The 144,179-nt window shown below is 40.4% G+C and overlaps 1 protein-coding gene across 1 annotated transcript; it reads left to right on the plus strand.

Moving 5' to 3' along the window:
* The first annotated feature begins 17,766 nt into the window (after positions 1-17,766).
* On the plus strand, positions 17,767-119,610 carry TLL1 (tolloid like 1). The gene is made up of 21 exons (XM_040971421.1): positions 17,767-17,911; positions 62,912-63,022; positions 64,864-64,944; positions 66,376-66,528; positions 67,027-67,144; positions 67,605-67,783; positions 69,035-69,140; positions 74,473-74,597; positions 76,782-76,897; positions 79,208-79,310; positions 82,041-82,157; positions 83,277-83,422; positions 87,803-87,998; positions 89,872-89,997; positions 92,279-92,439; positions 95,369-95,549; positions 102,805-102,930; positions 105,246-105,373; positions 113,486-113,699; positions 118,447-118,697; positions 119,411-119,610. The coding sequence occupies exons 1-21, from the start codon at positions 17,767-17,769 to the stop codon at positions 119,543-119,545; spliced, it is 3,018 nt and encodes a 1,005-aa protein (XP_040827355.1). The 3' UTR covers positions 119,546-119,610.
* Positions 119,611-144,179: the final 24,569 nt, after the last annotated feature.

Consider the following 144,179-nt stretch of genomic DNA (forward strand, 5'->3'; position numbering starts at 1 on the left):
TCCTGAGCAAGGAAACCAGCACAGCTGGTGATGTTTGCAGAACAAGAGCTGTCTGCTCCTCACTGATGTTCCTAACAGGAGCTTTCTCTTGGCAACCCACACCATTGCACACGCACTTGAGCACACGTTCAGAGAGCACTGGATATGTGAATCTGTAGATTCCATAGTATGCTCTCTCTCTCTCACACACACACACACAAACACACTCACACACACACACACACACACACACACACACACCTCTTTCACTCTATGGAAAGAATAGTTAAACTTGCTGTTTTTATTCAAAATGTCATATAATTTACATGTTAGGCAAGAGTAAAAAACGAGGAAGAGAAGCATTTGACTTCTTTCAGCAGCTCAGCTATGTTCAACATGAGGTTCTGGAGTCTTGGGGTCCAATGGTGTGAATAATTCATCCACACTATTTATTGTGTGTCTACTGAATACGTGTCATAACTATAAAAACTTTTTTATTGGTTGTAGTTTTCTAAGCTATTATTTCCCATCATCCCTTGTATCAGACATCTGAAAAAAAATTGAGAGATAAAGAAACCACTTATGATGATCCTCAAATAGATATTGTGTTACTAAAATGTTCACAGATTTGAAAACATAGGACTGAATTCGTTAAATGGAATCATAAAACTTTAGTAAACAAATACAAAATGTACAAAACAGTATTCACTCAAAAATTCTTATTACTGATGACTCTTGAGAAAACTTTGTGCCAGCAATTCAACTTGGAATTGTAACCTTTTGTTCTTTTGCAAAAATCCCAAATGTTTTTCATTAATTCATAAATTTTCTGTTTTCTCATGTAGAAATAGAATAACAGAATGAAAATGTGTTTCTATGGATGCCAAAACTTTCTAAATGAATGAATAATTATGTACATGCATATATGTAACCTTATATTTACAATGAGTTTGTCATTATTTTTACTTGCATATAAGTTCTTGGCTTCAGATTTTCCAACTTTTGAGCCATCATTAATTTTGCTAATAGATCATTAGTTTTGATTGTCAGAAAGCAAAGTGTTAGCATCATAACCTAGAAAACCTAGGTTTTTAATTTAGGTTGTTAATTATGTTGAGAATGTTTCTCAGTGAGAAAGTAGCCAAGAGGTGCCTTCATTTCAAAATGGACTGAAGACAAGTCGAAATCAGGGAGAAACGCAGCAGCTAGCTTATTGAAAATTTCTAACGATGGTGTTTTACATAAAAGGTAATAGGTTTTTCTGTGTTGGTTAAGCTAAATTAAAGCAAGATGGCTTTTATTTATATTAGACTAGAATACAAACTATGAGGTGTATTTTTGCCAATAAATGCACATATGGATGTGCACATGGTTAATATAATACATAGTTATAGAAATATCGATATCAGCATACCAGTATGATAATTATGATTTTTAACTAAACTGCAAATTTAGCCATATATCTCTAACTTGACAACCCCTTAGATATTGTGATCATCTTGTCTTAGTTTCTGTAATCTAAGAATAACTAAATTGTGTAGGTTCAATTTTAGACAACAATCTTAGCAATCTAAAATAAGCCAAATTGTTGCCTAATGTCATTGTTTCTGCGCTGATGGATGAAGATGATGCCACAGTCCATTCGGTGACCTAGTTCTGTTTATTTGATTGCTTTTTTGGTCTTCTTGCTTCTCTTGGTTTAGTCGTGGAGATGGTCCACAAGAATTTACAGCGCTTCCCTGCAGAGTCCTACTCCCCACTGGTTTCCAGGCAGTGGAAAACCAGTTTCCAAAAAAATTACATCTTGGAAATAGCACCAGCCAAAAGTAGTCAACATGGCTGCCAGGTATAGCTCCACAATGACCTTTACTTCATACTAAACTCATCATGCTATCATCACCATGACTGACACTCCTACTTACATCATGGGTCTGACACTGTAACACTTCGGAGTTTCCCAAAACAGAGACAGGAAATGGGTGGTACACAAGCTTTGACCCGAACTCCCAGGCTTACAAATACTCAAACTCCACCTCAGGCAACTACCATCCGTGACTCCAAATTACGTAAAGGAGTGGATCTGAACCTTGTTATGGAGCATGCCCTCATGACTTCCTAAGGGTGTGCTTTCATGCAACATATCGGTGAGACTCAGCTCTCTGCTGGCTCTACCCATGTTTCATCCTTTAGAGTGTGGGATGAGAACTTGGGTCCAGACACCCATGGCACTCACTGTACCAGGAACTTTTAATTCCAACACTATATATTTAAAATATAAGAAGTTCCAAAAGGTTACCTGTATATAGTTCTCCTAATTCTTCATGTACAAACATAATTTCTACTATATGGATATATTATAAGGACTTGAAACCTGATGTTTTGTGGATAGCACAGCCCTAATTCTAAGGAACTGAATTTTTTGTTTCCAGTTGAGCTCTGAAAAATTATCCAAGCCTCTTATTGATTCTTTTGTTATAGATTAGTCAGGTGAATTTTCTCAAAGAATATGAAAAACTACATGCATATTCTTTTTGTCATATCCAAGAATATACTGGGTGAAGAATATTGTCCTATATCATACCTATGTCCCTTATAAGACACGTATCCTGTATCTCGGTGTTTTCTGCCATACATTTTTTCTTTCACATTGGAAGGGAAATTTTATTTCCTTCCTAAATCATTTCCTGTCTTGGTAGCTGCCATGGTGGTTAGGTTGGCAAGAGACATTTCATAAATGTGAAGTGAACACATGCATACAGCACAAAATGATTCTCTCTCTCTCTCTCTCTCTTGTCTCTCTTTCTCTCTCTCATACACACATTGACAAACATCAAAACCACTATTGCTGCCATGTGGGGGGATTCTAGGTCTAAAACTGGATTGCCTGTAGGAAAAAGACTTTTTCTTGTAGGACTTCTGTGAAGAAGTATCCGGTTCTATATTAAGATAAGCAGCACTTATATGAGAAGAAACAAACCTGTTTGCCAGATCTCAGTTAACATTTGTTAGTACCATGAGCAGCCATTAAACATGCAGCCACAGTAAAGATATCGTGATTTCTCTGTGTTGCCAGGAAAACTGTGTAATTACCTGATGCTATGAATGATTGTCTAAGTAAATTAATCATCTTCAGAACTCACATTGTGCAGTTCAAGATTATCAGCTCACACCACAAAATACATAAAATGTAATGCATTGCTAATTGTTAAGTATCCCTGACAGAGGTTGATGTAAATGAGCGATTTCACTGTGGCTTCTGCCAGCAGTGCTGTTGGAAGACTCTGGCCAATGTTGGAAAGCTGTTTCAACTCAGAACACCCTCCGATGTTCTTCTATGCTAGGGAAAAAGGAGACTCCAAAGCCGCATTGTGTGCAGCACTGAAGGAAGGTCAGGAATCATAGCACACGGATTTTTGGAGACAAATCAGAGAGAAAGTATAAACATTATTAGCAGCTTTGGCTTTGCAATACCCTATGACCATCCTGAGCCTGAGCTCAGTGTTGGAAATCCAAGCAGTGTTTTCATCATGATGAAGACTCGTAGCAGGGCACACTCACATGAACAGCTAAGAGAACCTCCTCCATGCTTCCCTGCTTTGGCAGCAGGACTACATACAATGCATTTGTCCTGTCTGTATCATTCTTGTGGTAACCTTCCAATATCATCTAAGCTAAGACACTTTGGGGAGTGAAAGGAGTGCTTTTCTGGATCAACAGGAATGGCTTGGTATGAACTGGAGCAATGATTTGGGTTGTGTGGGAGAAGCAAGCATGCATGGTCACTCAGGATACACTCACCCAAGTCAGCGAAAGATTCCATTGTCGTTGAATCTGCACCAGATTCAATGAGCCAACTTTGATTATTTTCTCATGTGAAAATGAGCCAAAAATGCACTCATTTTTCTGGAGAAATTCGTAGAAATTTTCTATCTTTTTTTTCCTTTTCAATGATATGTCTGCCAGCTACATGTGAGATTCCATATGTTGCATGGTATTTAAAGAGAAACTGATGTTTTCTTTTTTCACACTTGAACTACAACACTTCAGATTTTCCAAAGGAGGTCTACACAAAAATAAACTGCAAAATAGATTATACAACTATCTTGTCACAATCCACTGATGAAAACAGTGGGTAATATTTACTAACATTTTGCGACCCCATTGCACATAAAAGAAGGAAGTTGGGACCCGGCAGCGTGGCCTAGTGGCTAAAGTCTTCGTCTTGAATGTGCCAGGATCCCATATGGGCACTGGTTCTAATCCCGGCAGCTCCACTTTCCATCCAGCTCCATGTTTGTGGCCTGGGAAAGCAGTTGAGGACAGCCCAAAGCCTTGGGACCCTGCACCCATGTGGGTGACCTGGAAGAGGTTCCTGGTTCCCGGCTTCGGCTTGGCACAGCACCGGCCATTGTGAATCATTGATCTTCCTCTCTCTCCTGCTCTCTGTGTATCTGACTTTGTAATAAAAATAAATAGATCTTTAGGAAAAAAAAAAAGGAAGTTGGTAGGTTTGCTGGTTACTAGACTATTATTTAAAGCAACTGCAGGAAGAGAAAGGGTTATTGCATTACACTTTCTTCCTTGAAGTTATTTTCATGCTAGATAGCTAAACTTTGCTATGTACCTTTAAAGACCCTTTCCTGGGGGTAAAATTTATAATTACATGGTTATTTACAATTGATGATACACACTCATTTGCAACTATAAACACATATAACCTCAGTTTTGAGATTTGGATATCTTTTTTCTGTGTCCATGATAATTCTAACATTCTCCCAATCAGGTGCTGTGCTAAAGAGGAGAGTCCAGTCTGGTGCCATAGCCTAGTAAGTAAAGGTCTCACCTTGCACGTGCTAGGATTCTGCATGGACACTGGTTCCTGTCCCAGCAGCCCTGCTTCCCATCCAGCTCCCTACTTGTGTGGCCTGGGAAAGTAGTCAAGAATGGCCCAAAACCTTGGGATCCTGCACCCACGTGGGAGACCCAGAAGAGGTTCCTGGCTCCTGGCTTCAGATTGGCTTAGCTGTGGCCATTGTGGCCACTTGTGGAGTGAATCAACTGTGTCCACGTCGGCAGAGAGGCCCTCTGAGCTGCACCCACATGGCACACAGGCTTCCGACTGCGTCCATGGTAGCACACAGGCCTCTAAAATCTAAAGCACTCTGTAGAATGTTATGTGAAACATCTTCCAACTGCAAGCAATGGAATGCCACCTCGAGGCGCACCACATCGGATGGGGTCTGTAAGTACTGTAGTGTGTGTTTTCAAAGAATCTTATTTTTAAGTTGGGAATTGCCATGTAAGTGCTTATTCATTCATGCCTGAAGAAGAAACATAAATTTCCATTTTTATTTTTCAAACAGAAATGTAGTGATTTAGTCACAAAATGTAACTTAAAGAATGATCTGGGGTTGTCTGAATCTTATAGAAGTCCTTCCAATTATTAACTCTGAATTGGACAGAGCAAGTTAGCATTTCTTGACAAGATGAGAATGCAGATCTGTGCATTGGACTATCACAAAGCAATGCTGACACCTACAGAAAATGTATGCAAATATCCAAATGTAATCGCTAGACATCTCACTGATTGTTGTTCATGCACTTACAACCACCTTGGTATTTACAAGTGGAATTTTCATGTGCTCCATTTTTAAAGAAAGTTAATGTTTTATAAAATACCAATTTTAGAATTTCCTTGTTGCAACGTTATTTAGCAGTTGGTGTCATAGCAATTAAGAGTGGATCCTGTTTTAGTAGCCTTTTTGTTGTAGAGCCATCTGCTCATTGCAGATGAAGGCATCCGAGAAAGATATAAAAAGCAAAGATGTCTATTCTTTTGTTAAAATGTATTTTATTTGAAAGGCAGATATTTTTTACAGAGAGAGAAGCCAAGATAAAAAAAGAAATTCTTTTATCTGCTTGCTCTCTCCCCAGATGATTGCAATGGCCAGAGCTGAGCTGATCGGAGGCTGGGAACCAGGAGCTTCTTCCAGGTCTCCCACATGGGTGCAGGCCAGCCTCTGCTGCTTTCCCAGGCCAGAAGCAGAGAGCTGGAGCAGGGCATGCAGCGGGACTCTCATGGCATGCCTGTGCCACAGGGCAGAGCATCAGCATGCTGTGCTGCTGTGCCAGCCCCAAGATGTCCATCCTTTTCTCATCTACATCTGTATGAGATTTCTGCTCAGAGAGGGAAACTATCTTCCTCACTTTGGAAAAGTTCAGGGAGTGTTCCAGAACGCATAAATGGAGGAGGAGGACAAGCACAAGTGACCGTGGCCCAGTATTGTCTCTTTCACCTTTTAACTTTGTCTCATAGAAATAATCTCCAAAAAATTAAGGCTAAGTGGTAAGCTGGTCCAATGAATATATGTGTATATATATGTATATAAACATATATCAAACTGTATGTACAATATGGATATAAGTATATATATATATGCACACATATACTGCATAAATGTTTATGTGAGAGGCAGAGAGGCAGGAGAGAAAGAGAGGGAGGGAAAAAAGAGAGCGAGTGAGCGAGTGTTCTCCCATCCACTGGTCATTCCCTAAGTGTTTTCAGCCACTGTCACTGGCCACAGCATCCACTAAAAGCTGAGAGCTGATCCTTGCTTTCCCCCAGGTGTCAGGGACTCAGCCACTCAAGCCATCATCAGCTGCTTCGTGGGCTTGGCATTAGCAGGAAATGGATCAAACCAGACACAGGCCTCGCATCTGGGTGTGGACTGTGAACATCTCCACCTCTAGGCTAAACACTAGCTTCCCATGTTTCGTGTAAGCAAAACTGACACTCTAGAGAGAGCATTGACAAAGGTAAGAAAAATCATTTCCTGCATTATGCAAATGCTTATCGTCTGCTTAAGACATCTTGCGAAGAAAGCAGGCTCATGTTCCTGAACAAGATGATCAATATCGCGATCCAACATACTTCATTAATTTTAGATTTTGTATAATTCTAAAACATACTAAAATTATTCATGGAATTTTATTTGTTTTTATCTTCCCGGAAATTCATGAGCAAAACTTTCCATCCTCCATCAGTGCTCAGCCCAAGCACAGAGACAACTGCTCTATAGTCACAGGTTTAATTCACCAATAAGCATAATATTCAATAAATATAAAACAGGAAGACCACAGATCTGCAGGGATATAAACAAGGTATTTTCATTCCTTATGTACTTATAAATCTTTTGTTATGAAATATACTTAATTAAGTAGTATCTTAATTTCATGGACTAATTCTGTACTTTGTAGTGATCAATCAAAATATGGTATAATTGAACTGTTAAAAATTCAGAGCGTATTATTTTTTAAATGCTTACTGTAAATTATGTCAGATAAAGTCCACAATCAATTATTTGCAGTATACAGAAGAGGCACATTGCTTTCTTTTTCCCTTGACACTAACTTGATGTTGTCCTTGGGTTCTTCATAGTGCTCCCTTTCATTTTGATTAACTTCGGTAACTGACTCTACTCTGATAATATAAAATTCCTTGAAAATAGAAGGAATACATGTTAAACCTGGTATTTCCAATCTGTCTTACTGTGTTAAGCCTGGTTAATGCTGTTACCCAGGAAAGTCGAAGTATCTTATGAGCCTCACTGAGGTGGATTTTTTTTGTCTTTGTTTGGTTTTCTGCCTGTCCCTGCAGTTCCTGTAGGGACTCATGTCTGGATAAGGAAATTTACGTTGGCTGACAACTGCTGGTTCTCACTAGAGGTCGCAGGATGTCAAAACACTGCCCAGCCTGCAAGGGCCTCGCTGCCCAGCCTGACCTGCAGGGAGCCCCCTCTGGGTTCGGTGTGGATAATGCCTTAAACAGTGCTCCAATTAGAACGCCAGTCTAAAACACACTAGGGCAATTACGGCTGCAACTCCTGCACTGTTTCCGTCATTGGGATTAAAAGCCTCATTGCCAGGTTGCCTTTGAAGGTTCTGAGGAAACAGGTCCTGACGGCCTGGCATTACCTTCTGCAGACTGTCACAGTCAAGGCTAGCTGAGGACTTAGGTCAATACAATATTTGCTCTGTTTTAAGGAAGTGTTGGGGACATCTAATCAGCACCACAATCAATGCCTTGAGTTCAACACTTCAGCAATCTGTGTTTCTTTAACAGCTTAATTATTCTTCCAGAGAAGTGGGTAATATTTTTATGCCATTAGTAGATTCCACATACGAATGCTAGTATTCATTTGGTAATTTTAATTTTCAAGCTTAGTTTGGAAATAACACTTCCCCCAGCCCTTTCAGTACACAAATTCTGATGCTGAGCTCGTATTTTGAACATTCTAATTTATATCCTGTGACTAGAATATAATATTATATTCTATATAGTTAGGGTATAAGAGTATCCATTTGGAATCCTTAGGAGAACTTTTATCTTTACAGACTTATTTTATTCATTTTTGAAAGGTGAAGAGAGGGTGAGGGAGAGGCAGAGAGAGTAAGATCTTCCATCCTCTGTTCCTTTCTCAAGTGGCTGCAAATGGCTGTGGTTGGGAAAGGCTGAGGCCAGCAACTCTCACTGTTGAAAAGGGACCAAGTATTTGGGCCGTCCTCAGCTGCTCTCCTAGGGTCAATAGCATGGAGCCGGGCTAGAAGTGGAGTAGTCAGAACTCAATCTCTGATATAGATGCTTGTGTTGCAGACATTGTAAGCAGCAGCTTAACTTGCAATACCAGAATGCCAGCCTTACAACTTTTTAAAACAAGAAATCATCCTGAATTCTCACCCCTTGTTGGTTAGCATTTTTAAGTTTTAGTATAATGGACAAATATGAAAGAACTTCAAAATGTTCTGGTAAAGGAAATTAAAAATATTTTAGTGCAAAAGAATTTTGAAATCCATGGATATAAGGGATCTTCAGATGGTTCATGGGAAATATGTATTATGGAAAAATGCATGAATTGCAAAACCATTTTCACCATAATAGACTTTATTTTTAAATATGATTTTCCACAAACTTTTTGAATTATACTTTTATAGCGGGAAAACAGATATTTCAGCTTTGACAGAAATCCAGAATGTACCAGTAGTTTTATAGATCTGGAAAGCAGGTTTTAGAATGAACCTCACAGCACAGGTTAGGATGCTGGACTTCTACTATTGTCTATACCGGCAATGTCGCGACACACTTTACAGAGTAGGATGGACTTGCGACTGCTGCTGAAGGACCACGCTACTGTAATAAAACAGGGAGAAACTGAGGCAGTGGGGATGAGAGAGAGGGAGGGTGAATCCCAGAGCCTATGGAACTGCACTATGAAAAATAATAATTGAAAATGCTAAAGAAGTATTCTGGGGAATCTGCATTAGATGCATGAATGCTTGGGATTCAGGTCTGCCTCCACTTCCAAGCCAACGTCCTGCTAATGTACTTGGGAGGCAGAGGGTGAGACGATGCTTTGGTCCCTGCCATCCACACAGAAGACACAAATGGAATTCCTTCATCTTCCTACATCTTCTGTTATTGTAGCCACTTAGGGAATGAACCGCACATGGAAGGTTCTCTCTCTTTCATGCATTTAAATAAACAAATAAACTTGAAAGCATAAAAGCATCACCCTAGCCTATAGAAGGTAACATTAAAAAAAACACAACTGATGTTATAATAAACAAAATTTTATTTAGCTTATTTAAAATTTATGGTATATAAATTTCACTTGAGGATTTTTTTTATTTGAGAAGATTTTTTTCCATTAGAAAAGGCTTAAAGTCTGGTGTTAAAGCAAAAAGGGTATTGTTTAGATAGGAGCAGGTGATTTCATGGATAGGAAAAAACACCAATTAGCAGCCTAACGATATGTTTTTGTATAGTTAACATCATTAACTGGTACATATCACAGCATATTTTATATATATATTACATATTATTTTATATATATTTATATATATATGAAGTGCTTCTTTAAGGACATCTCCTAAGGATTGAGATTTTTATTAGAAAAAAATGACAAATAAAAGTTCTTTCTACATAGTTAGTGAATTGGGCTACTAATTGCTTTCCTGTTTTATTAGTAATTAAGAGGGAAATAGCTCCAGGTTCTTGGTATGTTATTTGATGCTTTCCAATGAGTAATCCATAAACTGTGTCCTTTTAAATCAAATTCATGACATTTTCTGTTTATCATACCAATTGTTCTTATTTAGTTAGAAATGGTGAATTAACTCATTTTACAGGTCCTCTAGGTTTGTTTTAATCTTTCTGTATTATTTTTCCTTGAAATTGTTACACTGTAAAATTTTTTAAAGGAAACGGTACTTAGAAATTGTTCCAGCAATAGGATTTAATTACATTTTATGTTGACACTGAAACCCAAGTGAATGAGCAGCTCTTTTAAGGAGAGTGACAGAAGAGATAGCAATCTTCAGTCTGTTTCTAAAATTATTTAATGAATTAATTTGAAAGTGATGGGGAGGGAGAGAATCTTGCACCTCGTTCCCACACCGGTGCGGGGAGGGCCAGGAACCAGGAATCCCATCCTGCCATCCCCGCACTTGTCTGGAACTGCCAGGTGCCATAGCAGGCAGCTGGATGGGAACCAGAAGTTCTGACAATGAGGCTTGAGAGAGGAGGTTGGACTGCTGCCTTCACTCGCCATTCCGTGGTGTTTTAGGGAAGTGGTAAACATTCAGAAAGCAGACTGCAACCTTGTACTGAAGACGTGAGAAATAAAGACCAAGGCAATCCACCAGAAGCGTCAGCACCCTGTCCCTCTGGAGGAACAAGGGAGTTGTGCAGCGATGCCTTGTCTGAGCAGGAATGAGCCCTGCTGACCTGGGAGACCATGGGCCCAGGGCTCACACTGCTATGCTTCCCCACTGCTCCACTGCCCAGGGCTCCTCTGCCCCACTCCTTCACCTAGGTCAGACATGGAGTGAACCTGAGCAGAACCTTTCAAAGGAGGCCAGGAAGAGGACAGACATAAACCTACTTGTCAGCTCTGAGTTGTGCACGCTTCCAGTGCTTGTTAGAGCCACACTGGGGCAGAGAACCAGCCCTGCTCACCTTTTTAAAGGGACCATTAGTTAGTCATTAAAGTGCTTTGACGATGAAAGCAATAAATATATAAACACGCTTCAGATGTTTCATATTGATTGGAGGTTGGTTTTATAGTACAAAACTCTTGTTTTAGTGCTGGGAAAAGCCACCCAAAGTGAATTATAATTCCTGTAGAAGAAGGCCGAGGTCATTAATTACTGCCACCTAAAACCTCAGTTTAGCTTACAAAACAAATTTGGACGGATCCCGGAACTCAGTCCAGAGCATAATGGGGAGTTTAGAAATACAGGAAAAAGAGCGTTCAAGTGCAGCTGTGTATTATGAATGGAGTTAAATAAGTTATAAAATAACTTGGCGATTTTACAATGCATCGTAAAAAATGAAGTCATACAAGTTTTAAATATATACCTACCAATTACCCCGCACCATATTCCAGGGGCTAGTGACAATGTCAGCTTTTTCTGTTTAACTCCTCTCAGTGTGGTTTTGCTTGTTGTATACTGAAAGAAGTTTCACTAATAAATCTAGGCTGTTCGATGCTTATTTTGTGCAGATAAACTAATAAGGTTTGCGATAATATGTTACTCTTATTTGGTCATTCAGTTCTCTGTGGGCGGATGTGGCAGAACCGAGAGATAAAGTCCCATGGCGAGTGTGGACTGTCGTGAATCGAAGCCTCCTGCTTGTCAATCTTCAGGTATCCTTCGTTTTTCCCAATTATTTCATAAACACTTAGTGCACGTTTTCTTTTGGAATCTCGAATTGCTTTCCTTCTGTGGTTTGCTCCATGCTGACTGATTTGCATATTTACATATTTGATGTGTTTGTATCACGAAAGGACCAGGTGAGGTAAGCATTTTATTTTTTCTCTTTTTAAATAATACATTTGAAAAGCAGGGTAGGCGCCAGTATGTGTGTGGGCTGCATAATAGGGCTGGTTGCGTTGAACTGAGCTTCAATGCCCATTGACACGTGCGAGAGCTAAATGGGAGTGGGACAGACTGAAGACGCCTGCAGTACATAGTGGCATGCATGGGAACAGGGTAGGGGCGGGCCTGGTGGGGTCTGACTAGGCTGCAGCTCCCACTGATTTGTGAGGGCAGAGTATGAAGTGGGCAGGGTTGGGCTGGACTGCAACACCCATTGGTTTGTGTGGAAGACAGGGCTCAAAACAGCACTGACCCAGCAATTGCAACCATCAGCATGTGCATAAGCTGACTGGGGCAACGGAATGTGCCAGACCCTGTACTGGCAAGCACACACAAGAATCAGGTCTGGGATCACCTCAGAGATCCCTTCAACTGAACAGCTGATCTCAGAACCCCAACCATGAAGGGACTATGTCAGTCAGTGGATACTGAAGAGATTTCATCCTGCTTGGAATGGCGAGATTGGCAGCAATTCAGAACTGTTGAACTGTCAAAACTGCTTGAGCAGGACCCTCAGAGCATGCCCCACATCCGGGATCTGGGATGGGTGGGAGGTTGGGTGGGGCTTCTCCCCTTGTTTCTCCCCTGACACAAGATACAGGGGGGAAAATGATGATATTAGTGTGGAAACAATGGTCTTACCCACTTTGCTGTAGCTCTTGACCCTTTGTACCTTAAACGACTAAGTAAGAAAAAAAGAAAAAAAAAAGAAAAAGAAAAAGAAAAAAGAAAAGCAGGGTTGGGAGCAGGGAGAGAGTTCCAGTTGACTGGATTCTTCCCCGACTGCTTACAACATACAAGGCTGGGTCAGGCCACAGGGAGGACATAGTACTCAACCTGGGTGTCAGAGACCCAGGAGGCACATTAGCAATAGTAGATCCAGGTCGTCATTGCTACAGCAAAGTGAGAAAAACCAACTAAGAAGGAATCTTCAGAGATAGCAGACATACACAACAAAAATGTAAAAGAATATTTTGGACTCCCAAGCCCAGTTTTTATAATAAATATATAGGATTTAAAATTAATTTTAATATATTCTAGTGTTAAGTATTTCCATTCGTGAACTATTAGAATGTTATTTAGAAAATGGATACAGATTGAATTTTATATTTGTCAGTAAAAAACGAGCTTCACCTAGCACGTGCCAAGTCTTGTGGGATTCATGCATGGCCAGGTGTGGCTTCTGTTTCTATGAGGCAAAGACTTGAACGTCAAGCAGAGTAGAGGAACTTCTGTGTGGACTCTAATTGGAAACACAGCGCACTGAAACTGGACAATGGGATTAAGCTGAAACTAGAGGCTAACATCGTCACAGGCTCTTCTTTACTGCCCAGTGTTTGTAGTTTAGCAAGACTTCAACCTCTAACAGGGGCCAGCTAAAGGAGCCCGATGGAGGGTGAAGAGTTAGGAAACGACAGTATGTTCCTGAATGACTCATGCATCCCAACCCTTATTCTGAATTTTAAATATTGAATAAGATCATAAAGAAAACCAACAAGTGGTTGACTGGAGTCACTGGTCCCACAAAGTCTGAGCGAGTGCACACTCCTTCCTCACAATAAACTTACTGCTCATGACTGTTACATGGTTTAAAGTTAGGTTATTGTGATTGCATTGGAATGATGTCATTTATTTTATTGACACCTTCAGTGTCAATGATTTAATATCTATAAAGAAAGAAGAATGAAGTATAAATTTCCTCTCATAGGGAAGTCATGCAGGGAAACATTGGGGGGCTTGTGCATGATATGAAAATATAAAACTAGCACTGCCTTAGCTAAATTAACGGGACAGAAACTAGCCAGCTGGGAGACTTGGGGATGTCAGCTGCGGAGACATGGCAGGCACCGCCAGCAATGTCACTATGTCTTCATTTCTTTCTTTTTTAAAAGATTTATTATTTTTAAATTAGTATTAGAAATCAGATATAAGAGAGTAGGAGAGACAAAAAGGAATATCTTCCAACTGCTGATTCACTCCCCAAGTGGTTGCAACAGCTGGAGCTGAGCCAGTTCAAAGCCAGGAGCCCAGAGTCTCTTCAGGTCTCCCACGTGGGTCCAGGGTCCCAAAGCTTTGGGCCATCCTTGACTGCTTTCCCAGGCCACAGGCAGGGAGCTGGATGGGAAGTGGAGCTGCTGGAATTAGAACCGGCGACCATATGGGATCCCAGTGCATGCAAGGTGAGGACTTTAGCCACTAGGCTACTGCACTAGGCCCTACTCCTTTATTTCTATTTGATGGATTTTAAATGAATGTAATTTTTCAGATGAAACTTTCCTGCTTTTTAAAAATCTGTATCCAGACATGTTCATGTGCGACTATCTGCAATTTCTTGCTTTAGAGTGTAACAGCTCACTGTGCCCCCCATGTTGTTGCATACCGCTGGGATAATGGCAATTAGTAGCAATAGCCAAAAGTTTGTGTGCCAACACTTGCCAGGAATCACATTACATGTATAATCTTACCTAGCTCTCAGAGTTCAACCCTATTAGGTATTTCATTGTGGTTTCCAAAAGCAGGAACGTGAAACGAGAGAATACACTTGCTCATGCACAGCAGTACGCAATGGCAAAGTCAGACGTTAAACTGGTGTTCTGCTGCCAACGTGTGGTCCCACTCCGTGGGCCGTCGCTCCTCCAGAGAGTACTCTATGATAGCTTGCCTTACGTCAAGTGAAAGCAAAGCGTCTAATTAGGTATTTACTTTTCCAGAGCTCACTGAAAATGAAGAGCAAAAATTATCTGAGGTTTACCAGGTCCTAGGAACTGTAACGCACATTACAGATACTAATCAACAAGCCCTATAATTCGATGAAAGATTACTGCTCTGATTCTAATATGTCTGCCAAATGTCAAGTGTGAATTTGGAGACAGACCTGGTGAAATGTAACAGGATTAGGTAAGGCCTTCCAGGTAGAATTTCCTCAATTTCCAGGTGGCTTCCTGGGAAGGGGGAGACAGTGCAGCTGGCTGGCAGCTCGGACACGTTGTGTGACGGCCTCTGTCATGGTACAGTGCAGCAGAAAGGCCAGCAAAGGACCTCGCACATGCCACCACCACATCCTTCCATTTCCCAGCCTCCAGGACCGTGAGCCGCAGGAGCTTCCTTCCCGTGTACCTGCCTTAGGTGACAATAACCTCAACCTAGGAGTTGCACCAGATTGGAAACAGCAAGATCCTGTTCTCATACCCATAATCCATTGCATTTCACTTGGCGAAAGTAATGCCCCAAAAGAATGCAGTCTCTTCTGGATGTTATCATTAATAATGGTTATTTCTTTAACTATTTGAAAGATAAAGTGACAGAGGCAGACAGGTATACATGGGTGTTCCTGAGACAGATCGGGGCAGAGAAAGGGTCTTCCATCCGTCTGTACACTCCCCAGCGAGGTCATCATACTTTGGGGTGGGTTGGAGCCTCTTTGTCTCCCACACGGGCAGCTGGGGCTCAAGGCTACTGCACTGGGCCCCACATTTTTTTTTTTTCATTCTGACTCTAGTACTCTATTTGCAACATAGGAAATAGTAATGAGACTGCCTTATTAATATAGGGTGATTCTACATATCAAGAGTTCAGATCATCATGTAGTGGTGGTATTTAAATACTAATGGAGATCTGCATTTCTCTGAGCTTTGCAGAAAGTCTCTGCAGTTTCCAGTAGTCTTGCACTGGAGCCACACTATTAATTATGCAAACTTTTTTGATGGGTAAAGAATTTGAGGATGACTCAGCAAAAGATTCCCAGCCCAAAGGCCTGGAGCTGCTTACTAAACTTTTTTTTTTTAAGCAGTAGTTTGTCTGCTGTGCTTGGTGGGGGGCGGGGGCCATTTAAAAGTTTAAGAATACAGACCAGGACTCAAGTGGTCTCTAAGAAAGCCCCAGGGTTTCTAATTCGAAATCAGTTCAGTTGACCCTAATTCACCTCTCCTTTTACTTTTAAAGTTGCAATTAGTTGATAGTTTTCAAGATTAGCCTTTCACTTTTAACCCACAGGCGTTCTGGCCATATCTTCAAATCAGTCATTGGCCTTACTCAAGGAAGGTGCGTGTGCGTTTGTGTGAGCGCGCTCCTCTCCACACTGCCTTTTGGGTGTTCCTGCTTAATTGGAAAAGGGAAAGTGCTTGTCCAATTAAGATGCGAAGGCAATTTTTTAAACAAGTTCCTGCTGAAGCGACTGTTATCCTGCCTTTGGAAGGTTCCTGGAGAAGTGCGCTCACCTATTTTGAAAACTACTTGCAGATGTGGGGAAACCTTGGAATTGCTCGCGCCAGGGGCAGGGCGGGAGAGGAGACGGTGCAGAAGTTTCCTCTGTTTTTTTTTTTTTTTTTTCCTTCCCCAATTTCCTCGCAACCTGTGTTTGTCTAAAGTCTGCCTGCTGATGTGTGGTTTTACCTCGCTGCTTCTGTTGCCAGCTCTTCCACACTCTCCTCCGGAGAAGCCAAAACAGGAGGCTGAAGGAGGCCGAGCCGCTCCGCGCCTAACTGTCATAGAAAATGTGCTACCCCGTTACCCCCTCCCGCTTCCCTTCCTGAGCTCACGGGAGCCCCAGCGCCAGCCGCCACCAGGGTCTCCACGTTTCCTGCGGCTGCAATCTGCAACTCGATTTGGGATTTTTTTTTTTTTTCCACTGCGGCTCTAAGGATCTGAATTCTTAGAAACTTTGTTGGTCGAAACACTTTGGCAGCAGGCTGTGTCCTCCCCTAAGTCGCGAAGGCTCACCCACTTCGCCGTCCCTGAGTTTCCCAAAGCAAAGCAAAGAAACGCTCGAACTGTTGGCTCAGGGAGGGGGCGGGGAGTGCAGGGTAGGAGGGGGAGGGGATCGAGATTTGCAGCCAAGTTGTCAAGATCCCTCGCGCCACCCCCGGTCTGGCACTGCCAGCAGACGCGCACATCATCTATTAATTGCTGTTTGCAGACGCCCATACATCACATATTCATTTTTATCTTTAGTAAAGCTTAAATGGAACGAGCGCGCTCGCGTCTGTTTGTTTGTGTAGGGCTATCAAAAGAAGTCGGAGAGGAGGCTGTGGCCCAGATCCTGACCCTGATTGTATGAATAAGTAAGCAGGATGCAAGTGATTGGGTTAGATGCTGCGAAGATTTTTTTTTTCTCAAGTTAGGAAGAGGGTAAAAAAGACAGGCTGGGGGGTGGTGGTGGTGCTTGTGGGAGGGGGAGAAGGCCAACCGTGCACCCCCAGATCCTCACACTCGCGTCTCCTTGCTTCGCTGGCTCCTGCAGGCGTGCAAGGGCTGGCGGCTAGAGATGCCTGCCTCCCATCCTCTTGCTCGGTCTCCCCTTTCAGTTCCGAAGTGCTGATGTGCAGAGCGGATTCATCTTCCCGGAGCGGCGGCGGCTCGCGCTCGGCCGCGGGGTCCTGGCAGCGGAGCGGGAGCCGGAGCTCCGGGCGCAGCTGAGCCCGCGCCGGGCGCGGCCGCGGCAAGTTGGGACCTCCAGAAGGACGCCCCCGGGGTGGGCGGCGAGTTTGCCCAAAGGCGTCCGTCCCCGCCTCCCGGGAGACGGGCTCCTTTACCTGCCCTCCGCCCACCCGCGGGCCCCTGGCCAACTTCCCCCTGCGAGGAAGGCTAACAGCCAGCGCTTGCCCTCTCCTTCCCGTCCAGCCTGCATCCGCATGTCTCCGGACACCTGAACACTAGCGACCTGCCGAGGGACGTTCCTAGTGGCGAGGAGGTGGGGGGCAGCAAGAGCCCCGGTCCCCGCACTGTCCCCAGCTCGCCCCGACCCCGCACACCCCCGGAGGCCGGCTGGGCTCAGGGTCCCATCCCCTCCTTTCTCTCCGGCGGCGGCGGCGGCGGAGGAGGATGGGGTTGGTAATGCTTCCCCAGAGGAGGATGCTCCTGTGGCTGCTGTCCTCCGGGATCGTTTTTTCCTACGGGCAGCCGTGGGTCTGCGCTGGCCTCGATTACGATTACACTCTGGCTGGGAGCGAAGAGGACCAAACCGAGACGATAGATTACAAGGACCCGTGCAAAGCCGGTAAGTGCTCCTCGGGTCGGGCCAGCGGCGCGCCCGGGGCTGGGGGAGTGGGTGGCACGGAGGGTGCCGCCTTTCCGACGGCGGTGAGGCCGTGGGAGCTCACCTGTTTCCTCCCCTCCGCCTCGCCCTCCCCACCGAAGGGGGCGTCCCGCGTCGCTCTGGAGTTGCGAGCTGCGGGATGGGGTGCCAACTGCCGGCCCCCCTGCTTGGCGCGGTAGAGCGTGCAGGAGTTACTTGCTCCCCTCCCTCCGCCAGCAAAAACGAAACAAGTCAGGAAGACAGCTGGCTACCCGGGCTCGGAAACCCCGGCGTTCCGCGGGCTCTCGGTACCTCCTCTTTGTTCCAGGGCGGGGTTCCCGGCGGAGAACCCGCCGGGCAGGACCCCAACCCCCAAATGCTAGGGACCCGTTGGCGCTGCCACCTGGGGGCACCGCGCTACTCCCCCATTTGCCAGGAATTCCGAGAGTGAGTTCCAGACTCCACTGGCGTGAAGGCAACCTCGGAGGAACTCCCTTCTAGATGGGCTATTAGTCCATTTAAAAGAAAGCTAGACTAGGAGTTTGCTCCCAAGCTAGCTTTCCCATTCAAACTTGCGTCCTCCCGCCCCAGGAACCGCAGAGGGCCCCCGCAGCTGCTCCTCGCCTGGCGGGCTCCCCCGGCGCCCGGCTCTGCCCCCTCCCGGGCGCACAGCTGGCGCCTCTGCGCGCCTCTCCTTGCGCGGGGCGGTGCTTGCCTCCCTGCGCCCCAGGCCCGGCCCCACGCGCGCGCCGCGTCCCTCCACCACGTGAGCGAGCGCTTCCCGGCCGCGGGACCCTCTGCCGCCGGGCTCCCGGAGGCTGCTGAGCGGGGACTCCCAGCTAACTTTGGAAATAAGGTCCTGGGGGTTGCGGGGCAGACTCGGTCGGGGTGTTCGAAGGCCGAAGGGCACGTGGTGTCCTCATCTCTAGAGGTGTGGGCTTTGGCGAAGCTTCCAGGAAGGGATGGGCAGATGGTTCCTCCCTTTGCTCGTGGGGGTTGTTCACGCGTGACTGGCATTTCTTTCGCTCCGTGTTGGGTTGACCTTACTCAGCCTCTCTTGGTCCTGGGGGGAGGAGGCGCATGGACAAGTGGAGGGAAATGTTGCCTATTTCCTGGGTGATTTCCCCCTCTGATGATACTCTGCGCTGACGAGGAGGTTATGTGTGTTTTTAATCAGTTAGCAGATCTTGCTTGGCGCACATTGTTATGGCAGATATTTAATCAGAACTCAGAGGAGCTTAGGAACTGGCCGGGCTGGAGCTCAGAATTGCGATGTAATTCAATTTTGCTTTAAAGTCTCCACCTCTCTCAGACCTAAGGGTCTGATTCCCTACCCACGTTTCTGGGGTCCTGCTTTGCAGTTTGGGTAAGGGGCATGTTTCACTAAGCTTGAGTGACTGGTGACGCACTGCTAGCAATGTGTTGAGGGACGCTTGTAACTGGGGGAGGAGGAAATGCGGTCCATTGTTTTGGAAGAACCCCCAGGAAACCATCTGCTCTGATGTGTGAAAGAGTCACCCCACCAGCCAGCAGTGTGAAATGTTTGCAGCAGGTGTATTTACACACAGTCCCGTTTACTTGCCTAAGGAAATAAACACCTAGGGCAAGCCTTAAAAAGGAACCCTCTCCCTGCATTTCTGCTTCTGGCGTCTTTGATGCCCTTTCTATCTGAAAGTGGCTGTTGGAATGTAGCCAGAATGAAAGGGGCCCGTTATGGCTCTCATGTCATCTTTCTCCATTTCTGACTGTTCTTTGTGACAAGAGAAAGGCATGGCCCAAGGAGAAGGAGATTCCTGGGAATGTGCCTTAGTGGAAATGTAAGGTGGTAATTTGCTGTCTTGGTGAAAGACCGGCAGAAAGTCAGTGCCTCCCATTTACTACTGGAAAAGACAAAAGCAATTTGAAGTAACGGGTGTGTGGGGAGGGGCGGGGAGAAGCTAAGTAATACTCTGAAATAGCAAGGCTGAGGCTGAGCAAGGTCACATCTTGACAGTATTTTCCATACAATCCAAATAGCTAAATTTATTATTACTTTCATGAGACGAGGATGTAACCTTTGACATTTCCAGAGCTCCACCTGGAAATCTAAAAGTCAGCAGAGTTAAATCTATAAATACGCCAAGAGGCCTTAAAACGCCTTGTCGATATAAGATTCCTCAACATCATGAAATAGTATCCATCCGTTTAGTCATGGCGAGTTAGGCAGTCCTAAGTCAGATTTGCTCATAGCTATAAAGTGATCACTCAAATCTTTCAGAATAAGAATGTAACTCTTAAAACGCAGTGCTTTTCAAACAACCAAAACATAATAAATACAAGACAGAACACAAGAATTACCTTACTAAAACAAAATGTGCATTTCCTTGGTCAGTCACCAAAAAGGAAATAAAAGCCTTGAATACAAGAAATAACACACAAAGTCCTTTGGTAACTTGGTACAATTTAACAGTGTCAGCATGAGGAGACAGCTTACTAGAGTGGACTAGAAATTGACAAAGAGTCATCAGTTGAATAGAAACTATTAAAAGTTGTTGCAAGTTTTTTTTTTATTAAAAGGATCTACTTTTAAGCAGATATATATTTTCATAATTTATCAGCATGTATATATATATATTTCAAAAGCATTGCTACTTTAAAAGAACATTAGATTCTAAATCCAATTCTAATTCAGGATACATTTACTATCAATGTTGAAGTTTTAGAAAATGCTGCAAGCAATACATTAAGAACTGCAGTCAATATTGTCATACACAAATCTTTGTGTTTTTTTTTATAGATTTTATTTTATTTTTATTGGAAGGTCAGATATACAGAGAGGGGGAGAGACAGAGAGGAAGATCCTCTGTCTGATGATTCACTCCCAAAGTGGCTGCAAAGGCTGGAGCTGCTCCAATCCAAAACCAAGAGCCAGGAGCTTCCTCCAGGTCTCCCACATGGGTGCAGGGTCCCAAAGCCCTGGGCTGTCCTCGACTGCTTTCCCAGGCCACAGGCAGGGAGCTGGATGGGAAGTGGGGCCACCGGGATTAGAACCAGCGCCTGTATGGAATCCCAGCCATGCAAGGCGAGGACCTTAACCACTATGCCATCGCGCTGGGCCTGTCATACACAAATGTTATAAGATTTACTTCTTTGAAACCTTCCTCACCCCTCCCCAATGTATTTAAACCTGTAAATATTTTGTCTTAACCTCCCCTTTCTAGTCTATAGAGTGGAACGGCCGTTCTTCTGTAAGTCAGAGTGCTTTACAAGCTCTCTGTTTAGCCAGAAACTCTCTTTCCTTCAGAACCTCCTTTACATTTTCCCTCTTGGGAACTTTTATTTAATGGGTGATTCCCTTCACTTACATTTTGGAATAATCTATTAAAAATCTCCTAGTTGAGGCATTTTCTAAATAACAGAACATAAAATTTCAGGCTCAGTCACTTTAAAATAGTCGAGTTATTTGTCATATATGGATAATTTATGGGAGCAATGGTTAACAAACCCAAATATCCTTTTTCATAGAATCTAGATGCTAAGATTCCTTAGGTTTAGTTTTGGAAACATCCGTGTTATTTACATTACCCAGTTTATACTTAGCAGACATAAAAAAAAATGCATGAGACAAGCACAGCTACCATTTTAAATCATTTTCTTATCCAAAAAAATTCTAAAAGCTAGTTCATTGTACTTAGTACCCAGAACACAATATTGTATCTTCATTGGAATTATTTCTTCATAGGTCAAAATTGCACCTTTTGATTTTCAAATAACTAGCCTGTTCAGTATTTCCTAACCAGCAAACACGGGCATAAATTCATGTTACTAATTTTGAACATTTTCAAATTTGTTCTTTTGTCCTTTATTTTTAAAATTAGTTTAAAGTAGATTGCCTATTAACGATTACTTAAGCTTTGTGAAGAAACTCACGTTTGGTTAACACAATTTTTATAAACTGCCCTGGGTTGACAGCAAAAATAAAACTTGCGTAAATGGAACTTCTTTTCTCTCATTTTCTTTTAATTTTGTACATCTCTGGCTGGAATAGGGTGACACTGAGCAGACAGTGTGAAGTTGCCATTCCTCATTCAGTCTCAAAGCGCACTGAGGCCAAGCAGTGGGACTGTGAAACAGCATCTTTTTCTTTCATAGATTTAAATGTTCTGCATATAGCAAGAACACCTTGGGAGGCTGGGAGAGCAGAGCTGTGATCACTGGACCTGTTGGACCAAGTTTCAAACCAAGTTTGGCAAGTTGCAAAGCAGTTTCTGAAGGCAGTGATCTCTATAGCTCCGAATGGGATGAAACTGATGTCCAATCACAGTGAACCAGATTGTCAAAGATTCGTTCTCTCCAGGTCCAAGCAGGAAGAACTCCCCTGAAGTCCAGTGTCAGTCATAGCAGAACCTGGAAGAGAGGAACCAAGGAAATGTTACCTTTGGATTGTCATGCATGCTGTTCACCGAAGACTTCTCTAGATCTCAAACTGAATTTTAACCCAGTACTTTTGCTCAGTCAGTGCCTTAGGCCAGCACAGCCTAGTCAGTGGTCCAGTCGAGGTGCATGCTCAGGCAATTACGGAACAGCCTCCAGGAATGATTGTGGGCCAGGGAAAGATGTGTCACAGCCAGGAAGTCCTTTCAGGATTGTGATCCCGTCATGGCGGAACAATTCCCCCAGTAGTTGGAGGCAAAACTTTGGAACCCTCAACTTGGCTCCACTTGGGAAACGTATAAAAAGCCAGTCACTGACATCAGCATGATTGAAGAAAGTGGCTATTTATTAAAAGAACTGAGCAAGGATCTAGGCGGCTCTTAACTCATTTATGCATGCCCTGAGAAGTTGGAGGTGCAGGCTGGTACGGAATGAAACTGGGATGAGAGGGGCATGATCAGCTGGTCTGCATTGCTGCTTGGTCATTTGTGAGTGTCCTGTGATAGGTCGGTGATGCTGTGTTCTTTGGGAGTTGATGATGGGGCTCTTGTTGGTCTGGGGTGGCAGTGATGCTCTGCTCAGACCTGGAATTCCCCTTCACAAATCACTGCAGGACAACACTGGCCAACTGGTTTCTTACCTGTTGGAGAAGCAAATGACTCCTTGGGTCTGGTGACTGGTTCCTCTGAGGCCAGCTGGATGGCTTTTCAGTCAGTGAAGCCCTTTGGATAATGGGCATGGAATAACACCTTGGGCTGGGTCCTGTTTTTATGTTATGGGGGTTCAGTGTCAGTAGTTAAGGATTTATGTATTCATAGTCAGTGGCTTCATGATGACCTGACTTCTGGATAATGATCAAGTATCTCTAAGGTCACATTGCCTGGTGCCTTTGTAGCATTTATGTTGTGTTTCGCGTTCATGTGCTCTGTGATGCCAGCAGAGAACAGAACCAGCTTCAGAGGCATCCCTCAGAACACATTCTCACCAGTAAGCAATATGCATGTGTATCACTGGTCACCACTGTAAAAACTCCAGGGAACAGCACAATGGATAACTAAGAAACAGTCAAATGGGCCAAGACCCACATAAGAAGTGACATCTTGAGGTTCCTTAAGCATCGCTTGTCCAGGGGATGTGTTCATGATGAATGCCACATTCACATACTTAATCTTTTTACTTTTAAAATATGTCATCTGTTTTCTTCTGTATATTCTTTTAACCTGATGCATTTTGTTATGGATTGAACTTATTATTGTCTTGGTACACACAAGGAGATTGAGACCCTAAAATGTTCCAGAGGTGAGGCTGTCATCACAGCAGGCACACAGTGAGAACTTTAATTATGATTTCTGTATTCCCGATGCTTTTCTTGTAATAGGTCCTTTAGATAGGTCCTCCAGCTGGCACCAATATAATGAGATTGGCAGCTGAAGAGGTGATGTTTGTGCTATGGGCACCTATTGTAGCTTAGCTGTGGATTGTCACTTCTGGATTTTTAAAATGAAATTTGAAAAAATTTGTAATTTTTAAAAAGTTTGTATTTAAAAATTATTTCAAAAAATTGAAATACTTTTCAATTGCTTGGAGAATAGAATAACGGCTACTCTTGGGGAAGTGCTCTCTGAATTTCAGTTTTTATAAAATATATATATGTATATATACACCCTAGTTATATGTGAAACAAATGAAGATACATGCCCCTAACTATAGGAGCTTTAGAGAAATATTTTAGTGCTAAGTTGTATAGGGATTCTAAGTACTAAAATGTTGATGATAGCTTTTCTGTATTGACTAATGCAAGGGCTGGGTTGAGTGGGTAGAATTCAGTCACCAGTTTCCCTGTCGGCATGTGCTTTGATATTTAGAGTGGTAATATGTTAAGTTGATTAGCACTTCAGATTTTCTCTTGGGATATTTATTGAATTTATAACTATGAACCCCATAAAAGGTGTCAAGAGTATCCCTTCAAATGTATATGATTTAGAAGAATAGTAAATGATGGGTAACACCCTTAGAACGCAAATATACTATGTGGATGCAATTAAACAACATTGTCATTTTCAATTCTAACTTGTCTAAAAGCCCTCTGAAGGTTTAAAAGCTCCAGGGAAAAAGTGAGTCCAAGAAATTTCTTTGAGGGCCAGTCTGCTTTCCTAAGAGTAGAATGTCTGGCACATTTAAAATATATACTGTGTGTGATATTGACTAAATTACAATTCCTTGGAAGAAAACATATTTTCTTTGAGTAAATGATCATGTTTTCTGGGAGGAGGAATTCCTGCTCGTACTTGTTTTCTGACAAGCAAGCACAAGCTCTGGTAAAACAGGCTCCTTCTCATTGCTGTTGCTTTTCAAAGCTTGAGAACTAGGGGAACTTTTATTTCACATATATGAAGGGGCTTGCAAGAGTTTAAGATCACTGTGGTGCAAATATCTTGAAATCCATGCATTGTTTTTTTTTCCATAATGCTCATTTTTTTTTTCACAAGCTTTTGGAAGAGCCCATTTGTGGATGGATTGCAAAATATTTTTGCACCAAAATAGAGTATCATTGACTTCTACTTCCAGAAACACGTTAAAGTAACCTCGTATTTTGTAGCCTAAGAAGGGAAACATTCTATACCTGGACAAGGGTTACAATAATTGGGATTTACAATTTGGAAAGAGTAACAGAAAATAGTGACCCACACCAGAGACCTTGTGTTGCCTGGTTTCTGCTGGAAAGATTTGGAAGTGCTCTTGTGGGTTGACTAGCGACCAAGAGTTGATACACAGAAAGATGGTGTTGATTACAGGATACATGCATCCCCAATCTGTTCCAGGATTACATATTTAGAATAGTAACAGACCTCTACCATATGTAACAGAAGTCGGAAGTGGAATGAAACTTCATATGCAACACTGTTTGGGGATGGCATTGTGGGGCAGCGGGTAAAACCACTGCCTGTAGCATCTACATCCCACGTACGTGCTGATTTGAGTCCCACTGCTTCATTTTCAATTTAGCTCTGTGTTAACATGCCTGGGAAACCAGTACAGGATGGCCCAAATGTTAGGGTCCTTGCACTCACATGAGCAATCCAGAAGAAGCTCCTGGCTCCCGGCTTCAGTCTGGTTCAGCTCCAGCCATTGCAGTCATTCGGGGAGTGAAACAGTAGATAGACAATGTGTTTCTCTTTTGCTCTTTCTCTGTATCTTTCAAACACATAAGTCTTTCTTCTTCTTCTTCTTCTTCTTCCTTGTGGAAAAAAAAAGACTATGCAGAAAAAAACAAGTATTCTCTCATTTCTTATATATACATACATATACACAATTTATTTATTTACGTGAAAGGTAAAGGGATTTGGAGGGAGGGACAGAGAGATCTTACGTCCTCTGGTTCATTCTCTAAGCCTGCAAAATCCAAGTCTAGGTCAGGCTGAAGAGCCAGAAACTCTATCTGGTGCCCCTCATAGGTATGCGGGGCCCAAGCACGTGGGCCTTCTCTGCTCCGTCCAGATGCATCTGCAGGGGGATAGTGGACAGCTTGTAGGGGCCTGGCTCTGCAGGGGGCTCGTTGACAGTGTAGGAGGGACCTGGGCCGGCCCTCTGCAGGGGGCTAACTGACAGAGTGGTAGGGACCTGGCCTTCTGCAGGGAGCTAGCTGAGGGTCAGTGTAGGAGGGTCTGGCCAGCCCTCTGCAGGGGGAGCCTGCATTGTAAGCCCTGGGTTGATCTGATGTGCCATGATGTCAACCCTCCTCACCTTAAGCTGAACTGCACTTGTGGTTAACTATTTTAAGGTGACTTGCCCGATGCCACTTCATGCTGGACACAGAATTTGTGTCCAAAACTCTGAACTTTTTCTTAAAAAAAAAAAAAGCAGTTGAAAATATAAATATATAAAAGTAACATATACAAGTATGTAATATTTCATACATAACAAAAAGTGTAACAGTGTGATAAAACGGTGGTTATTCTTGGAAAATATATAAAGGATGTTACTGGAAATAACCCTTGACCATCTCTCATGTGTCAGGTAACAGAAAATGCTTGGGTGGGTAGTGGGCTCACAGATATCCACTTCTCAAAAAAAAAAATAGTATTTAGTTAATTAAGTTTTAATGATTTAAAATGCCATACTGCCTTTCTATCCTCTCCCTCTTTGCCTCTCTAATACGAATAGTGGTTTTTAGTTTTGCAAATTTGAACTGGTTTTAGAAATTAGGTTTTCAACAGTGCAAAATAATGATGTTTTGAATAACATAGATTTTGGAGTGTGAGGGTCATGGTTCTAACACCCTCACATAATCACATAATAATATTTTGGCTAATTATTTAACTCTTTACTGCTTCAATTTTCTGATCTATAAAATGTAGAGGTGTTACAATAAGAGTTTAAATCTAAAAGAGTATCTATTCTCATACATTTGAAAGGCACAAAGTTACACAGAGAGACAGATACACATGTTTCCTGAAAGGCGCACAACAGGCAGAGCCACCTGAGGTCAAGGCCATGGCTCCAGAGCTTGGTGGGTTATCCCCGAAAAAGGCAGGGACTCAACTACGTGAACTAATTCCTCCCAGGGGCCACACGAACAGGGGCTAGAATCAGAAGCTGACATTGATACCCAGGCACTTGATGAGGGCTGCGACCACCCGAACCACCCTCAATGGCTGCGTCAGGTATGTGCCTCTGTTACAAGAATTCAGTTCATGTGGGATGCATATCCCTTTGTCAGAAACTTAAAATTTTCATTTTTTCCACCTATTATAACATAAATATAGATGTTGCAGAGGGTTGTTTTAAACCATAACTGCTTTTTTTTGTGGGAAGATTCTTTTTATAAAAACACTTTTTGAATAGTGGTTTTTTCCCATTGCCATATATAATATGCACTTACATCGTAAGTGCATGAAATCTTGTTGTTGAGAAAATAAAATACCGCAGTAGATTTGTTTTTGTAAGAAGATACCCTGTGTAACCAATGTGACCATTTTCTATAAGTTGCTGTTTTGATTATTTGCTCCCACGCCTGGAGCACTCAGCATCTATGGCCACAGCTCAGTTCCCATTCACTAATGTGTAAATGGAATCTTGGCTCTGTAGCCTTTCAGCACTGCGGTTCAGCTTTCTGACCATCTGGCTTGACTTAGAGCTTCCACACTCACAATTCCATGTTTGCACAGAACTCAGTTTAAACCCATGGCTCCAAGGTGCAAAAGTTAATTCATTAAATACTTATTGAACATCAATTACAAATGCAACTTATTTTATGTTTAACATAGTATTTGTTTCTTCATGGAAGCTGAAATTTCCTCCTTCTCCCCCCGCCCCTGCCAAAAAAGAAACATTTCCACAGCAAGTTTCAGTTTTGAGGCTTTTGTAGTAATGCAGAATGAAGTTAATAAAAAAAAAAAAAAAGAATAACATCAGTCTAGGTAGTGTACATTAATCAAGAGCGTTGGATGTGGTGTAGGAGACCTAAGTATGAATCTTATCCTAATGCCTTGATCAGCCTACAGCACTTTGGAGTCCTTTCATTTGTAATGTGGTATAGTAACACCTAATCTATAAAACATTTAAAGGTTAAATGCATATGGTCTTAGTAGATTGTTAGGCAACGGAGACGTTAATTAATGTGGCCAATGTCTTGCACTTGAGGTATTTCAGGAGTGTCCGGAAGAATATAACAAGTGTTATATTCCTGAAGTTTGAACATCATCCAGATGTCTCAATGAAAGTGAGAGAAAGTTTCTAAGCAATGGTACATGTTCTACGTATATTTTCTCCATGGAACAAACATGGTGTAAGATCTTAGAGTCAAATAAGTTAAAAGACGAGGGTGTAAAAAATTCATTGATTTTGGGAAGGGACACCAACTGGTAACTAGTTTGGACAGACAAAGGGGTGTGTGAGAGTTTAAGTTTTGGCAAGAAATGGTTCTGGAAGATACAGTACAAGGATCTTCCATACTCAGGGTGTGAACTTGATTCTTTTGGAAGTGATAAAGAGCATTACCTAAAGGTTAAAGCAGTGAAATGGCTGGGCTGCAGTCACATTTTAAAGACACGAAACGGTAAAGGCTTGTCTGATTTAAATGACGGAGGAAGAAACGTGCAATTGGAGCAGGGAGGTGGTTATATTACAGTGAGTGCAAGCAGTGTGTTTGTATTTGGCAGTTACTGTACAGAAAAAAAGAAAAGGCTGGATTGAAGAGACCACCAGTGAGCTAGAGGGCCTTAGGGTGAAAGTCAAGACAGTTCAACCAAGAGTGGAGTCATGGGGGACGATTCCTTGGCTCCAGGGTTTAGTGCCTGGGTAGACACTGATAGAGACGAGCCAGGTACATGTTTGTAAAATGGATGGATTTCATGTTGAGTCACACACAGTTCCTGATCTCTACGTCACAAGCTCCCTCCTGTTGCTGTATGGGAACATTTTTGTTATATTTGCACTTTTGGTATTTGTTAACTTGGAAATTAGTCAGTCAGATCTCATTGTTTAGATTTTGACTGGAATTAAATTGAATCTATCGGTTAATCAGGAAAGGATCACTTTTAAGATATTTAGCCTTTAGTCCATGAATATGGTATGCAAATTCATTTTTTAGCATTCTTCAGTACTGTTTCATACATTTTAAATGTTTTATCTGTAGAATTTTTACAGGTTTTGGTAGGTTTCTTAATATGTTTTGTAATTTTATGACATGAAATATCTTTAAATGTTTTGTAATCATTTGCAGACATGTGTTTGATGTTGATAGTCCTTACTTATGTAACATTGTTTCAGCATCAGTATTTTATCACCATATCTTGCAGGCAGTCTATTGGGTCATCTGGAAGCAAACATGGAGTTCTGTTTCTTGCTTTTCTTTCCTATACTTTTAATTTAACTTCATCGCTATGCTGACAATCTTTCAGTGTTGAATAGAAAGTATGAGCAAAGCTAGCTTGTTCTGTTCTCAATTACAAAAAGAGTGCTTTCAATTATTTATCAATTATGGAATTGAATGTCTTTAAAAAAAAGGTACCTTTTATCACACCAAAGAATTTTGCCTTCAGTGCTATAATTATCCTTATTTAACTTCTACATGTAGTGAATTAGAATGTGATTAACCAATATTAACCCATTTTTACATTCTGACATAAAAAGTTTGTATATAATCTAGTTTTCTTATATTGATGATCTTAGCTTAATTTATTTTACTATCATATTTTAGTATTATAGTCACATAAGCCTTTTAAATACTCTTAAGTGATCTGTGGGAGATTAGAATTGTTTATTGAATTTGAAAGGATTTTTCCCTTTTTTGCTTTTGATAGGTGTCTCAAAGTACTAACAGATCAGGACTTTAAATTGAGCACTTGACAGCATTGGACCACAAAACAGGAATATTATAATAGAAATTTAAAAATATAAATCTCATTTGGGAATCACGGTTTCTTATGATATTTCAAAGGATAATGACATTCATTCCTCTACTTAATTTCAAGCTTCTTTTTTGAAAAGCAGTTTTTGTGGTTTTTAAGTAAGTACCTTGGATTGTATAAATTTAATTATCACTGCTAGAAGTCCTAAATTTAGGAATATTATATTTTTGAGGGTTATCTATTCGGAGTTCCCAGATTGCGAGGGTCTCTGTCCTTTGGGGCGCACGGTACAGTGGACTCCGGCATTCATGCCAAGCGTGGCTGTCGCCCTCAGTCAGACTACCCTCAGCCTTCTGCTCGTCGCTCTGGATTCCATCTTTTTCTCACCATCATTCCTTTTTCTCTTCTGCCATCTATTGATACATTTTGAAAATATTCTATCTAATAGTTTTAGTGATTCCAGAAACAGAACATTGAACTCAGATATTCATCTCACTACTGATTGGTGTTTTTATTTAAGAAAATTGTCGAGGCTAAGTAAACGACCACCCAGAATGTGTGTGATCTGACACAGCACGGTTGAATCATTTGATAATTTATGGGACATCAGATCGGATACTGACAAGAGTTTTGTGAAAATTCATCACTAGATTAACTACTGCTCTGGTTCCTTTCAACAAAATTGGGGGAAAAAAAAGAAAGGTCCAAATAACCCAAGTACATTGTTTTCCTGTTTGCAGGAAGTTTGTGCTCCTTTCTTGGCCTTTCCTGCATTTCTGTTTTCATGGAAATGAAATCTGGTTACAATTAGTGTCAGATACAACTTTGGCATATTGTAACCAAGAATGGTACTTTGGAAGTAGTTAGGATTGGGTTTGAAGGAGCAAGAGAGCATGTAAGTGTGTCAAAGTAACCACAGCTGCGCATCTGTTTTAGGAAAGCACCAACAGTCTCTTCTCTGTCACAATCCACAGTCACTGACCAACGAGACTGCAGGTGTCCAGTGGGGGTAGATTAAAGGATTATCTTACAGGATTGTGTTTTCTTTTGTTTAACATTTTGCTGATTTAAGATATCTGCATGATAGTTGTATAGACAGTAGAGAGTACACCCAATCAGTGGTTCACTCCCCAGATGTCTAAGCAGATGAGGCTGGACTGTGGCTTCAGCCCCGAACTGGAAACACCATCCAGATCTCCCCATGGGTTGTAACAACTCAACTGCGTGAAGCTGTGCTCTTCCTCGGTTCCCCTTTGCAGCAGCCAGGAAGCAAGCGCTTCCATGTGGCATGCAGGCAGCTGTATCACCAGACTAAACTTTCTCCTGTGCTCAGCTTTTCGGTATTTAGTAATGCTACAGCTTGTTTCCGGAATAGCAATAGTTTTTCCAAACAGTATAGCTGAGAATTCAATAAGCTGAGCCTCAATGCTTGTTTTTATAAGTAAAGGTGTTTAAAAACAAATTTTACTGGAACATGACTGTACCCATTCTCTCACGTATCATCACTGGTTACTTTTATGCTACCATAGTAGAGTTCAGTTGCTGTGATTACAAGGGATATAGTACATGCAGTCAAAAGCCTAAAATATTTTTTCTGGACCCTTTAGGAAAGTATTTGCTAACACATTAGTCATAGCAGATATTAGATACCTAACACTCACTGTGTGCTGGCTTCTTGCTATGAAGTAAATAAAAAATCCACTATTCACAGTAGCCTTATTAGGTGGGTGATGTTATAATGCCTGTTTAGCAGATAAGGAAACTGAGGCACAGAGAAATTAAATGATTTTCCTACATTACGGAATGAGAAGTGTTGGTGCTGGGATTCAGACAAGAATGGCTTGCCTCCAAAGCCTGAGCTCTCTCATGCGGCTGCTCTGATAGAAGCAGGGTGGAGGAGAAGCAGAATATTCTTCAAACATCAACATATTACAGAATTTATGGTAGACATCTAGCCAACTTAGGTGAAAATCTGGGTGGTATTGAATTTCCAGAAAGTAGATCTGTTTAATTAACTTCAAGTTGATTACCGTCTTCCTGCTCACCCTGAAACAGTGTGACTAGCTGATCTTTCATGTGGATGTATTCACCGACAGTTGATTGCCTTTTTTTTTGTTCAGCCTGTCTGTGTGTGATGATCTGCATGGCAGATGACTAAGACCCTTCCTCCAGCATCTCCAGTTCTCCATTCGTCTTGTTGTGTTTTGTTCAGCGTCATGCTGTGGAATGGTGCCAACAAAGAATCAGGCTCAGTTCCCAAGTTTCTGTCTCCTAGCTTTGAATTTCCCTTAAACCTGTTTTCTATTTTCTGCATCACTGTGATAGAGAGTCAGTAAACATTTGTTTCTGTAATTGTTTGTAACTAAAACATGTGAAACAAAACAGGAGATTCTGACAGCTTGCTTATTCCTGTGGAAACCATTTTAATTTGGATTTTTTGACATATATGTATATATATGTAAAATATATTTATCAGTAATTTCAAAAATGCTTGAAAAATTTAACTGATAATCTGATAACTATTTATCCTTATGATGATTACACTTATTACCAGATTACACATATGTGATATGCAGTAGTATTTATGAATATGATACTGTCAAGTTTTTCTTAAGACCATCATGCCTATAGCTTCATCCATTTTTGAACTTAAACCATACTACTTCTTTCTTTTTCCCTTCAATGTGGGAAGCATGAACTTTTAAAGGCATGATAGGTTAAATCAATCCTTGCTCATTGCATTAAAACAACCACATCAGTTATAAAAAGGTGTGTGTTTCCTATGACTGGGCACCTGTGAAGAATTACCAGTGTCTTGTGGAGTGTGTAGAATATAAAAACATATGGATGGTCCCAGTAAATACAAGAACTATGCAAATGACTGAGGTACAATTATTTTAACTGATAATATGTTTGATAAATTTTTCCTACAAACATTGAAAATGAAGCAGTAACCTTTGAAAAGATTCACCTTGGAAATGCTTCCTAAAGGGGAATGAGCTGAATTTGAGTTGACAAGAAGGAAAGTGTATTAGATACTAATTATGTCTCTGGCATTTGGCTTTTTCTAAGGGTGTATTTATTTATTTGAAAGGCAGTTTTCATGGAGGTGGGTGTGGGAGAGACAGAGATCTTCCATTCCTTTGTTTCCTCTTCAAATGGTCACAGCAGCCACAGATAGACCAGTCTGAAGCCAAGAGCTGAAGTTTTCTCCAAGTCTCCCACATGGATACAGGCACCTGGGTCAAAAGGGGAGCAGGCAGGACTCTAACCCACACCCATATAGGATGCTAACACTGCTAGTGGAGTCTTTACCGGCCATTCCACACAGCTGGCCACACCACTTGAATTTTTTTTTTCAGAGTATTTTTGGATATCTAAGCAGATTTTACAGGTTTATAAAACCAATAGAATGGGACTTTTCCCTTTGAAAAATAATTGTGACTTCAGAAGGGATAAATGAACTTTGTTTCCACCTGGTAAAAGTGGAAATGCCCCTTGCACCCACATCATCCAAACTTGAATCATCTCAGCTTTGATTTGTAGCACCAAACTAAGTCTGTGTGGAATACAGACAATGAGATGAAAAATTGGATGGTGAGTCAGAGTGGGACTAGATTCTGAAGCTTCATAAATGCCTAAAAATGTACTTGAACTGAGGATTTCAGAACAGAGATTGAAGTTATGAATGTGATTGGGTCCCTGCAATAATCGAGGCCAGGGAACTACTGATGGGGTTGAAGGACAGAGTTTAGAGTCTGGGTGTATTACCAAGGTAAATCCAACAGGACATCTTGACGGAATCTGCTCACAGACTTGCCTCTCTTGCCTGCTGTCATGGCCCAATCTGACATGGTCCAGCTATGGCTTTTGTGTGTACCAGTGGTGGTTGATACCAACAAGCCCAGCCCAGGTCTTCCACATGGGCAAGTGTATTGGTGTGGCCCTGAAAAGTCCAGCATTTGCCCCCTATATATCTTTTTTAAAAGAAAGAAAATAGGCAACTATGCTGGCACGATGGTATAGTTAACTCAAACTTGGCATTAACCAGGTCCAGAATTCCTGCCAGCCATTAGCTGCTTTTCTCCAAGCAGTGTAACACTTGCCTAGGTGCAATTCAACCTAGGCAGTTGGCTATAGCTGGGGTTTTATATCATCTTTCTCATGTACAATGTTGATCAATATTCTGGCTAAAATAGAGGGAAAAAATACTGAGAACTCATCATGGATCAGGTGCTCTCCCATGCAAATATCTTACATTTTAAACATGTTAAATAATACAGGATGGAATCCCTTGTCTAAAATTCTTCGAACCAGAAATGTTTAGGAATTTGGATTAATATATATATATATATATATATATATTATATCTATCTCTCTATATATATTATAATATATACATTTGGCAGAATTTAAACAGACCTCTTAAGCTATCTTGAGGGATAAAACCTGTGTCTAAACATGACATTCATTGCTGCTTCACTTACCACAGAGCCTAAAGGTGATTTTATGCAGTATTTGTAATGTGAGTGGATTTTGGCTACCACCTGTCACATGAGATCAGGTGTGGAGTTTTCCACTCAAGGCATCTTCTTGTCATTCAGAAAGTTCCAGATTTTGAAATGCTTTCGAGTTAGGAATGTCTTACAATAAACTGCACTGGAATTTTCTTTAAAGGCAGATGGATGATGAGGGGAGGGTGAGAAAGAAAGCAGGCCAAAGCAAGAGGGGGCAGTCGGCTCCTCGGAGCGGGTCCTCTCCGAGCTGAGGAGGGCTTGGCTTTGTTGCTGAGTGAAAACTTGTGGTTAGGACTGAATGCCTTTGATGACTGAGTGGTGTGATGAACTACAGTTTCTCTTCCTTTGCCAGATCCTTCACTGCCTGAAGCAGGATGATTTTTTTTTGATGGATCTATGGCATTTATGGACTCTATTTTCTATTCATATTCACACATGCATATGGTCTTTCTTGATTAATATGTTCCATTGGAATATGGAAGTGAAGGTAACTTCTTTAGAAAGGTCAATGATAGATTCTCTTGCTATCTTTGGAAACAAACAAAAAATAGCCTAGTTCTGATATTTGACCAGCAAACATGCTGATATGGGATTCCCGAGGCTGCTGTGTGACCAAGTAAATTCAACTGTTACTTAGCAAAGCCACAAGGCTGAGAGTTGAATATCTGTGTGGTTCACACTATGCCTTATCCTTTAAAGGAAGCATGATTTTTGTTTGTTTGATATTTCCACAAGACATGAGCTACTTACAAAGCCCATTTATTCAAGATTGAGTTCATTTCCTAATTTTGTTGTCTTAAGAAAAACAGTTTTGTTTTCTTAGATTTTGACATTGATCACTACATTTTCAGCATCCTCTCCTAGAATTCCAAATGTAAGAATTGTAGAATTGTATAACTCATAATTCAAAAAATATAGAACTTGAATTTAGTAGTTAAAATTTTAATCATTTAGTATAACAAAAATTGGAATCAAAAGCTGCTGCTTATTAAGAGAATAAATATTTTGGTATTAATTATTGATATACCTTCCCACCAATGAAAGTAATAGCTGTGAAATTATTGGACTAATATATTCGATGTGCTCAATTTACATATGTAACAATATAACAATGTGGTAACTAATGCATACATAATAATAGTATATCATTTGAAGGAAGAACTGTCAGGATTGTATTTATTTAGGTTTGAGTAGTTATGTAATACTTCATTTGCTCGTTACTTGAAATTTCCTTCTTTAAAGTGTGATCTTTCATAGTGTTCAGAGTAAGTGTACGGTACAGAATCAGCAATTGCAGGGTTGGGAAGACGTGTTGAAATCATCTGAAACTGTAGATTTGGGTGTGGATCGATGTAGGTATTCTAGGCTTTCATCCTCCCTTCTTGTGCTGGTGGGATTGGTTCTGAGTGCAAAGGACGGGTGGCCAGTGGTGATGCCATGCTAGTGCCTCCTGAAGGGTATGCTTAAAACGCTCAACCTGGGACACTTCTATGCTTCTTCACTTCCAGAATGACCATTGCTCTAAGCAGTGTGGGACAATGCCTGGGCCACCCCAGCCCTGGACGGTCAAGAAATACCTGCACTTCTCATGAACTGGCACTCACATGGGAACCCAGTGCATGCAAAGCAAGTACCTTAGCCACTAGGCCACCGTGCCTGGCCCTATGCATAATATACATATATATATTTAAGAATTTTTCACAAACTTTTTGAAGATTCCTGGTAGGCATGGATTTCAATTTTTTTTTTTCAGTAAGAATGAACTTGTCCCTTCCTTTTGCACAAACTTTAGGAAGTACTCTTAAATAAGTGTCACTGATTGTTGAAAATGAGAAATATGCACACACATATACACACACACGGCTGAAATCCATAGGATATTTATGACAGCAGAACTTTGGATATATCTCCATTGGCCTGCCTCCCCTCTCCTCTGAACTGTTTTCATTCTCTTTCTTGCTCTGTACCCCTACTTCAGCTCTTCCCATATTCTGAGGTCGGTAGGTTTTTCTATTTGTGTCCCCTGACGTGAAGTTTTATACCATTTGGCCACTTCCTTATCAGTATTTTATCACTTGGTTTCCTGGCAGGTTTCATATGGAACATTTTTTGACATCTTTCACTTGATGCTTTATTGTTAGACAAGATTAAGTTCTAAGTTGCTGGACCAGAAAAAGAAAGCCGTATTTGGTTCCCAGGGAGTCATGAAGCCCTGGGTGGTGTTGACAGGTGTGTAAGGTCACACTTGAGCTGAGACTGTCTGTGGTTTGAAACACTTTGGCTGTGCCTGTCAGACCATTTACAATTTAAAATCATGCCTTGAGGCCACATCAACACGTGTTTAGCGTGAAGTAACTCAGGCGAGAGAAAACCATAGAAGAGCAATGCCCAAAGAGGAGAGTCAATGGAATTTGAGAAAAATATGTGAAAACCTGGAATGCATAAAGAGGATAACATTACAAGGTGACTTTCTTTCCAGTTATTTGAGACTCAGATATGGGTGTGTGTGTGTGTGTGTGTGTGTGTGTGTGTGTGTGTGGGTAGGGGGAGAGCCACTGAGTGAGACCAAGCCTCATTTGTGTGTTCACACCCCGATTGCCTGCAAAGCTAGCCTGGGCCAGGCCGAAGGTGGGAGCTGGGAACGCCAGCCGTGTCCCCACTCGGATGGCAGCAACTACCCAGGGGAGCCATTACGGCTGCCTCCTAGGATCTCCACTGGCAAATACTTGGATTTAGCAGCTGGAGCCTGAAATTGAAGCTTAGTACTCTGAAATGAAAATTGGACACCTTAACTGGTGTCATAACTGCTAGACCAAATGCTTCTACTGAAGGTAAATTTCAGATTGACAAAGAGGGGGAAGGCCAGTGGATGGTAAGGAAAGAAACAGAAAAATGCATATTGCCAAGGTTTCAGAAAAGCTGGCTGTGGTTGTGGAACCCAGGGAAGTAAGCAGTGCCCAACACTTGCTGCAGTTCCAAGAGGAACTACGTTCTAGGAGTGTAGGAATTCATTGAACTTGATATTCACACTTTAAACATTATGCACTTCAGAGCAATATCGTTTTGGAACTATTTGAACTTATTAGCATCAATACTCCGTGTATTTGTTATTGGTTTGTTCTGGGAAATCTGTGGTTTCCCTTCCTGCCTAGGCTTGTGTGATGGAGTGATCACTGATGAGAGGAGAATGGATCAGTCTCCCAGACATCACTAGCTTCTACATGTCTTTGAACGAATTATAAAAGCATACCCCTTCTAAACCAAAGATTTATAGTAAGACACTATTCTTTTCAGGCTTTGGTTGGCATTGGGAATGAGCTGAGTGGACAGCTGTGCTTGCCACACAGGAACATTTACACATAAACAAATGTTGCACTGATATTCTGCAGCCCTAGTGAACACATCACAGCTTTTGCCAACAGTTGATGATGCTTTTGGAATCATTAAGTCTCCAACATATAGTACATTCTCTTCAGTCTTATTTTTAAAAATTGTGGACTTCCAGAATTAGAGACTTTCAACAGTTTTTGTCAGATTTCAGAGCTTCAAATAAATATTTTCTCATATAATATTATTAGAAAAGTGAATCTGGAATGTAAGGGTTTTTTTATGGCAACCAACCAGATTTTGGGATAGAAAAACAATGAAATTTAGGTGAAAGCTGAAAATTTTACATATTCTTAAGTGGTGAAGGTTGGGTGACAATCATGGAAACTTGTCATCCCATATTTTCAGACCATTGAGAACCTATGGATTGAAATAGAAATAAGACACCAAATATGTCTATATCTCTGTATCTAACTAGCTAACTGGCTAACACTTATGTGTCAGCTCTGTCTTGAGTATATAAATTTGGGCTCTAAGTTGTTCCTGAGGAGATAGAAAACAGATTGGGAATGTTTCAGGTTAAAAATTTCACATTTCATTGATGTTAAATGAATTTTGAAAATAAGAGTGACTATATAAAGACTCCTGTGAGACTGGGATTTGGGTATCACGTGGTTTGCAATTGGGTCCTATCCTCTGGTTAACCTTCTCGTGTTGCAGGAAGAGCAAGGTCGTCGGAGGAATGATGGTGGGCAGGACATGGGGGGCTCATGTGCCTCAGGGAGAAGGTAGAAGAGGGATGCCTCTGTTTTCAGCACCTGTTGAGTCTGATTTTCACCATCGAGAGATGAGACCATCCACATTTCATGGGTTCTCTTTGTCCAGGATGCAGTGGCTGGTGGTAGTGCCTTGCACTGACTGTGTTGGTATCCAGTCCACACAGTGAGGCCACTTCAAATCCTGGAACTGTAAGCACAGCTCCAGGGGATCCAAGCACCTAAGTTTCCTGAGCTACTCTAACATTTCACGAGCATCGCAATGGTGGAACCTCATGATTTATGCATTTTGAATAGCTACAATTCAAATTGCAGGACTGGAGCTATAAGTACCCATAAGGGATCCCCATGCCTATGAGGTGAGGATTTAGCTACTGGACCACAGCATCTGCCCCACTAGATTCAACTCCTGACTCTAGCTTCTGATCCAAACTTCTCATACAGACCCTGGAAGACAGTAGCAATGGCCCCTGCCACTAGGTTTCTGCCACCCATGTGGAGAAAAGGGTGAAGTTCTTGCTTCTGGATGTGGCCGGCCCAGCCATGATAATGCAGGCATTTGGGCAGTGTCCCAGGAGACTGAAAGACTTTCTTGCCTTCTTTTCCCCTTCTTCTTCTTTTCTCTCTTAAATAAAAACAATGAAAAAGAAACAAAGCTTGAATCCCTAGAATCTCAATAAAAATCTCTTCATACCATGGAAAATGGAGATTGTTTTGGAATATATGTATAGTAAAATCAGTAAAAATATATTTGTTTAGTCTCTTAGTTATGATTGAAGAATTTCCAAAAAGCTTGTGGAAAATGCCTATTATGAAACAATGAATGAATTTTTAGGAAGATTTTTTTGCACTAAAATGAACAATTTCTCCTCCATGCTCCATGAACTTCCTGAAAGTTCTAAATTCATCATGATTCATATGTTTTATTACTCAGAAAAGAACTTTAGATAAGTTTAAGCACTAAAACTAAAGTAAAGATTGTTAAGATGTCACTAGAATTTAATGTGCATGTTGCTCTTTAGAATTGAGAGTTTCGGTATTTGGGTGTTTTTTTTTCTTTTCTCTCTAGCTCTTGCATGAGTAGCCACAGGCCTAGTAACAACACTGCTGTTTTTAATAAAATGGATTAAGAAAAATGTAAGAGGATTAACCGCTCCAGGTTCTGGCTTCTTTGCTTCATGTGAGTGTGGGCTGCAGCCAGGGTACTCTACATGTTGATTAATTGGTGCTTTGCTTGGAGTTATGGAGAAGATTAGCTCCTTCGAGATTGTTCAACTGGAGCTGTCATTTCCAACTAGGAGCAGTTGGCTGCCTCCTCCGCTGACTTTGGAGAGCACATGGGAATGTCTGGTGACATTTTTCTTTGCACAGTTCAGGGTGACAATTGGTTGCCCATGGTGTCTAGTGAGCAGAGACCAGAGACACCATTGAGCGTGTTATGAAATGCAGCAAACAGCACAGATGTACGCAGCCAGAGCAGCAGTAGTGTCGAGGGTGAGCAAACTTGGCTGCTTGGCTTTTCCGAGTTTCTTTTCATTTCTTTTTCCATTCTGACTACACAGATAGGTGTTGCTTTCTACAGAAATCAGAAAGCCCACTCCTGCGGGTGCTAAATATCATCTCTACAGTATCCTTTCCCCAGGAAAGGAAGTCGGGACCATGCACTGTCACTGCATGATAACAAACAGACCACCTTTCATTTCTTCCTTTCTCAAGTTCAGAATTAAACAAGGTTTCTTTGACCTCAGTGAAATTCAGATGATTCCACTTGATGGGATACTGGCTGTCTGGAGCTCTGCTGTGCGCACTGGCAGGGGACTGGCACGGAAGCCAGAGTGCTTGGCTCTTGAGCGTCAGGATCTAGCTGGGGAGACAGATGTGTAGACAAGTTACCCCCGAACTGCCCATGAACATTCCAGTAGACATGTGATCCAAGTTCTATGGTAGAATGTGGGAGGAAGCTACTGTGAGGAGGAGGTTTGGGGAGGAATCCCCGGAGAGGAGGAAAGAAGAGAGAAGAGTAGAGGAGAGGGGAGGAGAAAAAGAGGGGTAGAGGAAGAGAGGGCAGAGCAAAGGAGGGTGGAGGATATGAGGAAAGGAGAAGGATGGAGGGGGCTAGGAGGAGAGAAGCGGAAAGGAGAGGGAGAGAGGCGGGAAGGGAGCTGAGGGAGGACCAGGCACAAGGAGAGGATCTCATCTATTTTTTGGTGGGGGTGGCAGGGTCGGGAGGAAGGATTCCCCAGCAGGAGAGGAGGAGTCTGAGGCCGCCGTAGTAAGGAAAGCGGTCAGAATGCTGGAATAATCTCGTGTGTTCACTGGTTTCGGAGCACAGCAGTCGCTGAGTCAAAATGCTTCTCTGGAGAAAAAATGAGTTTTTTTTCTGGGAAGCACAATGTTTTCAATCTTCTTTTTAATTGTCCTGTTCTCATATGCATTGGATAGTTGTAATCTGGAAGTAACTGTATCCTGGTAATCCCTCACCAAGAGTATTTTTTTTTTCTTCTGCCTTGGAAAAACAAGTTATTGACTAGTTTTTAAGAAAAAATAAAACAAAAGGATTTTCAATGAGAGAGAATGAATGGATGAGGAGAGCTCCCACTGGCTGGTCTGCTCCGCACTGATCTGCAGTGGTCAGAGCGGCACCCAGAGAACTGGCAGCTCAGTTTCTGAGCCATCAGCATGGCTGCCCGGGTCAGCATTGGTAGGAAGCGGGATGCAGGAGCTAAGGCCAGTGCAAGTGTAGGCATTCTGACAGTGTGGCCTGTAGCCCTCAACCACTGTGCCAGACACACACCCCATCTCCCTAATGTAACAGAAAAACAAACTCTATTTCACTGTTGCCTGAAAATGCAGACGATTTCTTCAAAAGAGGACAAAATGTAGTGTTACGAAATGTGGGCTACCCCCTAGCGCTTGCTCTTACACTGCAGCCATTCACTCATCTCCAGTGTGTGTAGCACATGCACAAACAGCTTTAAACACAGTCCGGGATTCCTTCAGGCCCTGTCTGCCCTGCACCTGCCTTAACTTGTAACTCAGGTGCTGACTCACAGTTAATGCTAGGATGTGTAAGGCAGAAAAGTCAGATTCAAGAAATCCAACTTATAAAATCTTAAGTCTCCGATTCCCTCCCCTGGTGCCCATTCAGTTCCCTTGAAGTAATTTGGAATTTTAATAACACCCTCGGGGCATGGGTTTAGGTAATTAAAACTGCTGATTTAATTGACATCCAGGTGAATCAAATACAGAAGCACCATCCCGTTCAACAAGCACAGCAAAATGGTAGCCATGGAGCCAACCTCTGGGGAGTGCAACGTGAAGTACTGTCGATTTCTGGTGCTGCTTTAAACAGGTGCTCCGAGTGGTCTACGAGCCCATCACTCTCAAGTTCCTTTTGTGGTTGTGAAAGACAGAATCTTCCTTCTGTGTCACAAAAGACACTGTGAATACTTTGAGGGCAACACTTCTCTGTAAAGACATGGTTGAATGTTCCCTGTGCAAGTCTGATTTTTCTTGGGAGAAAGGAGTTGAAGTGGCATGACTCTTTCTGTTCTCTTCCTTTGGACAGATCCAGATAGAAAAAGAAGTTCTGCACTGCATCTCTCCGTAACTTGGTGAAAGTTCAAAAAGTCTGTCTAGTGTTTCCAGCCAAGCAGCTGACTTTCTGCGACAGGTTATTTCTTGATGTCTGAACTTCACTTTCTAGAAATAAATCCAGTGATCTCCGCTACTCACTGCTTAGGACGTATGAAGTAACGTCTGCTGAATCTGTGAGAATGAAACGGTTCTAGGACACCAAAAAAGTATTTTTCCACTCTTGATATCAGTTCATTCTCTGTGTGATGAAATTTGAAGTGGTCTCATATTTGGCAACCTTTTTTTTTAGAAAGTAACATTTATGACTAACCATTCATGACAAATATGTCACAACCTTCCTTAAGCCAGTAAATATCCCAGAAAAAGAACAGGCTTGGCTGGAGTTAAATCAGACAGCTTCACTAATTTTCCATTAAATTAAGCCAGTAAGTCTTAATCTGACTTGAGGTAAGGAGGAGTGCTCAGAAATAAAGATTTGGGTGTATTCTCCCAGAAGTCTCTAGAGGTCAGCTGACTTCACAAGCTTCGCTAGTTTCCATGGAGTTTGTAGGGTTAGCACTGGGAGTGGACATAGGACCATCATGAAGAATTAATGAATTAACATTGGCAAGTGTGATATATGAGAATTTAAAACATATTGAGTTCAGAAAGACATCTTGTTATGCAAAAGGTGATAAGCTTATCTTATTTCATTGTCTGTAATATTCTGAGCAATTAGTCACTGCTGCTTCAGCACAGGCCTGGACCAAGTGTTACTGAAAGAGTCACATATATTCTTGGATGGGTTAGTCTGCTTTTACTTAACAACGGCAGATCTCAGTGGTTGCAACAGAGGATTTGTGACCCACAAAGACTAAAATGCAATATTTATTACTTGGCTTTTTATAGGAAAAGTTTGCTGACCTCCGTGTTAAAGAATTTTCTTTTTAAAAGCAAAATTAATTTCTGCAATATAGATCTTTTCTTTCAGGGTAGCTATTCCCTGGACAAATAAAATTCTTCTCTTTTGAAAAAGCATTAATCCCAAATGCTTTTTTTCTCTCCCTTGTTTGCTTTACAATACTTGAGAAAGTAATTTAAAATGCCATTGTTAAAATTGTAAACAAAGGAATGTTGCTTTTAATACATATCTGTAAGGACTCCAGCTTGTGCTGTGCCCTTGAATATCATGTTATTGTCTATGTTAGGGGCAATTAGTAAATAACGACATTAGCCAGTGCTTATGGAATTCTCTTTTTGTGTCAGGCACTGTTTTAAGTGGTTTTACTTTTCTTTCAGCATTAGTAACTTGAAATAGAGGTCCCTTCTCAGGCTGGTCCACCCACGGGCAGCCCTGATGCATCCAGGTCCCTTCTCAGGCTGGTCCACCCATGGGCAGCCCTGATGCATCCAGGTTCCGTCTCAGGCAGGCCCCATCCATGGGCAATGTTGCAGGGATGCCAAGTAGCACAGTACATTCACTCTAAGCCCTTGACAATCCCATCCAGTCCTAGCAGGTACCTCCAGCATTCTGCACAGGGCCTGAGGATGTGTCTAGAATGTCTTGCCTGCCAGCCGTGAGCTGAGGTCTTGCAGGTGCTGTCTTGGATTGCTTTCTGCCTGCCCATGCAATGTAAGAGCATTTCCTTCCCTTTTCAGACCCCACAGCCTTCACTGCAGGTGGTCTGAGCTGCTACTGTGCCCTTTGTCCCCTTGGCTGTGTCACCCACAGTGTGGCAGTGGGGACATTCTTTGGAGAGACCCTGCTGCTCCTCTCACCCTTCCCATTGCTCTCAGCTTCTCCCCCCTTTTCTTTTTTTTTTTTCTGGGCTTTCCCTGAAGTTACCTCCACCTTCTCCTGGTGGTTTTCATTCTCCCTTTTTAAGTGCAAGGGACCTGTTGAGAAAAACTCTTAATCATGGAGGGACATTCTAAAAATGGGAAAGGTGCTTCCAAAGGCATTTTGCCACCTCTGATAGGCGACGACCTAAACCACTGTGGCAACTCCTGCCACCTCTGACAGGCGACCTAAGCCCAGTGTGTGCAATTCCGAATTGAAGAGTGGAATTTCTGTGTGTGAGGTGGTGATTCTGATGCCTGATAAAAGTGAGAGTGCACGGTGCCTGTGAACTAGATCAGAGATAACAGGTGGTGCCTCAGGGGAATGCCCCAGGGAGCTGAAAGTAACCAGGGAGAGTTGCGCTTCAAGACAAAGCCAGAGTGGAGGAATCTGCTTTGCTCCCATAGTACAAAGGTAACTAATATTTCCTTTTGCCTAATGATACCTATAAGCTAGCATTGCTAAGTGGGACGGAAGTGTTTATCAAAGGAATGACACTGTTAACATTTCTCCCATGTCTAGAATGTTTTCAGGCATTTAAAAGTATTTTATAAGCCATGAGAACCAATAGATATCCCAGTTTTTTCAGGTCAAGAAAGTGGACTTCAGAAAGGCTGAGCCACAAAATTAAAACAATGTGGAGTTAAGATTGAAATTCAGGCCTGTCTGAGGTTGACATCTATGCTTTTTCAAGTTATTAAGCTTCAGTAAATAGATCAGATTAAAAATGCCTCTGTGACAGAAAAATATTGCCAGAAGTAAATATTAAATGCTTAGTTACCTTAGGAACACACTGGGAAAGTTATGCTGAGAGAGTAAATATTACCTGTCTGACATTAATCTCTCCGCCCCAGCAGTGTAGAAATCAAATGGAGCCCTAAGTTAGTATGCACGATCAGTGTTTAACCTTTTTGACCTTACTATGACAAAATAAAACACAGACATGGGAAGCCAGACAGAACAAACACGTAGCTCAGAGAAGTAGGAGCCAAATGCCTGTGGTTCCCACCTAAGGCGGCAACTAGAGCACTTCGACTCCTCCTAGAAGCTCCAGGCATAGCCCCCCGAACTTAGGCATAGCCCCCCGAGTTTAGGCATAGCCCCCCAAACTTAGGCATAGCCCCCCGAACTTAGGCATAGCCCCCCGAGCTTAGGCATAGCCCCCCAAACTTAGGCATAGCCCCCCGAACTTAGGCATAGCCCCCCAAACTTAGGTGTAGCCCCCGAGCTTAGGCATAGCCCCCCGAACTTAGGCATAGCCCCCGAGCTTAGGCGTAGTCCCCCCAGCTTTTGGAGCCCGAATCTCCCCTTGTAACCATTGTGTTGCTTTGTATAACAACTACCTTTCTTTATGGTTTTGTCAACCTAAAAAGTATTGTGGACATTGAATTGGGCCGCTCCATTTTAAAATCCGATGTCCTGTTTGAGTGTGATTTATCCTTCCAAAGCCCATGTGTAGCGAGTTGGGACCAGATAAGAGTCATGATTGGGACTGTGATGATGCCATTCTGGGAGGGGTTGAACTGTTTCTCGTCGGGCCCTGAGTTGTTCTCATGAAAGATCCTATTAATGGGGTTAGTCCTGTTCTGGAATGGCTCTCAGGTTTTCTGTCTGGTGCTGTGGCTTCCTGCTTCCTGCACACAGCATGGTCATGGTGGCACCATCTGCTTGGAGATGCTCACCAGAGCGGAGCCAGTGCCATGCCTTGAGCCTCCAGAACCTTGGGACAAAGAAACTTCTTTAAAGCTGCTGAGTACAGGTATTTCATTACAGTAATAATAAATAAACTATTGGAAAGGCTTTCCATTTCTTTGTCTTTTTGGCTTTAGGATCTATCTGAGGAAGAGCTTGCACTCTGTTTTCTGGGAAAGCTTACCCTGCTCTAGATTTGGTTTATCTGGGAACTCACAGCTCATTGAACCTGTCCCCCTGCATTTTCTGTTTAACATTGGCTGTTGGAAACAAAGATGTAATCAGATGTGCATTAATCACGTGGGTGTTGAATTCTTTTATCATTACTCACATAATGTCTGGCTTAGCTTTTATAAGGTGAGCAATTGTTCATCTTTAATGTTGAAAGTGTTAGTTCCTGAAGAGATGTAAAATGATGGCATTCTATCTTTTTAATATGTGCGCATAATTCTGCAAAGAGCTACTTCCACACTTGTATTATTTGGTTTCCCAGGGATATGGTTTACATAAAGAATGCTTGATAACCCTTTGATTCTTCCACCGTACAGTTTTCAAGACAACAATTTTATCCCTTGTCATCATCTAAAAGTTATCGATTTTGATGTAGTTTTAACTTTATTTATTTATTTATTTGAAAGAATTACAGTGAGCTAAAGACAGTCGAGAAAGAGAGAGAGAGAGATTTTCCATTTCAGTCCCTAGGTGGCTGCAGTGGCCAGGGACAAAGCATACTGGGCCAGGACAAAGCAAGGAACCAGGAGCTCATCTTGACAGAGGTCCATGTGTCTAGGTCACCTTCTGGTGCATTCCTATCATGATAGCAAAGAGCTGGATCAAAAGTGAAGCAACCAGAAAATGAATTGGGCCCATATGGCATGCCAATGTCATAACAAACAGCTTAACCTATTTTAACACAAGACCTGTAAGCTTTATTTATTTCAGAGATTGACAGGGAACCAGTGAAGTTGGGGGTATGCAAAGGGTGAAAGGGGGAGAGCATTTTCCATGTTTTGATTTACTCCCCAAATATATGTAATGGCTAGGGCTGGGCCAAGCAGAAGCCGTATGGCTGGAACTTGGTATAAATTGAGAACAAATCTTTGAAAATGTAAAAGGAACATATATCACATGTGGACAAAATTAAAGTGTAAGCTTTTTAATGTTAATATTTTAGAGAAGGGTGACAGAAAGCAGCTTCTAATGCACAAAATTAAGGCTTTAGAACTCCACTGATATTAAGATTGATCATTTGTTAATACATTGCTGAGATTTCTATAGTCCAAGGTCAACATGAAGAATATATCTAAGTTTGAAGTACATCTATTTGAAAACATAAATGAAAAATTAATCTAAAAATAGGAAATTGCCTACATAAAATGCTGTCCCTTGAAAGGTGTATACTCTATGTTAGCTACATGAGTTAAGGTTTATTGGATCAGGAAACAGACTTGTTGCTGTATTGCTCTTGTCAATGGCTTTAGCCCTTGACTAGGTGTTTGATGTGCTTCTAGTTATTTTTGTTCTGCTAGAGAAATAATTCAAGTCATTGAATATCATCTGTGCCAGGTCATTCTGTTGTCCACTTTTTGGGTACTGACTCATCTATTTCTCACAAAGCAATGAGAATGATTAGCCATTATACAAATGGTAATGGTAATACTGAGAAACGTTCTGTCACTTTCCCAAAAGCAGTCAGGTGGTTGTGTCTTCGAAGCCTTGGGTTCCTGCTTGGCTCATTTCTCTCCCAAGACTTTTGTGGCCAGGGACACTGACATATGCAGTTGTTGAGAGGAATCTGGCTGCCCCACAGCTCTGAGGTCTGGCTGTGCACTTCTCTCTGTGCAGTTCCCAGCACTCTGCCATTCCCAACACTCGGTGGGAGCACCGGCTTCTCTTTCTGTCTGCCCCAGGTTAGGTGACCCTCATATGCTGGCCCCTACAACAGTCTCTTCATTTATGTTAAAGTGAAGTTTTGCTTGTCTATCTCTGTGGCTCTGAGGCTGAGATAATGTTTTAGCTGTTTTTCTATTGCTAGAAACCAGTCTAGCTACAGGTCTTACAGTATAGGATAGGATAACATTTAGGATAGAACACACACACACACACACACACACACACACACAATATACTTTATAATTTGAGCCAGTTACTGCTTTTGTCCTTGGCTCCTTCTGTTGTAAAACTTGGTTCAATGCTGTTTCTTCCTCCTGGGATAGATATGAGAATTGAAACTTATTTAATAAGTGAGAGCTATCTTCATAATTATATTAGTAAGTTAGATAATTCACATATAGAGGTCTTTTATCAGGAAACAAAGAAATGTGCTTGATTATAGGTCATGGATGTTCTTAAGAACCATTTAATTTTATATCAGATATATTTCATTTGGGTATTGGAAAGAGTAGAAAAAAAACTTCAATCATCATAGGTGAATAGGACATTCAAATTCCTTTTATTTCCTTTTAGTTTGTGATATTTATGTGGGAGGTTAAAATCAGAATTAAGTGCACTGTGAGGTTAGCTGCATTATCCATTTACTACATTCAGTGTATATGAAATCATTGCTAGCTCATGCAAATAGAATAATTGCTTAAATGAATTTTAATCTTATGATGTAATTAATTAAAAATTTACAAAAATTATTCCAAACAGTAAGTTGTAAGCTTTCAGGCAAAGAAGCAAAATCTTAGGTTGTCAGAAGTAATTGCCTTGATAAGAAAGAAAAACTGTCAGTTGTGCCAATTGTACTGTGTGTTTTCTTCATGCCTGTGGGAGTCTTCTCAGAAACTTTGGTAGCTTCACATTTTAGAATATCAGTAGTTCTTTCTTTTTCTTAGTCAAATTTATATTTTTTGCTTGCTTTTGATACTCTTAATGTGATTTTTTCCCCCTAAGAATAGATGAGATGCAATATTCCCTTTACCTCAGATATATGAAGGAAACAATAGGAAAATAATAGTCTTTCCCACTTTCCTAGAGCCCTAGTACCTCTTTACCCTAATTAACACTGTAAAGATTGTCAAAAATATAATTAAAAATATTTGAGCATTAAAAAAAAAGAATAGATGAGATGCTTCTAATACATCTTTAAAATAAGACCGCTTATCTTCTGAGGGACAGGAGGTGTGACTAAAGCAGGAATCTGAGTGTTTGTCATGCTGACTCGGAACTGTTTCCTGTAGTATCTGTAAGCCGCATCTTAACTTTGGAAAATGGGAAGCAGAATACTCAATATTGCCCTCCTCATTGAGATCCAAGAATTGCATGCAGGATATAAATAAAGCTGCCAGGGTCGATGGCGGTTGTTTGTTTATTTCCAACCTTATCCTGATTACTTTGGGTGAACGGAACACATGGAGTTAGACTTCCTCGGGACTGCTACCTGTGCACAACCCGTGTTGGCTTATTTCCTTGGCAGCAAGTTGGGTTTTGCTCTTTCCTGTGGGGACTGACCGCTGACCTCTGTGTTCTTTTCAGTAGTTTCCAATATGTTTTTGTTTCAGGTTTCTTCTGATGAATTTTTATAATAGAAGATTGAAATATAAAGTTAAATATAATGTATCCTATATAATATGCTATAGTATATTATATAGTATAAATTTAATATGATAAATATATTATATAAATATAATTTGTTGGGTTTTTTTTGTAGAGCATGGAGTTGAGAACCATTCAGAACCTCCCCCAGGGCTTCCCCTAATGTGTATTGCCTCTTTTTGATTTTGGACCTTGTTTTACCTTACATTTTCACCTTTTTGGAACTGGTATTCTAATTACTGGAATCCATGACTGTGTCTTTGATTTCATAGACCCACAGCTGGAGAAAATTTTTCTCAGGGATTATAATTAATGGATTACTTACCCAAACTTGATTTACAGGAGAAATTTTGCACTTTGAAGAAGATGAAATTTAGATGGAAACCTTTTGCTTTGAGTTTATGCTAAAACGAGATGAGACTCGTGGGAATATTGTGAGTGTGAATGTGTTTCATATTTGCGAGAAATTTGAATCTTGGGGATCAGAGGGCAGCCTCTGGTAGACATGATTCTAGAGATGTTCCCTTAATCTTCTTGTCTTCTGCTTATTCAATTAAGCATGAATCTTAGTGCAGCTGAAAAGTGAATTTGCAGATGTAGCTGAGATATCATCAACCACTTTTAAAATAGGGAGTTTGTCCCATATTATCTGTTTGAGCACAGTGTAATTACATTAGACTTTGCAAACAGAAGAGTAAGACAAAGAAAGATAGAGATCCAGCAGAAGGAGAATTTAGAGAGGTTGGGAGCATGAGAAGAACCTGACCTGGTGCTAGTGTAGGGTTTGCTGAAACAATTCTACAGAAAGATTATTATATCAAATAATTATTTAGTTTCTCAGTTTAGAAGGGGCAGACTCGAGAGGAAAATCCATGGTACCAGATGCTGATTCTATAGGAAAAAAATGTTGATAAAATTGGAAAGCTCTAGCCAGATGGAGCAAGTTAAAAGAATGACCAAGGGTCATTTCAGAGGTGAAAGTAGTAGAAACAGTCTTGTGGGACAGTGGATTAAGACACTGCTTGCAATGTTGGCATCACATATTGGATCGTCTTTTCCATGTTTTCTTAAAAAATACACATATTCATGTTTATTAGAAAGGCAGATTTACAGAAAAAGTGGAGCTAGCTGCTCCACTCTGAATCCAGGCTCCCTGGTAAGGTGTGGACAAGCAGGGGATGATCCCCCAGACGTGTGAGGTCCTTCCCTGGGTGACACCAGGGTGGAATTTGTGGCTCCCGTGCCTGGCCTGGAAGACCTGGTTGCTGTGGCTATGTGTGAGTGAAGCAGCAGATAGAATCTCTCTCACTCTGCCTTTCAGTTAGTTTGTTTATTAAGCATTCTAAACAAGAAATGAAGAGTGGTGTAAGTACTGATTCTGAAAAACACTAAAAACTACAGAAGTTGTATGCATAGCAAAATGGACGGTTAATTGGAAGGCAGAAGGGAAGGAGAGAAGGAGAGGAGAAAGGTCCCATCCTCAGATGTTGGGCAGCAGCTGCAACCGGACTGGGCGGAAGCTGGCAGCGATGGATGTTTTCCGAATATTCCATGCGGGTGACAGGAGCCCAGACATCACGTCTTCCCAGTGTCAGGAAGCTGGAGTCGGAAGTGAAAGCAGGGGCTGCGAATGAAACCCAGATCAATACTGCTTCCTGCTTTGCAGTCAGAAACAACGTCAACAGCAGTGAACCCCAGCTCGTTTGTACGTGCAGTGCTGGCGTATTTAAAATTTATGGTAGATCTTTTTTTTTTTAATTTGGTGAGGGCTTTCTTTTTAGAAAGCTTTTATTACTACAGAGAGAAAAGTTTTCATGTATTTCATCAATAAAACTCTAAAAGATAATGATATAAATTAAGGTCCAAGTAAGATGGTTTATGTAGCTGTACCCTTGTGAATGCGGCCTCGTACTTGCTTTCCCATGTGATGAGTGACTTCCGCGTGGTGCCAGTATGCAGTGGCTTTGGGTAGCAGAGGACATGGTACTTGCCCTTTGCTGGTTTTGCGTGGTTTACTCAACCTGCCGTTTTCAGGAACGAGGCGGCCAGATGGACTGCCCGGGCCTCTCCCGTATTCTGCCCCCGCCCCCAACGCTCTCCTTCTCCATCTGGGGTCTGCTTCGCTTTGCCAGCACTGCAGTGCCAGAGCAAACTTGTACCTGCCTCTCCAGGCTGTGCTCTTTCGTTGGGGCATCTATTTATATATCACCACATGCTGCCATCTCCAGCTGGTTTTGTCATTGTTGCCTCCCTAGCTGCAAAGATGTTAACTGCATTATCCTTCTTTAGGAAGAAACCTTTGAGTTAAGTCGCCTCGTTGCTCCTTTGTTTTCATGTATTATGAAAATACATAAAAAAATAAGTAAAAAGAGAGTGAATTTCATACAGCTTAGCAAAGAACACGATGTTATTTATTTGTACATTTCTCCTTAACAGTAGAGTGAAATTTCCCTTAAATATGAATTTGCAACTTTTACTAGAGAGAAAGCATATCTGAAATGGAATAGTAGGATTACTTGAAGCTTATAATTAAAATGAATGCCATTGCAGAATAAGCGTCAAGGGAAGGATCCTGTGGCAACATATTACGTACTAAAGAGTGAAAATAACATTTTGTCATTTTATTCTCCATGATGTGATCTTTGTTCTTAAAAAACTGGGATTCATTTAATGTATTTCTCTATTTCAAACTTTGGATGTAATATCTTAGTTGGAGCTTAGCTTAATATTTTTCTTTTCAAATTCAAGATTTAGTTTATGATGATTCATTTGACATGTTGTTTAACGTCTGGAACAACAACTAGGTTTTCCCCCCAATATTCCCAAATTGGATTTGTATAAAGTGATGCAAAGGCCCATAAGACATTTCCCTATGGTATGGGGGGATGACAAAGGGTATGGGATAGGGATCTATTTAAAATTCTTTTCACTAAGATTGGCTACAAATATTTGTCAAAAATACTCCTTATTAGACAGATATATAAATTCTCACGCTTTGCTAAATTTGGTGATTGCCATGTGTAATAAGTTAGCTAAGAGGATAAATACCAATGAAGTTTAAGGAGAGCAGCACTGATATTCAACACCCCTGAGCATCTGTGCATCAGTGTGTGTGTAATATTGTTTCTATATGTGATTGTATGTGTGTGTGATTGTGTATGTGATTGTGTGTGATTGTGTGTGTGTGACCGTGTGTGTGTGCACATATGCTTAGGCACAGTGGTTGGAAGAGCTCTGACTTTATTAAAGCACTGAATTTTTCTTACGTTAAATCTCATTATGTATTGTAATTTCTACCTCTTATGGTTGTATGTAAAACACAGTCAAAACAAGTAAGTCAGCCTATCTCACTTTGTTCAACTTTGAACGTTTTTTTCTGTATATATGAAGTGATGCTAAGAAGTATCTGTTCATTAAGTTTAAATCATTTGCACTTAAAAAAAAAGATTTATTTATTTATATTGGAAAGGCAAATATACAGAGAGGAGGAGAGACAGAGAGGAAGATTTTCCATCCACTGGTTCACTTCCCAAGCGGTCGCAACGGCCGGTGCTGAGCCAATTCGAAGCCAGGAGCCAGGAGCTATCTCTGAGTCTCTCAAGTGAGTGCAGGGTCCCAAGGCTTTGGGCCATCCTCAGCTGCTTTCTCAGGCAGGGAGCTGGATGGGAAGCGGGGCTGCTGGGATTAGAACCAGTGCCCATATGGGATCCTGGCGCGTTCAAGGCTAGGACTTTAATGCAATTCTATCGTGCTGAAGAAGTGGCCTCCATACTTGGAGTGACCTGAATGCCGATGTAGACATGATCCCTGCAGGCTGAGAAGATCTGCGCTTGCAGTGCTGTGTTCTGTTCTGCTAGGCTGCTGCTAAGGCTTTGATGAGTGATTTATTTTGACACAGAGTGATAAGAAGAGCCATGGTTTTCTGAGTTGCAGAGTGACAGAGGTGTGTTTGCACTTACAAGGAACAAGGATGCGAGGAGAGGACTCCATCCTAGATCCCCACAAAGTGCAGAACTAAGTCTTTGTTCAGGAGATAATGGGGTGGCTGATGAGCACAGAGCCAAACCTAAGACCCGACCTGGTGGAAGGAAGAGCTGTCCCCATTCGGATCAGTGAGATTCATCAAGTGCAACATGCAAACTTACGGGTCCTGTCTCCACAAAATATGTTCCAATGAATTAGAATGTAGGCTCAGACAGCCCCCTCCTTTTTTTCCCTAGTAAGCAATGAATGCTAGTACACATGAGCCAAAGATCACATTTTGAGAAATATTCAGAAAGGATGGAAACCTTTGTTGAGTATTTTGTGCCAAGAGTTTTTGCGAAAGCTATTCGAGGAAAATTAATGTGGTGGAGTGGCACACACAGTCCAATATGAAAGCTGCTAATTTGTTGAGCTAGGGATGAGAGCTTGGAAATGTTGGCAAGAGAGAGGCTCTGGGCTTGTCGAGGACGGGGCCAAGGCAACTTGGTGATTCACCTTAAGAAAGGAATGTAGCTTTGGCAAAGTCCGTGGGAGATATTGCTGGGAAGGAAATAGACTTTATCTGGTCACAGTCAGATTTCTGCGCAAGGTTTGTTGGGGAGTTAATGTAACAGTGACAATCTGCTTAGGCTGGAGTCCCACCTTTTCTAACCTAGGTGAGTTTCTTTACTTCCCTGAATTGCAGTCATCTTTCTGTGGAAACGGTACAACAGCTTCATGTAGCAATGATGTGCACCTCAAGAATTTATCTTCACCTCACTCTGTAACTTTTCAGCATCTGAAAGAGCTGCCTAAGAATGCCTCGCTTATCTTTGGCCAAAGAATAAGAATTTTAATTTATATTACATATATATCTGTGTATTTTTAAAAAAGCAACACAGAGTCTAAACAAGACTCATGTGTGAAGGTTTGTTAATGAGGCTTGATTATTTGTGAAGAACTATTGTGTCAGTAACCAGACCATCTCCATAACGGAGTGGTGATTTTGTGATAGTGAACAAACTGCTCCCAGGTCAAAGGCTTTCAAAGGGAACTTTCTGTGCTCCGTTCCAATTTGGAATCTTATTCCAAGTTGCTAGCTCCTCAGTTCACCGCAGAGGGATATCAATCAAGCAAGTGACTGAAAACAAAAAAAGGTGCTATTTCAACACTGTACTGAAGATTATTCTAAGTTTCACATTCAACTCTTATTCTTTTGACACGCTCATTTTATTCGACACATGAATATGAAAATGAATATGAAAATAATGGCTCTTTCTCACAGAAAAATGCAAGTCAGTTCAACCATATCCATGACCTTAAAGTGGAAGATGATATACTTCCTTTTGTTAATTTTTCAAAAGAACTCCACATTTTCTACCACCATGTCAATTTTTTAAATTCATGAGATAAGAATCATTATAGAAGCTCATTAAAATAAACAACAACATAACCAAACTGAGGGCCTTGTCCCTTGTTGCTCTGATAGTTACCATGGGCTCCGTAGGGAACGCCAACACCATGGGCCAGAGAAGCACCTCTTACGTTTGGGAAAGCCACTTACAATGTTGGCTGCATGGCGAAAGAAAGAATACAAGTGTGTACACAATAAGCATTGGAAAACCCTGGATGTGCTTAGAGCTTGGCAAAATAAAATTACACACAGGGATGTTTTGAGCTTAACAACTCAAAACATACCTTGAGAATGGCTTTCTCTGTTAAGTGTGTATCTGTAGGCATATTAATTTCCAACATTTTATGGATTATCTAAGAGACATTACTCCAGTTTGTACTTTTCTGCTTTTCAATGATGTGTGACATTCTTGATGTCCTGAAAAGTGAAGCAAAAACAAAAACAGAGCGAGAACACACACTTTCAGAACTGAAACTTAACCGACTATTTAAAAATGGTGCTTATATGTGAATATTTGGGCATGCTCTTATCGTAGTAATTTATGAGGTTGTTATTCCAAGCTAGATTATTAGTCTGCCTGATGATGTGTATATATTATTATAGCAAAATACAGTTCCCGCAAGATTTACATCTTTTGTAGCTACAAGGAAATTAATTAGAACTAAATATATAAACTGAGAAAGATTCAGAATAAGTTTTATTAGTTTGTAAGACACAAGTACTGAACTTTTAATGAGTGTGTTCTAAGGCCATTAAATGTAATCTCTTTTCACTCATATAAAGTAAATTTTAATGTAGCCTTCAGGCCATTGAAATTAGAGTGATGTACAAGTCCTATTTGACCAAGTTTTAAAGTCAAAGTTTTGCAAAACACTGTTTGCAACAAAACAAAATCACATGAGCATGTCTCTCTTAAAAAAATTTATGTCCCGTTTGTAATGAAAGACGTGCAATATTTCTCTTTCTGTATCTGGCTTATTTCATTCAACATGATATTCTGTGGTTCTAAACAATTCATAGAAAATGATAGATTTTAATTCTTCTATGTGTAGATAATATCCCATAGAGTGTATGTGTACACAATCACATTTCTCTTACTGTTAATCTGAAACAGGCTCCTTTGTTGAAGCTATGTTCTGGCCATTGGAAACAGCGATGCTGTGAACATGGTGGAGCATTTTTTAAATAAAGGGGGTTTTTAAAAAGATTTTATTTTATTTTTATTGGAAAATCAGATATATAGAGAGGAGGAGAGACAGTGAGAAAGATCTTCCATCCGATGATTCACTCCCCAAGTGACCGCAATGGCCAATGCTATACTGATCGGAAGCCAGGAGCCAGGAACTTCCTCCGGGTATCCCACACAGGTGCAGGTTCCCAAGGCTTTGGGCCGTCCTCGACTGCCCTCCTAGGCCACAAGCAGGAGGTGAGTGGGAAGTGGAGCGGCCGGGATAAGAACTGGTGTCCATATGGGATCTCGGTGCATTCAAGGCAAGGACATTAGCCACTAGGCCACTGGGCCCTAAATAAAGATTTTTAAAATTTTTTCATTTGCAAGACAGAGTTACGTTTAAGGCACTTTTGATTCACTGGGCATATATTGCTTGGGAGTTGTGCAGTGTGAGGTAGCGACCAAAAGAAAAGGGCTCCAGTCTGACTCACTCCCCAAAAGAAGTCTTTTACCAAGATAATCACCACCAGAGACGTTGGAGTGCAGCAGTTTCTCTGGCCCTGTCATAACATTAGACTAAATGAAAAATGAGCAAAAATCGGGGGGAAATGGGTGAAACACATCGAAGTGCAGCACATAGCAAGTGGCGTGAGCATTTCCCATAGTGGGTCAAGATGCACTCCAAGAGCCAGTGTCAATATTTAGAAAATAAACAAACGTAATTGAAACACAAGTGTCTGGGTTGATTCTACCCAGACTGTGCATGTGAACAACTGTAGCCTAAGAGAAGACTAGGAGTGCTTGCTGTGTCTTCATAAGACATGCCATGTGAAAAATACCAACACACTGGATCCTGCTGCTGGGGATTATATATTCAGTGTTTGAGCAGCGGAATAGTGGTTGGTCCTCAGGAGTTGTGGTTTTAGTAACTTACTTTCTTAAAAGTGTGCGAGAAAAAAAATTCAGATATACACTCAACAATTAATATTAGCATGTACATTTCTTAGCTAATGTACTGTGAGTGCTGTGTGCAGAGAGACATAGTTCAAAATGAACAGTTGTGGTATGGATGATATTAATAACGTTCTGAAAAATCCTATCCCCAGGCACTGTGGGGATGTAAATGCAGATTGACAGGCTGTTTGAATTGATTTTTTGTTGAGAGAAAATTTTTGTTTTCTAACTTAAAGATATTTATTTGATAAATTGACATTTAATCATATCTATAATGTGAAATTCTGTTAAAGCAGAAAAGAAATTTGAAAAGAAAACTTACTGCATGTGTTCTGTGTTCACGATGAATTGATAAATCCAGATTCATCTTGAAAGTGATAAATGCGGTCAAAATGACTTTATTCTTCCATATTTTGAAGGGATATTCACAGTTCCACTGAGTGTGTTTGTATTTATATTATTGTGTTTTAAATTCAACACTGGAATTTATATTGACAGTACATTTATTTCCTGATTTGAAAAGTAATTGGAGAAGCTGTTTGACTCTGTTTTGTGTTCCAGCAGGGATTTCTGAGTGTAGAATGTAATTGGACAGTTTCTTTCTCTGCATAATCAATGAGCCAAGCAAAATCTTGCTTTTTCTTATATCATATTTCCATAATGTCCCCAGAATTTATGGCATGTTGTTTTAAAGTGGTCAGTTGTTTAAAAGAGAGTCATATTGCCTAGCTGTATTTTCCCATTCAATTTATGATGGAAAGATTAATAAAAAATTTAAACTAATGGTTACTGTTTCATTTCAAACATGCTTTTCCTGTGGGCTTGAGTTTATATGATGTTACATGGTAGGAATGAAGATGTAGGTTTTGAAAAAGGTAGAACACTAAATGGAATGCTTGCACGTGAGAAACGTCCATCTTTGTTTTTGTTACAGAAATGTTAGAAGGACATATACTATGTGAAAAAGAGTCTTACCCTTATTTTTAATAGTATTTCCAAGAGTCTATAGAATACATTTTTTGGTTTTGCGTAATCCTGACATCTTTTTGCATTTTAGATAATTGTTTCTCAAACTTGGAATCAATATTTTCATTTGTGTTATTTTGTGTTATGTGCGTATGTAACTTCAGCAGAAACTTGTCTCTCTTAAGCGATGTAACACTGTCTTTTATATGTATGTATTAGAACTTTTGCAAAATGTACTTTTCCTCAGGAATCTACTTAGAGATTGTCAATTGTCTAAACACAGTTGAGTTTAACACCCTAACCCTGCCTGAGAGCGCTCCCAATGTACTTTGCTTGTGTCATCAGAGCAGCCTGTGACACCATCAGGGAGCGTCATTCTTTCCCCTGGTGCAGTGAGCAGGTTCTCTTGGCTGTGGGGTCCTTTAATTCTCTATGCAATCCTATAAGCCTCAAGATAACTGACCTGGCTCAGTCAGGAATTTCCTGATCATATAATGTTATACATGTTCATAATCATACATTTGTATCTGTATATGTGTACATATATATGTTAGTGCTGCCATTCAAATAAAGGTAAGTTTTTTTGGTTGTTAACAGACAGCATGTAGAGATAATATGCTGGATTCCTAAAGTGAGGATTTGGGGGAATACTCATTCTTTGGAATGGTTAAATATCAATTATTTTGGCCAACACATGCCCCCTGTGTGATGATCTGCATTTTCAGAATTAATCAGATGAATGAAAGTATAGTTGTGAGGTCCTGTGTATCCATTTATTATTGGTGGGAGCAGGGAGCAGATGAGGCTGCAAGTGGGGTCCATTGGGGAGGGGAGTTGGTGAGCAGTAGCTATGGGAAGTACGTGCAAGCTGTGCTATTCTGTAGTAACCACACAGCAGATATTTGTGTTAATTCAATCAAACATGCTCATGTTCCTGAGGGCATTGGCTTGCAAATATTTTCTCAGTTGACTGGAAGGATTTGCTTTTGGCAAAAATAATTGTCTTTTCTTGTGTGATCCCTTTTGACATACTGTGGGTCTGTCTCAGAAAAGTATGTGATGTCAGTGTTTATAAGCCCATGCATTTTTGTGTGTGTACAACTTTTGGAAAGACATATGCCCCCTCTTTAATGCTGATCCCAGTTCCAGACATGAAGGACAGAGGATCCTAGGAGTTGGGGAACAGGGTGGAAATCTCAGGCTCCTTTTCGAGTGAGAGTGTAGGAACAGCATTCAATGTTTTTGAGTGTGCACATGTGCTAGTTTATGAAGTGCATCTACACTGTACGCTAGAATTAATTTTGTAATACATTGATGGCAAATGACCTTTGGGTGAAAAGCAGAAGCTTGGTTTTCCAGGAAGCTGACAAACTGTTGTTGGTGACATTTAATTTGGGACTGTTGGTCACTTTGGCTCCCTTTTGAGTGTAGGAATCCTAGTAGGATTTCAAGTTGATAGTAAATACTCCAGTTGTACTCAAACGGTTCCCTAGATATATCCTTTAGAACCCATTTTTAAATCACTGTATTAAATACACCAAATGCATGACAACTCGTACTTGTAAAACTGGTCTCTGTAACTTTTGGTTCTTTTATGTAAAATAAACAAAAAATACCAGATAGAAAGGAAAAGGAAAAACTCTAAAGCAAACTTTATGAGTGTATATATCTCCTTGTGACTAAACATCAAATATATATAAGGTTCCACTTTAATCAGCATACATTTTTGTGTGTGCAATTAAGGTACATTATTATATATACAAGGTACATTGCTACATTGTTTACTAATGCATAATCACCATGTCTTAACATACAGAAATAGAACATTTAGGCTTAGAAAGAAAGTTAAGGAAACCTTCAACTGCAACCTGTATTAAAAGAAACTGTATAAACTACAGGATATGTTGAAAATTGTAAAATCAATTTTTCCTTATTAGTAATATTGAGGCTCAATGACATATATGGCCGACAGTGAATCATGATTGCACATAAATGAATTGCCTTGGTCAGTCTGTGTTTCTGATTTTCAAATAAATACTTGGTTTTCTCCTTGAGCAGTCTATGATGTAGGCAGAACTGCCAAACTATTTTGAAGTTAGTTTAAAAAAATAATGTGACTAATAAAGTGGGGTTGTGTATTCCAGAGCTTTCTCATCTCCTTGTAAGTCCCAGCTAGCTTTTTCTTCTCCACAGAAGGAGCACCTTTGCTTCTGTGAAGTGATTTATGTTTGGACTGCTGATCTGTGTTTGCTGTAATCCTTCAGGACAGGAATCCTACTGCATGTGAAAAATCACTTCAAGAAAACACAAATCTGAAACACATTGGAATTTTATTTCACTGGTGCTACTTTTATTACGTGAAATGTAGTACTGACAACACTCATTTTTCTTGACTGAATGCCTCCTTATTTAATTCAACCAGCTGATTCAGAGGAGAGTAGAAATTCATTCTTGCAGGAAAAAAATCGGTGCTTCTAATGATGCTGACAGAGACGATCATCTGTGATAATGGGGAGTTGACCATGTCGGACCTAGTCTGCTCTGCAGACCTGCTGTCAGGGAGTGTGCATTTTGTCCCGATGGCTGTGATTGCTATGCAAATGAAAACTACAGAAACACAATTTTTCTGTCTACTTACTGCTGTGCCAGAAAAAGGAAGACTGGCTGAGTCTCTGTCAGTTGCTGGCCAGAAATTTTTGCGTAGTAGCACACATGCCAGTTGTAAATAACTAGCAAATTTGGATTTACCTTAAATCTTTCAGGACAAATGAAATGAATATTTATGAAAATCAGCAACTTCAGTATTGTAATACACAAAATATTTCGTGAGCCCAGTTGTGTTTCGTGGGGCTTCAAATAAGTTTGCAGACGACAGGACTAGGAGAGAAGCTTGTTTTTGTGCAAAGATTTGAAACTGCTGCATGGTTTTTTCATAATATACATATTTCTGTGAACTGATTGAAGACCCCTTGACTTTTTTGGATGCCTGGCTTTAAGGGCATCAGAGAATTTGTGGTTTCTGCTACAGGTATGAAACTGGTTAGAATCAGGGTTCAATTTCAGGCATTAAACTCTGAGCCACTCTATTCTGTATGCACTTTGTGATTTTTTTATGACCACACAAGACAGTAAACATCTCAACTTCAGTAAACTGACATTCTGTTTTCAGTGGGAAAGAAGGGCAGGATGAAGGAGTCTAGTCTTCTAGTCTTCATGAATTTTTTTCTTATGTTGAACTGATAATATAACATGAACCAAACTCTATTTTCTTTCTTTCTAGATTTTCACCTAAATCTAATCCCATCTTACCTCATGAGAGATTTCAGTGAGAAAAATAAAATGGGCAGATGATTTTATGTGACAAAGTGTTACAAGAAGTTTAAAGAATAACATCGCTATTAAGACTGGTGTTTACATTTCAGAAGTTAATTTTCTTAATTAATGTTTTATAGCTTTAAAAATTCCTATATAGTAAACTGTTCATCCAGTATAAAATGATCATTTGAAAAGCTCAGAGCATGTCACTTTGTAAACCTTTTAGAGTATTTTTCTATTTCTGTCTTGGCTTTAAAAGAAGAAAGAAAGAAACCTGTGTCAAAAATGAATATTCCAAAAACCTGGACCATTGTCATTGTTTTATTGTTTCTTGGTTATTCTCTGCCTCAGATTTTGGGTGTTTACTGAAGTTACTGCATTTGGACATCTGGCAGGACTGACCAGTTGGTTGGTCAAGGAGGCTAATGTGTATTTCTGACCTTGAAATAAGCTCGCATATTAGTTACAAATGAATTCTCCCATGATTTCACAAGAACGTAGATCGCCTTGTTTTCTGAAGCATCACAGCATAGCAGGTGTAAACTCAGAGCCAACTGGCTGTCCAGGTCCAACGCACTGACTCTGAGGTTCCTGATAGCTGGGCAATGCCTGGGTTGTTACCGAGGATCAAAAGCCCGACACCAAGCTTTGGATCAAATATGTTTTCTTTTGGTAGTGGCGTGTCCACTTTGCAGAGATCTAAAGGCATGTCACCTTTGGGGAAAAGCAGCATTCATGGGTGAACTATGCTGACATTGTCTTTTTGTGACGTCACCTCACTTTGTTCAAGCAGTCCCAGCATACAGGTCGTGAGTATTAGGACTCTTACCCATCAGTGAAGACTTACCGAGGGTCACAAGATCCACAGGAAACGCAGTCATTCTCTTCAGATTTTTTGTTTTAAATATATTTATATTTAAGAGTTTCGGCCGGAGCCGCCAACTTCCAGGAATTCACTAAGATGACGAACACAAAGGAAATGAGCAAAGGCACCCATTACATTACCCATTACTCCAGGCCCTTTAGGGAACATGCAGTTGGTCCTTTGGCCACACACGTGCGCTTACAAGAAAGGTGACACTGCAGACATCAAGGGGATGGGTATTGTCCGAAAGGAATGCCCCATAAATGTTAACCATGGCAGAACTGGAGAGTCTGTAATGTTACCCAGCATGCTGTTGGCACAGTTGTAAACAAACAAATCAAGAGCAAGAATCTTGCCAAGAGTTTAAATGTGTGTATTGAGCATATTAAGCACTCTAAGAGCCAAGAAAGTTTCCTGAAACAAGTGAAGGATCAGCAAAAGAGAGAAGCGGAAGCAAAAGGTACCTGGGTCCCACTGAAGCTCCGCCCAGAACAGCACACGTTGTCGGAACCGATTGGAAGGAACCTGCCGGAGCCCATCCTTGATGATTCATGGCGTAACAAGGGAAAGAAAAGTAAAAGACCTCTGGACTCTTAAACAAATATATTTTAAAACTGCATAAAGTTTAACGTTTCGCCATATTTACTTCATATATAGGTATTATATACATACATATGTAAATGCCATCTTCAAAGTTGGGATACTAACATCACGAATGGATTTATGACAGTGATCATGAAATAGGGGAAAGAATGCTATGTTGTCATTTACATGGCGTATTTCAGTGGGGCAGTGTCTAGAATACCAAATAATAACTATGGACTTTTTATAACCCATCTGTATTGACTTACCCGAACAGAGGAAAACATTGATATTTTTTTGCTTGTAGAGAAAAGGATCCCTTCATACAGTGATGTTGGGAAAGCAAATCAGTATGATCATTATGTAACTAGTATGTAGAGCTTCTCGGATTTTCACATCTTGACATTTACAGATAACCTCATGATACGTGATTTCTTTTTTCAAGAATCACTCCCCCTCCTCCATAAATCAATGACCTCAAAGTAGGTGCTTTACCTGTCCCCACAAATATCGAAGTAAAAAAGAAATAGGGGTTATGCTCTTAAACAATGGCTTAAAATTGGTAACTGGTGCTTAAATTAAGCCCTAGTGACTCTGTAAAGACATCTGTCTCTAGGCCATATTTCCATACAAATAGAAGTTTCCTTCTTTCCTAGTTAGTTGTGTTTGCAGTTATTTCATTCTGAAATATTTTACATTCTAATTCAGCTTTCCTTTTGCAGCTGTATTTTGGGGTGACATTGCCTTAGAGGATGAAGACTTAAACATCTTCCAAATAGACAGGACCATTGACCTGACGCAGAACCCTTTTGGACAGTTGGCTCATGCCGCAGGTAAGGCTGATGGCTTCATTCAGTTTTTATTCATGTTACTGGAATTATTCCTTTTAAAACGTTGTAGCTTCTCTGGGTCGTTTTTCATGTCCCACATTCCAACTGTGATTTCCTGCACACCAATTAGCCTGTTAAGAGACTTAGTTTCTACTCAGTTTTCACCTTACTCATTAATTTAGTTAGCATGCTGTATGTGTTAGCTCTGTTTTCAAATATATGCATAATAATTATTTTTTCTTTTCCTTTTCAATGAACTACCTACACAGAAACTTATTTCATTTGCTGACAGAATCTTTCTAATCACTAACAATATTATTAGACACGTTATCACAACTTGAAATTTTACTTTTTCAATTCTGTCATTAGTCTCATCTTTAGCATTATTATAATATTAACAAAGACCTTTTCTTTTTCTCATGATTAGCTCCCATAAATCTATTTATATCTGTTTCAGACCCATCTAACATAAATATACTCGCTACATAATGGTCATTTTAAACACACAGATGTCATACTTTAAAAATGTTTCTTGTAACTGCTTAGGAATGAGTATGTTTAAGTATTACCTCATCTTTCTAGAATTTTCAATGAAAAATTTCAAAAATGTTTCTCAAGACGCACAGCACAGATGTGACCATGTAGTGCAAACAATGCAGCAGGTTCTTAGCCACTGAACAAGCACTCGAAGCTACTTGCCTTGTAAGGTCTTACGTGAATTTTTCTTTAAGAGACTTACATGGTAATAGATCTTATGAATAATTTCATTTCCGATTTAGGAAATTAGGTTTTCACGGTAATTTTATAGAATAACAGTGATTGGAAGGAAATAGTTCTAAGTTTGAAAAGCTTGCTTTGTTCATGAATTCCAGCCCATCAAGACTCCACAAACAAATCAGACACTCAAATGTTGAATAAATTCACCTTCAGTTGCTCTAGTGACATTACTGATTGTACTTATGTCTCTATTAAGAAGTTAAGACAAATAGGTGATGAACTGTCAATGCCATTGTGGGGAAGTCCACGTTAACTATCACGGAGCTCGAATTTTTACTAAATTTTATGTTTTTTGATTTATTACAAGAACCTTCTTTTTCTAATCCCTTTTTGTAAAATTTCAAGAATATACATTTCTTTGTTTCTGTCTTCTTCCTTTTTTGTGACCAAATTCTTCACATTTATTTTCATAATTTTTTTTCAAATTAAATAACAAAAGCAGACTGTATTTTATAGCTGGTCATTGTTATTTTTTAAATTCTTGTGATTTTTTCCTGAGGATTTATTATTGATTTTTATAGACAAATTATTTTTTCAAGATTCACTTGACTGATATAATTTTAAAAAGGTTTAAGTTTTGGATAAAACTTTGGAGCAGAAGTCGCAACTCATATTTAGTCTTCTAGTGTTCTTATTTCCACTTCTCAGTTTGGCCTCTGAAAATCTGAAGTTTGCACTGGGGTAAGAGCTGGAAGCTGGAATGCAACCAGCAGAGCAAAGACCCTTGCTGTCATCTGCAGAACTCAATGGAATGCCAAGGTCACACTGGAGAAAAATGTTCCATGTCAGCAGTAAATGGTTCAATTGTCTCATTGTCCTAATAAAGTCATTTACACTGCTCTCCGAGTCGCCTTCTCCCCTTTGTTCGTTGCCAGCATTTGTGGCTATACAACTTTCACTGTCTACAAAGATTTATGGATATTTCATAAATACAGTATTTCCATACACATGAAGAAGATGTTTAAAGGAAAACATCAGTCTTCTCTGTTACCGTTACTTATTTGCAATGATTTCTAAAGGTTACTAAATGCAACTTAACTGTTGTTGTTGTTTGTTTGTTCTTGAAGGTGGACTTGGAGATCATGCGATTTCGAAGAAACGAGGGGCTCTGTACCAGCTTATAGACAGGATAAGAAGAATTGGCTCTGGTATATCAGCGCTTAAAGCTCAGTTATTCACTTGATAGCCCATAAGTACCATTCTCAAAGTTTGACTGAAATTGAAGAGTCATAAATAACTGTTTTGGAAAAATTCTGCTAATCAATTGATTTTATGAGCTTACTAGAAAATATGAAATGTTTTTGTACGGTTAGGAAAAGATAACTCGGGAAATTAAATTCTGATTTTATAGTTAGTATTTATGTTATTTATTAGCCATTATTTCCATTATTTGTAGAGATGAATATTTTTGTAAAAGCTGTGTCTTCATTGCTCACGTCTCAATAGCCCTTAAAGTGGTGAATTACTAAGCACTTATAGTACACAGATGTTTTTCTCCAGAATAGTGTAAAAACCGATGTGTTAGAGACATTCCGTATTAGTCATGTTGTGGTGCTAACTAGTCAATAAACTTTTCCATCAATGGTAATAGTTGAATAAAAAAAAAGCGGGCAAATTTGAAAAGAACAAAAAATACTATGAAAGGCACTAAGAAAAAGTGAAAGCCCCCAGGGAGTGGGCACTTAACCTAGCTGTTGGGAGGGCCACATCCCTCCTGAGGTCAGGTCCCACCTGGAGCCCTCATCCTGGCTTCCTGTTGGTGCATCTCTAGAGGGGCTGCGGATTACAGCTCCAGGACGTGGGTCCTCGCCCACATGTGGGAGACCTGGCGGAGTTCCTCCTTTCCGGCTTTGACTCCAATGGTACTCTGGCTGTTGCCGGCCTTTGGCGAGTCTCTAGTGGATGAAATCTCTTGATCTGCATCTCTCTGTCTTTGACCTTCTGCTTCTCATGTAGATAAATATTGGGAAAAGGTAAATCACTTCCGACTTGGACGCTGGTTGGAAATAGTGTGCGTTTTGTTCTAGTCTCTAAGTAGGAGTTAACATGGAGAGAATGCACGGCCCAGGTAGACCAGGACCACATTTGTCTTGATGTGATTTTATTTTACATCTATCCCATGTAAAACTTACAATTCTAAGCTTTTGTACATAATCTCAATTCTTACTCAAAAGATGGGAAGTTTCTCATGAATAAGACTAGTTTGAGTATCATGCACTTATAAGCAATATAGATTTTATTTTGTATATGTATATTGGAAGTGAAGTAAGAAAGTTGCAAGCATAAACAATTTTTCTGTGGTCTAAGTTTTGTTTGCTATTAGGTGTTGTCCGTAGATTCATTAAAGTTTATTCAAGGTATCAACAAATAGTGTTTTGATGTGAAATATTTAGACATTTTAATGCTCTTTCCAAGAATGTAAAATAACTGAAGTTTTACTTTTTTCTTTACTTCATCTCGATCCCAGGCATATTTATTCAAATATGTAAACAAGCCATTTTAGTTTTTGACCTATAAGAGGTAAATGATTCCCTGACCCGAGACTTCTGTTTCACACAATGTTTTAAATGTCACTGCAGGCTTGGAACAAAACAGCACAGTGAAGGGAAAAGTGCCTCCCAAATCCTCAGGGCCAAATGAGAAGAACCGAGTGCCCAGAGCTGCCACCTCAAGAACTGAGAGAATCTGGCCTGGAGGTGTGATCCCGTACGTGATAGGAGGCAACTTCACTGGTAAGGTCCTCTCAGAATGCTGACCTTGATGCAGAATGGGAAGCTGCCGTGCTGATTGTATATTTTTATAAAATATGAATGTCAAAAGAATGGCATTAAATCATAATCCTACTGGCAGAAATACTCCATTAACCTCGGTTATTAGTTTAAAATATCTTTTAATTAAAAATAATAAATGTAGCCTTGTCTAAGAGCCTACAGTTCTGTCCTGGCTTTTAGACAGACTTTCAAATGTTCTCATGCAATCAGGGGACCAATCTCTTGTCCACTGACAGAAAGAATGGCCCGTTTCTAGAACCTTGTCCACACATATTTGCAGAGATAACAAGCACGCAGCTTCTGATTGTAGAATGAGTGCCATGCTCAACAGTGACTCATTTGTGGTGCTACAAGTCTCAGGATGATGACAGCAGTGGCATTCCATGTGGCTCAGCCACGCTCTGAATGCGCTCCTCTCAGGGCTGGACACGCTGTATTAATAACCAGCAATCTTTCCAGGCAGCCAGCGAGCCATGTTCAAGCAGGCCATGAGGCACTGGGAAAAGCACACGTGTGTGACTTTCATTGAAAGGAATGATGAGGAGAGCTACATTGTTTTCACCTATAGGCCTTGTGGGTAAGTGGAGCCAAGAAATGACTTAAGTAAGTTTGGGAAAAAAAATAAATAAATAAAACCCATAGTTTTTGTTTTATAATATGTGCTTTGTCTTTTGGTCACAAAGGCCTTGGATGTTACATAAGACCTCAAAAAACTGTAAAAAGCAATTAAAATATTTGTGCAAAATTTTTGAAATGATGCCTACTGTTTGCATGTACACAACCAGCATGTCATGATTTGTGACTTCTTTGCTGAACACGTCTGAAGATGACTTATGGTATGCCCTATAATGTGTAATCACAAAACCACTGCGTTGATTGTTTGGAATTGTTAACTGAACATAGATTTACAAGGATGCCAGAAGCAGGGCTCGTCACGAGGGAAAGAGCTTCCAAGTGAGCCAGACTTGAAGGCTCATCACAATGATTGACAGTTTCCCCACGCTGGCTCCTTGTCCCCACTTTCTGCTGTGTTGTAGGTGCTGTTCCTATGTGGGTCGACGAGGGAATGGACCTCAGGCAATCTCCATTGGCAAGAACTGTGATAAATTTGGAATTGTTGTTCATGAACTGGGTCACGTGATAGGCTTCTGGCATGAGCACACACGGCCGGATCGAGATAACCATGTGACCATCATAAGAGAAAACATCCAGCCAGGTGAGAGCTTTCCTAGGTAACGGAACTATTGTGTGAAACCAGGTAGGAAGGACATCTCTCTCCATGCAACATTCCTTCTGTTATGTTCATACTTTATTTTTTTCTTCTTAGTCTCCCACATGGGCGAAGGGCCCAAGGCCCTATGTTGTCCTCCCCTGCCTTCCCAGGCCATAAGCAGGGAGCTGGATGGAAAGTTAACATCTGCTTGTACTGGTGCCCGTATGGGATGCCAGCACCACAGGCAGAGGATCAGTTTGCTGTGTCCCATGGAGACCCTAGAATGACTGTATTATTACAATTGTGTTTATGGACTTCATTGAATCTATTCCCCTAGTATAATATCACATTCTGGTGGCTAAAGTACTCATTTTGCCAATTCATATCCAGGTGTGTGGCCTGGGATAGGGATAGCAATGGAGGACAGCCCAAAGCCTTGAGACCTGCATGGGAGACCCAGAAGAAGCTCTAGGCTCCCGGATTTGGATCGGCTCAGCTCTGGCCATTGCAGTCATTGGGGGAGTGAATCAGCAGACAGAAGATCTTCTCTGTTTCTCCTCCTCTCTGTATATTTAACTTTCCAATATAAATAAATGGATCTTTTTTTTAAAAAAAAATGAGGTTACAATAACATAAGTGAAAAGTAAAGGAAAAAAAAGAAGAAAAGAAAAAAGAAAGAAAAGAAAAAGTTCTTATTTTCTTCTTGATCAAGAAGACATTCCAAATAGAAACTTCTTTTCATAGAAGAGAACCTTGTTTCAATTTTGAACAAAAGTAGAATAGCCACTGTTTTACATTGAATGCTGAAGTTGCGTTGTTCAGCTCTGCAGTCAGTCTTTATCAAGTTTGTTTCTACATGCTTTCACAGCAAGGCTATGAAATTCTGAATCAAGAGGAAGAAATTGTGTGTGTCTTGGCAAATGTAGTCATAACAAAAAGGTGGGAAATCTGGAGAGGAAAACAGAGATGTTAAAGAAATTTCTATTAGGGGAGAGTAAAAGAGTATACATCAAAGTTTGCAAACTTTGGTTTTACAAAGTTTTCACAGAAGTCATCAAACCGATCTTACATTGCTCTTTCTGTGTGAGCTTAGCATGACCACCTCTGCTCACAGCACATGCTGGGACTCAGTGAGCAGCAAGGAGATGGGCCATTTAAGGAAGAGCAGATGCAATTCTGCTCCAAAGAGCAGGACAGTGCTGCCCTTTGCTGCCTCGGTTAAGGGTTTGAGATTTCGTTTTCCCTGGTTCCTAGGTCAGGAGTACAACTTCCTCAAGATGGAGCCCGGGGAAGTGAACTCGCTTGGAGAGGAGTACGACTTTGACAGCATCATGCACTACGCCAGGAACACCTTCTCAAGGTTGGACTCTCAGGTTATACTTTTTGACTTTTAATTCCTTTCTCTTATATGGCTCCTAACGAAGCTCTGCTTCCTGTTAGAACCAGAACTCCTTTCAAATGTTGTTTCGCTTTGAAAGAAGTAAAGCAGCAACAACAAAAAAAAGATCACATCAATAGCATACTTTTAAGATATATTCAAAATACCTTATGGCATTTCCTAGCAAACATGGACATTTAAAATAATAATGAACATATTACGAAAAATTTGCATTATTTCTATATTTAAGCTACTTTACAAATTTCAGTTAAAATAACCAGCAAGTCATCCTGTATTTTAAATTTCCACAGCATTGTGTAGCTAGAATTAGAGATTCCTAAATCAAACGGCCCACTTGGTCCCTGAGCTGGAATATCACACTCTGCATGCAACCTGGGTTGGATACTGTGTGCTTTTGTTGCTCCAGCATCACTTATACTCAAAAAAAGGACACCACTCCATGAATCCGACGGGAACATGTCAGGAAGGCACAGTTCGCACTTACCCTGCTTTGTTATTAAACTTAAGATTCTTTCATTCACCAAATACACTTTGTAAAGAGTGAAGTAAATTTGGGTTTTGATCTACTTCATTCTAAAGATGATGTCATCCAGGAACAGGTTGCCAGGTAAGGAACTGTTACGCCATTCAACTCTCCCGTTCGCTTGGCATGATCAGGCTCAGTTTACACATCTGTGCCCGTTGCAACTCCTTCTGGTGCCCAGTATTTCCTTCTCGCAGCTATTTTTAAAGGCAGGGTGAGGGAGGAAAGAAAAAGGTTGAACTTATTCCAGTTTTCAATAAAATATATTTGGTAAAATATAAAGGAAGTTGTGTAAATGAGCCAATGCATTTAAGAATCATTCTTTTTTAAGAATCTAAACTTGGAAAAAAATTGTGCATTGTACTTTGAAAACTTAATAGGAATATGGAATTAGAGGATAATTTATTTTGTTGCTAGAGTGTCTTAAACTCGATACAGGGTTTCTTTATAAGATACATTTTCCATGAAGTTTTTGAAAACTCTTTCTTTGTATTTTAAAAATCATTCTGTGTGTGTGTGTATATATGTATACATACAACTATAGTAACTATAGGAGCTATCCACATGCTTATTGTTCTGGAATTTGAACTCATATTTTGCTAAGAAAATGCAACCAGAAATTTAGCCTGAAATTATTCATAAGGAGTAATAAAATTTTATATTTGAACCAGTTCTTAGAGTGGAATTTTCCATAGAGACGTGTAACCAATGGGTATTGGTCCAAGTTGACAAGTCATCTCTTTGGTGCTGCTGAGTTCTGTTATCTAGAGCTAGCTGAAGCGTGATTATTTGGGCTCAGGAGCTGCCGCAGTGTGCAGGAGGATTCTGTACTGTCTGTCCTGCAGTGAGGAGTCTTTGCTAAAGTGTGTTCTGTCCTGTTTCCACTTTTTTTGGGTTCTTTCACCATATTTCTCTTAGCATTATTTTCTCCTGGTTCACCCAGCCTAAAGCATAGGACAAGATTTCCTTCTAATATAATTATGACTATGCTTCATTGTATAACCTGCTTTCTTTGTGCCTTCAGTCATCAGTGGGCCTTTGGGTTGGTTCCACTTATTGGAAATTGTGAACGGTGCTGCTATGAGACATGAGTGTGTAACTGGCTCTCCGAGACCCTGTTTTCTGGCTTATCTAAATTGTTTTGGGATCGTTGAAGCCTATGGTAGTTCTGCTTTAAAATTTTGAAGTTTTATTTATTTATTTGAAAGGCAAAGTTACAGGAAAAGGGACAGAGAGTATAAGATCTTTTATCAATATGGCAACAGTCTCTAGGTCTCACTACAGCAGAAATTGCCAGATCTGGCCCAGGCCAAAACTAACTGTTACAACTAAAAATGCTCTAACAATGTTGAAATACAAAACAATTGTCTTTGTACACATTAAGAAGGCTAAGGTGGTTTAGCAGTTCTAACAGTTTATTGTGGTGGATCGTTGGGGATATTCTGTGTTTAAGAACATGTTATCTGCAAATAAAGCTAAAGCCTCTTCTGCTGCTGCTTCTTCATCATCTTCTTGCTCCATCCCCTCTTCTTTCTCTTCGTTTCCCTGTTCTTCTTTTTGCTCTTCCTTCCCTTTCTCATACCCGTTCTCTCCCCGCTTTCTCTAACTTCTTGCCTAGTTACATTGGCCATAAACTCCAATACCTTGCTGATCAGAAGTGGTGAGGGTGGGCATCCTTTTATTGTTACTGATTTTACAAGCAAAGTTTTGTTTTTCACTGTTGAGTATGATGTTAGCTCTGGGCTTTTTACATGTGGCTTTCATTATGCTGAGGTGGCTTCCTTCTCTTTCAACTTTGTGGAGTGTTAATCATGAAAGGATGTGGAATCTTGTGAAATGCTTTCTGTACATCAGTGAGATAATCATAAGATGTTGTCCTTTGTATTTAAAGTTTTATATTTTGCCATGCACTCCATAATGGTTACAGCTGTTTCCGTGAATGTAGTCCATGGAATAGATTTAGGAAATCAATGCGGGAAGAAATTTGAATCTACGAGGCCTTCAGAGTCATGGATTTTGTAAGATAAATGCTTGCAAACTGTTTTCATTAAAAGAAGAGTTCTGCAGCTTTGCAAGACTAATTCATTTGCTATTTTAACACGACTAAACAAATGAAGAATGGCTATTAGAAGTAAACCCCAGTATGATTTGTCTGTGGCCTATTGATAATGCCTCCTTGAGGAAGTCTTACAACAGCCTTCCTTGTTCAATGGCCAAGACTTGGAGAAAGAGAATGGTTAATTTCCTGCCCACAAAACAAGGAGAAGGATGAGTGATTAACCCCTTTAGGATGGAAAAGATGTTCCCTTAGTAGACAGAATGAGTCAGAATTCATCATTCCACTGGCTGGGCTTGCATATATCCACTCCAAGATGTAATTAACCTATTCAAGATATTGAATCCCTTTGGAAAGCTTAAAGAATGAAACTTCCCAAAGGTGGCCTACTTATTTTTGGAAATAGAAATACAAAACAGCCAATAGCAGTACTGAATGACTGCAGAAGTTTTAGCACTTCATTTGTTTCAGTTTCCCCACTTCATGTCTGTTGATCCATGCAGCATCGTTGAGAAATGGTTCTCAATGTTACCTTGTAACTCAACTTCCCTTTCCAATTACACTGATCTTCCTGGATTGCATCTTATTAGACACTTGCCAGCTCTTGCTTTCAATGATCAACTCCCCATAAATCTTTAGTCTCCACTTCTCTATCTTCATGGCAGAAGCAGTATATTTATAGTACACACATACGTAGACTGTATGTATATATAGACTGTATTTAAAGAGTTATAGCTGTGGCATTTGAGTTCTCCAGGTTGACTAGCAGCACTGCTCTGTTTACTCAGAAGCTAGGGTAATTAGTCATAAATGTGTGCTGGTATTCTGTTTACTATCTTTCTACAAATTAGCAGCTGTCCTCCAGGGAACCAAATTATCTGGCCAGTGCTCAAACATTTCAACAGTTCTCACATCTGCAGGTGGTTCTTTCTCTCTGGGGACTCTCTGCTGGCAGGTAGTCATATTGTCCTGCCCTGCTTCGCTTCCTGTTTGGCTAGAGTGAGTGTCAACTTTCAGGAGAGTTTTTGTTTGAACACCCCTTTGAAGACCACACCTCTCTGTGCAGTTGACAATCATGTTCTCACTTTTATTTTTCTCCAAAGTGCTAATCACTACTCAAGTTGTCAGTCTTTCATTTTAATGTCACTTTAATTTCACTTTAAGATGTCACAATCAGAAAGGGTGATCTTTTTGTTAGTTCTGCTTATTGTTGTAAATCCAGACCTAAAACAGTGCTTAATAAATGTTCCGTGAAGGAAGGAATAAGTGGAACTTCAAATGTTATTCTTTAAACTTGCAGAGAAGTGAGTTATGAATTCTGAAGAGAAATGTCTCTTCATTGCACCCCTTTAAAAGCTATTTTACAGGGTGGGCGTTAGTCCTGGAATTAAGCTGCCAGCCACAGTGTGACATCCCACATCTGCGAATCTGGGTTCACGCACTGGCTTCGGATTCTGATTCCAACTGCCAACTAATTTGCGTGCTTAAAGGCAACTGTGATGGCTAACTTGATTGGGTTGCGGTTACTCACATGGGAGTCTTAAGTTGGTGTCCCAGCTCCCAGTTTCACCCTCCATGTCGTATGCATTTGAGGAGTGAATCTGTCTGCCTCTGAGATAAGAAAAATGTTTAAAAATGTTTTACAAACTTATTGTTTAATTCAAATATTTTTAAAGATTTATTTATTTTTATTGGAAAGACAGATTTACAGAAAAGAGGGCAGACAAAAAGCAAGATCTTCCATCTGCTGGGTCACTTATCAAATGAGCACAACGGCCAGAGCTGAGCTATTTGCAACCAGGAACCAGGAGCTTCTTCCAGGTCTTCCATACTGGTGCAGGTTTCCAAGGCTTTGGCCCATTCTCTACTGCTTTCCCAGGCCACAACCAGGGAATTGGATAGGAAGTGTAGTAGGCAGGATATGAACTGGTGCATATATGGGATGCTAGCACATGCAGGCAGAAGATTAGCCAATTGCGAGCCATCACACCGGCCCCATGACTTAAAATATTTTTATAGATTTCCTTCTTTGTTATATAGATTTTTAAAACTCCATATGCAGACACTATAATTCCCAGCCTCTCAGAAGAACAGTCTCACCTTTCATTCTTTTTTAATCTCAGTACTTCCTTTAAAGTTATAAATGGTAGAAGTACATTTGCAATGTTAGGATGTATCTTTAGTGCAATATCATTAGAATTTTTGTTGACATGTATTAGGAAGAAGAGTAAATCTTTCCTTAAGTCAAAAACAACTCAGTAGGTGCAGTTTAGCATTAGCAGGGCATTGATTGGGATTTCTTGGTTACCAACTTTTCTATGAAAGATTGTTAATAATGTATAATTCTTTTTTATACTGCCCTGCATAACTCTTGATATCATTTTTCTTTCTCTAAACATATGCTGTAATATTTAGAATATAATGTAATATTCTGTCATCTGTCTGGAAGATGAAGAGTCATGACTTCAGTTTCTTGGAGATTATATATAAAAACACATAGTACAGATTTCTAAGGAACAAGTGAATATCATCTTGGGCATCCACATTTAACATCCACTTTCTTTAACTTTGATGATAGTATTTTGTTTGTGAAAACATTGACCTGGAGCTCACCCTTTATATTTCCTGTTTGTTTAAGAAGTATCCTTATATTGGTTAGTGAGGTATGAGCTTTGACTTGGTGACGTAGGTGTGGTTTGTTTCTGTTCTTTCAGGGGGATGTTTCTGGACACCATTCTCCCCTCCCGTGATGATAACGGCATACGTCCGGCCATCGGTCAACGCACACGTTTAAGCAAAGGAGATATTGCACAGGCAAGAAAGCTGTATCGATGTCCAGGTATTGCTCCTTGCAAGCACAGGCATGTGGGTGTGCAGGAGTGTGCTCTTGCAGTTGGATAAGCCACCACATAAGGCAGCCAACACGTGCAGCGTTTGTCTTTCTGTATCTGTCGTCTTTCACTGAACATAATGACCTCTGATTCTATCCATTTTCCTGATTGTCAGGATTTCATTCTTTCTAAGGACTGAAAAATTCCACTCTGTATATTTACCATACTTTATCTACATCCTTCAGTTGGCATTGCTATTGATAGTGCTGCAATACCATGGGCATTCAGGGATCTCCTTGGTAGGCTGATTTCATCACTCTTGGATTTGTATGCAGATGTGAAATAGCCGAGTCATTTCATAGATCCATTTCTAGTTAACCAGGAAGACTCACACTGTTTGCTGTAATGATTGTACTAATTTTATTCTCCTCCAATGGTGTGTAAGGATTCCATTTTCTTGACACCCTTGCCAGAATCTGTTACTTGATCTTTTTGGTGATTGCCATTTTATCTAGAGTGAGATGATCTCTAATTGTGGTTTTTATCTGCATTTTCCTGTTGACAAACAATATTAGTTTTTGTCCAAATGTATTTATTGAGAAGAATCCATGAATGATAACCACAACCTGAATGTAGATGTTTGTACTTATTGCCTGGTAAGCATGTACTGTTTTATATGTTTATTTAATTTCTTAACCATATATTTCATGTTTTTAGGGAATATCCTTCTTTTTAATGAGAGCAGTGTTATATGTATGTGTTGATGGACTAAATATCTAAGTTTTAAATATTACTTTAACAAATCCAGTAACAGAATTTTCAATGGTTTCTTGGGGCTTTAAATTATTACAGAATAAAAATTATAGTCTTTTTCATTGAACTCAGTCAAACTCTAAGTCACTATTTAGCATCTAAAATGGTCCTACTTGGAAATTTATTGTTTGCATTAGCAAAATCTTAATCAGTTTCATTTTTCTAAGTCTTCATGCAATGTTACATGTATCAAGTGTCCTGAATGACTCACGGGACAATGCTGAATTATGCATTCTTGACCTTGGGCATTTAATTTTCTTCTAAATTTACTCTGATCTGCTTGCTCATCAGATTAAACATTGCTCACTCCTACTTTAAGTTTATTCCATTGTTCAGGCACAGTCTCTGTTTTCCTGAATAAATATTTATAACACAACAGACTGTGTTTACAGCTCTGCGCTATGTTTTCAGAGTCATTATGTTTATTTCTGCATTTAATATAGTTGGGAAGAACCATATATAATTTATTGAGTGTTGGAGGAGAGGAGTGACTGTGGAATATGATAATATCTCAGCTTTGATTCTCGTCTCCTTCAGAGGGAAGGAGCTAACTTGCAAATTATTGAGTGCAGGTGATAGAGACACCGTTTCATTGGTGGAATCATTCTATCATTGCAGCTATTTTAAGCAGCCAAGGCTCCGGGGACTCATTGCAGGCGTCCCATAAGCAGCAGGCATGCCCACTGCCCATGGGTGATGACCCTCAGTCCTCACACAGAAGCAGTATAACAGATGCCACTATCCATGGAATGAGCCAGGCTTATTACGAGGAAAATTTACCATCTGACTTTCTATGTATGAATAATAGAAAATAGATAGAGCTTTTTGAAAAATTCAGAACTTCCGTGATGCCTTAATGTTTTATTTTTGTTGTTGTTGTTGATAAAGAAAAACCTTGTGTGTGACATTTTGATACCACTTATGTTTAGCAACTCATTAATTTTCAATGGATAATTTTTATTCCTGACATGGTACTCGTTGTGAAAGTTCTCTTTAACTCTCACTGGCTGTATTTAGGGAATGTTTTATGTGACCCTGGAGACATAGCAAGTAGGTGTAGTTGGCAAGAGTCTGAAGATTTACCTGGACCCCTGATGCTGGGGATTAAGCGGGAAAGGTTTTCATATAGAACTTCATGAATGTCAGATTGTTACTTGTATATATATTGATTCTTAGTGAATTCCTCAGAGATAGATATAAAAATAATTAGAAAAAATCTTTTATGAAATGCTTAAACTCCGGTCTATACCAAAACAGCACACACACACACACACACACACACACACACACACACACACACAAAACTGTATATTTATTTATTGTGTTCTTGTCCTTTGTAAAAACAAAGCAATGATCTGGTTTCCTTTTTTCACTTTCAGCATGTGGTGAAACCCTTCAAGAATCCAGCGGCAACCTGTCCTCCCCAGGGTTCCCCAACGGCTACCCTTCCTACACACACTGCGTCTGGAGAGTGTCGGTGACCCCGGGGGAAAAGGTAGATGCGCCGACTCCGGGCTTTACTTAGGCTCAAAGGAGACATGGTGTACCCTCCAGGTTCATTGTCTCTCAGTGTCCTTCTCTTGTCCGTGGTTCCAGGATGAGGTTGTTCTGTTGGATGTCAGTCTCCTTCAAGGCGAGCACTGAGCTCTCAGAATGCAGGTGCAGGTGATAGAGGTGAACTGCACGGAGAAGGTTCGGCCGGTGAAGCTGCTGCTTTGGACTGCCCCATGGGGACAGCCTCCTGCTATGCACCCTCTGCTGGAGCCAGTGATGGCTCTAGGCCTCGAATGTACAGCACCCGTGTAGGACTCTAGGCAGGGGTTCCTAGTTCTGGCTGTCACTCTCTCCTTTCTTTAACCCAGTAGCTAAAACGATTGTGTGTTGCCTCATGTGCCTTGGTTCAGTTCCCTGCTCTGCCTTCAGACTCCAGCTGTCTGCTAATGCAGACCCTGGTAGGCCCCAGTGATTGTGCAAGTAGCTAGGACCTTGGTGGGAGAACTGGCTGAGTTCTCAACTTCCCACCGATAGTCATTTGCTTGAGTATTTAAGAGGGGAACAGGTTATTGGTGCTATAGTTCTTTCTGTCTCCCCTTTCTCTCATCTCTCAATTCAATAAATATTTTTTAAAATTCAAGAAAAAATATGAATTCTTATCTATGAGCTTTTTACAAAGCCACTATAGCTGCTTTAGACACCAAAATAATAAGATGAATATTTTCAAAATTATGTTCATGAATCATAGATGAAATGGATAAATACAAGTATTTCTAAGCTTACTCAAGAAGAAAATTTTTAAAATGCTTGACTGTTTCTACTAGCCTTTAAGGTGTCTAATTATTATTTAGCTAATAATTTGAAAGCAGAGTGACAGAAGGAGAGGAAAAGTAGTATGGGGGGGCAGTGTGTGAATATATGCTTATGAGAGAGAGAGAGAGAGAGAGAGAGAGAGAGAGAGAGAGAGAGTTCTGTATCTACTGATTCACTCCCCCAAGTAATAATTGCCAGGGCTGGTCCAAATGGAAGCCAGGAAGTGAGAACTCCATCTGGGTCTCCCACATGAATGGCAGGCACCCAAGTACTTGGGCCACTTTTCACTACTTTCCCTGGCACATTAGCAGGGAATGGGAAGAGCTGTAGCTGAGACTGAAACCGTTGCTCCTACACAGCATGCTGCAATCATAAATGGTAGTATAACTCATTGGGCAACACAGACAGCTCTCCCCCACGCACACCCAGTTTTCTGCAAATGGCATATTGTTAATTTTACTCTTCTGGAAGGTGTTGTCTTTATTGCAAACAGTTATTTCTATCAGGCCGAACAAAAGCAGCGATAGACAACATAGAAAGGGGATGAATACTGTGACACTTTTTTTGAAATTTATGCAGCTTTTTCAGGAATATGCAATTCTCATGATTTTTTTCTAAGATCTCTCTTATGCATGGTATTCAACAATTTTTGCTGCAAATTTTATTTTTGATTACATTTGTTGTTGCATTCCATGATCTTTGTGAACCCTTTTTGATGTTTGCAAGAGCATGTCTTTTCATTCTGGAAAGGAGTAAGCTAGTCCCAGGTTGGCTTGCCATTTTTAGTACTGATCTTTTGTCAAACATTGTGTCTGAATTGATGGCATCCTTGTAGAACATGGACTCAGAATTGATTCATCCTACTTTCCACACACCCTTTAGATCCACAAGATTTGCCACATCTTCAACTTTTTGTCACAAAATTTCTTTCAATAGTATTGTGAGCCATAGGTTTGTATTAGAAATACTTCAGATATTCATAATTTGTTTCTTTTAGCGAATGTCCATTTCAGTTTCTGCAGCAAAGAATAGAAGTCTTACATTTTTAAATTTAAGTGGAAACGAGAACAAATTTTAGAAGATAATAAATATTTCCAAATTATCAGATAAGTGTTACTTTGTGCCTACTTCTGGTGTAAGTAAATAGATAAATAGATAGATTAATAATCTGAAAGTAAAAGCCTTTTTAATATTGTAAGATGGTCTTTCCTAAAATTGTAGCATCAGAGTAGCACAGAGCACAGAACAAAGGTCATGTACAACAGCTTCTGACTTGGACAGTCTTAGAATACATGTTCTGGGATCAAGAGATGAAGAGTGACATAAGCCTCCGGTTATAGTTCGATGGATAAATCTGAGTTCTAGCCTGTGTTTAATCCAGCTGTTTGTGAACTGCTGGGAGCATGCTTGCAGGGTGGTCTTGTGTTCCTGCTGTTTAGAAATCAGACCATCCCATGGAGTCATAACGAGATTTACTCTGTTTGCCCCCACTTTGTAGATTGTTTTAAATTTCACCACGATGGACCTGTATAAGAGTAGCTTGTGCTGGTACGACTACATCGAAGTGAGAGACGGGTACTGGAGAAAGTCACCCCTACTTGGTAAGAGAAAGGGAATTCTGCCTGGAGTCACCTTAGAGTTACAATGTGGTCCTGTTTAATGACAGTATAGCTTTCTACAACCATATGCAGAATACTCAAAAACAGATAGTTGAGCAGACCAATTTAAACTCAGTTAGTTAGATTCAGCTGGTGAGTAGAGCAGGGTTTCTGAGCCTGATGACAATAGCTTTCTCATGTACTGTGGCTGGTCCTCCAGTGATGTAGAAATCACAGCTTGGGGCTAGTGTTTGACCCACCCTGTAAGATGCCTGCAGGGATGCCTACACACTGCAAGGAGTGTGCTGAGCTCTGGGTTCTGCCACCAGGCTTGTTTCTAGCTTGATGCACACTGGGAGGCAGGTGATGGCTTAGGTGTGTCTTCTGAGTCGTGGAGAGACCTGGACTGTGTTCTGGGCCTGTTGCTTTGTAGCCATTTGGGGCCGAACCAGTGGATGAGAGCAGTCCTGGTCTGCCCATCTCGGTTTCTCTTTTCCCTGTCTCTATACCTGTCAAATAAATACATGAAAAATAAATAACAAAATTATGATCAAGAAACTGATACATTTCGCATGTATGTGCTGTGTGTACTATGCTCATATAGTAGACTGAGCTGTCAGTGACACATTTAATGGGTGGTTTGCTATATCAAGCACATTCATTCTTTCTGAAACTGTCATGGCTTTGCCTCTCAGAGTGTTTCTGTGCCTGGGAGGCATTTAGAGTTTGCCTCATAAATTGTAGCTCAGATTTGGTGCTCACCAAAGTCTACTGGCAACATTTAACCACAAACCACACTGTTAACTTGCATGTGCAGGCTTATTGTGGCTGTTGCATTACTGAAAAGTGAGAGGCGTTTTGAGTGTCTACTCTCCCTGAACCCTGTGTCTAGATATTGCAACTTCTCCTTTTATTTTTAGAAGTAGCTGTGCTCAGTTGTGTTGTGTGCTCTGAAGATCTTTTTCTAAAACTTGCTGAGTGGACACATGTATTAGAAGCAATAGCAGCCTGAGTAAGTCCAGGAGGCTTACTTCAGAAATGTTTGAAAAGAAGGAGACAGAAAGGCTTGAACAAATGCAGCAACTCAGACTGAGGGAAGCAATTTCTTTACATTTAATTTTCAGGCTGTGTGAAGCAATTTGTTATATAGGTATGCGCCTTCCAAAAAAAGCATTTTGTTAAACTCCTATTGAAAAATAATATCCAGAGGTAATATGTGGGAAATCAGTCTTCTAAGAGCAACATTACATTATAGGGTTTGGTGTGCAGTGGTCTGCCCAACTAGCTTAGTGTGTAAGGTTTCCATGTGCAGACCCCCGCCCCGACTCCTCCCTCCCATTTCTTCCTGGGCTTTCTATGAGGGATGTAGTCTTGGGTTACAGAATCCCTGGGAAGGCAATAGACTCATACAAACACATCCCACTGCATACCTCCCAGAACTGTCTGCATAGGGAAATTTCTGGCCATTTTCATGCACACTTCACTTTAAGTGCTGCTCTGTGTTACCTGCCTCTAATCGATTTTGTAATCAGTTAGCATTCCCCACATATTAAACTATTTCTGGCAATTTTTGCAGGACACAAAAATTAATAACATTGTAATAAGTCTGTAGGATTGTTTCATATGCATTTTGTTAGATTTATTAGTCTTTTTTCTCATGATGCAGAAACTTAGAGCACAATGACAGACTTAAAGTAATACCTAACGTGGAGCAATGAGTGGAATAAAAGGCAGGTCTGTTTACCTGTGAATATGCAATTAGAAAAGATTGCAACTTGTATCCAACTTGTTATTCTGCCTGCACACTAGAAGTGATGGCTTTGTGGACAATATGGAATGGTAGTACATGGATATCAGACATTGGAATGACCTAGGGGTTATCTTTAAACTTGACCGGGCAAGGAGCTCCATTTCAAGATGAGAGGTAATCAAGGCACTCTCGTGCTACTGATCAGATGAAGAATTCAAACTACTCAGGGTGACACACACCTTTTCCTGTTGCCTCTGGAGTAAGGTTCCCTACCTGGATAAAACATGTGACCTTTTACTAAAGTGTTCTTTGAAATCCTGCCCTCTGTGTGTACTAATGGTATGGGCAGCAGTCACTCCAAGGGTCATGAACCAATGATTCATAAAGGGATTTGAAGGGATTGTTTTACTTATCCACTTGTATCACTTGAGTATTAAGGCATCGTTATGGCTCTTATCACTAAAAGGAGTGGCATGGACCAGACTGCATGACAACTTGGGGGAGTCATCAAAAATTCAATGTAAATAAAATTTTAGTGCGCCAAAACACTTATTTTTAAATTCCACTGTTCATAAGCTTTGGAAACTCCTTTTAAAAAGATTTATTTATTTTTATTGTAAAATAACATTCGCAGAGAGGAGAGACAAAGTTCTTCCATCTGCTGGTTCACTCTCTAAGTGGCCACAAGAACTGGAGCTGAGCTGATCTGAAGCCAGAAGCCAGGAACCAGGAGCTTCTTCTGGGTCTCCCGTGTGGGTCCAGGGTTCCAACACCTTGGGCTATCTTCCACTGCTCTCCCGGGCCACAAGCCAGGACATGAACCAGTACCCACATGGGATCCTGGCGCATGCAAGGCGAAGATTTTAGCCACTCTGTTACCGCACCGGACCCTTCTTTCTACAGAATTTGCAATTATCATTGGAAGCCCATTAGAATACTAAATCACGTTTAGGAATTTTTCTTTACTCTTTTCCTTCTTTTAGGTAGATTTTGTGGGGACAAAGTGCCCGAAGTTCTGGCCTCTACGGACAGCAGGATGTGGATCGAGTTTCGTAGCAGCAGCAACTGGGTAGGGAAAGGCTTTGCGGCTGTGTACGAAGGCAAGTGCCCTGGATTCTCAGAAACCTCTTCACGTCTCAAAATTTCAGCGCATTCGGTTGCTTTAGGATAATATCATAGCCAAATTTCTAAATTATAAAATAGCTTGAACCCATTTCACATTCACAATGTGAAAGATATTCACAAAGGTGATTTTAAAATCCCAAGGATGAGTTTAACAAAAGTACTTCATTAATTTAAGGTGTAAGAGCAACTCACTTGTCTATTATCAGTGAGGTTGTATCATCTAGATGTGGTCAAGTATGTGGGGCACAAAAGGATACTCATGGCACCAGTCTTCAACTTTGCTTCACAGTAACCTTGAAATGTTATGAAAGAATTGCCTGTTTGCCAGTTATGTGTGGGTTCCCTCTATGTGCCGCAGAACTGCCCAGCGCAAGAAAACGGCACAGAAAGGAAGTGTGCCCTTTCTGGAGTGTGCTTTGTCTAAGTCAGAGGCAACGTTCAAGGGAGCAGTATGAGACTGTTCTGCAATTCTCTGAAAATGCCCACTGGCGTCGTTCCTCCTGGCTTTGCAAATGCCTCCTCTCTTGCCCAGTGGAGGATGAGGGACCCCCTAGCATAAGTATTTAGGTGATTCCAAAGGCAGAAAAGCTCTCTGCTCCCTTGAAGCCTGAAGTCACCGAAGGTGTCTTCAGCATGACACATGGCCATGCAGGGCTTGTGGAGAGGGGCCTCAGACGTCACACACCTGTCACTGGCTCCTGGCAGTGCTGCTCAGGCAGGGCAACGTCCATTCCGGTGAGCCGTTTCTTCTGTGCTCCCAGGACGGAATGAGCCAAATGAGAGAAGCGCTGCATGGGCTCACATGGAATGCATTTACAAAATCCCCAAAGAATTGTAAAGTGAAAGGCAATGTTCACTTTGGTGAATATATGCAATAACAGTGATTAAAAATTGAACAGTCCTTGACTGATTATGATGAGGTGACCCACATGCTTTTTAAAACATGCATTTTTTACAGCAGGGCAACCACCCGACTTTGATTTTTATAACCTGGTGATTTTATGTGTTGAGCTGCAGGACGTGAACTCAGATGTCACCTCAGAGGACAAGGACAGTGGATCCAGCTTTGTTGACCTTGTTTTTGCTTTCTGCAGCCGTCTGTGGAGGTGAGATACGTAAAAATGAAGGCCAGATCCAGTCTCCGAATTACCCCGATGACTACAGACCCATGAAGGAGTGCGTGTGGAGAATCTCCGTGTCTGAGGGCTACCACGTGGGCCTGACCTTTCAGGCCTTTGAGGTAAAGTCTCCGTAAATGACAGTGGCGTTTAAGGGAGTCCTCATTAAATCAGCACAAAACCAGAGGATCAGCCGTTTAATCAGCAAAGAAGAAAAGCACTGCCTATAAAACGCAAGATCAAGAGGGAAAGGATTTTTCTCTCCTCTTGTTGCAGACATTTCCAAGAAGATTAAAGTGCGTTTACATTATCTGCTCTACTTGATTCAGAATGTTTTGAACTACTGACACTCTTCTCTGACAAATGCATGGAGTTGTTTCATGAGATTGCTTGGAGGGGCCACTAGATGACAGAACTTTTATTCCTCTTCTAAACTAAGAGGTTAAAAGGTAGACTATAATTTTTGTTAGGGAAAAAAATCCATTCTTTGCCTTTTTTCAGCTATCACCCAGATAACAGTTTATATCAGAAACCAAGAGCCCCAGGTTTTGAATAAATCAGAAATATTTTTCGGTTGCTTTACTGTGTTGTTGGTTGTGGAGACTGGAGGAAGCAAAAGAGGGAGCCGAAATCTCCCCCAAGCCGGGCTGGCTAGGAGGTCATTTGTGGTTGAAGAGGGGAGCTGAGTTATGTGTTGGAAGGCAAGAAAAGGCTGTTTAAACCACAGAATGGATCTAAAATAACTGAGCATTGAAAGAAACAGTGAGACTGTGCTGGTGAGAGGGACATGTGAGGGTAGATGTTCAACTGCCTAGAAGGAAGATGGTGATGAGAGGTCCCCAGTTCTAAAGATGCAAAGGCAGCAGAGGGACATCCAGAGTCAGGCAGATTCACATGACTGAGGCCAGCCACCTGCATCACCTGGGAACTGTGGGTACCAGGCATCACACCTCCCCTGCAGGTCAGGATACTCCATTGCTTTTTTTAAAATTACATATATATATATATTTGTAAATTATATAAAAGTTGGATGTCAAGGTTACAGAGAGGGAAAGAGAGAGAAAGATTTGTTCTATTCCTCCCTGAATACACCTGGCTGGGGACACAGCCAAGAGCCTAAAACTCAATCAAGGTGCCTGCAGTGGATGGCAGACACAGGGACTTAAGCTATCATTGCTGCCTGTCAGCGTCCACATTGGACGTCCACAAAATTGGAATCGAGAATCCGAGCTGGTAGCCAAAGCCACGGACTCTCATTCGGTATAGGAACGTCTTATCTGGTTTCTTAACCACTAGGCAAAATGCCTGTCCCCCTAAATATTTTGTTGTTTCTTCTTTGGTTGCTTTGTTTAATTTATTCTGTTTTCTATATCACATTGGATACAGGGCTAGTTAGCATTCTTATGAGCACCCATCACCTCTGAGTTTAACCTGGGAAGGTTCCCCCTGTTCCCACAGCATCTTTGTAAAGAAGCCTCCAGCCCTGCTATTCTATTGGGGAATTTCCAATATGCAGATTCGCAAAAGAAAAATCTGGGAACTGGAAATGTTTATAGTAACAACTTCAAAGAAATGTCAATAAAGCAAAAAAAATAAGTGAAACAAACTTGAAGCTAAGTTTTATTTACACTGAATCCCTACATGCATGAATTCAAGTGGGATTAACTTGGAGGTACTTGTCAACATTGCAATGCGTCCTAATTGGGTGATACTTTCCTTATGAAAACCAGGGAAATGTGCTAGCATTAAGTGTCATGACTGCCAGCTGTGTACTCTCTAAACTGTGTACACTCTAAGCTGTGTATACGTCTAAACTGGGTACCTGCACTTTTAGCTTGAGGCCTGGTGGATTGCTTGGACAAAGTAATCCTTTAATTGCATTAACTATTTTTTATTAGCTGATGATAAGTAGACTTTTCATTGTGAATGAACTAAGATAAGGAGGTTAATGTTTTCTGTTTCTCATGTACAGCTTTTGAATGTGAAGTTAGGAAGAGACCTTGGTTAGTGAGTGTAAAAGAGTTACACAGCTCTGTGTGAGTTATGATTCAGGATATATTTGGGCTCCGAGAGATTAGCACTGGTTGGTTTAAGTAAACCGTGCTAAGGTCATACAGTTGTGGTGCTGTGATTGAAACCAAATCTGTGGTCTGTGCCGTGTGTCAGTAGGTCCTGGGGGAGGAGAAGCATCCACGTTTTCTCATGTCATGCATGACACTCTTCGTCTGCACACCACGCATTCAGATGCATGAATGCGCTATTTTGCACCAACGTAAGCATGTGTCAATTCAATTTTCCATGAGCTTTTTGGTATCTCCTCATGTGTCAGAGACATTTTTAACTTACTACTGTTCCCATATGAATAAACACAGATTATCTGATTATAGCAGGTTTTTAATAAGATACTAAATTACATATTAGCAATCTAATTAGATATCTAATTATTGCTAAATTACATAAATAAAATACAGTATTGTCAAGAGGAAAAATGGAGTGGCAGCATTTACGTGAATGACATGTGAAATAGACAAGTTGAAGATGTTGCTTTGAACATTTAACTGAGTATTTCCTCTTCTTTTATGAACTGTAATTATACGTAGCTATTAATGCAATATTGAAGTATCATTAGAATATATTGAAGTATCATTAGAATATATTGAATGAGATAATGAATATAAACAGATTATCTATGTTCCCCCCTTTTTATACAAATGGATTTTACTTCTTAATTGTTTCAACTTCAGGAGTCAGAGATACAAGCAAAGAGAGATAGCTCCTGACATCTAGGAGCCAGGTTGCAGCACAAGCCGGCCACATGGATTGTAGTAACCAAACCCTGTGAGCTGTCCCTTGCTCCCTCCCGTGGTCTGCACTCCGAGGAAGCTGCAGCCAGCACAGGGAGCCCAGTGCATCACACAGGCAGCCTAACCACTAGGCATAGCTGCTTGCTCCCCAAAATATATTTGTTAGTATCATTAATTCCTAAACATGACTAGATATTTCTCATTATTAAAATGAATGTCAAGTGTAAAGATAAATGCTCATCCATTTTAGCGTTATTAATCACACTATTTCACATTTCTTCCAAAAGCAAAAAAGAACATCGTTTGAATAATGTTATTTAAAATTATATCATCTATAAAGTTGTACACTTTGCTGCCTTCCTTCCATTTGATTACAGTAATTGTACGTTAGACCTATTTCATGCTAGAATGTTTTTGTAGAACTGGGGCTGACATAACATCTAGCATCACAGTGATTTACCAGGGGCTCCTCGGTGTGTCGAGCACTTTCACGTTGCTGTACAGTTTCCACAGTTTGATGCCCTAGTCCTTGGAGACACATCTCTTTCCATTTGAGTCCAGATGTTTTCAAAAGTTCAGTGCGGTAGAGCATTGAACATGTCTTTCTGCATGGAATGGCACGGGCCAGCCAGTGACAGGATATTTACATGTGGCGGTTAAGGACAGAGGCCGCACTTCTCTGAGCCACAGGGCTTAGGAGCAGCATGTCAAGGCCCTGTTTCCTTGGGAAAGGAACATCAGTGGTGATTCTGCAATCTCGTAGTTCCTACAAACAGCTGTGCTAGCTGGAAAGCGCGAATCCCTTAGCCTAGGAAGAGCTGTCATCCAGAATCACCAGGTTTCCTTTCCAAGTCACACATCTAAGCTAAACTCATGACACATTTGTCAAGAGTACATGAATACAGATTCTCTACGAACAAAGCAGTGATTGTGCTGATCAGCAAGGGGTGATTCTTATGACTATGTCGAAGAACTAATTATACTTCTGGCCCATGTTTTTAACGATCATCTTAAGTCTAGGTATCTTTTCAGAAATCTGGACTTACAATTCACTTTATTTCAAAAATTAGTTATCTTCTGCTTGTTGATTCTGACTTGTGTGGATGCACTTGTCCATAAAAAATGCTCTTTATTTATGTGCAATGTACTGTTGCATACGCTCATGAGAAATGCTTGCGTGCACGTGTGTAGCACAAGTCAGTCAGCAGATCTGTGCCACAGCACTGAGCATATTTAATCTTCCTAAAGGAATTGTTTCATATAATAAAAATTTTTTAAAAATTTTTATTTGAAAGTCAAATCTACAGTGTGTGAGGAAGAAACACACAGGGAGAGAGACAGTATGTGAGTGAGAGAGAAGGAGGAAGAGGAAGAGAGAAAAAGAGAAACAGAAAGAGAAAAATAGATTTTTCTTTTGCTGGTTCTCTGCACAGATGGCAACAGTGCCTGGTCCTGGTTGAAGCCAGGAGCCAGGAAGTCATTCAGGTCTCATGCGTGGTTGATGGGGTCACATATTTTTGTACCCTCCACTGGTTTTCCAAGCCATTAGCAGAGACAGAACAGAATCACATGTGGAGTCACTGGGACATGAACTGGCTTCATATAGGATGCTGTAATTGCATGCCATGGCTTTACCCTCTATGCCTCTCTTTATTTTCTGTTAATAAGATTTAGATTGATGTATTTTCACTGCTACAGATTGAAAGACATGACAACTGTGCCTATGACTACCTGGAAGTTCGAGATGGATCCAGTGAAAACAGCCCTTTGATAGGGCGTTTCTGTGGTTATGATAAACCTGATGACATAAGATCTACCTCCAACACTTTGTGGATGAAGTTTGTTTCGGATGGAACGGTGAACAAGGCAGGCTTTGCTGCCAACTTCTTTAAAGGTAACCTGAAGTCATTTGCCAAAGTTAAAGTTGTATTCGAAGTTGAAGTATGCGCTGTTTATAAAGGATCATTTGGTGAGTTTTGAAGGAAAAAGCTATTTGTAAAATGACTTTGAAGTGCAGCACAGGAACTCCATTGTGGCACTCTGCCATCAGTTTTTAAATAAATAGTAAAACTAGCAATATCCAGAAAAGGATGTACTGACATGAAACCAACAGGAGATTCCCAATGAGAAGAGAGTTTAGTGCCTTGTAGCCCATCAGTTAATTTCCAGTTGCCAGCACGTCCCAATTGTCCTTTACAGGATCGTGAGCAATTCTCCGTGGTTTCCTTAGCGGGCTGTTCTGCAAAAAATGACTTTTTGGACAAAGACAGTACTAGTCAGCATTGATTTTTAATACCATAACTACATTTTAGTTCGTTTTGTAGTTTCACAGGTGAATGAGGTCATGACAGTAAGGCAGGAAGAAAATTATTTTAGTGTACATACATCAAATATGCTTTTTCTGAAATTCACAAAATTTTGGTGAGAAAATTAAAATGTTTTCTATATTCTCATTTTCTGTGGTAAGTCATGTACTCAATTGAATATGTGAAAAAATTTAGGGTAATAGAACGATGAAATAGGTGTCTCTGAGTCCTTAAGTATTTACCATATGGATTAAACAGCAGAGCAGCTGAGGGCTTTCACCACCTGTATTAAAATATTTATTAAAATGCACATGTATATGTTTTAAGATTTTCTATGTGAGTTTTATTTCGTAGTACAGAAAGCATGCCACCAGGTTTCCTTCATGTAGTAGTTATATGAGGGATCTACAGGAGGTTCATGGAAAATTCATTTCACAAAAACAGCTGTGCATGGATTATATTTTTTCTATCATCCTAAAGTTATGTTTTAAATTTTATTTTTTTATTCAAACATCAAAGAGAGTCAAATAGAAACATCTTCCACCTGCTGCTTCAGTCTCCAAATTTGCAGATCCAAGGCTTGTGCGATATCCCAAGAGAGGTCTTTTCACTGATTTCAAAAGTGCGAGTTAAAGAGAGGGAGAGAGAGAGAGAGAAGCATTTCCACCTGCTGCTTCACTCTCCAATGGCTGCCTCAGCCAGGGCTCTACCAGCTGAAAATCAGGAGTCAGGAGCTTCATCCAGGTGTCTCACATGGGTGCAGGGGACCACGGACTTGGGTCTGTGTCTGCTGCTCTCTCAGGCCGTTAGGCGGGAGCTGGATCATAAGTAAAGGAGCTGGCTTTCAAATTAGCAAACATATGTGATGCCAGTGCAGCAGGTAGCAGCTTAAGATGCCATTCCACCGACCCAGCACTCAGTTGCAGCTCAAGTGCCCAGTAATAAACTATTCTTTTACTTCATTTTTTTTCCCATGAACTTACTGATGCATTGTCATAATTTGGCAATCAAGAAAGCTTAGTCTTTCATGGATACAGATCCCTGCAGAAGACTCTTAATATTTTCCTAAATCAAATTAAGTTTCTCCTAAAGAGTGAGTTTATGGAGTACTTTGATATGCCTCTTTGAAAGTAACTATTTTCATATGTGTATTTTCATGTTTGCAAATATAGTTAAATTGCATATACATTTGCAAAATTTTCTAAGAGGTGATTGCGTTTTATGGGGCAGAATGTCCATGCAGAAAACATGGAAGCTTTTAATTGAAGAGGTTTGGTGAGTTCAGGATTGTTATTTCTTTTTAGTTTGTACTCTCACCATCACCCATCCAGGGCTTAGTGGGCTCCTTACCCCGTGCTTGTGTTGGAATCTGATGTCCACAGTGCTGTTTGGAACCCGGCTTTGAAATGCAGCCTGTAACGGTGTGCTGTGGCTCTTCCCTAACCCTTGCCGTTTTCACAGAGGAAGATGAGTGTGCCAAAGCTGACCAAGGAGGCTGCGAGCAGCGATGTCTCAACACCCTGGGCAGCTACCAATGTGCGTGTGACCCTGGCTACGAGCTCGGGCCAGACAGGAGGAGTTGCGAAGGTATGGCTGGGGAACCCCTGCCTGCTGCCGCCATCCCCACGTCCCACCCCACCTCTAGTATGGCTGACTTTAATACACATCTGTGGATCCAATCAGCTGATGCTGTAAAATATTCAGAAGAGAAATATGTGTGTGTTCCACGAGTGTACACTGTTGTTTACCAGTATTCTGTAAGCATGATAGTGACAGAGCTATTGCCAGAGCGTTCACATCATCTTGGGGATTGGAAGTCATCTATAAATGATTTGAAGGCAGATTGATGTGCATAGGTTGTTCACCAATGTTGCACAGTTTTATAAAATGGATTTGCACATCTGCAAATTTTTGTATCCATGCATGTTGGAAGACCACTGTCCCCACTCTCAAAAGGAAGAATGACTATATTCTGTCATCCATAGCTATCTCTCCATCCATCCGACTTCTCCATGCCCATCAAAATCTCTCTATATTTCACTCTTGCCTTTCTTGTGCTCTGTAATAACCTCCTTCCCCAATTACTAATTCAAACCTTCCTTGGATTCTTGTTATGTAATCTGTCTGTTCTCTTGTGGTTTTCAGGTTTTCCTGTTGACACAAGACACACACACAGACACACACAGATACACAGACACACGCAGACTCAAACACAAACACAGACGCACACACACAGACACAGACAGACGTACACACAGACACATGCACACACACACACACAGATATAGACACACAGATGCAGACAGTAAACACACAGACACATTTCTGTTTCATTCTAGAACCAGGTTTTATCCACCCACCCATGACTTGCTATTGTCTTAATGCATGCAGTCTGTAGGTATTAAAGCCCACAGTCTAAAAGTGTCATGACTTTGGTATCTGCAGCATCTAGTCTGGACGTAAAGCGTCCAGCCTGAAACTAGATCAGAATTGCATGAATGAATATGCCATTAAACAAAGACGCCTTTGTCATGGTTATTCATATTTTTTCCTCTTTTTAATTTTTATTTTTCATGATTCAGTTCCATAGGCTCAGAGCTTTGCCCTCCCACCTCCCCATTTCCCTTCGCCTCTACACTGTTTTGCCCTGTTTGATAATAATAGCGTGGTTCTTATCAACAGTCACAAGTCCAACACTCTGCTCTGTAAGTGTACCAGGACGCTGTAGGTGTAGGCTGCTAGAAATTCCAGCATCCTATTGTCAAGATATATTTGACTCACTGGGAGTCCATCTTTATTCAGGAGTACAGATGCACATTGCAATGTATCTTCAGTTCTCAGCAGGCTAGCTTCCGTTGTACACACTTCTTCACAAACCAGCATGAGGTTTCCATTGTGCTGCGCTTTGTTACCATGTCCAAAATCGCTTCCCTCCAAATGTAGAGCTGGCTTTCTCATTTCCCTCCCCTCCAGGCTACCCTTGACTTCACACCTCAGCCTGGAAATGGAACAGTCAGACCCTTTATCTTCCAGTCCTATCCTCCTTCACCCCTCTTTAGAAATTCCTGTCAAATTCATCTTCTTGAGACTTTCTGAAATTCAACATTGCTTGTATTTTGCATTTTGCTGTGTTTTCACTTGGATATCTTCCACTGCTATGTAGGCCCCCTGAGACCAAGCACATCACGCTGTACTCTAAGATAGGATGAAAGTGGCAAAGGTGGCAGAAGTGTTAATGACTGGGTTCCACACCCTTGCCAACCGCCTTTAAAAAATCAGAGGCTCCCTGTTTCTTTGTTCAGCACCTAATTAAGCACGTCATCTTCTTGCTACAGAAGAAAGACATTGTTAGGAACAAATTGCCACATATTTCCTGAGAGAAGACTTTGTATACCACACCATCATATACATGAAGTGCAATAAAGAGTGTATTTGAGGCAATTCTTGATCCCCTAGGTCTTAGTTAAGTAATGTATATACATGATCTTTTCACACAGCTTACTTTGGGATTTTATGATTTTACTTAATTCATCATGAACAAAGAAGAGCAGTAAATAGTGTCTCTTAAATAGAACATCCATGGGGTGAGGATGGGGGGAATGGTTGCTAAATGGAGAGTTCCAGAATAACAAAGATGTTCTGTCATAATTGATCCTGCCCACTTAGCTGTTGGTATAAGGCTTCCATTCTTTTTTGTGGCTAATCTTCCACTTAATTCTGTAGCAAATTTTCTCTTCCTATTCATCCAGAACTTAGCTTGCTTCTATACTTCGGATATTGTGAATGTTGACTATCATTGGAGATGTGCTACATGCGCTGTAAAGGGCTGAATTCATTGAGGGGACACCTTTCCTTTGATTTCTTTTAGCTGCTTGTGGTGGCCTTCTCACCAAGCTTAATGGCACCATCACCACTCCAGGATGGCCCAAAGAGTACCCTCCTAATAAAAACTGTGTGTGGCAAGTGGTCGCGCCAACCCAGTACAGGATATCTATGAAGTTTGAGTTTTTTGAATTGGAAGGCAACGAAGTAAGTAATCAATAAATAATATTTTTTTAAAAGTAGGAATCCCTGTGTGCAAGCCAGAAAACTTGAAAAATAGTGTAATAGACCATTTTAAGTTGTTTCTGGGAGATTGAAAGCTACTTAAAGGGAATTTTGAGTTAGTGTATTTAAGATGTAGCATTTTCTTCATTTATTAAAGACCATGGAATATTTAGGGTTCTCTTTAAGTCACATAGACTTTTCTGGAAAGAAAACAAACCAAAATCTAGTTCTTGAGTCATAACAAAAATGTCCATTTGAGATAAAATGGTATATTTTACTTGTAGAGAAAAGAATATTGCTGTTATATAATTTTTCATTATGTATTTGGTCATGCTTTATAAATAAAACGTTTTATTTTTTAGCCTCAATAAAAGACTCATTGAACTGACACTATCTTTCCTCTGAAAAATATAACTTAGTCCACCAATTGTAGCCTTTTCTGCTAGGAAATCACATTTAAACACGTTTCTTTTTTGAGAGAGCACAGGTACATCAAATGTGGAAGAATGTCAAGCCTAGGAAATGGAAATGAGAACTTTTAGAAAAAGGCGCTTTGTACGATTGGTCTACCTTAGAAAATCCAGAGAAAGGCTCTCAATGTGTGCTGTGTTTGGTCTCTGCTACTTGACTTTCCCTTAGTACCTTCCACCCCTGTGTTTATTTGAGAATGAGCCTGACTCATCCCCTCTCCGTGTCATGAGACATAACTCCTGCAGCTGTTGTGTCTTTGATGTATATCTGATGAACACTTGCAAAGAGGTGTGAGAACAGGAATGTGCAGTGTCTGAGCCTCACGGCAGTTGGAGCAGAAATGCCGCTAGAGCTGCAGGTTCTAATCCACAGCTCAACTCTCCTGTACTTACTTTCGCCTCATCTTCTTTTCCCTATTTGTTTTAAATAATGCAGTTCTGTGTGTAAGTTTTAAAAAGAAAAAAGACATTCCGTTACCTCATGGGGAATTCAAGTCTGCACGGTCATAGCTGCATAGACTTGAGAGAATTGTAGAAGTTTAGGAATGAACGGATTGCTTCTGTTTTCTTTGTGAATGTCCTTAGTAAGTTTCACAATCAGAAAGAATACAAGCATTTCTCTCAGTGTATTTTTTCCACATGGACCTTTTTTAAAAGTTGTTTTAGTTTTTATTTCTTTTGAAGAGAATATTGAAATAAGGAACATTATTTTTATAATATTTTTATGAAGGCCTTATATGAGCTTTTGAAATATGAGTTTTGAAAATCAGAATTTTACTACCAATTCTGTGATTTTCAATGAAGTTAGCGTAGGGTGACATCTATTGTCATATTTTTTCTGTGAAACTCTTCGTTATGACAGGTGTGACATTGTCACTGATTTTTTTGATAGATGTTCCCTATGTAAATTGAGCTTTGTTTTCTCAAAGCATTATTCTCAGAGGGTGGTTGTCAGTTATGGTAGAATTCTTTTCAAATTTTGTTAACAGATTCCAGAATTCTTTCATTTATAATTATGTTATCATGTGGAAAGTCATTAGAGAATTGTCCATTTCTGTGCTTTGATACTGTAGCTGTTTAAATTAACAGCCATGAACAAAAATATAGAAATGGGAATCTTGCATGATACCACTACACCAGCGGCGCTGCTTAAAAAAATACAGAAATGGAATTTTGAGTTGAGTGTACAGCTTCATTATTTTATACATTATGTATATTTTCCAAATAAACTTCAATGAATTTGAGTTTGGAAATATTCTACACTACTTTAAAGCTTCATTATTCTATTCATTATGTATATTTTCCAAATAAACTTCTATGAATTTGAGTTTGGAAATATTCTACACTACTTTAAAGCCCATTCAACAGAAACTACAGTTGCAACAAAGCAGATTGAAAAAACATCATTTTTTTTTCCTAAGAAAATGTTACTCATTTTTTACTTAATGGGAATGACAGGAACCAGTAATTCCAGCTGATGTTTCTCAAAGCACAAGTCTTGCCCTAGGGTTGGATCACATGCGTTTCTAAATTTTACTAACTACATATTCATGTGATAAGGTTATTCACACGAGCGGTATTTGTTAGGATGTGCTGTATTATGAAAGCTTTGGAAAAGTGTGTTAACAGAATGTTAGTGCCGGGGATTCACTTAGCTTCTTCTACGCTGTCGTTTGAACTTTTTCTCCATTCTTTTGAGTAGAGTTCCTATTGGCTCGCGTCCCTTTGAGTAGACTTCCTATTGGTTCGCGTCCCTTTGAGTAGACTTCCTATTGGTTCGCGTCCCTTTGAGTAGACTTCCTATTGGTTCGCCACTCAGTCATCATTCAGAAGAGCATCGTGTGCGATGAGGAAGCCGGAAAAGCAACGTGCCTGTTTTTATACACCAGTCCCTGTCTTTGAAGGTTTTTAATGGCGCATTCCTCCAAGCTCCATACGAAGCCAGAAATGTTGGCCAAGTTCTATAAAAATTTCTGAAGCTCAGTTTCTTCATCTTCACTCTAAAATATACGGTTTCTGTTGCTAATGGTGATTTTATAAGCTAAGCGTATTTGCTTGTACGTATCAGTGATAACCAAGACCATCTGCAAGAAGCAGTTGCTCAGTTCCTACAGAAATTTTTTGAGTCACATTAAAAATAACAGAGTTGTTCTCTTGTGATTACCAGCACCCACCTCTCTACAAACATTGATCTCAACTCTTCACTTTTCATATTTTGAGAAAACTGTACATTATCAACGCAAGCATATCTGTGCGTCTTCATCCTCTCTGTCCCCAGTTGTTCCTTCTGACTCAGAGCACCCCCGTAGCTGGCTTTAGTTCTCTACTCTTATTCATTTTGATCCGTAGTACAGAAGTGAAGCGGGGCACATGACTCTGAGGTAGGTGACGCTCATTTAATACCCTGAGGTCTGCTGACTGCTGCGACCATGTTTTTGTAGGTTTGCAAATACGATTATGTGGAGATCTGGAGCGGGCTCTCCTCCGAGGCGAAGTTGCATGGTAAATTCTGTGGTGCCGAGGTGCCAGAAGCGATCACGTCCCAGTTCAACAACATGAGAATTGAATTCAAATCTGATAACACTGTGTCCAAGAAGGGATTCAAAGCACATTTCTTCTCAGGTACAAGCCTTTGCATGCTGCACGTGTGAGTTGCTGTATGAAAAGTGGATCGGCTTCAATTGTCTGGTAGCTGGTTTATAATTTTATGTAAATATAACTTGGAGGCACTTTTATTCTTTGTTTAATGTTGTTTTGTTCAAAGTGAGGTTGTTTATGGCGCGATGTTGTCTGCCTTCATTACCATGTTCTATAAAATCTAATCAAGTGTTGTAAACTTGGGTAAAACAACACAAAACAATAGCATTTTCAGAGACTTAAATGTTTGCAGGTAGATGGAATCCTGCCACCGACTTTACAAAATGAACAGATTTTTTTTAGGAAAAAATGTTTGTTTTTTGTTTTAGAAAATGATGTTTCATTGTAGCTGCATTTTTATTCTTACTCTCTTACAGCATATTGCTTCATGTTTTCACTCATTACCAGGCTCATGTTAATTGTATGCCTTACCATATCATTATATAAATAAAGCAAGAAACCTAGAAATATGCCAGCTATGATCTTACTGAGGATATACTAACAGGTATATTTAATGGATTGAAATTTCATGTGTGGAATTGAATGTTTGGTTTAACCAACTCAAAGTAAGATCTCTTTCTCCAAGAACTGAAATTTAATGAAAATCTTCCCCCAGTATTCCAAGATTATATAAAGATTTCAGTGAAAACCGTTTGTTTCCTCGATCTCAGCTGCATGTTATAGAAAAACATTGTTTTAAAACTTCAAAATAGATAAAATCATCATAAACCTCAGCACAGCAAGCTATTCTGCTCTTTCAACTGGCAAGCAATTTCAAGTGGCTGAATTGCAATTATGTTTTAATATCAAGTAATTCAGGTGGAGTTCATTCAAAATCTATTTATTCCAGTTCCCATGTGTTTAAACATTAATGAGATTTGCAATGTCCAGGGTTTGTTTGAGGTTTTCCGTGTAATTGAAGTTAATGGTTCACAAGTTCTATTGAGTGTCAAATACAAAAGACCCATGAAAAATGCAGGTTACATTAAAAATGGAATTGAGCAATAATGAATATATTCCATGAACTTTCTGAAGTCCTCTCATCCAGGGGACCCCAACCACCTGTCTTACACAGCTGCATGGCCTTATGCACTTACCTTTCTCTTCTAAATATTTGTTTTTTTAAGTTGAAATTATGAAGTAAGCAAATTTCCTCATAATGTTCAAAGTGTTTGGGAAAAATCTTAGGAAAAAATCCCTTTTTTTCTGTTACCCAAGTTTGTCTACATTGATAATATTACCCAATAACTTTGATCTTCTTATAGAATGAAGGAGCTTTAAATTTTATTCATTAGTCAATAAATATTCATACAAGTTAATATTAGGACAAGTGTGTGTTGAGTTGGGTTAATTTCTAACTTTCTTATTACAGATTATTGAATAAATGTCCCCATAGTGTATCCATTAAACAAAAGCTATTTTACAGAGACTCAGTTTTAAATAGTTATGTTTATAAACAATGTTCTAAAGAATTTAGAATTTTGGCTTTATGAAAACTTAATGAGAAGTAGATCATGCTCAGCTACTTTTTCCACATTCTTTTTCCAACCGTGATTACCAAAGAATTCAACAATAGTCAAAAAGAAACATTTCATAATAAGTGGTTCTTTATTATTTGGAAAGGAAACCTGTTTAAAAATAAATTTTAGCTTTCTGGCAGTTACGTGCTCCAGTAGGAACACATAGACACAAATATGATTAAGTTTTATGTTTGCAGTGAATTAGTGTATCGCTAATATTGCTTTCAGTGTATTATTAACTAATGAGATAGCTACATATGGGATTTTAGCTACTCTTACTAAAATGTTTGGTTTCTTAAATAAATGCGTTTTAATTTTAAATTAGAAATGTATCTGTTGAAACCTATTCTAAGAACAATTTAGGAGAATGTTAATCACTGATTTGTATCACTGCCATGTTCATAAAATTAATAAACTCTCACATGTAAATTCTGATTAAACATCAGAAATTATTCATAAAAATTTTGTGGCAAAACAATCTGGAAATTACTGGGCTTTTAAAGAAGATTTTATTTACTTATTTGACTGGCAGAGGGACAAAAAGGGAGAAGTAAAAGAAATCATGTTCAATAGCAGAAAATAGTTAACTTGGATTTTTAAGATGTATTTTTATTGGAAAGGTAGATCAGATTTATAGAGAGAAAGAGTCGCAGAGAAAGATACTCCATCTGCTGGTTCATTTCCCAAATGGCCACAACATCTGGAGCTGAGCTGTTCTGTAGCCAGGAGCCAGGAACTTCTTCCAGGTCTCCCATGTCGGTGCAGGGTTCCAAGGCTTTGGGCCATCCTCCATTTGTTCCCAGGCCACAGGCATGGAGTTGGCTGAGAAGTGGAATGAACTGGGATTCGAACTGGTGCCCATGTGAGATCTTGGCATTTACAACGTGAGGATTTAGCCATTAAGCCATTGTAGTGGACCCGATTTTCAACTTTCACTACAGAAATTCAATTGTGTTGTCCGGTTTTGATTCCAGAGGGTATTTAAGAGTAACAGTGAAATTATTTTAAATCAAGCAAACAAAATCAATAAGGTTATTTGAATTTTCCATAGAAGGTGTTGTCTGTTCATTGACCTAGCTGATACAGAAGATGGTGACAGAGGCTTTCTATGGAAAAGAAAACAGTCTAACATTCTTTGCTGTCATCATCTTGAACTGAATGCAATTTGTTACCAGATGAACAGTAATGATTCACTTTATTTAGTGGTGAATCACTTATCTTTATATGCAACTACAGAGGCATTCTTGATGCAGTTGACTTACTTTAAGAGGTTGAACAAATGGAAATGCATTTTTCCGAGAACAAAGCAATTTTTAAGTGCATTTTCTTAAAGGGAAGATTGAAGATAAAACGGCCACATTTGTAAACTTGACTTGCTTTTAAAAGCAATGGTTGTGTTTGTTCTTTGGAACTAATATAACAAATGGTGTTAGGCACTAGGACTCAGCAACGTCCTAGCTTCTTTAAGCAGCCTTTATTAATGGTGCGACTTTTGTCATGATTCCTGCTGTGATGACAACGGGGAATTTGAAGCTCAAAGCTCATTTAATAGCAGGCTCCCTTAGCGCTCACTTCTATGGGAATGCTCTATTACTTTTGGACCCACACACTCCTTGTTGGCAGGATTGCAGACTCCCAATTTATTTCTGTCTGCAATGAATATAAGAAGCCAGCAAAATAGCTTAAACACTGCAGTTTCATAACTGTAAATTCCAATGATGCCTACATTAGCTCCTCACCCCACCTGCATTTCTCTCTGTAAAATTAGAGTTGTTTCTTTCATGAATGTTCTTCTATATCCTGTTTCTCATGGTACGGTTGTTGGTATTTGTGAATGAAATTCAACCTGATACTACTCTAACCAAACTTGTAGATATCAGTGCTACCAATTATAACTAGTAACAGGGTTGTAACATCCACACATAATTTTAAATCCTCAAGATTTGTTTTAGTGAGATTTCAGTATTCCCTGTGTTTTTGGAGAGACCACATTGTGTCAGTGGAGCTGATCACTTCTTCCTTAGGTGTGTGCTGACCTTGTGTGCTGCGCTGTGTGTGGCTGTGTGGTGTGTGCTGACCTTGTGTGCTGCGCTGTGTGTGGCTGTGTGGTGTGTGCTGACCTTGTGTGCTGACCTTGTGTGCTGTGCTGTGTATGGCTGTGTGGCATGGGTGTGCATCGACCTGGTTCTCAGCTTGAGCATTCTGTCCAGGATGTTTCTGGTTGTTTCTGGTGTGTGGACCATTTGTTTCTTTTCCTTACAGACAAGGATACTTTCTGAAAAGACACTTTTTTTTTTGAAGCTTGCAACAACTTGATACAGATTGCCACTTCAGTTCTGTTCAGCCTGTATTATTCATGGGCACATGACCTCTGATAGCCTCAGAGATCAGCTGTAGACCTCTGGTGGGAAAAACATGCCAGCCCCCTTCTTCCTCACAATGCACCTTTTCTTCATCTAACCTGGAGGAATGGAGAACAGAGATGTCCTTCCCAAGAAAGGCACCCGTTTCCATGAGCTGATGAATAATGTTTTAATTTCTCCTCAACAAAATATTTGTTTCCATCAATCACTAATAAAAATGTCCTTTATTTGTGTCTGCTCAATGAAAATGATAGAAAATTTCCAATGCATTATTGAGACAGTTCTCAATTATTAACGGTATCTTGCTGACATTACATGAAGCATTAAAAACTGAGCTCTCTTTCCTTGGGTGTGCAGTATTCAGTAGAGTCTACAGAATTTATGTTTTAAGGGGAGGAAAGAAAATGGAACCATAGCTCAGTCATGTTAGTAATACTTTTCCTTTCTGAGTTCATGAATTTCCACAAATAAGAAATCTAGAAAAGGTTTTTTGAAATTTCTTCTTATGATGTTATTATTTTTTATCAAGATAGATGATCCAAAATTGCATTCCCTTTAATTAGAATAGTTTATTAACCTATGTTTGAAAAGTAGCTTTGAAATAACAACTTTGTATTTGCAACTATGAGACATCTTAAACTATTCATAACTGGGAGGCATACTAAACTAGTAGGTTAAAAATGCAGCTTTCTCGGCCTTGTATGATGTAAAACATCTGGATAATTTTAAGTAATTCATTGATTTCCTGAAATGTTCTCTTTTCATATGACAGACACATGGAGGCAGTTTTACATGATAGTTTTCTGGACATGATGATTTTCCTTTCCTGCTTCTAACTGTACTTACACCATTTAGTTACAATTTGGAGTGATGATTAAAATGTTCTAGTGTCCTAATTGATGAATCTTAGCTTTTATGTCATCTTCATTAAATTACGTATTGCAAGTATGTGGGGAGAGAAGCAGGAAAACATTGATAAACTGTGGAAGTGAAACATAGCAAATGCATGGATAATTATAGTGTAAAATGATACTAATTTCTTATTATTCCTTTTCTTTATTTCCTTTTTCTCTGCCCTTTCCTTCTTGTTCTTCCAGAAGATTCTTTTAAACATCATTCTCCCAGCATAGCAGAACTTTGAATAGTTGACTAAAAAGATGCAATTTGATTTAGTTTGTTTTATTTCCCTCTAGATGGCATTGTCACAGTTCACTTTATGTTGTACCAAATCTTGAAAATAACTATGCCTAGATAAATCTTCTAGTAAATGATATTTGCACCAGAATATTGGGATGGGAGACATACATTCACACGTGTTACTGGATAATGTATGTGTTGTTTACATTTTAGCATTGTTGAGTCTCTCGTGCATGGCGATGCACATAGATGCTCATAGAAGCATGCTTTGGGCAGTCTTGCCTCCTCTGGTTTGTTGCTGAGCAGCTCATCCATTTACTGGCCAAAGGCAAATGTGGACTGATTTTCTCTAAATTATTTTGTGCATAGTTTGTAGGTTTCTGAACCGATTGTAAGAGCCTGGTTGGTCTACAATACTATTAATGCTTATTCTCAAAGCTTACTCTAAATAAATAAATGACTACTTTTAGATACATATTTTTATAGGAAATAAATGCCTATTTCAGAGTAATTTTGACACCTGGAATTTTTTCACTGTTTTCCCATTGAACAAAGACAAAGTTTGTTTACTGTATTCACTTATGAGAAGGAATTTTGCTAAAGCTTTTTAAATACAGTGCTCCTGGAAAGCCACAGGAAGATAAAACTTTCAATAATTTACAGCCAAATTGCCTGAATTAGAAAGTGCTGGGACTGAGTCCACGGCAGTAGGAAGTGTGGTTTACCGAAAAGCCCTTCTGTATGGGACATCCATAGTTCATGAACCATAACTCATTGTTCATACAATTCAAGCAGTGGCGCTTCAAAATGATGCTCAGTTACTCTGAAATGCAGTGGACGAGCAATTCTCTCAATGTCTGATTTACTTTGCTTTTAGTATTGGATGCTCTTTTCAGGAATTATTTCCTCTCCTCCACTTTGTAAACATTTTTTTCTTAGTCTTCATAGTATTAAGAGTGATGGAAGTGTCAACAACAGGTGAACACTAGGCCCCAATTATATTGATTCTGATGTATTTTTTAAAAACTGTGAAATTGTATGTATTTGAAATTGTCCAAGATGCCCAATGCATAGCTGTTAATTCTATAACTGTGTATGCATTGTTATGCAGTCACCAAAAAGAAAAACAAATGCAATTGTAAAACTGATAGACCCTTTATAAAGATACCTTCTCCAAACTTATCTATATAAATAGCAGTTTGATCAAAAATAAGCAAAAATATTATACTTTGCTTGCCACACTGAGCAATCTTGTTTTCACTGGAAAAATCAGCTGATGGTGCAGAAATCTGCATTCACTGTGACTGCTGATACGAATGTTAGGTGCCCTTTTCGTGCTCTGCTTGGCAGTGAGGGAAGTCTGAGGGATATGTGTCAGGACCAATCTCCTAGTTTCCCCTTTAACGGCCAAGTGAGCCATGGAATGATAGCTAACACACCTCACTGGATCCACTCTCTGTTAATCTAGTTTGGCTTTTCTCCTTGTCCCAAATTTGTTGGATGTTTCTTAAAGCTCACACTTCCCATTCTATCCTCTATTTTTTTTCTAGTTTGCTGAAACAAACTTTTAAGGGATTACTTGTTAATGAACTGGTCTGCCAGAGTAGATTTGTTGAAAATATACAAATTAAGTTTCTTCTTTAGGATAGTGTAATGTTGCTTTTTTTCCACCATGGAATCTTACAAAATGTCAGATTCATTAGTGTGAAGTTAATGAAAAAAAATATAACTACAGTCATTCTAATTTTACTGAGTAATATTTTTATAAAAAAATAAAGGATTATATGCACATCGTGGAACCTTATTTAGCCTCTGCCTGTACACCATGTTTAATATACTAATGTCCTTTTCTCCACTCAAGTGCCACTTTTGCCTTGATTTCAATCCACAATTTTAAATTTACTTGAAAAAATAGGCAATAAATATTTAAGATTGATTGGGTAAGGATCTGTTGGTATTCTTTCTCATACTAAAGATTTCTGTTCCTTTGCAGAAGTGTAGAAAGATAAAAATTGTTTACCTTGCACAAATGGTTGTGGAAACTCAATCTATGAGACAAGGCTCCACACTGAACAAGGAAAAAGTCCTAGATCAGAAAAAGGCAAAGCTGTGACTTAGTTTACCCTTTGCCAGCTTAAAGTTAGCTAAGACTAAATCCCTGTCTTGATACGCTGTGTTTGTAAAGCTCTTTACTAAGCTGTGGGTTTATCTGTTTACCAGACAAGGACGAATGCTCTAAGGATAATGGTGGCTGTCAGCATGAGTGCGTCAACACGATGGGAAGCTACGTGTGCCAATGCCGCAACGGATTTGTGCTGCATGAAAATAAACATGACTGCAAGGAAGGTATGCACAGACATGCTCTTTGCTTGACAAAGTGTCACATTTCATGGGATTTTACCACAGCACTGTTTACAAGTAGAGTTGACCATTTAAATGAGTAACATCATTGTTGAATATTGAAAGGCTAAACAAAGATTGTGTGTAATGTTCAAAGACCTAAGGCATACTGTCAAAAACCTCATTATAACGATATTACCTAAAAAATTTTGCACTTCACACATGGATGACGTTAGAACAATCTTGTATGACAAAGGGTATTCTGTGATGTCTTCTGGTAGCCAGAAAGTCACATTATTCCCAAGTCTTTGTAGAAAATGCCTTGCTACACAATCCACGTTTAAACTTAACTGGTGCTAAATGTTTTGCATTTGGTGTAATATCCCTTATAAAAATATCTCGTGTATGTGCTATGTTAAGTGATGTCCTTTTAAATACCAGGAGTGTCAAACACAAATGCCGGCCAAAGGAAAAACATTTGAAAATGGCAGCTGCAGTGTCATTTAAAGTGTTATGTCACAGTCCTGGCCAAAGAAAGCGTACTTACAGTGCCATTATAGTCCACCAGATATTGTTGTTGAGGCCTTAGACAATTTCAAGCTTTTGTTTTTTCTCTCTTTTTTTCCCTTCTATTTTATTTTTAATTTTATGGTACAGTTTTGTAGGCTCTGGTATTTCCCTTACCCTCTCCACAAATTTCTTCCCCCCAACTGGTTTTGCCCATATTATTACAGTAGTATAGTCATTCATAAACAGTCATAAGTCTATCATGCTGCTGTTTAAGTGTGTCCTGACATTGCTGGTACAGACAATATAAGACAGTCCAGTATTCCATTGTATAGATCTATCCATTCATTGGGAGTCCAGCTTTGATTTGGAAGTAGAGATACGTACTGCACTGTATCTTCACACCTGGATATGATAGTCTCTATTATGCAGTTACTACATATTCCCTTAAATGAGAAACCATGAAGCCACATCAACAACAGGAAAAAAGTTGAAAAAATTTACAACACCATGGAGATAAATAACATGCTACTGAATAAACAATTTGTTGATGAAGAAATAAAACAGAAAACAAAAATCCTTATTGGAGGAAATGGTGCTACTATGTGATCTATGAGACAACGAAGAATTTAATAAGAGAAAACAAATTATTTTGAGGAAATGAAAGTAACAACAAATATCAAAACCCATGGGCTGCAGCAAAAACAGTATTGAAAAGGTTATTGATCTTACAGCTTGCATGGTAGAATTTCATTCTTTTTAATGCTGGGTATTATTCCATTGTGTAGATGTACCACAGTTTCTTTAACCTCTCCTCTTTGGATGGGCGTCTGGGTTACTTCCATGTCTTTGCTATTGCAAATTGTGCTGCTGTAAAAATAGGATTTCAGATCCCCTTTTTACATGCAGATTTCATTTTCTTTTGGATATATTCCTAGCAGTGGGAAAGCTGGGTCATATGGCAGGTTTATTTGGAGTTCTGTAAGCACTCTGCATGCTAGTTTCTATAGTGGATGAACTAGCTTGTACTCCCAGCAGCAGAGAAGAAAGGTACCTCTCTCCTCACATCTAAGCCAGCAGGTGCTGTTAGTAGCATTCTGAATGTCGGCCTACCTCACTGGAGGTAGGTGATTGCAAGGGAGCCTGAACATCTGTTTTAAGCTATCATTTCAGTCCTCTCACCCTCTATGACCTAGATGGGAACAAGAAATCATTATTCTGTTTGGGTGTCTCCCTTTGAAGGTCCTCCAGCATTTTCAACTTTATTTTATGCCTAATTTGAAAACAGAACTGTTAAGGAGGATTTCGCAACAAAAGTCATACGTATATGTAGATGGATTGATAGTTGAAAGCAGCCATGATGAAATATCAATGGTTTGAATACACACTGGACTGCTAGAGATCCTGAATTGACCCTTCCCTCATTTAGTTTCACTCAAAATAGCATAGTCCATTGATGTTTGTATGTGACCCTGCACTCCTTACTAAGTGTTGATATTGTTGATATTCTTGATTGCCAATATGTGGTGTCCAGTTAATGTCTGAGCCTACAGACCTAACAGTTGGAAACAGGAAATGATTTTCTTTCATGCATTTATCTGACTCATACCAAAGCACTGAGTTTCCTGTTGCTCAGGCAACAAACCTTGCCCAGTTATGCCAGACAAGGTATTTGTCAAAGCAGGTGTAGGTGGCAGCAAGAGTGGAGTGATGACTCACTGGTGTCCAGGAAGATCCTCTCAACAGAGTGGAGGGCAATAGACTGCTTGCTTTCTAGGGCTGCACACTGACTGATGTCATTATCCTTGGCACAGCCGAGTGCGAACAGAAGATACACAGTCCACACGGCCTCATCACCAGTCCCAACTGGCCAGACAAGTACCCGAGCAGGAAGGAATGCACGTGGGAGATCAACGCCACTCCAGGTCACCGCATCAAATTAGTAAGTGAGCACGTCTTTGCTGTAAAGCTGACTGCCCATGTCATTTGTGGCCAGCACGTGGGGATAGAGCGAATGTTTACTGAATAGAATTGAATTCATTGGAAGATGGAAAACATTTTCCTTCTCCTGCTTTCTGGCTTACACAAAACAGAAGCTTGGCTTCCTAGATCAAGGTGGCCACCGTGGCTCACCTCCTGGGTTCCCATCCTGTGTAATTGAACTAGCATTACCACAGTAGCTGCCGTGGAGCCTTATGCTCTGCTTTCCAGTCTATAATGGTGTTTCCAAATGGAAAAATAAGCAGATAAGCAAAAATTCAGAGATTCAAAAAAAATGGGATTTTATAGATGTATGCCCATGTGAATCCTCTCCAACCTCATAAAATGCTTACTTGAGATAGTACAGTGTTCATTATTGCGTGCTGGGTTGATTTCAATTAACATAATGTCCTGTGAATTAATTTGTATGCTGCAGATAACAACACTTACTTCTTTGTAGTGACTAGATTTTCTCTGCTGAAGCAGGCTTACTGGGTTTTCTTTAACTGTTTATCCTTTTGTGGACACTGCCTTTGATTCCATATCGTGGCTGTTGTGAACAGAGGTTCAATAAACATGGGTGTACTGTTTCATTTTCTGTGGATAAATGCCCAAGAGTGAGATTGCTGGACCATGTGAAAGTGCTATTTTTAATATTTTGAGGAGCCGTCATACTGTTTTCCATGATGACTAATTTGCATTCCCACCAACAGTCTGTACGGATTTAATTTTCTGTACATTCTTAGCCCACATTGGTTTTCCTCCCTCTAATAGATACAAGGTGACATCTGGTGGTTTCATATTACACGTCCCTGATTAGTGTAATGTAGCATTCTTCTTCATCTATCTCTTTGCCATCTGCATGTCTTCTCCTGAGAAATGTCTACGTCAGCATCGTCAATTTCTCACAGCTGAGTTGGTTATTGGAGAGGTAAAGGGAGTGAGTTCCCATATGTTGGGCCTCTCGCAGGCGATCCAGCGTTCCCCACACTGATGTCAGGAAGGCAGCCTGACGCTGCCTTGCAGGCTTTTCCTTAGCAGAAAGGTGGGACCTAGACTCCAACCCAGGCACTCCGGTGCTCATCCTAGCTGGGGTCATATGTGCTGACACAAATGGCATCCTCTTTGGTCCATATTTACTCAGTTGTGTTATCTGTCTTCATGATGTTAAGCTATTTGAACCACTTACATATTTTGAAAATTACCTCCTCATCTGATGCATATTTTATACATGTTATTTCTATATTTCTGTACTTTGCGTCTTCATTTTTTTTTTTACTATGCAGAAACCTTCACCTGATGTAATTAGGTTTGTCCATATTGCTTTTTGCAGCTTGTACCTTTGGAGTTAGCTCAGTTGTTGCCCAAACTAATATCACAAAAGAATTTTCCACATTTTTCAGCCCTTAGATTATTGTTAGTACATTTTAAACTTAATTTTTGTTTATGGATTAGGATAAGGAGCCTGTTGCATTGGCATGTGGATAGCTAGTTTTCTCAATATCATTTGAGACTATCCTTTGTTCCATTGCAGGCTTTTGGCATCTTCATTAAAAATCAGTTGACTATAAATACATTGATTTACTTCCAGGCTCTCAGTTCGGACTCGTTGGCTCATGTGCTAAGTTCTTTCTGCTGCTTGTTTCCCCACAGTGGTTGAAACTTGCTGACTTTTGGCAAATGCTTTCTATACATTTATTGAGATGATTATATTGTTTCAGTCCTTCATTCTGTTAAGGTGGTATCATATTTGATGATATGCAAATGTTGAACCATCATTATTACTGGAACAAATCTCACTTGTTCAAGGTGAACAATATTTATAATGTACTGTTGAGTTCAGTTTGCGCGTATTCTGTGGAGGGTTTTTGCCTCCATATTCATGAGTGATATTATCCTGTAGTTCTATTGTTTTGTATTGTCCTTGTCTTGCTTTGGTATCCGGATAAACAATCATTTCTGAAAATTTAATCTATCCAACTAGAAGTAATGGGGAAAATATCATTTAAGACAATTTTATGAGACTAATTTAAAAAAAAATACACATGGTTTCTAATTTTGGAGGCCAATGCTACCTGCTCAGGTCTAGAGTCCCCACATGGCCAGGTCCTTGGCCTGACACAGACACACCCTCCAGATTCCCCTGTGCGAACTAGCCCATCTCAGATCCCTCACTCAGTGTGAGCGTAGGGTCTGGAAGCCCCTAGAAGTCATTCCACATCTGCCAAACATCCCTCAGTTGGATTGGAAGTGGAACCTGGGCCTTAACCCAGGGTAGGCATGCTACCTGGAACCTAAAACAACTGCCCCAATTGTCCGCCCATTTGGTTGGCAAAACATTTTGAAGTTCATCCACATTATACCATTTTTATTATCGTTTCTATGAATTGTTTTCTAAATTATAATAAATTAATTTGAAAGTCAGCAAAACAGAGACTGACAGAAAAACAAACTGACCGGCAGACTGATTGAGATTCGTCAGCCACTGGTTTGTTCCCCCAAATGTCCCTCAAAAACTGGGGAAAGCGAAGCCAAGGTGAGGAGCCCAAAACCTAGTTCATGTTCACCACACGGCAGGCCAGGGCCCTGCGAGGTGAACCGGGCCCTGCTAGGTGAGCCGTGACCTGCCTTCCCACAAGGCTCAACCCAGGAACGCCAGCACCAAGCTCCCAAGATGTATCGTAGATACTGTGCCAAATGCTGAGAAAATAAGTTGGGAGAAAGTAAGTGTCCAAATATTTCTAACAAATCTGTGGTGATGCATTTTATGATTCCAAGAGTTGTTTTCATATTAATGGTAAATTTGTTTAAAAGATTTATTTATTTTTATTGGAAAGTCAGATATACAGAGAGGTGGAGAGACAAAGAGGAAGATCTCCTGTCCTATGGTTCACTCCCCAAGTGGCTGCAATGGCCAGAGCTGAGCCGAGCCACAACCAGGAGCCAGAAGCCTCTTCCGAGTCTCCCACGTGGGTACAGGGTTCCAAGGTTTTCGACTGCTTTCCCAGGCCACAGACAGGGAGTTGGATGGGAAGTGGGGCTGTCGGGATTAGAACCAGCACCAATATGGGATCCTGGTACGTGCAAGGCAAGGATTTTAGCCGCTAGGCTACTGTGTTGGGCCCGATTAATCTGCTGGACTAATCCGTAAGGAACCACGATGTTCTGGGGCTAAACCAGGCTGAAGCCAGTAGCCTGGAACTCCATCTGTGTCTCCCATGTAACGGTGGAAAGCATATGCTGAACTCAAAGATCATTTGAGTTTCTACTCTTAAAGAGCCTACTTACTGGTCTTGTTATTTTCAGAAAGACAGTTTACCTTTTAAGGCTTTGAATTTTTTAAATCTGAGAGCTAGAAATCATGCTTACTTGTGGATTTTGATACATATTGAACAGACTTGCATATAAAGCTTATGTTACAGCACTTTAGTGGTTGCATGCACAGGCTGCATGATGATTGCTTTAAGAACACACACACACACACACACACCAGCTGAATCAAAACATGACTAGGAAAAAAGACTCCTTGCTAGAGAACGCACAGCGTTGGACAGAAATAAGGACGAGGTTCTGCTGTCGCCGACGTCACCTTCTCTCGAGAGCCTCTGTGATTGGTCTACTTTGAAAATGCTCAAGATGGGTCAGCGTTGTGGTGCAGCACGCCAATCTTCCACTTGCGATGTCTGCATCTCTGACCTGAGTGTCATTTCCAGAACCAGCCGGCCTGTTTCCAAGATACCTGCTACAGTGGCTCCAGTGTTTGGGGTCCCCACCACCCCAAGAGGCATCTTGGGCTCTTGACTTTGGACCAGTCCAGTCCTAGCTATAGAGGCCATTTAAGGAGTGAGCCAGTGGGTGAAAGATACTCTCTCTCTCTCTTTCTCTCTCTCCTCTGTCCTGACAATCTGTCATTCAAATGAATGAATATTTAAAAAGAAAATAAACAAAGTGCTTGACTTAGGAAAACACTCAGTGGACTCACGCGCTGGTGTCTTTTCTGTAGGATTTGTCCTAGATTCCAGGTCTTGCCAAGATACGTAGAGGTACAATTCACAGGTGTCTAAGATTTAGAAAGGGTCTCAGCTATTGTCATTTGCTTCCACACCCATCAACATTGTGTGTGTTCACACTTACACAGGACCAGGGAAAGCAAAGCCTCTTTGTTGAGTAAGAAGATGAGTTGGTATTCTGCTTTACTCTGTAATCCCCTGCCAGTTCCTTACGAGGAAAGAATGGCTGTCCCTACGACCAGCTGGGGAGAGGTGACAGGCAGCCAGGCTTGTGCCATTCTGCATTCACTCTGCAGCTGCTCAGGTTATATCAGACTTTTCACTTCTCTTGGTCCATGTGTTCACCAAAGCTAGATTTTATCTCCATGTTGAGAGCAATCATTTTATTAGCCTGTTCTTGTGATTATGTGTAGCATCTCTGTAGGACTCCATGTTTTAGCCAAAGCCTGCATTTTCACTGGACGAACCTCTGCAGGTACTTAGAGGAAAGGCAGCATATGGAAGTCTGGCTGGTGGCCAGCCAGGTAGATTAGACTTGTCTGGGTGTTCTGGAAACACCCAGTTATGACTTCCAGTCTGTAATTACACTTCAGTGTTATTGATTTTGAGTTGAAGTCCTTAATCTCTTAGTTTTCTTATGAGAAGTACATTAGGAGTTCTGATTAAAGAACAAGGTATTCACTCTTTTTTGACCTTTTTAAAACCTAGATTAATAATGCTAGAAATACTGGCATGGTTACAAACTTCTCTGAAATGCGTGAGTGGCCAGCAGTGTAAGTGTGTCAGATTGAACCACCACCTGTGACTCCAACAGCCTCCCTCCCCTGGCCCAGCTCTGCTTCAAGTCCCAGCTCAGATAACACACCTGGGGAAGCTGCAGCAAATGAACCAAGGTGTTGGAGCATTGTCACTCATGGGTGAGACCTGAATGGCCTCCAGAGCTCTTGGCCTCCCCTGGCCCAGCGTCCCTAGTACTTGTAGCCATTTGGAAAGTGAACAAGCAGACAAAAGTTTCTCTCTTTATGCCTTTCAAATAAATAAACCAATAACTAAATTGATCTCACCCAAAGAAAGTACTTAAGTTTCAAAAAGAGTGCCATGTTTTAGTGGCAACCAGTGTACCTTCCTCCCCTGAAGCTTTTCTTACTATGCAATCACCAGAGTGAAGTTGAAGGACCTTTGTGGTAACATTATCTATGGTCTTTGTTCCTGAGGGTTGAAAATTGTCACATTCTATGTCACTGAGATAGAGTCATGACATGACTTGTGTCATGGACTAAGATAACAAGTTGTATTTTACACTTACTGTAAATTGTACAAAAGAAAGTTTTCGCTCCAGTTTTCCCGAGGCTCCTGTAAAGCTGTCTGTGACATAAGCGCATTCTGTTTATTCATGTGAAGGGAACATACGTGGCGTTCTTGCTCAGTGGATTTCTCCTTGGCCCAGGACTTAGGACCAAGTTCAACATGTGAACTAGTTGTACCTTTCAACGGCTGTGATGAGACTGTGAGGTCAGGATCACACAAGCTTTTTCATTAACATAACAAACTACTACCTGTTCCAACTGGAAAATAAAAATCACTTCTATCTTAATGCACAACCCGCATTTGCCTTGCTTGAATATAGGTCAGCTAAGACACCTTTGACTAGTTTGGTCCTTATGGATTCAGTCTGATCCTGTTTCGTAAATTTGACCGGAAACTGGGGGTGGTTGGCTGCAGAGCAGGATCAGCATCACCCAGCCTACCAGCTCAGCCCCTCTCCTCTGTTCTGCTAAACTGACGTCATGATTTACTCAAGACAGCCTGCATCTCACTAAGGAATGTGAAACAGTCACTTAGTAATATGATTCACTAAGTTTCCAAAGTACTGGAGAATCTGTGGCTTGTAAGTTGTGATCCCGTTTTTTGCAACTGGTCTTGGGATATCCTGTTGAATTCCAGTAACCACCCTACCCCGTTTTGTCACAAGCTCCTGTTCTGCACTGTGGGCTTACCTGCTGTTTATGTTTAAATCCCAATCAAATAGACAATTCGTTAACATGCAATGACTTTCAGGTACTATTATTTTTCTGAGACAATGTTTTTATTTCCTCGTGCTTTGTGCTAAGTTGCTTGTACTTCCATGTACAATATTGATGGCTGGTTAACTTCAGGAGAAGCAGAAGCAGAACCAGTTTTGTCTGGCTTCCTGTAAGAAGCTGGTCATAATGAGATGGAAGCCAGAGAAATGACTAAGTAGGCTTACCCAGGGATCGGTTCAGGGTGTCGCACGTGTCAGGAGACGGGTCCGCTCTGCTCTGTCCTGGGTTGCAGACGCCGCTAGAGTCTCCTTCAGGGCAAGCTCAAGTAGCTTCATCGCGATGCTTCCCTTGCTGCATTTTTGTTTACAACTAGATTCTTTGTACAGTCTTCCTCATTCTTTCACGCTCACTCTTTTAACTTGATAGGGAAGGAAGGATGAGTCCGATGGGGTAGAGATCAGGCTCCCATTTGTGTGTCACTCCCCAGGTGCCAGCTGTGGCAGGGGCTAGCTGGAGTGAGCAGCAACTGAATACTGGTTTCCCATGTGGCTGGCTCTGGTCCAACAGTTGGAGCCATCCCTGCTGCCGCCTGGGTTACAGATCGGCAGGAAGCTGCAATCAGGAGTTGAACTCGGTACTAAATCCGGATACCTCCACAGGAGACATGCGGGACACACAGGTGTCTTAACCTCCCCGCCAAACACCTGCTTCTCATTTTCTCCGATTTCATTGTCCTTGGTTGCAGGAAACAAGCGTTTCCTTTTACTCGTATTAATTATGAGAAACGATGACTCCAAAGTTATTGATGGCTAAGGATGCGTGCAATGAATTGAGAAATACCAGCCCTTTTTTCTTCCTAACAACTTCATTTCTTTCTCTTACTCCCTTCTTAATATAAATTGTTTCTTTCATTTCTTTCTCTATGCCTCCAAAACAAGTGATAGTACGTATCAAAAAAGGGTATACATTGTAGGGTATCAAAAAGGTAACAAAGCCAACAGAGAAAATAACTCGTAGTTGTCTTTGGTGCATGTCTTCAATTAAGTTGAGAATTCGGATCACTTTACTTACACACATGCCAGAATTAATATGTAGATATTTCATGCTGAAGAGAGAAAAATTAAGAGTTTGAAATAAACATATATTTTTTTCATGCCTACTTGCTTTGTAATGTTTTGGTTTTTCCCGATAGATGTAAAGAGAAGTGGTGCTTTAGTTTTTCAGTGTATAGTGTTTTCTGGGGAAAACAGGGTCATAAAGGGCAGTCCCAAATAACCTGGAATAGGAGCAGTTGGAAATTTCAGTCCATGTCAAGTGCATTGTTCTTTATATCCTTTGATATGTTACACATATCATCGTTTTTATCTTAAATTTGCCAAGGGGAGAACTCAGAATTTAATACAAAGGCAACTTGCAATGACTTTTCAATGACTAACAGCAAAGCTTACCAAAATATCCAGTATGCCAAGACGGAAAATACGCATACTGTGTATTTGAATGGTAAATTTAAAGTATTTTACCCCAAAGTCATATCAATAACGTTATGGTTTGCAAGAACAAAATAAAGGAATATATAGTAAAAATCCTTTTGGTTGTAGGCATTATATATAAAGATTTGTTTCATTGAAATTTTGTGTAAGTATACATATTGTTTTTGACTGTTTCTTTATAGTTGAAGAAATCGAAAGTAATCATTTGTGGCCAATGGCTTATGGTCATCAAAATCAGAATGAATCAATTCTTTGAGATTTTTCTTATGATTGCTCTGCATCAAATTGAAAAGACTATTTTTTGCTGTAATGTCTAGATTAAATTAGCTTTGTTTGCAGTAATAGAATTAGTAGCAATAGTCCAATGGTCGAATTTCCCATGGAGCGGTGACACTGTTTCCCAAAGCTTGAACCTTCTGTTGATTTCACAGCCCCTCTCAACACTGCACGATGTGGAGTCCACCCTTTTTGCACACCCCGAGCGTGTTTTATTGAACATCTTTGGAGTGATGTGTAGTTTGTAAAGTGCTTCTCTCTTTTTCTGCATTAGGCTTTTAGTGACTTTGAAATTGAGCAGCATCAAGAGTGTGCTTATGATCACTTAGAAGTATTTGATGGAGAAACAGAAAAATCACCAATTATGGGACGGCTGTGTGGCAACAAGATACCCGATCCCCTTGTGGCTACTGGAAATAAAATGTTTGTCCGGTTTATTTCGGATGCATCTGTTCAGAGAAAAGGCTTTCAAGCCACACATTCGACAGGTCAGCAAATACGGCTCATGCTTCTCTTTTGCACTACGGCACAGGTTTTCCTTCTGGTGAATGTGTGTGTTGAGGCTAGTTACACGATGGTCAAAGAAGCCCCAAGAATGGGAGATGGGATGTCACAGAAACTGCACAAAACGTGAGGGACCAGAGAGATTCCTAGCTAATTATCCTGGCATTGAAGAACGTTGCGGGAAGCCCCACAGTGCCCTCTGCTGGGAATTAGTGCAATCACAAACCATCTCTGAACTCATCAACTTCACTAGAAGTCGAAAGAAGATCCCTTTTTTGTGATTTTTAAGTGACTTTTAACTGTTTGCCGTTGTCCTTGATCTTAGAGTGCCATCTAGTGACAGGATGGATGCATAATGGCTTTGATGCATAGGAGTAGTTGTGAAACAGCACTCGTCCATGAAATTATTTTATCATGGGTTAATGCCGCTTATTTTCTTTTTGTATTACTTTATTTTAGAAAAATTGATTTTTAATTATTCCTTCACCCGATTATGTAGCAGATTACAAGTATCGGTATTGCAGTCTACGAGGAAGACGATGGAATATTCTTATGACTTGTCTAGGTCATGATAGAACTCCTGTCAGTAATACAGCAATGGTTTCTCGTTAAGTAATGCAAGCACCATGGCTTGAGAAAAATCTTTCATCTACCGTAGAAATTTTATATCAATGGAAGATGTTCCCTATATTTGGAACTTATTTATTAGAAATGTTACTAATAAGCAGTTGCAAATCAAAAGGGTGAAAATATGGAATCCTATTGCCTCACCATTTTTCAGGTATCTCACAGTCTTTGGCGTTGTAATAATCTCCATCATTTCTGCCCATGCACCCTACTTGTGCATTGTGTTATGATTAATATTCCATTGGTAGAATTATCATAGTGGAGATTATATCTGAATATTCAAAGATGTAAAATGTGCTTACGTGTATAACTGCATGAAAACACACACGCATACATTAGGGAAGGGCTCCAAAAATTCATGACGATACAGACAAGGACAGAGTGCTTCGTTATGTAAGCTTTAAGCAAAGCCTGTGTTCACATTTATAAACAACGAGGCTCATTTTATGACCCTGTTCTTCTGTTCACATCCATGCACATGAGCAACTCCAAACACTCTCTCTTAGACAAAATGTTTCTGGATATTGCCTAATCCAGCCTTGTTGTCTCAGAAGTGAGGACGCCAGTGTTAAGACTGTTAAGAGGTAACTAACCTAGCACAGAAAGTGGGGAACGGCTTGAATCAGAATCTAGACTTCTCTAATTCTACTCATTTACTCTCACCAAAATGTTCGGCATTATGTGTTTAATTTGTCTTTGTGTACAAATTTTGTTCTCACTTAACCAGCTCTTACAATTCTCTGTGGATTTATTTTGTTTTTATTATTATTTTAAAATGTATCTATTTAATTGAGAGGCAAAGTGATAGAGGGAGATGCCACACACCGGGGGTGGGGTGGGGGAGAGAGATCTTCCAGTCTCTAGTTCACTTCCCAGATGTCCAGAATGGCTCAGGGCTTGTGGACCAGACTGAAGTCAGGAAGCCCTGGGGGTGGTGGGGTCCAGGTATTTGGCCCATCACCTACTGTATCTCAGACATGTCAGCAGGAAGTTGTGGGAGGATCTGGGGCTCAAACCAGCACCCCGGTAGGAAATGCCTGCATCCCGAGTAGATGCTTAACATGCTAATCCACAAACCTACCCACTGAGCAGGTTTAGTTTATCCTGTATTTTCTGGTCTTATGTATTGCCTTCTGTTGATTCTGCCCTTAATGAATCTTTGTACCAAGTTCCTTTATTACACAGCATTTCATCAAATACTGATTGGTGTATCCTTTGGTAGAATATATACAGTGTTAGTAATTTCTTAACTGTTGACACATTACATGGTCTTCCTTTTTTTTATCTAAACACATGTGATGAGAATGGCCACTGAAGGCATTTGTGGGAGCAATTTTAAGATCTTTCTTGATGTCAGTCCTTGACCATCTTCCCCAGTTGAACACAAACCAACACAGGCGACCCTGTCACCAGCCCGGCTTCCCTTCCCTGGGCCTGGTATTTCTTGTTCACCTTCATTTTCCATTTCCCAGAAACAGAGAAAAAGCCAGCCGCTTGCAATGTTTGAAACAACTGATGGAAAGCACTCTAGCTGAAAGTCTGTTTTTTCTGATATCAGAAATAGTTAGGGGTGTTTGCTGAGTCTGCTTAGAAGTCAGCTTGCGAAGAGCTGTTAAGGGGTGTAACCATAGTTTACTTGCCGTGGGGTCCTCCCAGTCAGAGAGAAGCACGTCACCCTCACCCTATTCCTTTTGCTTGCGCAATCTTGCTCCAGGTCACCAGACCTCTTGTGCATTTAATATTTCAGTGTTCATCCTTGAGCAAAGGTCATCCTAGGGATAAAACTCTGTATTTTTTTTTCTTCCGAGCACATTCATGAGAGTGTGAATCATGGAGGGCTGCCTAGAACTTGGGGTGTGCACTGCGATGGCCACACCTGGGGACACACTTGTGAGTCATCTTTCAACACACGTTTTGTTTCTAAATGCCGGGCATTTCTCACACAGCTTCCAGTAAAATGAAATCAGAACATCTCTCTGCAACTTTCAGATATGTAAAGACTCTTTGAAATCCCTTTTCCTGTTTCACTTCTTCCTTGATGTATTCCAAGCTGGGCCTCTCTTGTGAATTCTGGTTTTTGCTTTGGTTGCCTTTTTGCTGTGGGACAGGCCCACAAAGCAAGGTTCTGCTCAAACGCATTTCTCCCCAGGCTAAGGGGGCCTTAGCCATCTTCCTCTTTTTTCAGAAGCCGTTAGCAGGGAGGTGGATCTGAAGCAGAGCCACAGGAGACAAGGAATAGTAATGGTGCCCATAGTCACAAGTGGATTTACTTGCTCTGCTGTAATGCCGTCTCCTAAGTCTATCCTTACTGTCAGCCTTTGAGAGGAACTGAAAGTCTGTAAGTGATACACTGGTGTCTGTGTACCTAGGTTGACTTCAGGAATAATTCTCATACAATGACAATATTCCTGGCTTTAAAAAATGGTTGCTGATTAAGACTGTTAGTTACTGGTTTTGTTTTTTTGGTTCTTTTTTTTTTTTTTTTTTTTTTTTTGGCTTTTCATTTCACACCTGAGTGGATCACAGAATACAGATAATGGCATTTCTCAGAGTAACAAAAAAAAAGAAAAAATGAGAAAAGAGGGGGGGCTGCTTAATCAGGTGATTTTTTCCATGGGTCAAGCAACTTCTGAGCAATCTCCGTGTAGAACCCGATGACGTGTCACCTGGACCTGGGATGTGACTAGCTGTGGCTGCCTTTTTGGCCACTAGTTGTGTCTCTGTTACTTTAATTAAAATACCTGAGAGGAAGCTTGTGGGAAGGAAGGTCTTTCCATCTTTTTACATGTTGCAGGCAGTGGTAGAACAGATGTGCAGAAGTGAGCACGTTTGAGCCAGGAAGCCAAGGGATAGGGTCCTGGAGACCTCACACCAGCCCCACCTCTCAGACGTCATGGTTAGATCAGCCTCCACCATTGATCCGTCAGCCGTTAACAGGCACCATGGGGATTCAAGCTGGACCCTCTCGGTCCGTGACAATCAGGGAAAGGACACCCTTTCGCATCCTGACAGCTTTTTATCCCACTTTGCTCATGTTTGTGTATGAATCACTTGGTGGGGCCCTGGGGATGCCTCTGCCTTGATCTAGTCTCTAGCTCAAGCTACAAAGAATTCTTGAAAAGACTGAGGCAACTCATCCCGAGTGCTGCTGGGTGTCACATGTTTTCACACACAGTTGGGGATTTGTTGGGTCTGTCAGCCTTAAGTAACAAACATGGCAAGCGGCAGAGCAGGTGTTCATGATGTTTATCTGAACAAGAAGCTGTGAACAACACTAGCAGACAGGAAGATACTGGAAGGGGGCTGATGTTACAAAATGCCATAATTAATAAGGGATAGTATCTACCTCAGTAAAATTGTACTGTTCTAGGTAGTAACACACACACACACACACACACACACACACACACACACAAAACCCCTGAGGTTTACATTTTGTTAGATGTTATTTCTTTTCATGTGGATTCTGTGTCCTACTTATAACTGTTTAAAGTTGAGTCCCCGTGACACTTTCCCCATGAAAATATGAGAGTACTTCAACAACTCATAGGATGTGGGATTTAGAAACAGGTTGATTTTGTGGAAAAGCAATGAAATCCATACTTTCTTGAAAATGTGTTATAACAAGCTGTCACATACATTTGCAAAGTTATCTGCACCGAGGTAAACTTATCTCCGGCTTTTCTCATGAACATTTTGAACAGCTCTCACAGCTATGAGATTAAAAACAGTGCTTATGAAATATGAGACTGAAAACAGCAAACATATGTATTGAGCGCTATTAGGGATGGAGGCTTTCTAAGTGGCTACCCTGCGTTAAATATCAAAACCCACTGATGTTGGTAGCATTTATTTTCACCCACACTAATACCATAAAGAGAGGCATGACCCTTGGACCTAAAGTTACAGGGTTGGAAAGTGTTAGAGCTGAGACTCTGGGGAGGACAGCATACACCGAGCTGGTGCCCGTCTCGCGGCTGTGGGCAGTGTGTGTCTCATGTGGGAAGTGGAGGGAAAGTCATAGCATGCTCGCACTTGGTTGACATTGACATGGGACTGAGGCAAGGCCAGTGAGAGAATCGTTTCCTTTCTCTTTCCTGGCAGAGTGTGGTGGCCGGTTGAAAGCTGAGTTCAAGCCCAGGGATCTATACTCGCATGCTCAGTTCGGTGACAATAACTACCCCGGGCAGGTGGGCTGTGAATGGCTGTTGGTGGCAGAACGGGGCTCTCGGCTGGAACTGTCCTTCCAGACTTTTGAACTGGAGGAGGAAGCCGACTGTGGTTATGACTATGTGGAAGTCTTTGATGGCCTCGACTCAACAGCGGTGGGACTAGGTCGGTTCTGTGGATCTGGGGTAAGTATGCTAGTACTGAGATACCATCATCAAGATGAAAGAGACTCCAGGATTTAACAGTGACTCAATGGCAATGTGCCTGAAAAATAGTTCTGTATTAGGAATGCCCCTTAAAAAGTTTGTGAAAGAATGAAATTTTTAAAATTATTGATAGTTTTAAAAAAAATTCTGCAATTGTTCTTCACAGTATACATTTTCTGCCAGCTTTTTCAAGACTCCTGGACAAAATGTAGCATTGGTTTTCACCATTATCACATATCTGCTTCTAATGTGTTTGCCTGGCTGTATCAGATAACATGAATTCATCAATGGGACTTTCTTACCGCTTTTTAGGATCTTTTTATTGTGTAGTATTTATTTCAGTACTTAGGAACCAAAAAAAATAGTTTAGAATAACAGATACATATACCTTTGTCAGATTTCTCAGATTTCTAAATTAAAGCATAACACAAAAGAATATGCATGCCACTCTGAACAACTTTGGGGAGCCGGCAATGTGACACAGAGTACCTGGTTGCTGTGCACATGCCACCAGCACATCATGCTTTCTCAGCCTTGAGTCGCCTAGCTGTAAGGGCGTCAGTCACAGCTACTTTTCAATGTTAACAAGATTCAATTATAACAAAAATGTTTCCAAGCATGCAGTACACTGAAGAAAAAAATTAAAGTCATTCTAATGCTTGCTTATTTGCCTTTTTTTCTTTCTTCTTCAGCCACCAGAAGAAATCTACTCAATTGGGGACACAGTTTTAATTCGTTTTCACACCGATGACACTATCAACAAGAAAGGATTTCACATAAGATACAAAAGCATAAGATATCCAGAAACCTCTCATACCAAAAATTAACACCCCTAAAAACCTCTGTCAGAACTGAAAGGAATGTACATAATGGAGAGAAGACATATTTTTTTGTAAAAAACAAAAACAAAAACAAACAAAAAAACTGAAGATATTAGCACAAATGTTTTATATAATACATTTGAACAAAAGACAACTTTAAGACCAGGAGCATCTCTTTACTAAAGGAGAAGTTCCCATCCAATTGGATCAGCATGGCAAGGGAATATGAACTCTGTTCCTGAGAATGTTGGCAACGTTGGCAGAAGGGCATCACAGGCTCCAAGGAAGACTAGACAAGTTTGACTCCCAGCTTGAAGCAGGCCGTGCAATGCAGACAGTTCTCCCAGGCCTGTGACCCTGAGATGCCCTCTCTGACAAGCGTTCAAGATTTGGGGAACATACAACGATCTTGCCAGTCGAAAACCCCTCTTATCGTGTCTTAGAATAATTGTTTTGACTTTGTATCTCAGATACAATATAAACCAGATCTGTCTAAGATGATGTGAAATGGGGGTCGTTTAAGGGTGGTGCATACGTGTGTGTGTGTGTGTGTGTGTGTGTGTGTGTTTGTGTGTGTGGGTGTGGTGGGGTGGGTCTGTGTGCTGTGCTGTTTGGAAACTGGAATATTTCAGCTTTATCATTTTGAATTGCTGGCCGGCCTAACCTCTTTGAACAACACATGATCTTGACAGCACTTCATTTGTATGTGTTTAGAAACATCAGTAGTGCCTGTCGTTGTAGTGCAACTCTAGGTATCGTTCGTTGAAGTGCTGGAAAATGACGGTTGAGTAATTCAGTTCTTTCTATGGAAGTGTTGCCTTTTCCCACCAAACCCTAGAAACCTGTGGTGTCTTATGGACTTTACAAGTGAACTCCCAAGAGGCGTACGCAGGATTCTTCTAACAGACTGCCTGGATGCATCCTACTCCAGTTACTGCTGCTGCTAATGTCCTTTGTTGTTCATCTTCTTGCTATAGTTATTGTTATTGGTGTTGTTATATAGTGTATTTAAACAAGATGAAGTGAAGCAGAACTAGTCCTGAAAATTGAAAAATCTCTTTCCATTCTCTGTATTCCCCTTTCCTGGTATTCAGTTTAAAAAAAAATCAATGTTGAAAGAAAGGATTTGTTTCTCAAAGACTTCCTATGGTGCTATTCCATACATATCTTTGAAACATGTTTTTGATTTTGAACCAGCCACCTGTAGACTTGGAATGTCCCCTGTGTCTGTATGTCCACTGGCATCCAAAGACTGAAGATTTGTTAGTTATATAAGAGCCTGTCACTGCAAGAACAGCCCTTTCCTGTGGAACAAGTGCTTACAATGCCTTATAATTCTTGCACATGGTTGAACAGAGCCTCCTGGAGGGAAGTCTTTTCGCAGTGTTGAACACAGCCATGTATGTATGTTACTTAGCAACTCGAGGAAGATCCATTTCTGTGATGGAAGCACTTTGGATGTGAACATGATGACCTGCTTTTGTTGTAGAAAATGTAATTTTAGAATGAGTTTTCTGCTTTAAACCTATGTGTGTTTTTAATATTAAATATGTATATGTGTGATTGTCTGAGTGAGTGATGCTGACAAAAGGGAAGGAGTAACGGGTAGTTGAAAAGTCAACTGTGCATGCCGAGTCCGATTAGAACCCTGTCTGAAACAGCATCTTTCTTAGGCTTCATGGACAAATACTAGGAACTTCTAATTCTTGTCAGTCCCATTAGAGAAAGGCTCTTTAGAGAAACTCTATTTTGATATTTTTGAAGTTGATGGAAGTTGTTACTTATGAAGTAGCCCTGCTTCTATTGCCTGTCCATGAACACTCAGCATTTGATAAAATTGGGGATACAATTTTCTTCATTTTTACAAGATTAAACTATCCACATAGATGTAGCTTATTTCATTGTTACCCTTCAAAAGCTTTTATTTCATACAAATTGTAAAGTGTAAATACATTTTTAAAAGCAGTGTTTTGAACTTATTCAAGGTTATTTTCCAAGTGTGAAGCAGTTGCCTACAGTGTAGATGAACTGATTTATTTCGATAACTTCCACATTTTTTTCTCTTATTTCAAATTAGACAAAATACACCAGAATGGGGGATAAAGGGAGAAATGCATTAATAGCTGTAGGGTTAAACACCACTTCTTGCTTGTGACAGGCAAGCGCATAGCTCTTGTTCAACTCTGTGCCAGCAGTGGGGCACTGTAGCAACGTTTTCGTAAAAACACTTGTGGTTCAGGAGCTGAGGGCCAGTGAACCAGGGAGCCTCCCCAGGTTCAACTGTAACGCTCAATATTGAAACCCAGTTTGTTTGAGCTCAAACTCTGTGCTTGTTTTCTAAAGTGTAGTGTAATCAATCATGATATAAGTGGTTTTTTTTTTTTATGATGAAACTTTTCCACATAAAGTACATTTTAGAGGTAAATCACCACTTCATGATAAAAATATTGTTCCTTTCAGGGACAGCATGAGAATTAGAATTTTAACACAGATGTCTGTAAGAACCAGAAGTAGTGCTAGAAATTAAAGAAGAAAATGCTTGTTTGCAGTTAGTAGGGGTCATTTGTTAAAATATGTATTAAGTTATTTTATCTGGCATGGTAAGGGAAACACGGTGTTTTATTTGGAGAAGTATCCTGCTAGTCAAATTAAACGTTGTCAGGTTATAGTGAGCTGTGCTCCACATACCCCAGAAGTTAAACGAGATATTTGGAAGGCACCTAGAGATGCTGTCAGAACTGTACTTCTTCCACGTGAACATTATTTTTCATTGTGTTATGTCTGATATCAGTTTGCTGAATCTAATTTTTATATCAACTCGACTTTTTCTTTAAGTGTGTTGTTACATGAAAACACAGACAGCTCCGTTATTGTTTTGTTAATGACTGTCACTGTTCTAAGCATTTTATTAAATTAATTTTGTAAATTATTTCCAACCCCTCCATCAGTACATGATTGTGCTCCGTGTTTGCCCACGTCCGAAATGTTCTCGCAAACATCACTGGGGAGACACGGGGAAAAGTGTCCCACCAACTTCATCTCATTCAATTATTTTTCCAAATTCAGTTTTTAAAGTAAATCTGTCCAGGAGTCCAAGGTTTCAGGACTCTGTAAAACAAGGCTTTCCAAGAAATGCATGTTAAACAGTGATTATAATTTCAAGGCCTCCAACTATTCCATGCTGTTATTGGCTGATTTTAGTGCTCTGCAGGATGAAGTTTAAATTGTATTCAGTTGGTTTTTTTTAAATGCCTTGGTCCCTTCCAGTTGATTTCTGCTACTGCTGTATTTCTTGTGGTAAACTTCAAATATCAAATTTAGTTGTGCTTTTAGGCAATCTGTCCAGTTGTCTAAAATAATTATTTTCTTTTCATAAGGTTAATAACTAGTTTGGCCAAGGAACACTCCATTAAATTCTTTTTTAGTTTTAAAAGATTATTTTGTAATGTTACAAATAACTTTTACTTCAAACTGTTATCAAAATGTTTTGTCACATTTGTATTGAATAAAAGGGAATTGGACTAGCTTTTTGGAATCTTCAAAACCATTCTGAGATCTGGAATGGGAGGAGATAAGCAGGAAAAATAATTTCTTCCTAATGGCTGAAGTTTCTTTCGTAGTAGTGTTTTGTCATTTTATAGAAACAATCGTAGATACACACTTATCAGGAAGAAAAACATGCTCTATGAATGAATTGAAGTTTTTATGCTTTGGTGTGTAGTAAGTGAATTTCTAGCTTTTAGTGTTATTGTGATAAAACTTTGGAGGCAAGTGTTGGGTGGACTGTGTTGCAGTTTTATTAGTGCCCCAACTTCTTCCAGGTTTCGTCTGTCTTCATTGTCTGTGCTGCACCTGAATCCAGGCTGCTTGTGGAATTCCAAGTCCAGTCATATCGTTGCTCTGCAGGGACCAAGGAAACACGCGTCCAGAGCCATTATTGGTGCCCTGAGCTCATCTCACGATCTAGAATCTTGTACCATGACATACATAGGAAAATGGACACAATAAAATATCAATTTCTACCCCTAGATGGAAATGCATTTGAATAAAAAGTGGTTAAAAAAAAAGAGGCTGTGAAGAACAAACCTGTAGCTTGAGGCATTGGGGAGCCCTGGAAGCAGGAATTGGCTTGCTATGCTTCCTAGGCTATAGCTTTAGGAGTAAATAATGAAATTGCTAGTGTTCTGATGATGCTCTCTGTAGGAAAACAAACTAATTGTGTCACTAGCCCCTCTGACTTTAGCTGGCCCCATCATTTTTGCCTAACTATCACATTTTCAGAGCATATTTGCATTTCACATGGCAATAGCAACTGAAGTTATTCGAATTCATTCACAGCACTTTAAACATGTGTTCAGTGCTTCCATAAATGCATGCTTCAAAAACAAATTCAGTGGGGCTTTAATGAATAATTTAGAATGATTCCACAGATCGTTTAATTCTGCAGTCTAAGAACAGAAGTGAACAATTTCTGCAAATGCTCTATTGAGATTAAGAAACAACTGTATAAGTGCAGTTTAAAAAAATAAATTTGAACCAAAATATTAAAATATATGTACTTCCGCATTGATGTTTTTGTGTTAGAATTGTGTCTCTTGAATATATTAGCAGATGGTGATAAAGCGCTAACGAAAGAATGAGGTTTATATGGGGTTTGTTTCAAGCAATACCATTGAGATTATTTAAACAGATTAAGAAAGCAAAGATAAAGGAGGAGGGATTCCAGACATCAATACTTATACATGTAAATACAGCATAAAACAGTATGCAGTGGCCACATCTTAAAACACAGTGCAGGAAAACTTCACAGGGATTCAATGAATTGGTCACCTTTGTGGGCCACATATATCTATCAGTGCTGGGTGAATCCCTTCAAAGTAAATGGTTCATTCAGTATCATTAGTCATTTTCAAACCAAATGACGTATTACAACCAAGTATTTTCTTCACTCGTTCTATTATTCATTGAAGAAGCATTTATTTAAGGCTTACATATGCCAAGAACTATAAGAAATATCATAAATTTAAGATAAAGTAAGGAAAAAAAATCCTTGTCTCTGCTCCCTTGAAGATTAACTTCCGGCAGGACAAACATCAATTAAATAGAATCCTCCCAAATCAAATTTAGAATAATAAAGTCCATTCTGCTACCCTTTGGGCAACATTTTTCTAAATAATAGAGTATTTTAACAATTAATGTAGATCCTCTTTCATGATAATTGTTTTCATTTCTACATTTAAAGTTTCATTTGTCCTATATATATTTTTTTGCATTTGTTTCTTAAATTTTCACTTCTAAATGTAAATACTGATTTTCAGGATGTGCAGTGGGGTGATTGTAAACAATAGAGTTCACAAGAAGTATTACCTAATGCCAGTGCCAGTCGTGCTTGATAAGCCAGTTATTACAATAATACACACCGACCTTCCAAGCCATTGTCTCCAGTGTTGACTAAGTGGATGAGGGTTTTTCCACCTTAGCAGGACTGGGAAATGGCTCACCGTTTGCTTCCTTTTAAGACCTCAATTTGACTTTCTCCAGAAACGTACAAGGGGCGAGAGGGAGGGGATATCCAACAGCACAGAAAGCGCACATTATGGAAAAGGTCCCCAAAGAAACTTATCTCAATCCTGTTTTCTACTAATGTTTGCAGTGAGTGCTCTCAGGAATGTGTGTGTATGTGTATGGAGTGTGTTGTGTTGGTTGTGTGTATGTGTTGTGTGTATGTATGTTCATTACATGTATGTGCTGTGTTATGTGTGTTTGTTGCAGGTATGTTGTGCATATGTGCATGGTGTATCTACATATGTGTTGTGTATATGTGTGTGGCATGTTGTGTGTTTTTGCATGCGTATTGTGTTGTGTGTATGTGTGCATGTGTGTGCATCATTTGTATGTGTGTACATGCGTGCAAGGGCCTGAAGTGTAGTGTTTTTATGCCAAGATAGACATTCCAAACAGACCTTACGTTTGTACTGTTTTAACAACTCAAGTTTCATTTGGCTGTTTTCATCTATTACATTAGTTATATTTAAGTGACTATTGGCCCTATTCAGAATTTTATTTCCCTACTATTTCTTTCCATCACCGCTAAGATTTTGACAAGCTCTTTCTGACAGAGGGGCTCATATCGGAAACAAAACTGTAATTCTTTAACTGTGTGGCAGTGTGTGAATTTTAACACCATATCTTCTCCCAGTTTATCTGAATGTCTTCTTACAAATTTAATCTTTCAAAATGATTGTCTTAACATGAGGCTCACATATTTTTTTAAAAAAACAAACCTTTAAATGTGTAACACAGCAAGCGAAAAGAGCATTATTTTGTAAATATGGCACATTATTTGGCTGACTTCACAGACATGATAATATCTGAGCAAAGCAAAAATCAGATGTCTTGACTTCTGGTCATAGTAATAGCATTGATTTGATTTCTGGATTTAAAAAATCAGGTTTCATGTTTTAATGGAAACATGTCATTACTCCAAAAAAGTCAACAGATATCTACTGGGGAAAATAATAACCATTAGACTTGCAACACCTGACTGAGGACTTGAAAAAATTAAAGATATAATAGTGTTCAAGGGGTTTATGAAACTGGCACAAAGTATTGATATTATAATTGAGAAAAGCTGCTATGACACAGAAACACACCATGTGGGCTGAGTGTCTTCAAGGAAATGAGCATGAGGAGAAGGAAATGAGCTGTTCAGTCCTGGGTGGTCATGGGATTTTGAACAAGTTTTAAATTCTAGACAGGGATCGAGTGAGTAGCTTTCTAAGCAGAAGAGAGGCCTTCTGGAATAATGGAATATCATAATTCACATGGCTGAAGTTAGACTCTGTTATTATTCAAGAGAAGACAGTAAAGAAGAACGTTAGGGAAAACAAGATCTGTAAGCTTGGAAGTGCGGTGAGGCGGAGGGTGCCAACAGCACCACACGTGGTAACGTGTCTCTTTCAAGCGTGGCTTTACAATATAGAGTTGGCATACAGCTGCACACTGCTTGAAATAAATATATGCTAAAATTACATTTTTTCAGTGTTCCAAGATTTAGATCATTATCTGAGACTTGTTGCACAGGCTGAGTATGTTATGCTCTCTGCTACTGTCTCAATAGGTGGGCCAGTGCACTGTCATGAAGTATATTGCTTGAAATATTGTTTCCATCTCTCAGGCAGTTCATAAATCTTTGTGAAAAGTTATTACAAATCCAATTCAGCATTATGTTTTTTTGTGCTTTTAAAATGAGTTTTGTATATATTTCTACCCCAGAGGTTACACACCTGGTTTTAATCTGGGCAAAGACGCATTCTCCTATGTGAGGTTTACAGCAAATTTCAGTAGTAAGTGATTTATACTTGCTTCAAATTTTCATGCACTAAGTAAATTAATTCAGTTTATTTAATTTTTTGTGGATGCAAAGTTATGTTTGACAGTTAGATAGCTAGAAGAACTATCATTTATCATCAAAAGGATTCCTTAAAATGTTATTGTATATATAATATTATATTTATATATATATATGATAAAATTTTGCAAACCTCCCACTTTGCTTCATTTTTGGCACAGCTGGGTTACAAATCACTATGATTTTTTTCTATTAGTAACAGTTTGTAAAACTCAAGGAGAGAAAATGATCAGAAACCACACTTCAGTTGAATTTTTCCCAAGTATATCAAATGCCATTAAAAAAATTCTGGGGAATAATAGGAGAGCCTCTCAACTTGCTTCAATCACATTAAGCATTTCTCTAGTTCTTTCTATTTCCCACTCCTGAGGTTGTAAAGCCTCTCCTGGTCTGTGTCAGGGATGTTTCCATGTGGCAGTTTGATTGAAATCTTCTGCACTTACGGTCACTATTCATGTCTTGGTTCAGAGGAAAGCAGTGTTAAAATCCTCTTAAGGGACTTGATCGCTCGTAGTTCTCTCTTCTTAAAAGCTTTGACGGAGTTATTCAGCATTTTCGGATTATCCTGGATCAAACTATCTTACAAAACACTGTTTCCAGAAATGATATAACTGGAGCCATTGATATGCTAGTAGTTATTTAGTAATGCGAGTGTCTTTCAACACCAGCCTTACACAAAACCTGCTTGAAGAACTAATGTTTCTTCAAAGTGAGAGTCTGAGATGATGATTGCTAGAGGTTTGACTCAGGCCTATTCCTGGTACTGATCAAAATTCCCTTTGTGAGTGAAACAAATTGTTGACTTACATTATTAATTAGTTTCACAGATACTTTGAGTCCAGGTTGATGTTTTGCTGGATTCCTCCCTCTTTCACTGAGCTGCCTAAGCGCGGCAGATCTTTGATTCTGAAAGAGAAATTGGTTTTTATGCTAATAATATAAAACTTATGGCGATTATATGCTGTTTCTATTTGAATTACTGGGTTTATTTTTATTAATTGAATGAAATTTATTGTAGATTGTAACATCTGACTCTAAGATGTTTTACCCTGCAGAAGTATATGAGATTTCTCTTGCCTGTCCCTTCTCTTCCACTGCCCAGGTAAGTCAGGAAGGCAGTCTGACCGAAATGGAGCAGTCAGTTGAGACAGACTTTCTCTGACAAGAGAGCCACTTGATGACAGAATCAGAGTGCTTGAGTTCAGGTGCTGGCTCTGTTCTTGAGGTCATGTGGGTCTTGGGAAAAGGACGTCACTATTGGATTTCAGCTATTCTTTTTGTGAAAGAGCAAGATAGAATTAAAGTTTCTCTATACTCTTTTCTGATTTGATTACAATCCAATTGCCGGAATATGTTTCCTTTCACATGCAGTTCATGTGCAAGTTCTATATATCAGAGAGTTAATTCTATTAGCATATTGTACTTCTTAAACAATCCTACATTTTAAAAGTAAAATCCCACCAGCATGTTTATTTTGGGCTAACAAATCATTGGTTAAAATGAAAATGAACTTTGATATTCCATTGTTTATATTTTCACTTACGATGTGGGACATCCCATTGGTCCAAATGCACAGAATAGGCAGGGTTGGGTTGGAGGTGAGCCCAGGAGTTCAGTCCAAATGTTCTGCATGGGCAATAGGAACCGAATCATCTGAGCCCTTGCCGTGACCCCCCCGGGTCTGCACTGGCACAAAGTTGGCATCTGGAGCTGGGAGTAACTGAGGAATGGGGGTATCTTAGCTCTCTCTCTTGAAATTCTTGATGCAGCAATTACAGGAAGAGAGAGCCCTGACGGGTACTGAGAGATTCCTGGACACCCAGTGCTGGAAGCCCAGTTTGTCCCACATTCAACATCTCTGTGTCCAGTGCTGTGGCCATGGCCTAGTTCTCTGCTTTTCTGATAGTCTCTAAGTCTCTCCAGTGACCCTGCTGCCTTGAGAGGGCTAGAAGAAGTAGGAATATGCCCTATTGGATCATAAATATCTTACTCAAGTAAGCTTTGACTTTAGGTGCTGCACTGGATTCCAGGGCCACAAGGACAAGTGCACAGTTGAAAAAACGCAGCATAGAAACTTTGGCAATACTTATTTCGTTATTTTTAACCAGGGCTCTGTTTTTGTTTAATGTGATTTTTCTGGTCAGTGCAGGTGCACTGCAGCACAGTTTATCCCACAATGAACTGCTCCCCATTGTATTTCATCTGGCCCTCCCGATTCATTTGTTTCACCCTAATCATCCCCAAGCAAATAAATTTTTGACCCTAGTGGGATGTCAGGTGAGCAGGTAATGCTGTTCAGAGCTTGTAACTCACAACAGGTGCATGAGTTTGCTAGTGTGGAACAAGACAGGAAGCAAAATCGGCGACCTTCTATCCCTCCACCTGGACCACACATCTGTCCCCAAGGAACACTGACCACCCAGTTAGTTACTGTGAGACAATACTACAAGTAGAAAGAAAGAAAAAAAAACATTTTTAAAGGTAACTATGTGTTACAGCTGTGTTGGAAAACAAGAGCTTGAATCTGTGGGAAATCTGCTTGAAACTGCATTTTGTTGTGGCTGTCGCCTCTACCATCTTTTAGGTTCTTCCTTTTCTGTGCAAGTTTTCCTTCTCCTGACAGGACACTTTGCATATCTGGCATAATGTTGGACCATGGACTATAAAAGAAGGCATTGTGAATTCTGTGTTCTGGGTTTGTGCCTTGAAAGAGATGGTTTAAAAATAGAAAGCCCTTATGGCATTGAATTACTCTCTTAATCCTAAAGCTGCAGCATTTTTATTTTGTTTACACTTGCATAACCCTAATTCTTTTGACATAGGATTTTCAGTCATGGCTCTGCAGTCCAAACTGGAGAGGAGTTAATGGCTAATGTGATTTAGAGTCTAGAGAAACGTGTTTCACAGCAGAAGCGATGATAACACAGCCAGGGTTGCCATGGTGTGCAAAGAGCATCCACATCCCATTGTGTTTGCCGTCATCTGTGCTCTCTGATATGATGTCTGTCTCAGGTTACACAAGAGGGTGGGCAGAACTGCATGGTGCTTTGTTGCACATTTCCCAGGGGCAGAATTGCTCTGTTGGCATCCGCTGTGGAAGCAGCGATAAGAAATTCTTCCTTCAGGACATTCTCCACTAACAGCCACCTCTGCTTTCAGAAGACCTGAAGCCCATTTGGAAGGGTCTCGTGACATGTTTCTTTGCAGGGTGGTTTTTCTGAAGAAAGGAAATGGACAAGCAAAGAGAGCAAGAGACACAGGTCTGCACACGTTAGGTTTGGAGGTCACCCCAGAGCCGATTAAACACAAGCTGGAGGGAACACCTCCTGCTTACGCTCACAAGGAGGCTGCAAAATCCCAGGGGAAGTTTGAACGGTGTGCTTGATGTTGCCTGGATTCTGATCTATTAATTTACATGCTCAGTGTTTATCTGTTTCTGTTGCTAACTATCCAAATCTTTTCATGCATTTGTATTATTTGTGTTTGCTTTCAAATAATCAGTGGAATTATCTTGTCCACTCTCCAGTTTGCTCTGAGCTGCAATACACACCAGAATTTCTTTTGATAGATTCTCAGTCCTCACTTTCCTTAATTAGAGCTCTTATAAAAGATGGTCTCCAATCATGTCTGAACTTTCGTTAGAATAAAACCATAAATACAAAGATTAGAAAACAGCGAGCGTGGACCTGGCATTCTGATGTAGTGAATTAATCAGCCACGTGAGAAGCCCGTGCATTCCTTGCTTCCTTCCTCCTTCTTTCTTTCCCTCCTTCCTTCCTTTCCCTTCTTCCCTCCCTCCTTCCTTCCCTCCTTCCTTTCTTTTCACAGAGAGGAGATACAGAGAAGCAGCCCTCTCATCTCCTGGTTTACACCCCATATGCCCTCCCAAGGCTTTTGGCTGAGGCTTTGGACCTTCCTGCATCGTTTTCCCAAGCCACAAGAAGGAAGCTGGTCAGGAAGTGGAGCAATCATAATTGAACCGCCACCCATATGGGATCTGTATGGCACCCTGATGCTCGGAACTTCCAGAGCTATGGTGTGAGCGAACCAATGTGTGTATTTGTACGAGATGAATGGATGAAACAACAAAGAAGTCACTGCTGCCAAGCAGGTGGAAATCAGTTCCAACAGAGCATTACAAACAACACATGTTGTAAGAGTTGCCTCTCAGCTTAAGATTCTGTGTCAGAAGAAAGCAGCATGGCCTTCTACCAACTTATGCAAAAGAACCTGAGCAGGTAGAATTCTGATGGCTGAGCAACTCTGTGTGCAATTTGCAAAGAAATTAACTTAAACTGATTTTTCTCTCTGCTGGAAAACAGGAAACCATGGCAGCAGCATGGAGCTGACCTTGCAGCTTCGATCTGGAGCAGCCACAGAAAAGTGCTTCGTGCTTGAGTGTGTTCCCTTCCTTTGTTGGCTTGGCTGGAGAATCTGTCTGGGGAGCGAGCTGGAGGTAACACACACAGTCACACCGAGTCGGTGTGTGGGCTGATCTAACTCCACTCCACCCTCCTTCAAGGAGGAGGCCAGCTCCTCTGGGGACACATGCTCAAGAGAATGAAGAGTGCAGGAGTCATCTCTTTTTCAATTATAATTTAGAAAATCAAAATCATGCTTAAAGGCTACATGCCAATTTAATCGCAAGCATTTTTCTTAAATGGAAATGGCATGGCGTTGGGAACATGGAACTTTTTTCTTGTATCTGAAAGGATCTTCAGTAAATAAATTTTAAAAAAAGATTCTCAAAAATAAACCCAGAGGAATTTAAATTAATTTTGCATCTGGGGTAACACCTACCGATTAAGGGGCCTGTAGACCTTTCAGATGCCTTGGAATTCATTCTTTCCAGCTCTTAATCATCTCTTTCATGCCTTTTCAGAAGCAACAAACACATTTTCCACAGATTGTAGGTTGCATTCTTTAAGTTCATGGAATGACATACTTTTTCATGGTTGTCTAAGGAGTAATGGCATCTGTATTTTTCTGTATCCCCATGCAAATGATTTTAGATTTTTCATTTCATTCTGAAACCTGAACATTATGCCTGAAAGTAGCAGTTCAAATTGGAAGGGACATGGGTTCAAGTGTGATGTGTAAATTAAAACTCCAGCACTGGGGAAATGGTCTTTCTTTTTTGGCACATACAATATTTTGGCCTTTACAGCATTTCAGCAAAAATGTTCATTTCTAGCTTCAGTCTCACTTGCTAAGCAGTGAGCAGGGGGCAAGAATGTAACATTTAAACCAAGTTTTTGAAATACTTTCTTATTCTTTCCCATTTCCTCACAATCTGAGAGTACTTCAAAAGGTTTGCAAAAAACGAAATTGAAGAGTAAGTTTATTTTGGTTCAATTATTTTAAATGCATGCAAATGGGATATTTGAAAATGTCTTGCATGGTTTTTTTGTAATATTCATTCTACACAAACTTTTAAAAATCCCTCAAATGTATGGCAGATAAATGCAGAAAAAAGAAGCTCCATTTTTTTTTAGGAACTGTTTTACCTAACTATCTTTAAGTCTCCTATTCCAAAAGGAGAAGAAAAAAGGGTGAGAAGTTTTGGTGAAAGAGAAGAAGCAGAGGGGCATGTTGGAGCGGTGACGCCTTGGGGGAGGGAATGTCCTGCACGAAGCCCCGGGTGGCGAGGCTGAGTAAGGGAGCATCACTGGACCGCACTGAAGGCAGGTTCAGCAAAGCAGACGGATGGAGACCCAGGCCTCAGTGGGGTGACCAGAGATGCCAGGAAGGCCCTGGCACCAGCAAAGGAGTTGGCCTACCACTACCACAAAAATAGGTGGATATGTGGCTTGTTTTCATATGGATTGGTAGTAAAAACAAACGCCACTGGGTTGATAGGTGGTGAGACAATGAAGAAATCTGTGGGAAATCTATGTATCTGCAGTGGTTTCACTTTCCTAGTCATCACTCACCAGAAAGGCAGGAGCATGAATACTAAAATATCGACAAGGGAGAATCGGAACACAGACTATGGCTGGGAGAGTTCAGTGGAGAATGTATGAGGGGCCCTAGCTGGTGCTGACTGTTAGGATTCAGGTGGTGGAGAATCAGAAAGAAAAAAGTCCGTGGTGTCAAGGCATTACTCCAAGGGATCACCCGGAGTGCGTAACCTGGGAAGAGAATGCCAGTTAGGCGGTCATGGACAGCCACTGAGTGAGGTCGGAAGTGATCTTACACCTGATAAAAATGTTTCCCAGAATGGTGATTAGGATATTGTTAAAGATAGATACTATGTTACTGCTCAAAGGAGGAGATGAAGTTGATACTGTCTGGTGATTTGTCTTCCAGGAATTATGCTTTTTAAGGATGTTCTGGAGAATGTAACAAAGTTCAGTAAGCACACCTGTTCCATGGAGAGGTATAGAATCGTGGTCACCTTCCAAACCTTAGAACCACATACATTTTTGCCACGCGGTAAATGAGGTGGCTTTGGATAAGTTAGTTGAGTCCTCAGGCCCATGGGGTAGGATGTTTCTCTCATATGTTGAGTTAGGAGAGCGGCTACTTACTTTCAGGTTCTGGCAGCAAGAGTTTGGAGGGAATGTGTCCAACCTTAACCACATCGTAGAATGAGCCGAGCCTTCTGGAATAAGTCTGATTTCTGATTCGCCAGGATGGCTAAGGGAATGTTGGCTGAGTGCATTGAGGATGCGGATTGCCTCAGTGACAGCCACCTTAAAATCAGCAGGGCTCAAGGTCGGCTTCCGCTGTGTATGGGGAGCTTGGGGCCGGCTTCCGCTGTGTATGGGGAGCTTGGGGCCGGCTTCCGCTGTGTATGGGGAGCTTGGGGCCGGCTTCCGCTGTAGGGAGCTCAGGCTGCACCACAGTGGGGATAAGAACCCCTGTAGCAGTGGAAAAAATGGAGTCTCCTCATAGTGTCTGTAATCAACAGCTTCACAATGTGTTGTGGTTGATTCTAACATTATTTTCAAGGTATGTATTGTCTAATTTTAATTGCCATCTTAATTTTGTCTTCTAAGCAATTGGCACATGCAGGATGAGGAGTGACATGGCCTCCTAAATATTTAAAGGATCAGCTAGCTTGACAATTGTCGTTTAAATGAGGCAATGAGGAAACCAGCTATACAAGCACTTCATCTGACAGAGTACAGGGCATGCGTTTTGATTTACCTGGAAAAATCAAATCAGAAAAGCAAAATGTGATTAACTTAGAACCATAAATAAACATAGGTCCAATTTACATAAACAAATTTAATCATGTAAAACATGCAACAGGAAGACTTGGAATAACACTGAATTGTGTAGGGATCTGGAGAATATGATGTGACCATGTGGTCCAATCTTGGGTTTTTCATGTTAGTTGGATGCATTCGGTCTTTTTTGTTAACTTGCCTTATCATTTTGACACTGCTTCTCTCTCCCAGGGAGCAGGTACCCGTGGTTTCACCCAGCAGGAGAACGTATAACACAAACAGAAACATGGAATCTTGCAGGGAATCGATGAAGCCGTCCTTCTGCACACTGACTCTTCGAGGAATGCACGAAGGGGGTACTCACCGGGACAGGTGGAAATGATCACAGACAAGCAGAAGAGGTGGGAGACTTGCAAATGTAGGATTGTAATGAAGGCAGGGGCCAACACAGCTCACTTCACAATCCCCCAAATCTTGCAGACTTTAGAGTTTTGCCCAGGAGATCTTGTTAGCGTATTTATGAAAATTTTAATAGCTATAAAAATTGTAAACTTTTGTTTTAGATTTTGCTATTAAGGATCCACATACCATGCCTTTAAGAGGAAGGGAGTGAATTGAAATAATAGGGGCTCAACAATCAAAAAACGATAAAGAAGGCATGTTGGAATCATCACGGATGTTTGCACAAATTAAAAGTGCCACCATGGTTTTAGAGATTTTCTAGGTCAGCAACACAAATGACATCTCTCATAAGGGGTGCATTTTCCCTTGAGGAAATGTTGTCCTAAATTCACCAGCAGACCTAATAAGCTCACACACTTCACTGTAAGCAGTTATTAAATGTTTATGAGCACATGTTTTTCAGGAAGTAGTACCATATGTACAAAGCCAGGGTTGTTGACTTATCATGTTATCACCAATATCTGCCCAAGAAAATCACAAATTGTTAGTCTTATTTATACATTGTTCTTATTTTCTTCATATTTTCACTTTAAAGCCAAATCCCTCCGATTTTTGGTTCTTCCATTTTGTCTCACTGAGACTTTCAGCATGTGACAAATAAACATGAAGACGAAACTTTAAGTTGCTTTACGACTCAATAAAAGAGCTCCAAGTTCCCTAAAAGACACTTAGCTTTCTCTAATATCAACAAATGCCTTGAAAATAATAAGAAAAGGAAATAAGAAGCATTCACATGTACAAAGGTGATCACTCGGTGCTTCCCAGGAAACACAATATAATAGACCCACTAGCAGAGATGGAGAAAAATGCCATGGGAACATTTAGTAGTAGATAAAATCTAAGCTCTCACTCACTTAGCACAGACTTTGACATCTGATTATGCTGCCTAAGTACAGGCTCTGTCAAACACCCCTTAACCTCTGAATAAACACTGTGATGAAGTAACACAGACCCACTAGGATGTGGAGGGCAGAGTAAATTAACATCACTACAAATAAATCCAAAAGAAAATGGCAAAGGGACATTGGTAATGATAACACGGTTTTGATTTCCCCTGAATCTCCATGTCAGAATTTACAGAGTGGGTGGGTTTTGGGCAAAGTTAGCCCAGGACTGCCTGACTCCCACATCACAGGGCTCATGCGTGAATCCTGGCTTGCCTTCTCATTCAAGTGTCCTGCCTCACCTGCAAGGCAACAGATGGGGACTCATGCAGTTAAGACGGTCTTACCACCAAGGTGGGAGACTTGACTTGGCTGTCTGGCTCCTGGCTTTGTTCTGGCCTTGCTCTATCTGTTATAACTATATGGTAAGCAAGCCAGCAGGTGTAAGGTTATCACTCTGTGTGTGTCTCTCCACCTCTGTACCTCTCACTCTCTGTCTTTGAAATAGATAGCATATTCATCTAAAATGCCGGTACAACACAACATGAGAAAGGAACTGTGGCTGTTTCTTTTGAATTTGTCAACAAACACTATTAGGAAACTAATTTTATCCAACAAGATGCTGGGCATTTTTTTTTTCAACACAAAGAGATTCCTAACTGTTTCATAACTCCTTGCTTAATTCTATCCATTCTTACTTAATCAGAAAACACAGATTTCAAAATAAAACGACTGAACCCTTGCAGACGCTACGAGTCGCGAGGCCTTGTTATTGTAGTCGGCTTCATTGAATGAAGGGAGGACAGAGGACACAGATTTTCATGGAGAAAATCTGCAGTTTCCAAGAAAAATGCAGTCAGGCCTGATCGCTCCCTCTTGCCTTGGATTCCAGTGTTTTGTTGTTTTTTTTTTAACAGTCCTGAGTTTACTTGTGCAATAACACATAAAGTAAATTCCAAGGGTTCTTAAGGTTTTTTTTTCTTTTGAGTCCCCAAAAAATTGTTTCACTTAAACTTTTAACAACATATTCCCTCAACAATGCCTTCTGTGTGGCAATAGATTTTCAGTTTTAAGAATCCCATTTTCCTATATTCCCATGGTAACTTTACGCTTGGTCTTAGCCAAACGGCCAAGAAGTGATTCCCTCTGTAACTTCACTTAACTTTCAAAGTTCTTGATACTTCCAAAATCAATTTATCTTTTAATTCTATTTTTCCATGAACCTTGGAATCCTGCTGTACCTTGGTCAAAGGGCTGATGGTTTGCAAGGACAAGCCGTAGTGGGACTTCAACTACAGTGTGTGCGTGCAAGCTTTCTTGTACACATGTAAACTTTGTCTGAAGAGTTTTCCTAAAACCTCTTTGCTTCCCAAATGTGACCTATGCGGAGACCCGCCCAGCTGCTTCCTGCCCAGTGGGCTGTTTATTTTTCTAGCTGATGGATGCAGGTGTTCCTATTCCTCATGCCTTTCGCTAGGTACAGAAGAGGGACCCCTGCCTTCGGTGGAGCTGTAGACGCGTCTCTTTCAGGCTGTTTGTAGAACAACAGAGCTCAGGACACTCTGTTCTCGGTCCTTAAACCAGGGTCAGGCTGGTAACTCATCTTCCTTGGGGGCTTTCAACTTTTTGTTCCTTTTCCATGAAGACACATCTTCAATGCAGCTGTTCATGTTTTTTATAACAGTTAAAGTCTCTGAATGAATGGTTATTAATGTCTAGTGCGAGAAGGAATTGGCTACGGCTGTCAATGAACCAGAGGCTCCAGCTAGTCCTTGCTGCATTTCCATTTCTGCACATATTATCTTTCACGTGTGATGTGCATGGATGACTTTGCCGATTTGTCCCTCATCAAGCAGGCAGTACGTGTATTCTCAGAGGCCCAGGAAGAAACCGAACCCGTAGCAGATGAAATACTGGTAATGTGCCAGTCAGCAGAAAAAGCAAACACATTTTAACTCCCCCACAAATTTGGTTCCAGAGATCACAATTTAACTGTTACACTCTGCTGTATTACGATTAGCCAGGATGTGTGGCAAGTGGTGTGACTGCCATTTCATACTTGTCTGAACGCAGGTGTTTTCCACACCTGCTCGTCACGGGTGCTGCTGTTGGGGTTCTAGGCCTTATCTCCCCAAACGGAAGGAGATCTCCAGTAGAACCCTTGGGCGCAACTGGTGGAAACACCTTCTGCCTATCGTCTGACTGAAAATCATTTTATTTCATCACAGCTTTTAATCATGGATGAAGACACACTGGCTCTCAAGGAAGAAAAATATATGTTATGACCCAGTAAATAAAAGGATTAGGGAGCAGATAAACCGCGCCTAGCCCTGAGCAATCCTATCCACTTTACGTGTTGTCACGAGGCTCTAGGTGTTCCTGCCAGGGGAGAAGTCAGCACATTTGTAGATGCTGTCACCATTCACGGTTATCTCGGATTCCCGTCCTAAAGTTTCCCTGCGGTGTACTTAAGGGTACCCAGTGTGGATATTTCCATCAGCAAACCCAGAGGGAGTGAGCGCAAACACGGAACCGCGGTTCCTTTGGAACGAAGCTGCTTTTCTGCACAAACCTTTGCACATCTCTTCGGTGGGTGAAACATACCACCCGGCATGCTCAGATGGTATTTCCTCAAGGCCCGTTAAATGGTAACCTAACCAGTCCTTTCTGCTGTCTGACCTGCTTCATGAGAGCATAAGATGATCCAAACGGCAACAGACAACCCTGACCTTTTATAGGAAAGGCTGCGGTGGACTCGCTCTCCAGGGCCGGGGGGACCGGCTTGAGCCCTGGAGACCCTGACATGGGCAGCCAGCTGCAGTCAATAGAACACTGTGGAGTCCACAGTCACCACCTGTGGGCCATCGGATGACCTTAACCTGCGCAGCGCCTGCAGGTGTCACCACCTGTGGGCCTTCGGATGACTTCAACCTGCGCAGTGCCTGCAAGAGGCCTCCTCGGGATGCCCATCAGCCCTCGGCTTTACGTCCTCTTCTGCCCATTTCCTGAGCCTCTATTTCCCTCTTTCCAATAGGAAGCTGTCTAAACTTGGCACAGGAAGTCTGAGTCCACATTCATTCCCTGTGAGGATCTAATTATTTCTTTGTCAGCAGCAGACCGTTGTCCCTAGCGCTGCTCTTTTACACTGGAGAACGTGAGAGCTGGGGTGTGAATGGAAACTGCCCACTTAGCTGATCTGCGCAGCAAGCTCATTAGAATCCGTGCTCCAATTAGACATTTAATCGCCGTCTTACCACCGATGAACACTAGATGGCAGCATTGCCCTTTCTTTCAAGCAAATCGGCCTGTTAGATGATGTCATAGCCCGCTGCATCTTTCAGATAAATCATTCTGCAGACAGACCGCACTCTGCGGGTCCGGAACCTTTTACTAAGACGATTCTTGTTGTGTGCTCTTCAATTCTTTAATATTGCCTTCACCAATGCTTCTGATCTTAAAACGATTACTTTTAAGAAAAAATTAGATCTATCAAAAATAATAGCAAAAAAGGACTATGCTTCAAGAGTTTGTTAATCATTTAATCTTATCAAATGAAGCCAGCAGGACTTACGTTGTAGCACAGTAAGTCAGGTGGCAGCCAGTGACAATGGCATCCCATTTGGGAGCAGGTCCATGACCCGTCGTTCCTATCCAGTTCCCTCTTACTGAAAATGCTTTAAAATTACTGTCTATTACGAGCCAGTGCAATAGCCTAATGGTTAAAGTCCTCCACTTACACATGCCAGAATTCCATACAGGCTCTGGTTCTAATCCCTGTGGCCCCACTTCCCATCCTGCTCCCTGTTTGTGGCCTGGGAAGGCAGTCGAGGACGGCCCAAAGCCTTGGGACCCTGCACCTACATGAGAGACCTGAAAGAAGCTCCTGGCTCCTAGCTTCGAATAGGCTCAGCGCCAGCTGCTGTGGCCACTTGGGGACTAAACCAGTGGACAGAAGATCTTTTGCTTCATGTCCCCTCCTCTCTGTATATCTGACTTTCCAATAAAAATAAAATCTTTTCAAAAAGTGTGTGAAGGCAGGGAGATACAATTGTAGCTGAGTGTAATTACACCAGATTTTAGGTAGAAAAGTAGGACTTGGATTGAGTGTTCATTAAAACATTTTATATAGGATAACGGATTCACCCCAAACTTATTTGCTTTTTAAAAAGATTTATTTATTTTTATTAGAAAGGCAGGTTTAGAGCAAGAAGAAGAGACAGAGGAAGATCTTCCACCCACTGTCTCACTCCACAAGTGGCCGTTCAATACTGGGTCCACCTTGTAGAAACCACCTTGTACAAACATTGTTTCTGCTCCAGAGCATGAATTATACAGTGTTATTTTTATAGTTCTCTGCCTTCTAACACTGAGACAAATAAATGTGAACACACACACATATAATTCTTAACTTTTCACCATATCTGCTTTTGATAATATGCTATTAAAAAGGCTTATGCAAACAAAATTAACATCTAATAATAAAAACGTGTTTTGACATCAAAGTAAGCTTATGGAAAAACACACCAGGAAAAAAATTATTGTGAACTGTGCTACTGGCATTGCAGCTAGGATTGTAGATTTGTGAACTGTTGCCAAAAAAATTACTATTAGTGCTATTGTCTGAAGACACAGAGCAGAAAAGAATTCTGAAATTGTATCTGAAGCACTGAATAAATTGGTTGGAAGACAGAGCTCTTCCAACATCTTTAGAGTTCAAGTGGATGACAGTATGGATTTTGCAAATCTCTCCTTTTTTGTTTGCTTTTAAAATATGGTGGGTTCAGGCAGAATAATATGAGGTAGATTTATTACATTTTAAGATGCTTGTCACATAATGTGCCTGGATAATGGAGCAGCCTGGACTCAGACTTTTTTCCAGTCATGTCTTCTTACTGTCAAATGTCTGTGTCAAAGTCTCTCAGCAGCATCCTGGGCAGACTGCAGTTCTCCTTTGCTTTTTCACTTATCCTGAGTGCAATCCAGTTGACAACTCCAATTCTGTCTTTTCCTTTATCCTCCAGTAACATCTTAGCTCTTCACTAACAAGTCCTTTAGAAAGAGGCCTCTGCTTTGCTTACAACTCCTTCCCCTTCTTTGGGGGTGTTCTAGTTACCATGGATCGGCAGACAGTAGGGTGGGCAGGAAGAAATCTTCTAGGATGGTGTTGTGTTTCTGCACCTATGTTGAAATTCCCCTGGCTAACACTGTCTCTAAGTGCCTCCCATAAAGCAAGTATCTGGGTGCTGGCTCTTCCATAGAAAGTATTCCAGAACTTCTTCCAGGCACACTTCCCTGACCTAACTCTTCCACCAAATAGAAAGGCACATAATGCATAAGTGGAATTACCAAAATGGTACAATTCATATTCTACAGTTCGTGCGTTCTTACAGCTTGTTCTTTTCAGAACACTGAGCAGCAGTACAGTGAGGCATCCTGCCATCTTTAGTTTCCTGTTACAGGCAGTCTTCTCTCCCCTTGGAGCTTGCCAATGGGCAAGGAAGGGTTGGAGGCAACATATTGTGGGGTTCTCCACCCCTTTCCTTCCCTATAGTGATGTGCTAACACAGGGGACGAATATAAGCAAAGGAGATGGTAACTTCCCTCGAGCCTTCATGATACTTAGAATGGCATCTAAGTCTTTTCCTCTGGAGGCAAATTATAGCTTAAAGGGAAACACTAACTCAGAACCACCAAATCCCTCCTCCCTTGCAGACCCATCAATAGATGTAAACAATGCAGAGAACATTCCAAGAATGCCTGGTGGCGTTCGTTATCCCATCTCTCCTGATCCACAGAAATGGAAGTTTGCTGCCTTAGGTCTTAGTACCTGAGGGCCCTTCAGGGCCACCAGAGGGTCCCTCTCCCACACCTTGCTCTTTTGATTGCCTTTCATTTGCAATCCATGCTGCTGATATGCCTGTAGATGACAGCAAACAATTCTAGGACTGTGAGATTTTTAATCACTGCAATTATCATGCACTGATTATAAATCCCTTTCAAATTAACTGCTGGCAAATCCAAGACAGTTTCCCTTTGCTTACTGGCTTCATCGTCTCACCGGTTACTGAGCGAGATACTCAAGTTCATGGAGGAAGGATCCAGCGTCAGCTAGGCCTGCAGTAGGGGGAACATGGCAGGTGCAGTTTTGTATTCAGAAGGAGACTCAGGTTAAGCATCATGTAAGGAGCATGGTTAACCTTGAACGATAAGGAAAAACATGATCAAAATGAAAAGAAACAGTATCTTGGGGGTTCTGCCTACAGTTAAGACGGGCCATCAGGAATGACATTTCTATATAAATTTTGGCTATTTATTTGTTTATCAGATGAAAACTGGATTTGTTGAATGCGTAAAAAAGACACATCTTTCTGCTTATAAAAAAAAAAAGCAGAAAGCTTTCCCAGTGTGAGATTTAACTTAGCTATTCCTTCCCAGCACTCGGCTGCTTCTTTGTTTTGAAATTGCTTCTCTCTCCATGTGATTTCTCTAATCTGGCCTTGCAAGCTAGGCTACTTTGCTGGGTTCTCTGAAATGAGTAAGGTAGAAAATTGTCTTCCTGGCGAGAATCCATAGCTGTCCCCTCTGCACACACACGTGTCCAGGAGGGATCACACTCCTGAAGAATTATTTTTTAACAATAAGTAGGTTTAGTGAATTCAATTCATTTTTTTTTTCTTTTCCTACTAGCACTTAGCTATCAGCTGGCAACATTAACAAATGAGATAGCTAATTTCAGGCAGCTGGATTTTCCTCCTCACTCATGGAGTGCTTGCGGGAGACCCAAGTTCGTTAGGATTCTCTGCCCTGACCCTTTCTGTCTGTGGCTTGTTGATGGTGAGTGACTCATCCTTGGCAATCACCTTAAGAGCATACTGATCATAATTTGCAAAACCTTTGTAAAAACAAGCTGAAGATCAGCCCCAATGTTCAAACTTGTGATTTCTTCTCAGGTTTCGTGGTTTGCTACAACACAGCAGGTTCTAATAGCCATGAAATAAGACTCAGAAGAGCAGAGGAAACCCATTTCTTAGCCAGTGGGAAACCAGCAGCCTGCGATGTTTCTGCTTAACACCCAGGAGGCCACACAGCGATCCTTCTGCTTGTAGAGCGTCACTCAATTTATACTCATTCAACGGAAAAAAGTTTAAAACAGGAGAGAGTTTGATCTCGTAGTTTAGTGCAGTACTTAGAAAGGCACACTTCTTACCTTCCAGAGAATTCTGAAAGAGGTCAGGGGGGTCGATGGAATTGACAACAGCTCCAGAAGATTCTCCTGATTAAAGAGCCAGATGGTGTTTATGTGTGGCGAGTTTCAACCAGCTGGCTATGACCAGCTATCTTTGAAGGAGAGACAAAGGCAGCAAAAAACGGCCAGAATGTGGTTGTGAAGAAGTGAGAGATGTCAGTCCGCGTGCAGGTGGCTTCAGGACCGTTGTCTGGGAGTGTGTGTTCTGCTGAGTTTCCCAGTGTTATCAATAGGCACATGTGCAGGTAAATCCTTTTACATTTAGATGTGTATATACATAGAATCATTATGCATTGATAAAGCAAAATGGACTTTACTTTTAAATGTAAAATCTCTCTCTATATATATTGTGTGTATATATATATATTCCATGAAAATGACAATGAAGACAAAGTGGATTTGAAGTATCTCATATTTAAAAGTGAATGTGCTCCCAGAGTCAATCAGAACTGGTTGGGATTTATACGTTGTGAGAGAGCAAAGCATGGATCTGGAATTGGCGCAATGCTTAGAGAATGCCAACATTTTATAATTTTTTTCCCCAAGAACGTGTGGTTTTGCCTACTGTATTTGTAAGCCAGACTGTGGGAATCACATTAGACTGCTGTCGCATACACAGAGGGAGTTGGAAGCCTTATGAGCACACTAACTTGGGACAGAGCTGCTGTGACAGTCTCTGCTGAATACCCTAGGCCCCGATTTATGAAGAATGCCTGCAGATTAGGTCAGCTGTAGGCCCTGGGAGTTGCTAACTTTGTCAGACGAAGCAAGCCATGTGAGGCAGATCGACCTAGAAGCACAAATTTGAGTGGAACTGATTGACGCCGTCTAAAAGCCCAGTCGGGTTGGGATTGTCAACTCCTGGGAGGCGTGGTAACCTTCCTTTACTACCTTGTGATTCGGCAATATTTCATGTACAGGGAATTAGATTATTAAAGTAAAAAATACACAGTAGTCAAAATTCTAAACCTTGCACAAGAAATTAAGTTAGCTCTTGGTATACAGGGGCTTCTTGGTACTAATATATTTTTAAGAAACATGAAATTGCCATTTTTCTTGCAGAATAATATTAGTTACTTCAGCTTCCACTTCTAAATTCTTTTAAAATTACATTTTAGTCTCAAACTGTCTTTCTCACATCAATATCTGTGCCTTACCCTTTCTATTAAATTTGGTAACTTTGAATTTGGAAATGTAAACATTATTTTTACTGTAGGCCTGTGTCCGTATTTCAAGTTGCTAAATTACTTTTCAACTTAAAATATAGTAAATTATGCACTCAAAAATAAAGGTTAAATGATTTTTTTCAAATTCTTGGATTAATTAAATATGCATAATTACATGCAATGTTTTAATGTATTCATACACTTATATTATCTACTTATAGAATACTGGACACTAAAAACACATATAAAAATATGTAGCCAGAAATGCATCTTACAATTATGTTCTGTTATAAACA

The sequence above is a fragment of the Ochotona curzoniae genome, unplaced genomic scaffold (assembly GCF_017591425.1).
Source record: "Ochotona curzoniae isolate NIBS_2020 unplaced genomic scaffold, NIBS_Ocur_1.0 contig_21, whole genome shotgun sequence".
Taxonomy (NCBI): domain Eukaryota; kingdom Metazoa; phylum Chordata; class Mammalia; order Lagomorpha; family Ochotonidae; genus Ochotona; species Ochotona curzoniae.

Coding starts and splice junctions, on each gene's coding strand:
- TLL1 (XM_040971421.1), top strand. CDS start 17,767: ATGCTCCTGTGGCTGCTGTCCTCCGGGATCGTTTTTTCCTACGGGCAG. Junction 89,998..92,278: donor AGACAGGAGGAGTTGCGAAG/GTATGGCTGGGG, acceptor GATTTCTTTTAG/CTGCTTGTGGTGGCCTTCTC. Junction 95,550..102,804: donor CAAAGCACATTTCTTCTCAG/GTACAAGCCTTT, acceptor TCTGTTTACCAG/ACAAGGACGAATGCTCTAAG.